Source organism: Falco punctatus, assembly GCF_963210335.1.
Source record: "Falco punctatus genome assembly, chromosome: 3".
Lineage (NCBI taxonomy): Eukaryota > Metazoa > Chordata > Aves > Falconiformes > Falconidae > Falco > Falco punctatus.
Window position 1 is genome coordinate 70,170,576 of NC_137582.1, and position 123,424 is coordinate 70,293,999.

The 123,424-nt window shown below is 44.6% G+C and overlaps 2 protein-coding genes across 11 annotated transcripts; one reads left to right on the forward strand and one right to left on the reverse strand.

Moving 5' to 3' along the window:
• Positions 1–6,475: 6,475 nt before the first annotated feature.
• On the forward strand, positions 6,476–13,924 carry GMNN (geminin DNA replication inhibitor; the record flags this gene model as incomplete). Of its 5 annotated transcripts, none has more annotated exons than XM_080378554.1 (7): positions 6,476–6,496; positions 7,052–7,115; positions 8,858–8,956; positions 9,318–9,456; positions 9,924–10,006; positions 10,081–10,191; positions 11,736–13,924. In XM_080378554.1, 6 exons carry the CDS (start codon positions 7,059–7,061, stop codon positions 11,937–11,939), a joined length of 693 nt encoding a protein of 230 aa, XP_080234680.1. In that variant the 3' UTR covers positions 11,940–13,924. The 5 variants fall into 5 exon arrangements, with proteins under 5 accessions (XP_080234680.1, XP_080234677.1, XP_080234678.1 ...); XM_080378551.1 differs by lacking the exon at positions 6,476–6,496 and adding an exon at positions 6,607–6,830; XM_080378552.1 differs by lacking the exon at positions 6,476–6,496 and adding an exon at positions 6,607–6,788.
• Positions 13,925–18,114: 4,190 nt separating this feature from the next.
• Positions 18,115–88,404, reverse strand: RIPOR2 (RHO family interacting cell polarization regulator 2). 6 transcript variants are annotated; one of them, XM_080378541.1, is made up of 23 exons: positions 88,118–88,404; positions 71,182–71,313; positions 53,867–53,993; positions 52,462–52,617; positions 51,726–51,804; positions 51,481–51,504; positions 50,406–50,459; positions 47,400–47,549; positions 46,404–46,467; positions 42,284–42,327; positions 40,829–40,954; positions 38,697–38,845; positions 37,525–37,654; positions 34,786–35,475; positions 31,961–32,145; positions 29,930–30,098; positions 28,361–28,496; positions 27,281–27,442; positions 26,132–26,290; positions 24,887–25,089; positions 23,324–23,407; positions 21,182–21,272; positions 18,115–19,710 (listed from the first exon to the last, which is right to left on the reverse strand). In XM_080378541.1, the coding sequence occupies exons 1-23, from the start codon at positions 88,176–88,178 to the stop codon at positions 19,610–19,612; spliced, it is 3,276 nt and encodes a 1,091-aa protein (XP_080234667.1). In that variant the 5' UTR covers positions 88,179–88,404; the 3' UTR covers positions 18,115–19,609. The 6 variants fall into 6 exon arrangements, with proteins under 6 accessions (XP_080234667.1, XP_080234668.1, XP_080234669.1 ...); XM_080378542.1 differs by lacking the exon at positions 71,182–71,313 and having other exon boundaries at positions 88,118–88,403; XM_080378543.1 differs by lacking the exons at positions 18,115–19,710; positions 21,182–21,272; positions 23,324–23,407; ... (4 more) ...; positions 29,930–30,098; positions 31,961–32,145 and adding an exon at positions 30,105–31,600 and having other exon boundaries at positions 88,118–88,403.
• Between the last annotated feature and the right edge of the window lie 35,020 nt (positions 88,405–123,424).

Here is a 123,424-nt window from a genome sequence, read left to right on the forward strand (position 1 = left end):
AAGTCTGTTTTCAGAATTAAATGTTTACTCATAAGCATGTGGGCAAGATTGTGCTCTAAAGCCTCTGTTCCTAATTGCCAGCTTAAAAATTAGTTACTTAAGGCTTAATAATTTCTAGTTAATAATCAGTTTTTAACAGATTGTAGCAAATTGATATATGTGTTATAGACATAGTTAGGAAGAGATGAGGTGGATACTGTTATCTGTTTATACTTTCCATGCATTCTGTACTGGCTGTGTATGTTAGAAGTAGTATCACCCCTGAAGCTACTTGCTTCAAAACCAGAACTATGATTAATTTAGTGCCAAATGTTTATGCATCAGACAAAAATAAATTAGTATTCTTTCTAAATTCAAACACGACAAATTAGGTGGCAATTGAACTCTTTCATATACTTCAGAATATACTGTGATTTATTCTTTTCTGCCTTTAGAGAAAACATTCATTTCTAAGACATAACAGGAATGCTTTTGTGTTGAGAAATGGCAGTGTTTAATGCATAAAACATTCCTTACATCATGTTGTGGATGATGTAAGGAATGTTTTATGGTGTGGATATATCCACTGCACAGTTATTGCTACAATATTAAGCTTCATTCATCACTTCCCTATGTCCTGCCTTCTAGTCATATGGCTGTGGTCATAAAATGGGCTTTGCATTCTTGAGCACATAAGGTATTGATCCTAACCTTTGGATGAACCATACCTACTATCTTGCTGGGTTTGTTCTGCCTTAACAATTATACGTGTGTGTGTATATCTATCTATCTATCTATCTATCTATCTATCTATCCATATATATATACACACTTAAATACACTTGATTATGTGCAGTCTTATTTTCTGCTGTTGCTTTATGTGTATGAGTCTGATGGGTAGCCAAGGGGGGAAAAGCCCTCCCCTTGAGTCACGAGGTTAAGAAGGGACCCCCTTGCTGTCTAAACTTCTCAGGAGTCTAGGTGCAGTTACATCCAATCCTAGTCTCAGACTTGGTGAATGGTTTATGTCTTAAAAGACTGTATGTACAGCCACTTATCAGTCAGTCAACATTTGCCTGTCAGAACCCTCTCAAGGTCTTTCATTGCAACAGTTTCACAAAGTTGAAAAAATAGATGTTTTATTAAAGCAGCAGATATAACGAATTCGGAATTGCTGTTGATAAATGCACTTGCTGCAAAAATTGAGCTCAAGTTAAGACTTCAGCACTTTTGCTAGCAATACTTTCCCAGGTAACATCCGACATATTTGGAGATACAAGTCTTACCAAAGAGGCTTGGGGAGGAGAGAGGTCCAGGCCCATTGACCCATCTGGTTGTTGTCGTTCTTATCTTCAAAACAGAGGATTCTTAATGCCAGATTTCTACTCATGATGAGGTGGAACTAAATCAATTGCTGTGTGCCGATTGGCCCTTAGCAAGGATTGCCAGTTTTGGAAGGCCAGTGGGGCCCGGTGGTTCGTCATGGGGCTGGAGCTTCAGTACAGATGTACCTGGCTTTAATGAAGCATCACCAGGCTGTGAGGCACCCACCGCGAGTATCATTCAGTTGACTTGAGTGTTAGACTGCACCTGTCACATGTGTTTTATGAGATAAGCATGTTGCCAAAGTCAAACCCTGCTACTCCCTGCTGACTCATGGTAACTTCTGTAATCAGCACCAGCAGCTCTGGTGTCCCACATTGAGTGTGTGCAGTTATTATGTCAAAAGTTTCTCAATGCCTTTGCTGTGATGATATCTTCCCCAAGCACTGACACCCAATTAATTGCCTCTGAGTATTGGTAGTTATTTAACAGCTTAGCCATTTGTTTTGTATAACAAATGCACATCCTGTCTCTAAAACTTTGCATTTATTTTGGAAATGTCTGAAATGCATTAAAACCAATCCCTGCCTGAACTTTGCATGTAAACATGCCATTCAGATTCCACTGGACAAAGTGTTTTGATATCTGAAAGACTATTGACTCTTTGTCACTGTACTGTGTCATTTTTGTGTTCTCAGTGATGTGCAAATGCATTTGTCTTTGTTAGACTGGTTTGATCTATCAAAACCAAAGATAGTCATGTTCCAGTGTAGGTAGGTTTTGTGTTTGCTCAGCAGGTGCCTGCAAGAGTAAGAGTAAAATCGGAAACAAGTTTTTTTTTTATTTGTTCACTCTGTAAATAATATTCTAAATACTTGTAGTCAACAGAATTGAAAGTGGCTTTAGATTAATAATTCCTAGCCTTTATAGAGAATGTTTTATTTTTAAATCTAAAGCACTATATAAATATTGTGGATTTTTTTCCAAGGTAAATCCATAGCTGAGAAGGTTAGGACTTAACAGTGTTTTAAAGGATGTCATAGTGACTCACACAGTAACAGTACTTAACTAGAGGAAATTCAGAAGGCGAGATGTAGATTTTTCTTTCAACCTTTCACCACTGAAACACTAAGGATCACTGTTCACAGGACAATCTTCTATTTAATGTATGAAAATTGCAGACTCTCTGGAGAGATTTAATTAATAGCAGCCATCACTGAAAAATGGAAAAATCCATTATACCTGGACTGTGCTGTGTTTAAAATCCATTCTTTGGACAGAGCTTCATTAGCATGCAGCTTTCCGTGCTGATTGGCCTAGGGAAGAGAAGGCAAATCATGAGCTTCTTGTCGGTAACACACGGAACACCCTTCTATTCGACGTTAACGCCCCAGAAACAAGAGGCTGAGGGAGGGAAAGCGTTAGGCAACGTGATGCCGCGCTGCCACCTAGTGCCACCCGGCGGATTGCGGGGAGCCGTTTTATCCCTTACGTAAATGGCATTTTCATTGGACAGAGGGGCCAAAAGAACAGCAGCAAGGGACCCTGGGAGCCACAACTCCTGTTTCTTGATTCAGAGGTCCCAAACCCAGCCTCGGGGCTTCCTTCCCTGGGCCCTTTTGCAGGTCTTGCACCCAGAGCAGGGCTGAGGCAAGACATTCACGTGCTTCAGAGGCACAACACTGCACTGACTCCCTTGACCCTCTCCACAGTAGTTGTCTGCATCTAAAACAGTTAAAGCAGGTGCTTACATTAAATACTAATAAATAGGAAGGAGTTCATGATATATGTGTAATTTAATTTACAAAATACAAAATTACAATGTAATTTACCTGCACTTAATGTGGCAGGTAGAAATAAAGACTCTTAAGCACCCCAGAGCTAGGTAATTATCTGTGGATTACAGCACAGGCCTTGACAAAAAGCACAATGTGACTGTCAAATAGAAATACTGTTTTGCCAGTACTTGATTCAGATAGCCAAGTCCAAATGCTCTCTGTGTAATGCTTAGGAAGTTTCCACACACAGGCGTCTAAAGAAGTCTGGACTCCAGAGTTATTGGAGACCGGGTGGTGCGTTCCCACCTATTCCCATGTTCCCAGGCATGCAAAGTCCTCCAAAAAGCTTTTTTTCAGTTGTTATTTGCTATAAAAACTGATAACATTTATCAATAGCGATGGAGTATAAAAGCTATAAAAAGTACACATTCTCTACTGACATGAATAATCTAACAAATTGGCTGAGCTTTATGGGAAACCTTGGCATGTTTGCTTAGGCTTACTTGAAGTACAAATAGTCATAAGTATTCATGACAGAGAGTTCTATTTTTTATGAAACAAACAAGCTGAAATGCATTATATTGCAGTCAATCTGAAGAAATACATGTTCTGCTAGCATTGGCTTGACAGATTTTTGCATGTAAAAATGCCATAACCCCTATTTAAATTTAACCTTTGTCCACAAAAGTTTTTTATTATAGTATTACAGTTATTACAGTATTTTGTATTTTTACACTTACAAATAGGAATTATTACAATAAAGTAACCTGAAACATTTTGGTGAGATTTTTATATAATTACACTGGTTTCCCACAGTTAAAACTATGAATAAGCTTCTAATAATAAGCTCCAAGTACTCATTCTGACATGGTGAAGGGATTCTTTACAAGCCTTTCAAACTGAAGAAACCGAACTGAAGGAAAACTCTGAGACATGGTGGTTCATAATAGGACGTGTTCTTCAGCTGGCTAAACTGAAGGAGTGGCAGCTTTGTAATAAACCTCCAGATCACTGCCTCCAGCAAGGAACAAATTGAAAGGCAAAACAAACTGAACTGTGACAGAACCATATCCCATTACCTTGACCCCCCTCCAATTACCAACATTTTGAAAAGCAGTTATTCCACTTCTGAACTGTAAATGAACTAAAAATTTTTATGAACTAAAAGTGAATTTTGAAAAGGTAATCTTTGACAAAATTTCATTTGAAAACATTAGCGTTACAAAAATTGCATCACAGTCATAAAATACACACATTGCATTTTATGTATATAAATATATGCATGCATATAATTTAAGTATTTTGTATAATGTATTTGATGTTGCATATTTATATTGCTATATAGCAATACATAAAATATAAAAATAGGAATACTCTGATACTGTGTTTATGTGCACAGTACCTGTATCCAGATCTTTCTGAAAGAAGATTCAATGCTGCTAAGATTTATGTGTATATTTGACTGGAGTTTAGCATATCTGCTAGTATTATGGAATATGGAAATTTCAATTTTTCTGCTAGGTTCAACAAGAATTAAATTAACTTAAGAGTGTGGACTTTTTTTTTTTTAGTACTGTACCAGGACAACAGTAATTTGGATAACATTTCTGCATGTTATTTTCATTTTCTTGATAGAAGACAAAGCTTACTGAGGTAACAGCTTGCTGATGACACTATATTACTATTAAGTGAATAGGAATAGAGGTGACTGACAAACTGCAGAAGGGCATTATGGAATTGAGTAACTGGCAAATACAGCAGTCAATGAAATTCAATGTAGGTAAACATAAAAGGTCATACATAGGAAAAAAACCCCCTTAATTTCACATATCAAGTGAAAGACTTTGAAATGACCATTATTCAAGAATAAATTCTTAGTATTATGGCAGGTATTTCCCCAAGAATGTCTGCCTGATGTTCAGCAGTCATTAAAAAGCCAAATCAAACAGCACCCAGATCACAAAAGAACAGAAATACGGAACAGCTTTCATGTAAGGGATGGCTAAGTAAACCTGGGAGAGAAAACTGGAGGGGAATCTCTTTAACAGTGGCCTAGATGAGGACCAATTTTTTGTTGTCTCTTTCAGTACAAGGACTAGGGACATCAAACGAAGCTATAGGAATTGGGTTCAAATGAAAAAATAAAGGAGGGAGTCCTTCAGACAATGGATATTTGAGCTCTAGAAGTACTTGCCAAAGGATATTGTGGACAATGAGTTTAAATGGATCAATGGGAGGCCGAACAAGTTTATGCAAGAGAGATCAGCATTATTTCCTTATCCTTGTTTAAAGATTTCCCAATTCATCATTTTTTATGTTCTGCCTTTCTTTCATTGTTCCATGACATTCCCCTTAAGGCCATTTCCCCTTGTAATTGCCATACGGTTTATTTCCAAACAGGAGACTGACAGAATGGCATGTTAAATAAACATTTGTCTCTGTAATTATCCTAATGTCTAATACCTCCATCATATCGCCTGGAAAAAATGTTGATAGCTGCTCTAAGCTAGCTATGAGACCTGGATTGCAAGGAATATGTCCTTAACTACATTCACTCACAAGTCAGCAGAAAACACTATTAGCATAAATGAATGTGCAAATATTTGTGAGAACATATTTGTAAAGTGGCCTCTAACAAAGTTAACAGCATACCTTATGCATAATTAATGCAGAGCTGTAGTCTATGTCGTATGTAAAATTGTTGTTTATCAGTTGTTGTGGCTTAACCATGTTAATTTTCTTCCTTGGTTTTGCAGCCTGTACTGTATTTAGATAGGAGTGATAATGGTAAAAGTTGCTATGTGATTAAATTTGGCTTGGTACAATGTCTTTATAAAATACAACAAATAACAGAAGTGAGAAAGCAGTGAGGAAGCAGTTGGAGAGACTTAGTATCCAGTTTCAATGCACTGGAAGGTTTTGAGTAGGGAACCAGTAGACCTAAGCAGGCTTGCAACAGCCAGGTGAGCACCAGGCAAGGCTTGTGTGTTTCATTTCCTACAGCTTCAGTTCAGATGACTCCAGCCTAGGGGCAGGCGGCACCAGACAGGCCCCCCCGTCCCCGAGGCCCTGGAAGGGCCAGGACGTGCAGTTCATAGCTGAGGTGCCTCATAACCCAGTGCTGTACTCTACCTTCTCCTCACGACGCACAGCTCTCCCGCCCCACCTCCGGAGACACCGGCTCCGCCGAACCGCCCGCCGGCCTCGGCCCCCTCAGGCCCCCAGCCTCCCGCCACCGGCCCGCGGGGCGTGGCTCCGCCGGCGGCATGGGCGAACAAGGCCTATGATTGGCTCGGAAAGTGGCCGGCGGATCACGTGACGGTGACCCCGCCCCCCCGCACTCCTTATAGGCGCACGGCGGGCGGGTGCGGGTTGCTGGTTGTGTGTGCGGGCGCTGGCGGGGCTGCGCGGCAGCGGTGAGCGGGGCCGGGCATGGGCGCGGGTGGGCCGGCAGGCAGTTGGGGGAAGCGGACGGCTGGGCCTCGGGTTCCCTCTCGGTTGGGCGCACGGGAGACCGCAGGTTGTCATGGCCGCTTTCGGGTCTTGGCGGGCTCCCGCCTCTCTTCCCCATTGGCCGCGCCGGCGAGCGGGGAGGAACGTTTCGGGCACGGCTGGCGGGAGCGGGAGGGCGCCGTCCCCTTCACCTCCCCCCGCCATCTTGAGAGAGTGTGGGACACCGTTCCCGTGGAAGGGCCTAGGGGGGCTGTGGTCCGTAGTGGCGTCTGCGGTGGGCTGGTGTGGCGGCACGAGGTGTCCCCCTCAGGGCTTCGCGTGCCCAGCGAGCTCGCAGCTCGTGTCGGGGTGGGGGGGGGGCGTGAGGGGCGCCGGGGGAGCCTAACGACCACGCGATTCGTGGCAGGGGTCTTAATGCTGTCAGAGAAATGGTTAAACTGAAATAGTATCATTTTGTAACTAGTGTCCCTGAGCTTTAGTTGCGGGCGGGTGTTACTAATATTTTCCTTTTTTTTTAGTGATCCTATGAATTTCAAAATGACACAGAAAATGAATGCAGCAAAATCATCAGGATCTTTGCAGGTATGGGTTTTAAAGTCTTGAAGCTGGAATATGGGAGCAGATAAGGGATAAAAAATAGATGAAATTTACGAAGAATATCTGAAACGCTGTGATTGCTTTATTCAGAGGCTTGCACTCAGTTCTCTGGGAAACGTTCCATCTGTCTGTTTTATATCCACTGAGGGAATGCAAAGGGATCTGTTGCAGTGTGCTTCTACCAGGGTTCTGTCCTCCTGGCTTGAGTAACCTCTTGGCAGGCAATATGGCTTGGGAACACTGTCCTGCTTGGCCATATGTGCTTGTGACTACTTTTGGTTTTTTCTTGCTGCTCAGCAAGTCCTTTTTACTTTGACACTGAGCTTGCTATCTGTCCCATATGGTATTTTTTTTTAGGTGCTGGCTACCTACCTTGGTTAAGTCTGTTTTGACTTGAGCATGTTTTAACTGAAGTGTTTGTGCAGGCCGTTCTTTTTCTGAAGTCACCCTTATGAGCCATAATTGCCTTAGAATTGGTGGAAATGCTGAAAGGATTTAGGCTCTTAAGAGGTGACTGATAAGTTACTAAAGCTTATAACCTATTCCAGTCTTACTACAAGACACTTCTGTTGAACTTTTTAACATAGACTGTAATGTGAGTTGTACAAATACCATACAAAATAAGAGGTTAGTAGTCCTCTGTCATGACGGATAGAGTGATTGTAATGAAAATTTCTGATATTAATGAAAACTGCCAATTGATGTCTGACTGGTATACGTAGTAATCTTGTCCTATAGTGACTCTAGGGTATAAGTTCCTTAGTGTGTATTTCTGCACTTCTAAGGGGTTAACTCAGGTATTGGTCAATAATTTCTTGGCAGAGTATACTTAACTTTGACTTCCAATAGCAGCAAGCAGTGTCTGACACACGGTGTGATTCTTGTTCCCACAGCATTTAGTGTTTGTTTTGTAGTTCAACAGTAGTATAATTGGTGGCAGAAACTACCGTGGGAAAGGTGAATTGTCATGTGAAGTACAGTGTGAATCAGTAACTTTCTCACGCTGGTATGGCATTGTATTCTGGCTATTCTTGCTTGGTTGTCTGCCATTGTTTGCTGTCCCATGGTGGCAGCTTAACCAACCCAATCAGAACACTTTAATGCAGGAAATGGGTATTTATGCATGGCAGGAAAGGTGATAAACATACTGTTCATACAAAACAATAGCCTGTCTGCATCGACGCAAGGAAGCTTTAGACCCGCTTTAATGGATAATCGAAGCAATACATTAGTTCAGTGAACACCAGTTGAGGGTGTGTTCACAGGTAGCAAAAACTTCAGGTACTGCTTGAAGTGATGTGTGTGACTTCACCACATAAACTTGCAATTGCAGTCACTTTTGTCTCTTGTCCCTCAATGTCTAATTGAAGTTGTCAAATACAACTTTGAGAGCTTCGGCTGAAGTTCATGTGTCACAGCACTGTAAATGGTCTTGAAGTCTGGTCAGAATATTTCTGCTATTATAAGACCTGTTCAAATTCCTATTTGAAAGGTAAGGGTTTTCTGAGAGGTGGGGACTGAGCATAGCTTAATGTGATTAAGATCAGTCTTTGCTACAAGTAACTAGATGCACTTCTTTACATAAACCTTAACATAGGCTAAAGTACCATCTTTTTCCCTTGGAAGGATGAACCATGGGTTACCTTAATGGAAATGTAACTAATTCCTAAGATTCAGTTTATGTAGGGAAGAGTAGCAACTGTGTGAAGCCATATTTGTCTTTCTAGAAGTACCTCACAGACACAGCATGCAGTGCTGCCCCGAGACGGACTCTTAAAATGATTCAGCCTTCAGCAACAGGTTGCCTGGTGGGCAGATGTAATGAGGTATGAGTTCAAAGATAACCTATAGCTGTGTAGTTATTTCTACTCGTAGCAAAATGCTTTTGAGCTTTTAACTGAAAACTAATATACTTGAAAAAACATGCAAGCTGCTTATTAGTATGATACAAGCTTACTTTTTTAGTAATATTAAAAAATAGCAATTTCAGAGTACTTCAGGAAATGTTAAAATTTTCTTGTTAAACCTGTGGGTATCAAAGATGATGTCTAAATTGGAACTCTAAGGTGAAGAAAGTGGGGCTCGTAATGACTGACTTGCAGTCATGAGTAGGCACATTTACAAGTTTGTAGTTTTAAAAAAGCTGAAATGTTGCTCTGAAGTTAAACCTGCCTGTGTTTTATGCAGAAGAAATCTTCAGTCAAAAGGAAACTCTGGAATAACAAGTTTACCTCAAAGGCTTGTAAAGCTGAGGTGTCTGTGGACAAAGAGCAAGACAATGAGAATATGAATAATGGCATTCAAGCTGTAGATCTCATGATAAAAGGTATGTGGCGATTTCTGAAATATTTTCTTGCACTTAAAATGCTATGCTTCCATTGGAATATAACTTGAAACATGGTTTTGTCAGTTAGGTAAGGGCTTTCTTTTTTTTAGTGGCTAGCAGGAATTAATGATATGTAATTCTCTGTAGCATATAAGAATGAGTTCATGGTAACCAGTAGCTGAGGACCATTGTGTGTAACAGTGTTAAAAAGAAGTCTTGTTGCTTTGGCTTGGCTGCCAATGCTTGAACAGCTTCTTGAAGACTGCCTGTATAGCCATTAATACAGTGTAGGATCACTGTTTTCTGTAAGCTTATGTCTCTAGTTGTAAACTTATAACTGATCCCTGGGAAAACTATATGGAGAGTTTTTATCACAGTTCATAGAACACTTCTATAAAAGTTAGATAGCTTAAGGTGATCTCAAGAATTCAGTCTTGGCACAGACTTACTGTAGCTTCATACTTCAGGAAGTCCTTCATCTCAGTATTGGAAAGAAGTGGCTGAAGAAAGGAGGAAGGCTCTGTATGAAGTGCTTCAAGAAAATGAGAAGGTAGCTAGTGAAAGATAATTTCTTTATCACTGGCTATTGTCTTCCTGTTTTAACATTTTGTCATTTGAACTTAGCTGCACAAAGAAATCGAACAGAAAGATGGTGAAATTGCTCGCCTGAAAGAAGAAAATGAGGAGTTAATGTCCCTTGCTGAACATGTGCATTACATGACCAACATGATTGAGGTACTTAAAGGAATTTTGAGCTAATCTTGTAGAAGGAAAAAGGGAGAAATCAGCAAAGATATATTTAATGAATTCTGTTTTGTGTATGTACAACTCTTCATTTTAAAATTACTATCTTTACCTGTTTCCTGTGGAATTACCCTAATTTAGAGGCATAAAGCCCCTTCTAGGGGATGAGTTTTTCCTACCTTGGAGCCCACAGGAGTAATGAAAAGGTACTAAGAGCAATGTTTCCTGAAGAGGCGTTTGAACCTATTGTCTTAATAGGCTTTGCATGATAGGAATGGTGACAAGGGAAGGAAGGGTTCATTTTCACTTTCCTGAGAACTTAAAATCACATGCCTAATAGTCTGTGTGAGGCTGCTGGCTAAATGAAGTGTTTGTGTCCTTTATGTCCCTGTTTCAAGTTTAGGTCCTCAAAGTGGAGCAGTGAAAGGGAGGGGGGAGGCACCTGTGCTCTTTAAAGTCAGGGTTTCACTGAGGGACTGCCAATTTTGTGACCCAAAAATGGGTAATACATGGTCTGTAGGGTTCATAAACTTGTAAATTTCAAAACAGCTTCCTCTTAGAATTCCTTGGGGGCAGGTAGTTCTGCCACTGATTCCATGACTTCTCCACCAGGAGTAGATTGTAACAGCCTCTGAAGCTGTAATAAATACATAGCTGTAGAACCTTGATACTAAAACTATAAGTTGGTTTTGTAGGGTTGAGCTCTGGACTGGGATATGGAGCTGTGTGTCTGGCAAATGCTTTGATTCCCTGACTAGTCTGGGGAAGTGGAAACAAAATGGAAGATTACTGCAAGCAACTTGATGGAGTTAATTTTCAGTTAGTGCAATTATTTAGATCAATCTGGAAAGACTCCACTAATTTGCTACACTTGAAACATTTTGGTATTCAGGGAGTGCTGCTTTCGAGTGATAAAGCCACAGGCAGAAATTAAATGTCTTAAGAACTTAAAGAACTAGTGTAGTTGGAAACTTTTCCACAGTTCCTTGTTAAGTTCACTTATGTAAGCTGCTCACTTCTGAGGCTTTTAATGAGCCTTAAGTGATACATCAAACAACCAGAAGCCTCAAAAGCAGCCTCTGACAGTCCGGTTTTTCTTCCTTAGATCAGGTTAGGTTTATCAAGTGTTAGAAAATGGTGCATCTTCTTGTTCATCTAGATCTAATGTAGCTTCACTATCTCTGATTAAAAATAATGAACTTAATTGTTGTATAGTAATCTTTATAAAATTAAACCTATATAGTATTATAGTAATATTTAACTTGGGAAGCAGTTTCCCATATTTTAGGTTGCCTAAGACAAAACATGTCCTACTGAAGGACCCAAGGAAGACTGAACAGTCAACAAAGCAGATGTGCTCTGTGAGTTAGAGATAGCAATTTCAGTTGAACTTGTCTTAAGATTTTTTTGAGGAATGTTTTAATTATCTTCATTTGGCAACTGTTTATATAATTTTCTTATTTCAGTATGCGCTGTCTTATTTCACTGGTTAAGTAGAAAAAGTCTTAAGTTCACTGTCTCCTGTTTCGTTCTAGAGGCTAACTGGGCAAGCACCTGACAATTTTGAGATGATGCAGAGTCTGGCTATAGAGGAGTCCAAAAAAGAAAATGAAGAGCTTAACTGTGAACTTGATGCAGAGAGCAACTCTGAAGAAGGGCCATCACAAGTATCAGGTGGCTTAAGGGGGAGTATGTCAGTTATTGCTTCAAAGGAAGGAAATAATTTGCAGCTGGAATGACAAATAGGATTATGTGGTTTTTAATTGCAGGCTTCCTTTTGAAAGGATATACTGAAACTTCTCAGGCATAGAAACTTGTGGAAGCATTGCATTACAAGTGTTGGTTTTTAACTGGAGTTATGTAGCAGTGGGAGTATCTGGATACTGTGTAGAAAACTTACTACAGGCTGCACTTAGTTGCTTGTATAAATGCAAATACTGTGTATTTCAAACAGTTGTGTAAATATCTTATCAGTTGGTCTGATATGATACATGAAAATTGATAAATAAATCATTGCCATACCAAAACTGCCTCATAATGGTGTGGGGAATGGCTAGTTTTAGATTTAAGAAAATTTTGGCTACTGTAGATAGAAGCTTTCAGTGTTTTTAGGGAGTACCTGGGCAGATTTAACTCCTTAAATTTGCAGAATTTTTGAACAGTGTGGTTTTAGTGGATAGGGAAAGCAAAATAAAGCTTGTGTGCTCTTGGTGAGGCTTCAGAAAATCAAGAAAGGGTAATTAGTCAAGATCTTGTCAAAGTTTAGTTAGATCTATGCTTTTCAGGCTTGTTTAATTGCCTCTGTCTTTTAAAGGGAGCATTTTCAAGATGTACAGATGAGAGCTGAAGTAGAAAGTGTTAGACAGTATCTTTTAGAAATACATTTATTGGCTTATAAAGAAAAGGTGGGGTGTTCTTGCTCCAAATAACAGCAGCCTACACTTACTTTGGAGCTATTCAGAAAGGAAACTCTACATTTTCAAAGTACTGCACTGGTATACCAAGAAATGAGGCACCTTTTTAGCAAGGTAGTAATGTTCTGAAGGGTTTACAGGGATAAAAAGCATTCTTTAAAACTTTGAGCACCTGTTCTGACATATGGGGCAGGGCAGGAGGAGTGCTTGCAGTTGAAGGCACTGAGGTAGAAGGGGAAAGAAAGTTGAATACAGGATTTCCAGTCCTGAGTGAACTTTGCAATTGTTCTGCAAGTAACAGGGCCTTCCAAGGATAAGCTTTAAAAGATGGTGGCTGGCTGTTGCACTAGCTTGTGAAGAGCTTGAAGCTGAGTGGCTTTCAGGAGGCAGATACTGAGAGGGGTTTTGGTCTATGGATCTATTGGGCCCTGCCAAAACAGGCATTTCAGGGTATACATGAACATATCTGTGGAGCTATTGATTTGGCACCTTTTAAGATTCCTTCCATATCTTAACTCTCTTCCTGTGGGTCTGAGTAAGTTAATAGATGTTTCACAACTGGTTTCAGTTGTTGATACTTGGGGAATGTTAGAACCATTGCAGGAGGTAATATTCCTTCTGTCTTGTTATTTCACCTTGAATTTGTGAAGCATTATGCTTTCCTGGGGGCTTTGTAAACAAGGATTATAGCTTCCAGTTTGTGCTCTAGAGGGTGTTCAGATTCAATTCTTTCCATCACAGTGCAGAACTAGTGACAAAAGTGTGTCCTTTAATGTTGATATGTTAAAAAATAAACTGGGTAACTGCTTTGTAGAGTAACCTTGGCTTTCTGTTCAGAAGAAATAGATAATACTGTCAAGTGACTTAAAAGTGCACTGCATCAAGACTTATAAAAAGTTAAATTTTGTTTATTTACTACTATAGGAGAACTATGAGAAAATTGCTTAGAATCTGAGATAGAAGACATCATAGTTATTCATAGTTAAGTAATTTTTCAGAAGTGGCTTTGTTTTTTAAACATAAGGAATATTTTGCATTTGTAGAGGCTATAGAAGGGAAGAAAGCACTGCTGCATAATTAGGTGGCCAGGTAGGCTGATCCAACTGGGGCAGCAAGTGCAACTTCTCCATGGTTTTGCCTCCTGCTCTGAACTACTGTAACACAGGTGCTGCAGTTAGAATAAAACTGCCAGGAAGTAACAAATCCTGAATTTTTATGCATTACTTGCATCTGGCTTTTCCTTAATCTCACCAAGATGGTAAAGAATGCTTATAAGATTTAAATCTTGTGCTTTTTCTTGATATTTTTTTTTTGTTTAAATAAAGACAAGATGCTTCCTTGAGTAGCTGGATCCTGTATATGTATACAGAATAAATCATGAAGGTTCTTCATGGGGGCAGATTGGGTATATTGTAACAGAACAACTTTTTACATCAAGGCATATGCCACTTGAGTGCATGTATACATGCTACTGAACTGTTCAAACCAAGGCTACTATGGTTTTATTTCTTAGTTCATTAGCAGAGAGAATAGTTCATTATATAAATGCTTGAAAAAACATACTGCAGGAGAAGACCAGAAGTGAGAGTTGAATTGTGGCAGTGCATGTTGTGGGTTTTATTCCTGTATCTCCATCACATATGTATTGGTCCTTGATCAAACAATCTCCCTACACCTTCTTAGAAATATTAATGCATGAAAGTGTCAGAATTTTTATGATGTGGCATTAATTGTTATTTAAAAATATTCTAAAGAGTTCAAGTTTCAGTTGCTGTCCTGGAAATTCCTGAGTTCTTTTAAAAATGTGCATGTACTAGAACTATGTTACATAGTAAGTCTAGAAACTTTGTATGCATGTGTGAAAGGCCTGTCAAATGTGTAGAAATTGTACACATTTGTGTAATTAGTTCTTTTACAACCATCTGACCTTTTAATTTTGTTTAATAAGAGGAAACTCATTTACCACTGAACACAGCTATATAACAGCTGAAATTTAACATAGCTAAAGACAAAGGAATTTCATATCCAGCTAAATTACAGAGAACATTGTCTAGCAGAATAAAATTATCAGTTCTGGAACCTAACTGCAGAATATGATTCTTTCCAAGAAGTCATAAATGCTTTTGTGTACCAAGTTGACCAGCATGCTGACTCCCTTTTGTTGCAGAGGCTATGGCCACAGTGTCATCTTTCACTGAAGTATCCAAAGGCTTCTCAGAAGTGGGATGCATCTGTTGTGTCATAGCACTTCTCCCATAATTGTCCTGAGAGGACACATTTTACAGATATGTAAGACTGAGGTGTGGAGAGACAGGCCATTTGCAGGTGTCAGATGTTTCAAGGAGGAGCAGCTGTGCAGGGATGAGCAGAGGCAAGCAAACTGGGGTGTGTGTATGGTTTGTGGGAGGAAGAACTTTTAATCTGTTTAATAAAAATAGCAATTTAGTGTAAACACCTATTGTATTTAAGACAATGTGTGGAGAAGTAAATTAGGCCATAATAACTACTTGGCTGGGCGATGAAACTGGCTTGGTGTTTGGCATAGTGTTGCTTATATGGGGGACCTACAGTGTTGTCATGTGTTGCAGCCTGTGCATAAGTAATGAAGTTGGTCGTGGATTCTTGCAAGGAAGTTTGATGTGTGATCATTTACTTTTTTCCTTAAGGTCTATCTGAGGTTGCTTTTCAGAACTGGATTTGAGATTTTGAGCAGGAAGTTTGCAAATCTGCCAAGGCCATGTGTTTCCTGTGCTGTTTTTGAGACTGAATTGCATTATCAATGTTTTCTTCAGAAAATGTTCATTTCTCTTTCTATTCCTGTAATAACAGAGTAGTTAAGCAAATGATAATGGTATTCTGAGAAACTTTAATTTGCTGCTGCTTTGTTGATCTGCCAACAACTGCCTGTAATGAAATGTGATCGGCAGTGTTCAAGGTCAGACCCCTGGGTGTAAGGATACCTCTGTCACAGTCTTGGGGGCATGGCAGCTGTCTGAAGGCAGGTGCTGTGCATCCTTTAATCAGGATAATTTGATTGCAAATCAGCAAAGCAGGGGTTTGTACTTAGTACGACTGCCAGACTGTATATCTTGACTCTTAATTTTGAATGCTTAGTCAGCAATGATCTGTATATAACAGACTGCAGTATAGGGTAAAGCTACAGTATATACCTTTTCTGAAGGTGTGCTGGGTACAGGAGGAATCTTAACGATAGTGTGACACTCTGGGCAGCCTAACTTAAGCTGCTACTGTAGCTAGAGTAGTATAGAGGTGCTATGGGTTTCTATCAACGAGGCAGAATGCAGGGAGACAATAACAGCATGGTGAGGTTAGTGAAAACCACTATAGCTCATGAAAAGCACGAGGTAAAAGCCACCAACAAAACCAGCAGGCAAACCCCTTTCCCCAGCATGCTTTTCCTGGTGAGGTCCCAATCTCTTTCAGTCTGTACTTCTGAGTTATTTTGGTACAAGAACTTTTTCCTAATATGCTTTTCTGGGGTGACCCAGACATTTAAATTGGTTTTATTCAACCTACTACAGCTGTATGAAAAGTTTTGTAATAACTGCCTGCTGGTTTCTTTGCTAGTTGGTAAGTGTCCATCCTGTTACATTCACTTCTATGCATCTGGTTTTTCCTATTCCGCAAAGCAGAGCTCTTGCATTAATATGGTAGGAAAGAGAATAAAAACATGTAAGTTATGAGACAAATACATGGTTTGTTCCTTTTTATTTGCCTTCTGGTTTTGGAAGCTTTAAGGTTTGTAACTTTTTCAAGGGTTTGTTGCCCTGAGGGCATAAAGTTATGGAATTTTGTTTGGTTTTTTCTTAAAGTGATTTTTTAAATATATTGTCATGAATCATGTTAGAATTTGATTCTTTGTTTTATTTGTCTAAAACAGTTTTAATGCTCAAAGTGAAATTTAGCCTTTATACATCTACATCCCAGGTTCCAGCTTGTCTGTCTCAGATACCACAACAGGAACCAAATTTGGTCTAACCATTCCCACTAAAATTCCTGTGAATTTCCTCACTGACTTTACTGAGAGCCGGATTTGCTGCTTTCTGGTTTGTATGAGCTGTATACATGGTTTCTAATGGTTATAATGGTGTAACAGATCAGCTTTAGATTAATAGACTTCTCAAAGGGTGGATTTAAACTACAATGAGATGAAAGTAGGTATAAGCTCTGCTTGGCATGGCACCTGTATTAAGTGAGCAGCCCCTTTGCTGTGCTTGATAGGCAGTGCTGTGTTCCCCAGGTCTGCCCCATGAGCCTGAGTGTTTGTGAGAGAAGGAGTGTGTTCTGTTTGGGAAGAGTCTGTGTTCATAGAAGGGAAGAAGTAATCAGTGAATGTTTGGTAGCAGTCCCAGAGCCTCTTCAGCATATTTTCTGCTACTTCTTGTGGAGCCTTTTTTGACAAATTTCTTGAATGATGCACAAAGCTGGTTTGCTCTGAACTTAAACTAGGAGTGGCTAGAAACATAGGGTGCTAGTGCTTGCCTGAAAGTAAACTCATGTCACTTGTTCCTAAGTGACAGTTGAGAATGTAGCACCTACAACCCAATGACGACATAGCTTTTGCTTTAACAAAATCATGTTCAGTGCTGTGATACGTAAATTATAAGTGAGCTTTTGACAGATAGGTTCTACCTACAATACATACTGACAGATGTGGGAATACAAGAATATTCTCTTTTCAAAAATATGCCTCTTGCTGATGCTCAGGGATGGAAGCAAGTGCCTGCACACATGCATTGAAGCAACCAGAGAAGGAACACAGAGCACAGTCCTCCCCTTGCTTCCAAAGCAGCATTGTAGTTTAAAGCTGGCTTTTTTAAAATGTGCTTTGGTTCACCTCACAGATGTACAACGAAGAACAGTTGTTTTCACTATAGCTTCATCCTTTCTCTACTTTTTGTATTTTTGTGGTTTGTGTTTAGGTTGCTAGAATGTTTTGCTGCTTACTACCACCACCACCCCACCCTTAGCCAGCAGAAAGATGAAAATGCATAAGTTGTGCCTTTTGAAACACAAACTAATATTGCACAATTTCTCCCCCTGCACAAGAAGTGGCAGGTTTCTGTCTGCCTTCAGGCAGCAGTCCTTGCTACATGTATTGTTCACTTGCTCTAATTTAGATATTTTTGGAATATATTAAAGTAATGTTCTTCTAGATCTTAACAAAGTTGATCTGGTATGAAACACAAATTATTTCTATGCTGTAAGAAATCTAGCAGATGATTTCATATAATTTAGCTAAACTGTTTGAGATTGTCCTATAGTCTTGTCCAGGTGACCAGGCTTGAAAAGGCAAATATTTCCTAAAGCTTTTCTCCTTAATATGTTTAAACAACTGTTACAGTTTGCCCGAAATCCAGCTGCAAGTAGTGGATGTAAGAGCCACCTATGATACTGGGAGCTGATTGCATGTGAAGGTTGTATGAGCCTCACAGTGGAGAGGCTGCTGGTAAAAAGTGACTATACATATGGACTGATGTGCTTGGTAATTAAAAAATAATCTTTATTATAACTTAAATATGATAGGAAATATGGTGAGTACAAATGCCACAAAACTAAAAGCAAAAAAAAAAGCAGAAGTCAGTACAAAAGGGACACCTTGGAAGAGTTCAGCTGATGGGATAGGTGTGGTATAAAATGTGGTTTCACCTTCTGCAAAAAGTGTCTATATCCCTTAGTAAACAAGTAAGCATTTTGAACTGTACAAAATGTACTTTAATTAAAGGAAGAATATATATATTTATAAATATACAGATATGTACATTGTTGTAACATTCACAGTAAAAAAACCCAAAACAACGTCCCCTGCCTGCCAGTGTGTCTGGCACACAAGGCTTCCTTTTGATGTGAATTGTTTGCAATCTTTTCTATGTAGTCTATGCAAATTTGGGTACTTGAGTTGACATCTAAATAGCATTTCATGCATAATGAACACAGCACAGGAACACTCTTCTGTTAAACTATTCACCTCCACTGTTAACTTAAGGCTCATAATCAACAGTTTGAAGCACTGGCTGTCTTTCATCCCTGCAGTGAGCTGGGGGGGGGGGCAATGCATTCACTTCACCCTCTGTTTATTACTGCCTCTGAGGTCCACTTTAGTTTTAGTTCTTTATATTGAAAACATCTATAGAAGCTATGATCCACTAATTAGAGTCTATGAAATTCAATCCTGCCTACAACATATAGGACCACATGGCTTTGGGGGCTCATGCAATTAGTTGTATTCACTTCTGGGAATAAATAAATGCACTTTACCTTTTCATTTAGTTTTCAGAAACCTATGTGATTGTTTGATCCCACTCACAAATCTCTAAATTAATGATGGCTCATTGCTGGAGGGCAAGAGAAAGGAAATAAAAGACCAGTGGAGGCATTTGGTATGACTCACCAAAGTGACACCTCCTAGGGTTTACATCATGCTGTTTCTGGAGGCAAAACTTGAAGAAACTTGCTCTATATTTCATTACTTAGACAAAGCTGAGAAAGCTGAGTGGTGTTCCCTGCTGTTGGACTGTTGCTGGGGTCATGGCATGGCAGCAGATGCTTAGCAAAAGCTTCTTTGCAGTCCTGTTCAGGTGACCTCCTACTTGTCCTTGTTAGATATATCACGTGTCTCAAGCTTTCATGACAACATCAAGGAAGTAAATGTAATAGTAAAATATATGAAGATGCCAAATCCTAAAAACTCGCAGAAGTTTGTTGAGGCTGAATAACTGCAATTATGTTATTTGTTATGAATCAGGAAAGTTTTGCTCCTTAGCATCCAACTGTTCCATCATGAGCTGCAAAGAGGAGCCAATAGGAACCCTTAAGCTGGATTTTAGATTTTGCTTTTCTTTAAGAAGTCTGTAAATTGCTACATTTTGGGACATTCTCATAGAATTCTTCAAAGTCTTTCTTCTGCTTTCCACAGTGAAGTGCAGCTCCATCCTACCTTAATGCCTGTTAAATGTAGGCAGGTTTTTTTCCACCTAAAAAGCTGTGGCAGTTTCAGTTCCACGGCGGTTTCCAACTTTAGCAAACTCCCGGGGAAATTTGTCCAGCTGTTCATATGCCAGCCTCCCATCTTCACCTGAATGCAAAATGTTAAGCGTGATACCATGTTTTATCATTGCCCTACAACATTTAAACTACTGGATTTGCTGCTGTTAGAAAGTACTGATCTGCCAGTAACTTCTTCCCCTTCTTAAAATTCATCTTGTTGAAGGCAACTTCAGAAATCACTTGTAAAATTTAAGCATGCTTTGAATGTTCAAATTCTTATTTTTTTTTAAATTTTCTCATGTAATTTGCTGGTTTTATCTAGAGCAAGAGAGAAGCAGACACGGCTTGTATGATTAGATGCCAGTATCTGTACACTTGTCTTACTAAATGGCGTATGGGGCTTGCCCAGGTCTGAGCTGCAGCTGTGATATACTGGAGGCAGATGACATTTATCCACTGCTACTTTGGACAATATGAAGTTTTCCCACATCTCGCATCCTGGCATTTTAAAGTGAGTCTGCCTACATCTTTGCTTATATATCTCTGGAAAAGAGGAAGCAGTATATTTGCTAAATTTAACTATTTGTGGTTTAAACCATTTTGTCTTAGGCGCACTGTCATCTATATGCCCCTGAAGATGGCATTGAGCTTAGTGTGTTGAATTGGCCATTAGGAACCAAAATGGTCTCTGTATGTCATCTAGAAGAATGGTAGTACAATCTCCCAGAGTTTTCAAAAGTGCCTCTGGGCCAGTTGTTTTATAAGCTGAGTAATATAGCACATCCAGCAGCAGAGTGAATTCCTGCCCAGCTGGTGAATGAAAGCATGTTTGACAAGTTTGCATAACTAAAGTCACAGATTGACACACACCCATGGAGTAAAAATTCATGCTTAGTCTAAAGGCCAGAAAAACAAAATTTTTCTGTGCTACTGAAGCACTGGTGCCCTGAAACTGTGCAGCTGGACTTGCAGTCACACGCTGCTATGCAGCTAGATTACAGGTTAGTGAACAGGGTATCTGTCGTCTCGAGGACAAATGAGGGTCAATGCAAGGTGCCCTGAGGTACTCTGCAAAGGAGGACTTGCAGGCTAGCGTTTATCCAAATAAGCATATAAAGATAATTTAGGTTAAATGAACACTTGGCAGTGCTAATGGCACTTAAGTGTGACTTACGGGATTACAGGGGTAATAGGAGGGGACCATCAAGAGGATGATAGATGAGATACAACAGGCAGTGTGCCAGCCCTGCCTCATCAAGGCTGCTTGGTTCTCAAATTCATTACAAGTTATTTCTGTTTGTCAACTTCTTCTTTGCTATTTTTCCTTTTCTACTTCCCCCTCCAGACTCATACAATTAGATTTCTCTCTTTTTGGCTCATTTTCATGATCTTCAAATGGAAAGATTTTTAAGAATATATATTTTCTTACTTGTTCGAGTTTCTAGTTAAAATTTTGTTTCAGTTTAGGGTCACATGTTTGTATAACTCGGGTGTCTTAACACGCTGCTCTGTTAAAGAAGAAAATAAAATACTAAAATGCTCTAAACCAGGTAACTCACCAAGGGAGAGCAGGGTTTCGGATGCCACTTTTCTGATCTCTTCGTTGTCGGATTGGCAGAGTGTGACCAGCATTTTAATACTCTCAGTAGCCTGGGAAGTGCACAAAGAACCACATTAGCACTGCACAGGACGCTGTGGTTTTATTTCACAACCTTGCATAGAAACCATCCTCTGCGCTGCCCTTCCTACTCCAAGGGAAGGGCCTTGCTGGAGACACAAGGAATGGGGTTCCCCTGAGGGGGAGCATCTTGGAGGATGTGTATTTTCTGTTGTCAGTGTGGATCCTTTCTAAATTTCCTACCCTATGTGCTACGTGCATAGATCTGTCTGACCTTCTGGTCAGACCGCTGCTTCTGACTGTAGGCTGGGTGACTGATGAGCCACGGAACAAGGCCATAGGAGTGCCAGGGTCGGTACGGCGGGGAGATGAACAAGAGACAGGCTTCAAGAGAATGGATTTCATACTGAGTGTGTCAAAGCTGGTAGGTCTGAGGAAGCTGTTCCCACCCATAGCTGTGCCTGCCAGGGGCACGTTTCCTGGCCAGCCCTGTTATTTTGCTGCAGGCTCCTCACTGACACCTGCACTCCCCAGCATTTCCACATTTTTGCCTTGCTTCTGCTATTTTGGGAAGAAAGCAGGGAAGAATCCTGATCTCTGCTACAAAAATGTCAGGCCTTTGGGGAATGCAGGTGTCATAGTGTCTCTGGCAGGCTATTTAACATGACAAGAAGAGAGATGAGTGAAAGGAAGGGCAGGCATTGCCCTGGCATGACACCTGGGAGAGGTACCGAGCAACAGTCAGTATTTGGATGAGCCCTGTCAGTGCGGGGGGCACAGGTCTGGTCTGCGATGCTCTGAATGAGGGCTTAGCTGCCAGAGCCATTACACCTCACCGTCTGGTCTTCAGTGTGGTTGCTCGTGCGTGACTCAGGGCAAGTCTGCATCGGGTGCATGCTGATGACTACAGCTCAAATGCTTGTGAGTGACGGGACCACAGCAACAGAGCTTTGTTGCGATCTGCAAAACCCCTCAGAGATGTACAGTAGGACCTTGTGCAGCTGACATGATGTGGGTAAGACTGCCATTGGGTTAGCTCATCCACAGTCACCTATCCATTGTAGCATTCTCATCTCTCAAATAGTATCTTCCAGAAAGGCTTCAGCTTTTATGTGAAGATCCCAAATGATGATATGTCCCCTCAGTAGTTTTTTTCCCCAGCAATCTCCATTGTCACTATTCAAGATGTGTTGGAGCCACAATGCTCAAGTTGAATGTCTCTGGCTCCAGTTCCCACAGCTGGTTCCCAGTTGGCCTTCTCCTGAGAGATCAAAAACCCCACTGTGCCCCACATGCAGCAGAGCTGTAATGCCCCTCAGTGTTTCCTCTCAGGGATGCCTGCTAGCATCTCATTTAAGGGAAAAGTTTTTTCATATTTAAACAATATTGAATTTTGTATTATAATTATCAGGCTGGAACGAAGTCACATATTAGAGCTGTCTTCTCTAGGGGACAATTTTGAGGGACAAACAGTCCATCTGCGGTGGGTCTGTCTCACAGAACACATTTTTTGCCCCAAGTGTCCCATATCAGTCAGGCTGGGGTGGCTGCTGTTTCCCATGGCTTTACACAGCCAAAACAAAAGTGCATTTTTCCTTCCTGTCATGGAATGGAATGCAGCAACAGTACGAGATGCTAGCTGAAGCTGTAGTGCCCAGATGCAACAGCTATTTATCACAAAACGAGCTGTGACCTGCCTTCCTCTTTCTCTTCTACTTCTGCAGGCCACATGCATTACAGCTAATTTTATCTGGGGAAAGGATTTTTTTTCCCCCTCTCAGTCAGTACTCTATGGATGAACATTTTTTTTTCTGAGATGTGGAAGGAAGTCTCCTAAAGTCAGTATGAGAGGGAGGAAAAGGTGATATGCAAAAGATAAACTTTGTCGTCATTGCAGAGCTCACTTGTTTTTGCAATGAAGCTTCTAAACTGTTCCCAGACAACATGGTATCTCTAAAAGGATGCAGTGCAGTGATGCAAAACAAAAACACTACTGATGCTGCTATTGCGATTTCTATTTTCTTGTTTGTACCTATCAGATGTCCTTTCTTTAAAGCAAAGTGCAACAGTGAATTCCTCTTACCTTGAGGTATCGTAAAGCCAAGCAAGCTGCTTTCTGCAGCTGGAGGTTGGGCTGGGTTAGTGCTTCACAGTAATAAATCAAGGCCTGAAAACAGATAGAATAATGGTGAAAATGTCTGTGCCTGTGTGGAGCAGAAGGGTGGAGCGTGGAAGCACTGCTACCCTACTAAAGGGAGAGGGATTGCAGCCCACCTCCCTGACAGTGAGCGTGTGGAGTGGAGAGGCAGAGCCCTGCTGCAGGTAACACGGTGGGATAATTCCCGGCAGCAGATCCAGACCTGGCTACTCAGTATATCTTAGTAGTCTTGGGCCAGCTCGTGGTGAGGTGCAATCTGGCACCCTTGAGGGCCTTTCCGCATAAATCGCCAAAGAGCTATAAATGGGCCTTGGAGTCTGAATAGCTGCAGAGCTGACCCTTGAGGTGGTCTCTCTAATGTAGTAGCTACATTAGGGAGTAACGGATAGTAATGAGCAGGCTGGGGTGGACCCCAGGGGGACTGCAGGTAACTATTACAACGTTAGCGTGAGGTGCTAGACCAGTATACTGCTTGGCCCTAGAAATTAGTAGCTGCTGTTGAGCAAACAAAACCAGTGCAAGTGGCAAATCTCAGAGGCACTTGGCTGTGCAATGAACTCGTCTGCAGCACACGGCTGCGTAACGCCCTCGTACACGGCACCCCCTGGCCCTTCCTGCAGGCAGCGAGCCAGGTGTCAGCTACCCACGCCTCTTCCAGGAGGTTATATTTTCCCTGAGATGCTGCCTCCATGAAGCTGGGGATGGAGAAGGATGGTATGAGATACCAAGAGGCTGCAAGCATGGAAGATGAGGTAGAAGAGCAAACAAAGAGGAGACTGGTTTGACAGGGAAGAGCAGCAAAGAGTGAGCTCCTTTTTCTCCTCCCTCTGCCTTCCTTCCGCTTCTCTTGCTCTTCCAACTGCCTTTTCTTTTGCTCTCTCCCGAGAGGGATAGTAGGGAAAAGTCTGCCATGAAAGGGTAGGAGCCCACCCCTAATTTCTTCTTATTCCTCCTCTCCCTTCTCTTTCATTTCTGTTTTTAAGCTGGCTCTGCTCGTTGCCTTTGGTATCTGTGACAGACTAAAATCTTAGATCTCACAGTTGAGCTGTGTTTGCCCAAGGCAGTCCATCCCCTCCAGAAGTGGTGGGAGGTCCCCTAGATCCCAGCCTCCTTTGGGAAAATTAAGATCTCAGAGGTACGTCTGTGCCTGTCAGTGATGCTGGGACTGCTGCCTTGAAGCCTTGGACTGAAGCCAAGTCTGAGACAGGCCAGCAGAAATGCCGAAGTGTGGAAGATAGCTGGAGAGCACAGCACTCAGGGAGTATTTGCAGAGTTTTGGTTAGTACCTCTTTAGTGTAATGACAGGGAGAAGCAGACGGGCAAAATGACAGAAACAGACCTGTACATTTGCAGAAAAATTAGACAGGGAGTCCCTCTGGATCAGTTTCAATCAAGCTTGGAGTATACATGTAGACCTTCGAGACACAGGCAGAAAAAAGTCATGACAATACAGGTCTCTTAAGCGATGGGTGATTTTCTGCCGCTTACCTTCTCCCTGAAGTGCCTGTTCTCTGTGGTAGCTGTCAGAAGTGATGCCACAGTCTCGCTGACTTCGTTTTTATTTTCATTGAGAAGCAAAGCCAAAGCTCTCAAAACTTCTTGCTGCGGCGGAAGGTTATTGGAGTTTATTTTGGCCACGTTTTGCTGCAGTTTTCCATCTTTCACTGACTGCAGCACCTGAACTACAGAGGCTAGAAGTGTGAGAGAAAGGTCCTGGTTACTTCGTTTATCCACTCAATATTTCAAATTGCTCCCTTCCCCACTAGCAATCCTCGATTTATACTATACGCACAAAGGGCATAAAAAAGTCCCCATCTCAGCAATTGCAACATTGCAGTGTGTCTGCACAGGGAATTCTCTGGGCTTTAAGCTGGGCCAATTTCTCAGATGTTCTTCCAAAGGAGGAGATGAGTAGATGGGCTAGGTGGACACTGCAACACTTACGCCTACCCAGAGCTAAGGGCCTGCTTGTCAAATCTTCGCTTTCTGCTGGAAGATGTAAATCCTCCCCATAACAAGTGAAACCCAATATCCTTGTCAGTGTATTGACTTCCAGAGCATCTTTGTGAGAATGTTTCCCTGTCCGACAAGTGTCTGCCACCAAGAGCTGGGGCTCATATGTTTCAGAGGTGGTCTGAAAAGCCTTTTTCTTTCCAGGTTTCAGAGCAAAAGCTCCACAGTATGCCCAAATAAAAATGAAAACTAGGCAAGGTTCTTCAGACTGAGTGTCAAATAGAGATGAAAACTTGGCTTGCCAGGGATTGCAGTCTAGCATGTTCTGCGGAGCATTTGCTTCTCTCTTTAGTTCTCGGTGGCAGAGCCTGCCAGACACTGAGGTGCTGTGATCCCTTGGCTACTGAGACTTGCTCAGCACTTCAGAAGGTCTCTCCATACAGGATGGTGAAAGACCGGAACGTCATCCAAGCTACCACACAGAAAACTTCCCAGACCTTGGGCCCAGCCGACCACCATCAGCCATCTCCTAAGAAGTAACTCTTTCAACAGAGATTTTTCCCATTTGAACATGGAAATAGAAATGACTGAGGGTTTATCTGCATCAGCTCTTTTCCCTTGATATGTTCAGGCGCATTCAGACTTAGTATCCAAGGTACTTCTTTGTCTCCTTCACCACCTTCTTTTGTAAAATCAGCCTCAGGGCTGGACTGTTTTGTGCTGAGCTCAGAAGGACACTGATGTACTCCCCTGTTAGCCATCAGAATTAATATACCCTACCTTCTTTCGCGAGCTGCAGCAAATAGCTTCCAAGGTCATTAACACTGTGGCTGGCAAAATAGTTGTAATACTGAAAGACGGTAATGATCTCGGAGGACATGCTGGAGTAGAGGACAGGCTCCGTCCTGTCCAAGATCTGAGACACCAGGATCCTGAAGACTGCAGGCAGCCACAGACAAAGGGATGCATTAGTGAGAGCAAAAGCTGCTGGCAAAATACCACAGCGCACTTCAAAGCCAGATACTTCCCAAAGGTTCTAACCTCACCTGCGGTTAGGTTAGAAGCTCGACAGACTTTCTCCCTGTCTAGCTTTCATCACCAGAAGATATCTTTGTAAGGATGAACCTCTGCCAGTTTACGGACGGCTAGTGCAGCTTCCTATCTGATCAATACAGCACCCTTTCTACCCAAATGATATCCCGAATCACTAAACGCGTATCCACATGCACTGCCAGTTACATCTCTGTGATGCCACTGAAGCAGGGAAGATGCGCACAGAGACAGGATTTCGCTGTGCTTGGTCTTATGTTCCTGCGTGAGCGTGTGGCACTGGAAGGCTGGTCTGAGGCACGGTCTGTGAGAGCTGAGGCAGGGAGCAGGACGGAGGACACTGCCTTGGGTAGGCATCTGCAGTGCAGGTGCCCACGCCTGACCGAGTCACCCTGCGTCCCTGTTCTATCCCAGGGAGAGCTAGTCTGTATACCTGGAGTTTGAAGTGTGGTACATCCCACTCCAAACGGGAACCTATGTTCACATAGACTCACTCGAATGTATATGAATTTCATCCCCATGCACTGTCCTGGGGCATGGACAGTATACAGACGCATAAAATTAAGTGTGAGGATTCCTACTTCACTGAATCACTTAGAAACCTGTATTTGGGAATAGACTTACTTTCCAGTTAGCTCATAAACCTTAAAACAGTATTTTCTTTTCTTCTCACCTCACCTTTTTCTCCTATTCTAATGTGATTATTGGGCCAAATCTGTTTCAAGAGTTGTAGCACTAGTTTTCAAATGAGATCCTGGAGCTGTGGCCAAACAGACCTCCAAGGGGTTGGAAAACAAAGCAATGAAGACTGAGTAAAGCCCAGTACACAACCTTTCTCCATTTTGATGACTGACACAATTTTTTAGCAGCAGTTGGTACCTGTTTCTGCAAGCCCTGGACACTCCTCATTCACAGTGGTGGCAAAATTGATATCCAACTGCTTCATCATCTTGTCTGCAGACGTGTGATACACTCCTGAAGGGCCAGTACACTTCATCCAGAAAGCCAGCAGCGACAGCTTTTTGTGGAACTCTGGAATTGCTGGAGAAGACAGAAGGAACGATGAAACAAAACCGTGCTGGAAGCATCAACTTCCAGAAGAGAAAAGATGGTAAATGGAGGAAATCTCAGTCCAGCCCACTGATGGACATTAGCTGTTTGGTGGGTCGCCCTGTGCCATTACCTTCACAGAGCATGATCATGTGCTTACCCCAAGTTTGTAACATGTTTTTTCTGTTTCCTGTGGTAGGATGTGAGAAAATTTGCTCCTGATCCAGTTCTGGGCACTGATGCCTCATCCTTTTAAATATCATAAAATAATATGAGAATACTGCAAATGATCTGCATAAGACTGGTCCTTGTTCTAGCACTGCTGTGTGGCCTTGGGTGAGTCACTCAATTTTGCCTCAGTTTTCTGATAAACAAAGTAAATACACCATGTTGTATTTACCTGTCCTGCCAGAGTGCTCACGAGGGTGAGCACCTACATGTTTGTCAAACTCTTCCAAGGTATTAAAATAGATGAAACAACTAGAAAAATAACTAAATAATTCTCTATAGAGATGGCTAAAAATAAAACAGATAAAAGTGTTCGAGGAGTTGTATTATGCCTCTGATAGTATAAGGCAGATCCTGCCTTTCCTCAGGAAGGAGAGGCGGAGGAAGAATTTGGCTCTTCAGAGGTGGCAGCATCCCCACCTCAACACAGCAATGACCTCTGTCCACCTTCTACACATCAAGCGGGATAAGAAGTCCTTTCTCTTCTCACCTGCTTGTTTCTGGATACCAGCACTGAAGACAGAGTGAGCCCCCTGAGCTGCTGTGGTGGCTGCTACACCTGCCCGTAACAGAGTCGCACCTCCTGCAGCGGTGGTGAGCTCTGCACAGTGATTATCTCTGCAGGCACGCATGCCCAAACAAACCCTTTGCAGAAGAAAACCCCCCTAACTTGTCTCTTACCATCAGTAAGGGAGGTGATGTTTCCCAAGTTCTCAGTGCTGATCTCCACAATGTTCTCCATCACGAGGATCTGCCTGGACAGCTTATCCAGGAGGTCTCTTGTCACGAATGGTGTTTTACTGGAGAATACAATTTGCTGGTGAAGACAAATGGGAAGAGAGTCATTGAACAAAAAAAGCCCTCAGAAGTAAACAAAAAGCTCCAAAGCACCTGGTACCTGAAGTGCTATGGCAAATTCATTGCCTAATACCATGGGATCTCCTTAACTTCAAAAGTTTCTTGTCTCTGAGATATGTTATGGTCCTGGTTGATATGCATCGTTGCTAAATCTTTAACATCTACATCCAGATCCAGACACTTGAGTATCCAACTGGCTATTTGCATAAATAATTTCTGATTTACACACTCTGCAAAGCTAAAGGAATCCATCATCATAAGCCTTAAAGCCAGAAAAGAATATTAGTCACATAACATGGGCTGTGGACTTTAAGGATATACCTGCCTGGAGGCAGACCACAGGTCTCTCCTTCTCCACTCCATTTCAGCTCTGATCAGCTGCTTGGGTGCCTTTATTAATTTGGTGCTTTTGCTAATATTCCCTAATATTTGCTAATACTCCCAGCTGCTGACATCTGTATTTTTTTCAGCAGTCCATGTAATATTGTTCATAGAAAATCTACTCCGTGTGTGGACATAGTGTGAGCTCGCATCCTCCAACTGCATATTTACCGTGTGCTCTTGTATTTAAACCAAAACCCTCCCCTTTTCTCATACTTGTGAGTCAGCAGGGTGTCCAGCTTAGTGCTAAGTGTGCTGGAATCAGGATTACTCTGTATTGCTTCAGTGGGCCTCTGGGAAAATAAAGCTAATTATATCTAAGATGGAAGAGTCAAGTAATTGTAAAGAGTAAGCTGCGGTATATTTTGATTCGCCAGGAAAACCCTCATGCCCTTGCTTGTTGGAGCAGCTTGCTGGAGGTTTAAAATCACATTTGCTGTGCTTGGGCTCTGAAAAAAAACCCTCTAAAAGGTTTTACTAGTTAGTTGTGAGCAGGAACAGACAACTTTGATGTCCCGGGGGGCTGCCATGTGCTGCCTTTGCTGTGTCTGTTGCAGACGATCTCTCCACCTCATGTGCAGAAATTCATTTCTGGTCTTGAGCATCACAGCGTTGTCTGGGGCTTGGTGAAACAGTGAGGCCACGGGCTTCTGTTTTAGCTCTGAAGACATGGGCTGCCTTAACCAGCGACCTCCCGGCAAAGCCAGTGGACATGTGTAACGCAGAGCAGGGGCTGCCCCTGTCACTGCCGTGCTGCTCGTTGGTCCTGCTGGGCAGCACCTGCCAAGTGCCCCATAGTTTCCATGTCAGGTCTGCTCTGAGATGGGCCAAGACAAATGATGGAAGCTTTTCTGGTTGAGGGTGAAAGAGGTCACCTTCCTACCCCAGCATAGTGGCAGTCCCAGGAGTAGTGCTGACCTTACCAGCCCACTTGTACCCCACAGTGCAGGTACACTAGTGCTTGCAGGAAAAATGTTAAAATACATGCCCCAAATGAGCTGGCCCTAGTACCTGAATGAGCTGTGTGCAATACTGCAAGTGCTTAACTATGGTTATATCGAGGCTGTCATTCCCTGTGGTCAGGGGCAGAGGGCTGCCGGCCACGCTGGTGCCCACGCCTGTGTCCTCAGTGAGAGCTTCGCTCAGGTGGCCTCTGGCTTCTGGGTGCTCCGTCCTGTAGCTGGGGAGGAGGGATGAGGGAGGTCAGTGCAGGGCTGGCAGCTGCCACAGCAGACACACAACACACTCTCACTCAGGGCGACGAGCAACGAGCATGGCAGAAGAGCTGAAAGCAGCCAGAAACCTCGCAATGAACACATCATATCGCAACGGAGCAGCGCTGCCCTGGCTGGGCACGGGAAGGCTGTGCCCACCGAGGGGGCAGCTCTCTGTCCCCTGGCTGGTTTGCCTTGAGCCATGCAATGTTCTCAACAGCAAGCTTTTTTAACCTGGAGTTACTGTCACTCGGTGGTGACAGTTTTCTCCCGTCTTGGTGACTCATCTCCCCAGTCGCTCCGGATTAAGCACCATTACAATTTGTGCCACCCCAAGCACCGAGCTGCTAAGAACAGCTCTGTGCTTTCCACATCCTCCTGCTGCCAAGTTTAATCCTCATTGCAGAAGGAAAGGAAAACCACTGCTGGAGTAAGAGACATGATGTTTTCATATGCTGTTTTAGGCACGATGTGTACAGCTTGCTTTGCCAATTGTTTCTGTAAAAGCATAAAGCTATTCTTGCTGTGTTTTAAACCATTATTTCCAATGTTGTCTTGTACAAATGGTTCTCCTTGTGTTTAAATGCAAAGCCCGAGGTCAGTCCCCAGAAAACAAGCACATTTGGCTGCAAGTTCGGAAGTTTCAACACTTGCAATCTTTACACTGAGTCACACACACATCTAAAAATGGAAGCAGGAATCAACACCGTCTAGGGATAAGCCAGAGGGCAAAAATACAAGTATTAACTTCTACTTTAACTTAAAAGATTTTAGTTGCTTTGTAAGTTAGCTTATAACTAACTTAAATTTTTGCTGCTTAACTCAAATTTATGCTAAAGTGCCTGGTTAAAGCCAGATCCTTAAAATAACACAGACTGAACCGAGCTCAGAGTGCCAGTTTAGCAAGCAACACAATTTTTCAAGTTTTTCTTCCCACCAAGTGTTATTCTGGGAAGAAGATATGCAGTGAGATGATGGGAAGGGCATGGTGGTTACTTGTTTGCACTCAAAATTATCTTACACAGGCCATGATAAGCTGCAAGAAGTATAGCTGCCTGGCTGTAAAGCGTGGGCTGCAAGGCAACCATGTTCTGTTCTTTTTTGCCAGCTCTAGTGCTGCTTAGGTTCCTGCTGGGCATCGTGTCAGCTCCAAGTACCCAAAGGTGCTTTTAGGATCTAATGATTGAAACACAGCATCTTAAAGTCACACAACAAGGGCAGACCACAGCACAAACACCACAGCTTTTTTTTTTTTTTCTCTTTTTTTTTTTTTTTCTTTCTCTTTTTTTTTTTTTTTTTTTCTCAGAAAGAGCAGAAGTGATGAAAGAAGGGCAGGTAACACGCAGGGCCATGAACAGAATACCAGTCATCACTCTTACATTCCAAAGGAAACCTACACCATGCTGCTTAAATCTGGCCCTGTGTTATTGTTACTGACAAGCTTAATCCACTGCAAAGACTCATTCGGCTAGAGAGAAAAGACAAAGGGAGGGGGGAAAAACCACAGAGGAATTAGTAATTACATCCAAGGAAAGCCAGGTCCAAACCTATGTCAAGGAAGAGGCTCTGCCAGTATTGATGTCAGCTCAATTTAATTTACCCTTCTCCTTTGGAGGACAGATTGCATATATTTGATCAGGGAAAAAAATGATCCTGGAAGTTAAAAGATTTTGTATGCAGCAGCCACAGGGAACTCTCTGACCCTATAAACTCATCAAGGATTAGTCAGTCTTCCTTGAATAATGTGTGCACCGGGATCCCCTGTTAGCGACAAAGAGCTGGGGTATCAGTTTGGCATAAGCACAGCTGGCAGTTGCTACAAACTTACCTATTCTTCTCGATCTCAGTATCTGAAAATACTGAGTCTGCAACTCCTCCACCATTACAAACCTCCACACAACCACCATCCTCATCATCAAAGTCAGAGGTGTTCAGGAAATCAAAGCTTTCTAAAGCACTTTCAACTGTTAGACTTAAACTGGAGGACCTGCTTCGGCTTACTGCTGGCTTGCACTGCAAAGGCAGAACGAACCAATGAAAACCCCAGAAATTAGCTACTACTGAAAGAAAAGAAAAAAAAAGGATAAAGCTTCAAGTGTTCAAATTCTTCATTTTATTTTTAAAACAACATTTTATTGGGTGTTTCATTTCAAACCTTCATATTCACAGCATATACAATCAAAGCCTGAGAACGGGAAAATCCCTTCCACTCCTCCTCCCCTTCCCATCCTATCCCCCTCTCTTCCCCAAAGAAAAACCCTCACTGGCCAAATTTGATGTGTTTTATAGACATGAGAAGTACATCTTGAATCCAAGTGACGCAGCTTTTGGCATCCTCCAAAAGGAAAGACAGCAGTTAAGGCTCTGGAAGTTGAAAGGCGAAGGCACGTTCCATAATTGCTGTTCTAGCTACAGAAGCCAATTTATACATATCCAATGGCACTATTGGATTTATTCCAGGTGTAACTTGAATGGACCTTAGCCAGGAATTAATTTGATCCCATATTTTCAGATGTATTCATGTGATGAGAGGACTTTTGTGGCCTTTGAAGCCACATGGCTTACCAAGGAAAAGCCAATCAGGCATCAGATTCCTAGGTGACAGAGAAAAGCAGTATTGTAATTCAGAAATTAACAGTGCTAGAGAGGGGGGAAGCCATCCCATCTCACTACTGGGAGGAAATGTGATGGAAACCTTGCTGTTGCTGTAGGAAGTATCAAAGGCCCTGATCCCACGTGGTGATTCATCCAGACATGCCCACAGAGCTTCCTCCAGGGTCACCTTGCAGGATCAGATGTAACTTGATGGATCACCTCCCTTGGTTTGTGCCATGACTTCAGCACCTTAAACGCTACATGATTATTTGATCAGAAAGAGCGAGGAGGAGCCACTGGTGCTGCACAAGCCACATCTTCCAGTCCCAGGCAGGAGCCAGGACTTTATCTCAGCTTGTAGAAAGAAATGCATTGGCCTCCGAGTTCAGATTCAGCACCATCTCGAGAGCTGAGGGGGCTTGGAGTTCTGTTTCCAATTCTTTTGCACACGATTTTAATGCTATAATGCTCATATGTTAGCACTCACGATGCTTGACTCCTTAAACTGACCGTAGAGTCACTAGCTGATCAAACACACTTCCCAACATCTCCGTGACACAGGTGGGTGCTGTATCCCACATCCTCTGTAGTGGGATGGGTAAACGATGGGTTTTGCTACCATTTCCTTCAGGGCTGGTAGTGCTGTCTCTTCAGGCAAAAGCAAACAGCAACTCATGGGCTTCTCCTTCTCTCTGGTGGCCAAGAGAGATTTCTTCAGCCACAGATGGATTCCAGCTAGTCCTTTTTGCACGGGGAGCCCAGCACGGCTGCTGGTGATGCTAAGTGTCAGTCTGCAAGCTGATCGACAGGCGACACACAGACATAAGCAGATCTGGAAGAGGCGTCCATCTCAAGCATGCAGAAATCCTGTCTGCCTCTGTCTGTCTGTCCTCCCCCACATCCCATGTCTGTCCCATTGTAACTTCTGATAAAAAGAGTATAAATAAACAGTCTCCATTGTCGCTCTGCTGTTTGGATAGCTGACCACTTTGTACAAGCTGCAGAGCAGCCACGAAGTCAAAAAATAATAGTAATAGTAGCTTTGCCTGCTTGAACCTCCTTGGGAAATCATGCAAGAAACAGGGGCTGCAGGCTGCCAAAAAGGTGCTTAACTTGGGAAAGTACCATGCAGCTGCAAACGCCAATGGAAACAAGGATGTTAACAAAGTTTCTTCATAAAAAGATAATGCTGAAGGATAAATGCTTCCCTCCTTCCTCCTTAGCCATGTTTTTGAATGATGAGGCTTAAATGACTAGCAGACCAACTTGCATATGAATATGAAGCATTTGAAATGATTATTTCAAGTATATACTCAAGTAAGAGTATACAATACTCTGCACAGTAATGCATCATGACTTATTATTCATGGGGGTGATATGAGTCACAGTGATCAGCAGTAAACATACTAACAACACACATGCAAAACCCCTTTCTTCTTTCTAATTGTCAGTATTTTCTGTCTATCCTCGTGTGATGGCAGAATGTCTCTCATTTTAAAACTGCACGGGGGAAAAAGGAAAGGGCTTGGAAGAAGCCTAGGCGATGAGGGGATGGCAACTTTCAGTGAGCCTTGTGCTTTGGCAACTTAGAAAATTCAGCTTCTATGGCTACAAGGCCTGATCCTCAGCTGCTGTAGTTTTGCACAGCTCCACAGCTTAGCTGCTGAAGCACACCCACTGAGGATGTGACCCATAGATTTCAAAGGCAGAAAGCTGGCTATGATCTGATCTCCAGTATGGCACAAGCAACAGGTTCACAAGTGGTTTCTTTAGAGAAGGGTATAATTGAATTGTGGCTCTGCCATTGCACCTTTTTCTCTTTCCCCCAGGTGTTGAGCAGATTAAAAGACCCATTGTTTGAGGACACAAGGCTATGGTAAGCTTTGTAAGCTTAAAAATGCAACACTGTGAAAGGATGCTCCAAACAGGAGCAGATCTACTGCTACTGAGGAATTTTACTTGTCTCCAAAAACCCTACATTGGTGTTTGTGAGGCAGGGGAGGAGATTCTGCCTGCCTAGATTTCCTTTAGGGTAGTATTTTCTGAAAACATACTCACTTTTAGGACGTCATCTAGATGCATCACTTCTTGGTCCAGGTCCTGAAACTCTTTATACTGCTCTTTATGTGGCTCAAGAGCTAAGAGAAGCCCTTGCAAGGCTTCTTCAATACTTCCATCGAGGTAAGATTTATATCCTTCTGATTCCCCACTAATTGATCCCTCACATGGCAGCCTCTCTGGGGTCATGGGTGCCTCTGCTGATGTAAGCCTTTTTACCAGCTGCTTCGTGATGTTGCCCTCATAGGTATCCAGCTCCACAGGCTTGAGCTCTGAACCTTCATCCGTGTCCTGCAGGAGAGACACCGGGACACTTGTTTCTATAAAGACATGATCACTCCCAGCATCAGAGGATTTTTGGCAAACTTCAGGAGCTGCCCTTGGGGTGGTCTTGTTCTCAACCGCTGTTCCCTCTCCCTGGGATGGCAGGTCCTTTGGCTCGGTGACAGAGTCTTTGCGGGAGTCGCTGCTGCTACAGTCCAGGCTTGAGCTCTTGGAGGACTTGAGGGCTCGGTGCTGGGTGGGGGTGGCAGTGATGTCAGGGCTGGAGCTGACGTGAGCAGAAGACGACTCTGCTGAGTTGGCAGGGGGCACACGGTCTTCGTAAGGCAGGTCGCCAAAGGTAAAAGAAAGAGGCCGTTTCTCAGTGATCACTGTTCCATTTTCAAAGACTTCATCTGGCAAATTCGACTGAAAAAATTACAGAGAAAGAGAGAAAATGTTTTTCATGCAGCAGTGGAAAGAGGAAAGAAATACAGTATGTGCCCGGGAAAGAAAGATGCAAGGAAAAAGATTAAAGAAGCATTCAAGACTTGAGAGATGGGAAAAATATTTCAAATCCAACTCCTGCTTTCATCTGGCACAGCTCCTGATTTCAGCAGGAAAACCGCTGGAAAACTTGGGCTCGGCATGTCTCTGGTAAGCAGAGAGCTCTAGGAAGTGAGTCCCAGAACAGAGACCTGAATTCTGCTCATCCTACCCGATTCCCTCAGACAGCATTCCCAGTGCACCGCTCTAGTTCCTGTGGCATGTCTCTTTTTAATGGTGTTGTACTTAAGCCACCTTGTCTGCATTTTCCTACCCGTTATAGATTTCTGTTGTATTTATTGTCTGACTTCTAAAGTAGCAGTCCCTAAAATTTAATACAGTCTGCTCCACAAGTTTCTCTAGTGTCATGGCACTTTAACGGTGATATTACTATGCTATTTCTTTTCTGTCGAAAGTGTGTGCTGCACGTGGCAGGGATATCCCGTTGAACATGAGTTACATAGAAGTCCTGTTCAACATGAGTTTCTGCCAAAATGAACCAGAAGAATTGTGTGGTGGTGCATTGACCAGGATGTTGATCGTTTAGGGAGCAAAAATAGTGTACACAGACCCAAAAAAAAGTCATAGCATATACATATGTTCATCTCTTTGACTGACCTATGGGAAAGATCACTATAGGACTCACAACCTGCCTATCTGACCTACAAATCTTGCTTTTTTATGTGTCCAGTTCATGGAAATGCATGGCACAGATGAAAGGCAGCTACCATTTTGCTGACGATTTGCTGGAAAGAACTCTAGGTGTTCACGTGTTAGTAAGGTGCATAAGGTTAAAGTGTCCAAACTTGCATCTTTTTTTCCCCAGCACTATCAGCAACTTGTTTCCCTAAACATAATTATACTCAAAAGTTTCATTTCTTCTTTCCCTCAACATGGGTGTGCTTTTAGCATCTAGAGTCACGTCACTCGGCAAATGTAAAACATCAATCAGTGCAGCAGGCAATTTTTAAGAATACCGTTGGCTTGTATTCCTGCCCTGCTCTCTGCCCACAGATAGTTGGCTTCTGGTCATTATCCCTGTAGAAACCAAGAGGAATTTTGATTTAATATGAGCAGCATGGGCTCACAGTCATGTTCTTCCCTCTAATCAGTCAGCAAAATGAGTGAGTTGTAACGGAGAGCAACACATTAAGCATGCGTGGGAATGGAGGTGCCACATGGGGACTGAAAAAATCCTTCACCAAACGAAAACCAGGACTCACATATAGCTCTAGCCCTGCTTTTGGGCTTAGCCTGAGCGATGGCAGGTCACTAAAAGAGCGACTGCGACGAAGCTTGTCAAAGAAAGTGTCTTGCAGAGCATCTAAGATTGTCAACTTTGGCCTGTCTTGCAGGGGATGCAGCCATTTCTTCAACAGTTAAAGCAAAAAGGGTATGAGGAAGGGCAAGTTAAATGAATGCTTTGTACCAGAGTACTAAATTACAGGCATGGGGTGCAGCACTCGTAAAATTCATATCTGTGCAGGTGGCCTACTCAGTTTGTATATACACAGTCCTGATTAAGCATTCAGAATTTGATTCATGCAAAATGTAGGAGCACCCTGTGAATATCTTCAGTACAGGGGCAAATTTTGTCATGGGATACGTTAAAAATACTAGTGCTATAATGGTTGTTTAACTACTTTTACAAAATGAAGGCACATTTGATAAAGATTATTCAAGTGTCATAGCATTCAGGCAAGGAGAATAGGTATGCAATAATTGGCCACATAGTTTCAAAGATGCCAGGATCATGGTCACCGTCTTTTAGGATTAGCAGATAGAAAGGCACTTGCTTTATAAGTATGTGTAAGGGTAACCTGCAGGAACCAGGGGAAAAAAGCTTAGACATGTAAAGCAATGAAGTGTTTGCAGTGTTTGAACTGCTCTAGGGCTTCTCATTGCATAAACATGAAGCTGAACAGAACTTACAAAGAATGAGTGGTCCTTGAAGGTTGGTGTTTCGGGAGTGCCTTGGCTGTACATGGACATTCTCCTCTGGAGAGCAGATGCCTTGCTCACATTTCCTGTGGATGGGGTCAAGTCTTCAACATCAAAGGGACTACGGACACACAAGCAGAGTGGAAAAAAAAAGTTGTTAGGCTGAGCAAGAAGGAATTTCAGGTCCATGGAAAGGATTTTTGAAAAGGTGGTTTATTAGCACATCAAAACCTAGAGGTAGCAAGTTTTTCAACAGAAGTGTTTAAAAGAAAATGTAGTTAATTAGACAGCAGGCTCATAAGTGTGGCTTTCGGTTCTGATAAAAGTGTTCCACTCTCAGAAATCATTTACGTAGCCTAGTCTGATGTTATTCTTCTCACATGAAAGGTATTCTCGGATTTGAGTTGCCAAGTGTCACACATACTAATGAGAAAGGTGCTCTGCTATTAATAGAGCTATTGCATTATAAAGGAAACCAGTAGCTGTTACTGCTGGCTTCATGTTTATTGCATTACAAGAAAAAGCACACATGACTGTAAAAGTTAAATGCATCAATGCTTATTCAGAAATGACGTTTACCTATTGCATTAAAATGCAGTGAGAATTGGGTTTGAATCCTAACCCCATCAGCTTACGTAGGCTGAGCAATGCAGATGGACAAGCTTGGAGATTTCCCACCACCCTCATGGTATAGGAAGCCCTCTTTAGGGGCCAGCTTTTAAAGATGGGCCAACTTCTGCACTTGGCTATGCTAACCTAAATCCAGGGCAACGCCACTGAACTTTAATATTAAAAACATTTAATGAATATATGAGCACTCAGTTATGTCCCTTTTTTTGAGCCTGGGGAAGAAGCATATACTTTAGACAATTCTATGATCACTCATCACTATCTGCTTCATGTGTCTCCTAACGCCAGTACTTACCAAACCCGATTTAATAGCTGAAACTAGGCACAACCCCATTTGCCAGAGGGAACACAGGGAACCTATGGCTGACCATGAACTACTTCTCATCTCCCAAACTTGGGCCACAATTCCTTCCCGTCTGCCTCAGCAGAGAGCGAAATAGAGAGAACAGACCACGTGGAGAGACCTTTTCTCTTTGGTTGAATTTTTACAGCTGCTTGACCCAGTGATCAACAAATCAACCACCTCTACTTACTACCAGGTAATTTCAAGATTCAGCTTTATTGTGCCGAGGTCGTTAATGTCTACTGCAACCACCTGAGGCCGAGCTGCAAACAAGTCTTTTGTCTCACAGGTAACACTTCCCACAAGGATGTGAGTAGCAAGTCCTTTGACTTCTGTGACCTGTAAGAGACAAGAACAGGATATCCAGGACCACAAAAGGCATTGTAATCCTTCATTACAAGGCAAGGGGTTTGATTTTCTTACCTTTCTTACCCTTGCTGAAAGGCTTCTAGAACGTGACTAGGTTTGTTGCGTTACTTAGGGGAAAAATCGGGGGGTTGGTTTTGGTTGTGGTTTGTTTTTTTTAAAAAAAAATAAATGCATAGTTGCATATGATTATGGTTGTATGTTTTCTTTATGTTTTTGTGGGTGTCAGAAGAGAACAACCACACTGGCTCAGACTGAGGGGCTATCCAGTCTTGTATTTGGTCTTTTGCAGTGACCATAAGCAGAGCCCAAGGGAAAAGTGAGAACAAGAAGAGCATATTGAATGTTCTTCCATCTCATACTCTGTCACCAATTGCCAATTTTCACGACAGGGAATCTTCTGATGAAGCTTGCCTATTCAGTAATTCCCAAGGGAGCTCTCTTCTATGTATTCATCTCCTGTAACTCTGAAGCCATGTAATTATTTGCATCTATGACGGCCTTTGATGAGGACTTCCACAGATCTACTGGTGAGGAACTGCCTCCATCTGTGTTTTTATAGTAAGAGTAGAGCACTATTCATACTTACAGATATACCTGCCTGAAAATTCAGGGGGACCGTTACATATGCAGCTCCTGTACAAACAAACCTTCAGCTATTTGCTTGAAAGTTAGTTCTTGAACCTTTTATGTGAAAGTCTTTGGAAAGAGGCCAAAAAGGGTGAAAATATACACATTAACCTTAATAGTACTGGGACTCTTGCTTGTAGCTCTCATGTACTATGAGAAAGGGTTCTCTCCTAACCTTCCACCTTAAACCTGTGTTGTTAGACTGGGGAGAGTGTCTCACCTTGTGTCACAGCTTGACTTTCTATGAAAGCTTACCGTCTCACACATTTGGGATTATTTTGTTGGTGGCTTTGTAATCACCTGCTTTTTTTTTTTTTTTCCCCCATAAAGTTTTTGCAGTGTCTAACTGGGACATTTCCTGTGAGACTTTCAAGACACTCCTCTGTTTAAGCCGCCCAACCAGGGGCACCTGGAATAATTATGAGCAGCAATTTCCAGACAGGGGTCAGGGAATGGGTATCTCTAGGTTGGAGGTTTTTTGGAAGGAAAGCACATGGACTTTCAGCCAGGAGAGAAAGTTTGTGGGGAGGCCTGGAGCAATGAGGGGATGAAGCAGTTGTGGAAAGACTCTGGTTTGGGAGGAAAAGTCGCTGCTGACTGCTAGGAGTTGCAAGGGTTGTTCTTTCCCGGGTGATGTGGCACAGAGCCAGAGGGCAACAGAGGCTGCAGGCATTAAGAAATTTTGGGAACTGCTGTGCTGTAGGGAGCTGCCAAAAGTGTTTTTTCTACAGGTCCCCACCTCACTGTGAGCAGAAATCTTACAGCCCTGCTACCTCACACTGTAGTGCTGCTCTTTTGCACAGGGTGGTGGGACCGGACCTCAGGACTGTTCCAGCTTATGCCCAGCTGGCCCTGTGTGTGTTCAGTGGCAGACTTATATATTTCTCTGGATTAACAGATGCTGCTCTCTTTTCTGAGCAGTATTAACAAACTCATTGGTAGTGGGATATTTTGGTTTGGGGTTTTTCATTGTTGTTGGTTTCCTGAATGCTGTTAGCAAACAGGTTTTCAGTGTTCCCTTGTTTTGCTGCAAGTAATCTGAGTGGCCGGAGAGTGACGGGAGGCAAGAGCCCTGTTAGCGTGGCTATGACACCCCCCCGGGAGTTAGGACAACCTCTCCCACAGGACTCCCAAACTGTTTTGTCTTGTAGCATCTAGATTGGACAACGCTATAGCACTTCACTCTAGCAGGTGTGTTGGAAATACTAATGATGGCTCGTTTTCAAAGAGTTTAATGATCTGCTTCTGTGTTTTTGCTGCTGGTGCATGAGGAGGCAGCCTCTTGACTTCTGCCTTGCTTGCAGGCAAAGGAGTTATCTTGTGTACCTTAATGGAGATCAGTCCAACAATGAGAGGGAGGAAAACCATTTCTTCTCCATCCCAGCTCTGCTTGCCATTCACTTCTATTTTGCCTTTCAGTTTCCATCGCTGGCGACCGTAACGCATGAAAATCTGAAAAAGAAAAAATCCTCTTATTTTCTTGAGAAATCTGCTCTCATGATGCACAAGCATCAGAAACAGAATTGGGGAAAGGGTCTGAAAAAAGTTGGAAGAGTTTGTGGTGTAAGTGCTGCCCTTCTGCTTCCCATCGAGCCAGAAGGAAAAGGTCTGTCCTGCAGGAGTTCTGCCTCTCAGCTCTGCTAATCACTCCTTTTGGCAATGTATCCCTCATCCCAGCTTTGACTTTCACGTAACTAGATGACTCTTAACAAAGAAGCTGCAGGAGTGTTAACTATCTGCAGGGAAAGCAGCAGGGGGTGTGCGTGTAGATTTAGGTGGGCAGGATGAAAGCCACCATGGCCTTTCCTAACATCTACAGCTTGCTGCATCCACTGCCTTTCCAGGCTGGGGAGAGGGTAGGTGAGCTTTGGGCCATCCCCCCCCATCAGAGGCCTCTCCAGCTGCAAGGCTTTGGCTGGCGGATGATGGAAATGAATGAGACCCACAGTGTGGTGACACAAGTTGACACGTTAAGAGCAGCAAAGCCCCTTTTGGGCTGTGGGGCTGGCTGGGACAGACCTGCACCAGCTAACCGGCCCCACTGAGGAAGCACACGCCATTTGCAGGCACGAGTGGCCCGAGAGATTTGTCACAGGGAACAAGAGTGGGAACAAATGAATCTATGATGAAGACAACTGGAGAGTACAGGTTGGGGGGGATCCATTATTGAGCTGCTGCAAATTTCTTGCAGGGTTAGCTCTGTTCTGGATAGAGTTGGAGGCTTTTATTTTAATCCATCCCTAATTAACCTGCTCTTGATGTTCTCCACTGGAACACCGCAGTGACTGGAGATCCTGACATAGCCTCACAGAGGGTAACATCTGGGTCTCAAGAAATGATTGTTTTGTGTCTTTCTGTTACTCTGCTTTATGATGAAATAAAGCCTAAGCATCCAGTCGAGGATGCTCGCAAGGATGCGTTCCGTTTGCTCTGTGTGCATGGGATGGGGCGTATGCTTTTTTCTTGGGGAATCAGAAATGTTTGTCACAAACAAGATTTTTATAAGTTAAAAAACCCAAACTAACAACAACTTGTAGTTCTTCAAATAGCCATCATTCAATGCTCTGAATATAATTTTCCGATCTTCTGACAGATGCCCTACAAAGGCAGACATAAAGAGAACTACAGAGTTTTTCAGGTCATATACAGGAAGAATAATAGCTGTTTCTTGGGGTGCCGACGTGAAAAGGTTTTATTCGTCGCGATGTAAAAAGCAGAAGAAACTTGCCTTTCTTTTGATTCTTTTGCTGTTAAACAAACCATAAACCAATGCAGACGTACCTCATATTGATCTCCTGGGCAGAGCCGAGCGAAGCCAGCCAGACCTGAGAAGGAAAGACACAGAGGGGCTGTGGGGAGGGTCTGGGTGCCCGGGGTGCAGTGGGGTGCCACGGGGCCACCGCTGCCATGCCTGCACAGGGGAGGGTGGCAGCCCCCCACCCCAGCAGCCCACCCCACTGGGGTGTGTTTTTAAACCCCCCTTACTGCCACCTCTGCGCTCTCCAAACCAAGACTGTCTCCCCACCTCCGCAGTCTTACTTTCCTTTTGTATAAAATTCATTAGTTCGTGGTTTCTTGCATATGAAAGAATTGCACTTTCCAGCTTTTTTGCCTGCAAGAGCTGAAAGTTTCCTTTTCTATAATAATTATAGAAAAAGAAGAAACAGTTTTCTGATATCACCTGGCTTTGGAAGCTCAGTTTAACACCCTTACTAACCCGAGGTGTCGGCAAGCTGCTGATTACCATGTAGTGCTGGCTGCTTATACACTAATCAGACCGAGCTATACGTTTTAGCAAAGATTCCTTTTTAGTACGTCTTAATAGAGACACAGCAAGTGAGAGGGGCTCCTTCTGCTTGGTGTTTCCATAACATTACCATTCCCATACCAGCTGAGTATCTTCCAATAGTCAAACCATTTTTTGACATCTGTAATACGAGATTTATCCCACCTTTCCCCAGACGAGGGAGCAGTGCCGCAAAGCACCTGTATATGTGTGCTTGATGATTTTATTTTTTTTTTAAATGTAGGACACGAGGATGGTATTTCTATATCGGCACTGTGAATATGAAATTAAATTTCCCTAAGGGACCATGCTGAAATCTCGGGGAAGTCACCATCCCTCACCTGGCCCTGTGACCTGCCCTTCTACAGGATTCCACGGGCTGTTTTTCCCACAGAGGGAACCTCTCCTCTCTCACGGAGCTGCTCAGTAGGTCACTTGCTTTGGTATAGACTGGTACCCAGCTTTGCCTGGGTAAGCCTAAAACCCCCAGTGCAGCCAAGCCCAAAGCGACCATCCTGAAGACACATACAAAGCCTGTGGCAAAGAAAGGAATGAAAATGAACTTGCAGGGGCCTTTTATCCTAAAATTTTATCCTAAAATACCATGACTGGACATATATAGGCGTGTTAAAATCAAGGCAAGTATGATGAACCCCAGTGCTGGCTTTGTTTACCAGGCTGAATCAGTCCTGTTAGCTGGCCTGTAGGAGCAGCTAGATCCTTGCACACAGTCATGGCCCACCCCTGTGATCTGCTGATCCTCCTCTACCACTTCTAAAAGAGTTTTCTTCACTCATCTTACCGTTTTACAGAACAGAGAGACCCCTGCACAGAGCTCATATTACCAATTCCTTTCTAATTTATTTACTGTTTATAAATAATTTAAGCTTACTAGCACTCCACTGCTGCTTCTCTCTCCCCAGGCTTTTATAAGTGAATTTGATCTCTGCTGGGACACATCATTGAGAGTATCAGAGGGAATTAAAAGGCCCTTTCTTTGCTCAGTGGATGGGGTGGGAGCATGGGGGAAACACAGCTTAAAATGCCACATGGATGTTGCCTGATGTCGAGGTCTGTGAGCCCTGACTGGCCCAGCCATGCTGGTCAAGTCTTTCCAGCCTGATGAAGAGGAGACTGAGCACTGACTTGATTACAGGGGATAAGTACTGCCATAGGAAACAACTTTTTGGTACCTGAATGGCTTTTGGGGGCTAAAGGCATGGCAGAAGCCAACGGCTCTCTTGTACCATTTCAAATGTCACACCCTTGTAAAAGCACTGGGCTTGTAATGCAGATGGGACAGAAGATTGCTCCTGGGGTGGCAGTGTAAGTAGAGGAAAGGGTCATTACATGGCTGTGGTAAAGTGACAGTGCCACCTAAAGTGCGTGCAGCATGTACAGCTCCGCTTGTGTGCAGGATGCTGGGCACTTGGACTGTGGCTGCTGGTGCTGGGCTCCATGTTGCAGAGCCCCTCGTGCCTGAGACCATCGCGCCGCTCTCCCCCTGTGAAATGGCTGGGCACTTCATCTCCTGCCATCCTGGCGTTTCCAACAGGTATGGGGGTGCTTCTCTATACATCATAACAGGACATGCAGATTCCATGCAGGAACTTCTAAATTTCCACTCTGGCTTTTCCTGTTTAATTCCAACAGCCGATTAATCCTGAGCACTAATCCAAGCCTGCTGGCAAGTTTATTATCTTTATTTTGGAAAATGGTTAGCTGCTTTTTTTTTTTTTTTTTTTTTTTTTTTTTCAAATATCAGTCATAAAAACACAGTGTGGGCCCACTGCTTCCTGACAGCGCTGTGTAGGTTGGCTTGCTTTCAGTGTAAATGACAGAGGGCACAAAATAAAAATAACTTTCACTGGAATGGCTAGGAACAGATAAGCTTTATGGGGAGGAATGCTTTGATTTTAAAGCAGATCCTAAAGTTAGCTGAATATGCTGCAGCATAACTTGGGGGAGCTTGCTGCATGATCTGCAGGCTTTTGTGCTGGAGCTGTTGCAGGCTGCAGCAACAGCAATGGCTGGGTTGTCCTATTGGCTTCCTATTCCTAGGGAAAACTGTATAGATAGAAATCTTAGAAGACATAAATAGAGAATACTTAATCATATGGCATTTCTCTTTGCTCTATTCTAATTTGGGCTTCATTATGTTATGAGAACTACGTTCAGAAGTAGCAGTTTGTGGTTTCTGCTCCACTCCTGTGCGTGAGCACAGCACCTGCCTTCTCGAGAACCCTTGAGCTTTGTTAGAGGATTTGGGCATATAAGAGAGAGGGGGGCAGACCTTTTCAGCCCAGCCATTTGTGATGCCACGACACCTTCTGCAACATGTCCTGCTGTCAGGAACTGTGCATTGCACTGCATTTACATTAAGGAAACGCTCTGAGGGACCTAGCCTGATGCAATTCCCTTTCCATACCGTGTGACCTCGGGTTTCCTTCAGCACATCCACGCTGCGGTTCTGCTGTGGGTTTTTTTGTGTAGAAATACCTGGCTCAGTCTCCATGTGTCCATCTTGTAACTTTACATCTATGCATCTTTGATTGCCTTTCTAGTACTGAAGAGTGCAGGCTTTAAAACCTGAGGTTTGGTGCTGTGGGATGGAGCTAGGAGAACTCTAACAGCTGCTGCGCTTGTTTTCTCTAATATGGGAGCATGGAGTAGCTATTTTAACTTAATCTAAGCTAGATCATGACTTATGCAGTGCAACCACAGGACACAATTAACTCACAACTGTGACAAGGCAGGCAGGATCAAAACCTTGTATGATATTTATGAGCTCTAAAAACTCTACAAGCAATACTGTGGATTTTTTGAATAGCAAGATTTCAAGTGAATAATTGAGAGTGCATGAATATTTAGATGCTGATTTTGTTTTATAGAACTATTGTCATGCCAGTGATTGAAGATCCAAAAAAGATATGCCCCCACAATCTCTTCTTTAAGACATTGAGTCTTAAAGGGATAACAGCATTAGCAATACCTGGTGATTCACTGAGGTTTCAGGTAAAACTGACTCCATTGTATTCAAACCCATAAAATCCCCTGTCCTAAAGACAAGGAATACAATGTAAAGATGAATGCCATCACTGAGCTATCTAGGTGTTTAAATGGTAAACTACCCCCAGCTCTTTGCTTTTTTACATTTCTTCAAAAATAGTAGTCAGAATCAGTAAAAGTAAAGGACTTAGAAAAAGCTGATGTCAAATTAGGAAAGTGTTTTGAACTTCAGCTCCATGGGCATTCACATAATTTCCCAGTCATCTTCTTAAAGAATTATGGAAATAGAGGCAAAAGGTACAGCAGCCTTCAAAACTGAATTGCTCTGGCTGTTGGGAGGAGTGTTTGAGAGAGGTAATTAGCCTTGAAAACAAGAAGCATCATCTCAGACAGTCTCTCAGTAAGCTTTGATGTTCCTGATTCTGTGATCCTTTCCAGTGGGCAGGAATGTAAGTTGGGGGTTTGAAGGCTCAGCAATGCGTGTGGTGGGGGAAAGCTACACCTACCATAAATGCATGTCACCCCAGCATGTCTTGATGCCCTTGCTAACATGCACAGTGACTGCTGCTGTTGGGAGAAAGGAGGGAAAGGTGAAAAGGCAATTACCTTTCATCTTGATGGAAAACTCCCCCAATAGGTTTTCTAGCTCTGCTTCTATGGTACACATGTTCTGTGGTGGAAAAGAGAACAGTGAGGTCAAACCCTTTTTCTGCCTTTTTTTCTTTTTTTAAGGTGTGTTTGGAAGGGAAGATTCTGTTATGCAAATGAAAGATATTTTGCAATAAAAATCAATCTGCCAGAGCCATTCGTGCTGCTTAGCTGGGTCTTGCCCTAAAAATGGCAGCTGAGCTATGCCTGCTTGCACCAAAGCTGAATGTAACCCCATGCTCTTCTTCTGTTGCGCTCTAATCCTCCCGTTGGCAGAGGGTAGTTGTGGCCCTTGAAACGTAACCTGGTCACTGTCCCAGTCCTTTCCAGCTAGGACATGTGCCAGCAGCAGCTCCGTGCCAAAGTGGCTCCCAGCAGGATTTAATCTTTCACGAAACGTGGACTACATTAACAAAAAAGACTGTGGGAGATGGGTACTGGACCCTGTCCAGTTCTTCCTTTGGATTTAGGAAGACTGTCGCAGCTTGTGTGCTGGGATGTTTGTAACACTAGTAGACCCTTGTTCATCTACTGCCCGTTTAACAAAATGTTGATCACAGCAAGTAAAACAAGATGGGATGCAACAGATGTCTTTATACACAAGGGTTCCAGCCAACCTGCCAACCCAAAATCTGTGGGTAGGAAGGAGGTAGTTGAGTATAAGTAGGTTTGGGACAGATGTACACTTTTTTCTTGTGCAGCAGTTGTCATGTTTAACCCTGCTCTCATAGAGCATAAACCTTATTTCAAGGAACTCTTTGGGCCCAGGTAACCTGTCCTTGTAAGTCATCAGGTATCTACCTGAAGTCAAAAAAATAAATAATAATTCTTCTTTGCTGAGTTTGCTTTTAAATCTTTTATCTGGATGAAATTTTCCCTACAATCACTGGCAAAGTTCCCACGGCCTTCAAATGGTGTGAGAGTGAAAAGGTGTTTAAACTGATGAGGATGTACCTCTGTGTACTCCTTGTAACTCCTGTTGATCTCCGTTAAACTCTCTCGAGCTGCTTTGCTGGCAGGAGACATTGCAAAGGCTTGCTTCATTTTGCTGGCACCATCACAGAGACGTCTTTGGATGCAATAGGCTTCATAAAGCTCATCCACCTAGTGGGAACAAGGAAGGTGTATTGAAAAAAAACCAGAAAACCAGAAAAGTCATTGGCATTACAAGGAAGCTCAGCCAAGCTGTTAGATCCAATGGATGGGCTGAGCAAATGAAGCCGTGATACTGTTACAGTCTATGAAAAAGAAGCACAAGATAAAAATAACTTCCACTGTGAAAGTCTCTTTACAGCAACACTAGATGCTGCCAGCAATTCACCTGCTTGCCCTGCACGCCTTTAACCATTGCTACTCCCCTTCCCCTCCCTTGCCTGGGCTATGTATAATCGTAGCAGTAGGGCAAGCATGCAGCAACCTTCTCAAATATATCACTGTGGAAGAGCTCTTTTAAAGGCAGCTGCAACATCCACGCTGCCAAATGGGACTGGACACATTAAATGGCACATTTAACAGGGCCAGGAATGCTTTCTGTATTGCTAACATCAGCCGTGGATTGAAGCTGTTGCAATATTTGACTAATAGGTAGTACTGGAAGCAGGGAGTGATTTTTTTTTAATTATCACTGCCCATCCTCCAGAAACTGGGAGTCATAGCCAGTATCAGCACAAGTAAAGGGCTTAGAATCAGCTAATGTCAAATTAAGAAAATATTTTGAACTTCAGCCTCCCAGGCACTCACATAATTCCTAGCTATCTTAAACTCCTTTGGCATGACTTAGGTGCCCAACATTTCATAAGCACTCTGGAAGTTCTACAAAACCTAGTCACATACTGGTTAAAGTCTCACCTTCAGTGTGCAATAGGTTTACAGGCATCTTGTGTTTTGGTTTCCCTTTCCCTCTAATCCCTGCACTGAATGTATATATTTACTCTGAGATGTTCAGTAGGAGTCTACAGTGGTATAGCTGGTGTATATATATACACACTAGCTATATATAGTGATATATATTTATATAAACTTAATCTTCCAGATACAGGAGATTTAAGTTTTCTAACTTGACTTTATCAGAATGGGGAGAAGGAAAGGAATAGAAGAAGCTGTCTCTTCCCTCTGCTTCTAATATCCCTGCTAAGATAGGATGATGTTTGCTTTTTACCTTGTTATCTCTGACATCAAACAATTGCCCTGTGCCCCATCATGCTTGTTGCTCAGTACTGGATTTTCACAGCAGAATTTCTCTCTATGAAAGCATCCAGTGCCTTGGCTTCCTTAGTCTACAATTTTGTGTTGCTGCATTAGAAATGAGCCTGACGTGACAATCCAGGCGTATTCCAAATCCCATTTTCCAAGCCTACTTAACCTCTAACAGAAAGTGCTGTTGCTTATTTGTTTGGAATGGGAACGGTCTTCCTGGTGGCTTCAAAGCCTTAGGTTGACTTTTACAAGGCTAGCTTGGATATCCAGTAGCCAAAGCCTCTGACTTAGATCCTTAAAGAAGATAGGGACTGCTTTGCAAAGTGAAAGAGTTCAGCAAAGGCTAATAGAGACACAGGTAGCATTTTGCCATTTCAAAGGTACAAAAAAAGCTTCTTAGGCTTTTTTATAGGAAGTCATATCCACTCCTATTTCTCTTGCAAGTCAGCAAGCTAAAGACAGCTACTATATAAATAGCTGTCAGTCGGTATTTACTTCTGCCACCAGGGTGGTGCATTAGCGCGGGGCTGATGTCCTGCCCCTGCCTGTGTGAGAATGGCCAGGGCACACGCATCTGCCCCCCTAAAAACATGGGGTCTGCTGCTGCACATCCCATTTTGCTCACTTTGCTTCCTCTGCAGAGCAGCGGCAGGCAGAGGGCAGAAGGCATCGCTGTGGCCCTGATTCGGTACTGCTGAAAAAGACCTTCTTTATTATTAGAAACAAAGATCCCTCTTTACCTGCCCAAGCCCGTAAGCTTTACCGCAGCACAACTCGGTTCCTTTTGTCTCTGTTGCTGTGGGTTACGGAAAGTGAACTCATGTACTCAGCAAGCTGGAGCAATACCGACCAACAACACCTCTTGCATTTCGTGTTTTTCAATCCTATTATAAGCCCAGAAACCATTAGCTCTGAGAAGGCTGGAGTGGGAAGTACTTGAATGGAAATGTTCTTTAAGCACTAATTTTGCCATTCATGTTGCCAGCAAGAGGGAAGGTGTTTTGGGGAATGAAATTTCAGTCTATCACCTTATGATTTCTTTTATTTTTTTGGCTCCAAGAGCAAGAGAAGACTGAAATTAAAAGGTTTGGATGGGTTGTCATAATTGGAGCACTTCAAGCTGCGTGAATGTTTTTCAAATGACTCTCAAAAGACATTTAATCCATCAAAAATAATTCATCCGTTTGTCAGGCTCAGAAAAGCAACTAATTGCTAGCAGATATGTTTATAAGTAAGAGAATACATGCCATGGATTTTGTCCAGCTCTAAAATGTATCAGTATAAATCACAAGTACCTCTACTGAATATTCTCACCGATGTAATCAAGTGGATGTGGGCCTCAAACCACGCAGCAGAAGCGTTAGCAGTGAAATCCAGGAATAAATCCAATCTAGCTGCTGCGTACAGTAGAGACAACTGCTGAATTAAATTACTTTCAGATGTAACACTCTTTCTACCTACAGTTTAAAAATAAGCATGCAGTGAGCGAGATTTTTCCCAGCAAGTGTCTGACCCTATGTTCTCTCTGTACCTAAAAGCGGGCAGGAGTGTCTTGGGGCACGGCTGGACCTTGGGGGCTACAAACCCTGTGGAAACCCTTTCTTTGGCTCTGACCACCAGCCCATTGCAGTAAAAATACCGAATCTGGGAGAGGCTTCATCAAGGCAGCCTCCCCAGAGTGGAGGAGTAGCAGGAGGCCAAGGGTTTGTTTTCCTAATAACACAGGAGCAGATGCAGAAGAAAGATGATAGGAGTGCTCATTACCTTGCTAATGTGGAACTCCAGCCTTCTCATGTATCTTTCGACTGCTTTGATTTGCTGCAGGAAAGGAAGAGGCAGAGGGTGAGGCACATTTAAATAAATCAGTAAGACACTGCCACACTAGCTCTGCGAGTCCCCATGAATCTGGGAAACTCCTCCTTAAAACACACAGAGGTTTGTTGCCCATGGATTTGGAATCAGCTCTCCCGCCTTACTACCATTAACTACCATTAACCTGCTGCTGACAATGGAGTCCACTGACTTCTGTACCTAATATATTTTTAAACAAAAAAGAGTTTTCCTTTCATGGTTTTTTTGAATTCTTCAAAAAGTGGGGGGTGGGTGGGGGTGAAGATCAGAGCTTTTTTAGCCCAAAATATAGTATTTTCAGTGCTTTGAAAACCTGTATTAAAATGTATTTGGCTTAGCATTTCAAAATCCATTCTCTTCCTTAGAAAATTGTTTTTGACAGCAAAACCAAGCTTGGCATTTTGACTGAAAAAAAAGCTAGACTTGCTCTGGAAAAGTTTTGGAAAACTTTCCTTTTGTTTCACTCAAGATTTTCTGCAGGGAAAAATAGTTCCATTTTTTTGTTCCCCAGAACTGGCAGGAGGAGGGATGAGCCAGGGTTTGACCTGGCTCCCACAGACCCCCCTGGCATGCCCCTGCCAGCCCCTCACCGCCTGGAGCTGGCAGGGTGATGTTGCACAAGGCGATGGATGTAACGGCTGGCAGCTGAAGGGTATAGGAGGTCTCACCCCTCCGCCTCTCTCCTCCCCGGCAGGGGTCTGTCTCCTCCCCTGTGCCTCCACAGGCCGGGGAAAGGGCTGATGGGGTAAATGTGATGCTGTTAGTAAGCACAGCTGGCTGGCGGGGGTGCTGGGCAATACCACAGCCCCCGGGAAGAAGAGGGGAGTGGGAATTCTTCCTTTGCAAGGGCAAATGGTCAGTAGCCTCTCCCTCAACAGTGTTGGCCTGGCTAGTAGATCTGGCTGAGAGTGGTTTCCCATGCCAGCTACGTACACCATATGGATACTAATGCTCCCTAGCAAAAGCAGTGTCAAAGGGAGTAACGTACCTTATCTAAATCGTACAGGACTCCCTGCAAGAGAAAACAAGAAACTGTGATTAATTTTGCAACATAACAGCACGAAGAGAAAATAATGTTTGTCAATCAATAGAAATCACCAACAAGAAATCACCAACCAGGGCTGGAAGGGAAGAAGAGCACCAGCACAAACGCCCTGTATCCCTCTCCCACCCTGCAGCTGCTCCAGTACCTCAAAAAGGTTACTGTGCACGATGAAAAAGCGTGACACGTACCAGGCGTGAGTTTCTTTTCATGTCTTTTAACTGAGTAGTCAACTTGTCCAGCTCTGTCTGGTGAACTTCCAGATACTCACTGTAAACACAAACCAGAGAAGGGATGCCTGAGCTCTGCAGCACATACTGAGCTGGCTGCTGACCATCCTAAAAGAAAATCTGCCCAACAAACGGCTTTCCTCACTGGATGCGTTCTCGGGCAAAAACTCGTTTATGTCGATCTGCCCTAAAAGCAGCTCCCTGCTGCCTTTGTGGGAATAAAAAGGAGCCACTTATTTAGCTGTGTATAGGAGCTCCAGGTTCTCCTTACACTGGACAACCAGTGTCAAGTAAGCTAATCTGCTGCTTAGTTTATGGGCTGGTGCCTTCCAGTCGCTGCCAGATGCTGCCCTTGTATCTGGCCCGTAACAGCCCTCTTATCATCTGGGATGTTATCTTAAAGGTGATACAACCCTCTGAGAGGACTCTAGGAAATTCAGAGGGAAAAAAAAATAAAATCTAATGTTGAAATCTAAGCCTTTGGGAGGTTTCCTAGCAATTTGAGTGGAAATGAGATTCTGTTCCCTGTATTCCTGTTTCCCGTACAAATATTTCAGATCTTAAATGTTACAATGCAGGCTCCAAGAGGCATATGTTCCTCTCATACAATTAAGGATCCCCATTCCTGTGATATGTTTCTCTAGGCTCTAAAATGTCACAGAAAGTTTCAATCAACAAACAGGATAAAGGCTCTTACTCCAAGCCGTTCTTCAGGGCTCGATAGACCTCCTCCATCCTTTTCGGCTGGGGCTCTTTGGGCGTGGTGCTGTTCTTATGGCCCAGGTTATGCATTTTCTTCACCTTTGCTTGGGGCTTCTTGAGTGCAGAGGAATTTTCAATAAAGGAGTTACACCTGCAAAATCAACATCAAAGAGGAGGAAATCTCTATAAATCATGATGATCTCAAAGGAGCGTAGCTTGAAGAAATCTTCTGATGTTATCTCTGCTAGCAGAAACGAATCTGCTTCTGTGTCTCCCAGTTAAAGGACTGCATTTGTTTACAGGTTAAGAGGTCTGAGCAGCCTGGGACATGTGCTGTCAGCTTTTGATGTGCCAGTTGCCTTGCCGAGATACAAATGCTGGTTGGAAACACCAGGCTGAGTCTGAGGGTCCTCAGATGTTTCTCTGCCTTACACCATCCCTTCCCTTGCCTCACATTGTGTAGCCACAGCTGTAAAAGGGCTGAGGTATATCCAGGTGCTAAAAGCAAAGGGAAGCCCAGATAATCTTAGAAGTAAAACCTGAGGGCTCCTAAGCAAGATTGGGGCTTGGTTAGGAGAGTGTCTGGAGGACAGCATCATGCTGCTGGTCTTGAGCATGGCCCGTAGGCAGCTTTGTATAGCAAAGGGAGGATAGTTGTGCTGCATATAGATGCCTCTTCGGTGGCTCTCCTGGGGGTAGGTCAGCATCTAACAACCACCGCTGGCTTGCGCTGGCAATGGGAGGCAACCTTTCCTTTGCCTGTCATTCCTCCTCAATTTCTAACCGGTGGTCTGGCACCTGGAGACTTTGAACAAGTTACAATTAATTGTAAAGTAGCCTCTGGGGGCATCAGGGAGTGGATGACTTGCTCAACACAAAGCCCTAAGTCCTGTCTAGCGAACAGGCGGTGCCAGGAAAGGCTCTGCAGCCAAGTTCTGCCCTGTTTCATGGACATGAAGGCTGCCCTGCAAGGGAAACGGGGTTGTTTTGAATTCACAGCAGCAAGGCAAAGAGAAAACTGTCTTTTAGGTAGCAATGGTCTTAAACTGGGGGCGGTGTGAAGTGTATCATTTTCCTGCGCATTTCACATGTTGAAAAGATCACTGCACAAGTTAGTAAATTAAAATGATTCTCTGAAATTCTCTCACAGCTCTGAGGCATGTGAGGAAGCCCTGCATTAATGGGGGAGAAGTAAACAGGCACTTGGTACCTAAGGCAGAGGGTACCAGCTTAGTTATAGAAATGATATATGGAGATATTTTAGCCTAGAAGGCTTTCTTCGGCAAGTCAGAGAGAAGGCAGTAAGTACTCTCTCGCTTCTTCTCCACCTTCACCCCTTAAACCCCAGGGTTCCCTTAGGGCCTGATTTGGAATTTCCCCTTACAGAGCATGGCACTTGCCTGGAGCGTCTCTCCTGAAGCCCGCTGAAGCCAGCGAAGGACTGGCTTCTGATAATCCCATTAGGACCTCCTGGAGAGAATGAGTGTGATCCTATTGACATGATTTCAGGAAGCCTGGAAGATATTCCTGAAAAACAACAGGAAAGCAGGTCAGTGACGATGGAGCGTGAGAAGCAGGCAGTGAGGCTGGGGCTGCCTGGTGTCTATCAGTCATGGAAAAGGGTAACTGAACCCCATGAGGGGGCACGAACCCGTTTGTGTTGCCAAATCATCACACTTCTGAGATACAATGGTCCTATCTTAACTTCAAACTTATGGCCCGGGGTCTACTGAAAATGTGCCAGAGACACAGAGAGGGTTTGGATGTGGGACTAGAAACCAGAAGCTTCAGCATGAAGCTGCCATGCCTGGCATGTTTCTCCCCCAGCCCTGGTGTCCCCATCTGCTATATCAGGGTGTCCCAGAGATTATTTTGGGATTGTGCAGAGCTCTTAGAGGCTAGCGGAGTGTTGTTGTGTACGTATCATAAAATAAAGAGTATTCATTCAGCATGGATCAAGTCCTGCAGCTCCCTTTTGATCCTTGCCCATTTCCCCCATGGCTGTTCCCGCCTGGCTGCTGAGAAGGAAGACACAGTGGGTGTACGCACAGCTACGGCATGCCGAGATGGGAGAGGGATGCTCTCCACCATGACAAGAGATGAGTAAACAAGCTTCAGGCACCATATGCTCTGCATTTCATGTGTCTGGGGGGGGGGGGGGGGGGGGGGGGGGCGCTTATCACACTGGCAGGAAACCCCTTGCTTTGTATGTGCGCTCATTTCCAATGCCCAGCTCAGCATCTGCACCAAACTAAGCTGATTGCAACCTACCCACAAAGAAATAGCAAACAAATGTCACAGCTGACAGCAACTCCATCAGCTTGCTGCTGCCATGGGGGCAAAGGGGGATGCCTTCCTCTTCCCCTCCTCCTTGATGTACTGTTTTCCTCATCTCCACCCCAACGCTTGCCCTCATCAGACAATGGAGCAGGCTTTTCTGTTCAAATTTTCAGATTTGTGCTGGTCTGGTGAGATGAATGGCCTCACTGAGCTGTCTGAGGAATGCCACAGCCAGCTGAGGCCAGGCAGCAGGGCAGGGAGTGGGAGGAGAAGGGGGATGCTAAGGAAGAGGGCACTGGTCAGTGGGTGCTGCCAGGGACCAGCTCCTCCATCCCGCAGCATCCATCCTTTCACCACCTCCTTCCTTCCTGGGGTGTTAGCATGGCTGCTAACACTGTTGTGCTGTGAAATGGATTGAGAAACTAGGCCAGCTAAAAAATAATGTGACAAGAAGTGAAAAAGAGATTTTTTTGGTAGTATTTTCCCCCATTTATTTTAAAAGCTGGACCCAGCATGCCCCATGCCCCATACCCCCATGTCATTTCACTCCAACAGCTGGGCTGAGAGGTGAGTTGGGTGCCAAGGCGGGATGGCGTGGCAGGGGCTGGAGCTGCCTGCAGGTGATGGAGCTCATGCTCTGTCAAACTGCGACCTATGGGGCCGAGGGGGTGACAGCCAGCGTAAACCACCCTCTCATCCCCATAGACAGGGAATGATCACAAGTGTCCAAAAAAGGAGCCACTTGTGAAGGCCACAAATTTGCAATGTAAACCTTCACAATAAAATATATTTATTAAAGATAAGCACCAGAGCTAGGTGGTGCCTGCATGGCAAACACTCACTGGAGAAAACAAATATGTGGGGAAACATTGTGTGCCGTCCAGTTGTATTTAATTTGTAGTGCTAAGCTGGGCAAATACTCTTTGAGGTGGTGGTATGTGCCATGGCGAGCTACTGATTCTCCATGGAGAGGACTGCATTGCCCGAGGAGCTGCTTTGTCAGGAATATTTCTGCAGGAGCTCTTCCAGAAATACTTCTTCCAGTCCCAGCATTGCCAGCACTACTGGCAATGTGAAGTTTTCTCTATTGCACAACCAAACCAGCACAGATCTCTCTGTTTCAGAAGTGAGAGCTGTCCCTTGAGACAGGACAGCCCTCAGAGATACCACCCGGGATGCAGTTAAGGCCAGTTTTCTCCTCTGCTGTGGGCAACAGGTAAGGTGCTCCACTGTACGTGTCCCTGCCGAGCCCAGGTGCATCGTGTCCAGCTCAGGGCTGAGCCCGTTTAACCAAGCAAGGATAAACCCCTGGGACAGAGATGCTGATCTTGGGCTGGTCAGGGCCATAAGCACCTGTGCTGGGCAGAAACCCATGGCCAGGAGAGACAGGGAAAGGGAGAGGGTGGGAGCAGGGGGATCGGGATCAGCTGCTCCTTGCAGGGTCAGGAGAAACTGCAGTGAGGATGATCTTTGGCTAACTTATACAGGGATAAACGGGCTCCAGGCACAGCTGGAGATAGTTGAGTCTTTGGTCAATGAAAGTCCCAATTTGGCACTATACTCGCACCTAGCTCCTTAAGGCTCTCATCACACCTCTGCAGGGCTGAGCGCTGCTCAGGTTTGCTGGTACCCAGCACTTGGTAGAAGCCACTTTGCAGCTGCCAGGGTCAAACCTCAAATCTCTGTAGATGCTACAGCATCCACCCACGCCAGCTGATATCTGATGGTTCAAACCTCACTAAGAACCAGCTCCTGAGAGACAAAGCACAAACCACCCAACTGCTATCAGGGGTCTGCATGGTTAAGTTCCCTTTGGTTTTGCAAATAACCTTAAGACAGGCTGCATGCTGTATGCTCCCATTTGCATGAGATTTGCATTAAAAGTTGGGTCCAGAGTGCCAAGGAGCAGAAGATCCCTTGCAAGTGTTCACCACTTGCATCATTTGACAGGATGATTAACACACCCCCTGACAGCATCTGGAGACCTAGGAGGGTAGAAGACAAACAACGCTGACAGTCAGAGGAGACTAACTGCGTAAACATCAGCCATTCCTCAAAAAATGAGAGGAATAAAACCAAACTTGAAGTTGAGTGCTAATCATGACCACATTGGCTATAAAAATGTGATCACTTTAGATTCAAAACTCTTGTCAAAATGCTAGCATCTTTCACACAGTGAGTATTTTCTGCATTAATGTGAATGAAGGATGAATGGGTTTCTCTGTGAACAAAATCTTCGTGTCCCCGTGTGACAGTGTGCAGACACACTGGAAGTATTTCTGTTTTCTTCTCCTTTGGGGAAATTAAAAAAATTAAGATATTTGGAAAAGGAATTTACTGATTTATTTTCTTTATTTTGCTCAAGCTCTCAGATAGCTTTGCAATGCTTTAGTAGCTCACACTTTCCTCAAGATACCAGAAGGAAATGTGGACGAAGTGCAGTTGAAATGCAAATTGAAGACCTGCTTTGAGCTACTTTTGCTTTACTTTTGCATAAAATGGTCAAAACTCAGAGCCCAGATAGGCTTGTGCTCTCTATCTATATTATAATCTTGATGATTAATGTATGCTTAATTTCTGTACAGAAGAAAACTGTGATAAAAGGAGGTAACGGAGTCAGAACTGATGAAATCTCCCAGTACTGTTCAGTTACTTTTCAATTTTTCAGATTAGAGGTTGACTCTACTGTACAAACACAATCTGTTCCTAAGATTTAAACTTGTGTTGCTGACATCTCAGATACTTCCAACTGACCTCACAAAATCACACCGACTCTGCCTAGCAGCAGCAGCAGCCCCTTAGCCCAGATTCACATCAACAGTGGCTGCATACAGGCACATCAATGGATTATTTAAGATACCTACATCTAGCAACTATACTTTGAGTGATGAGTATTTGCTACATTGTTGTAATATACTTTGTAGAGGGGGATTTGTTTTCCCCCATCTTAAACCATTCACAGGCCTCTGCTATCAACTAAATAAACCTACTGCTGAATTTCATAATACAGTTGTGTTCTGATTATACATACAGATGTAGTCACTAGTATAATTTCACTAAGGCTCAGCCCACAAGGACTTACCCAGATCTCTTGCTGACCTGACTGACATCCCTACGGATGAACACCACTAAGGGGATTTTGGTGCTATTCCAATGTAGCAATCAAGTTTCTAAGTCTGCGTTTAGTAGTTATGTGGTATAATGCTACTGTCTTCTAGATACAGTATAAATTTTGCTCTCAATATAAAGCATATTGCACATCTAAAATGGTATTAAATGTGTTTGAGATTGGAGTGATCCACCTCAGCAGTGGATGCAATGAGCATGCTTACTTTTTTTAATCTACATAGCTAATGAACCACTGATGTTTCATTTTCAAAAGTCACCAGTCTGCTTACTGCTAATATAAGCATGTGCTGTGTAGAAGCATAATTGATATAATTAGTACTGCCTGTGCTAAGTGCATGGCAGTTGAATGATGAGCCCATCAGTGAGTGAGGGATAAAGTGAAATCCTATCAGTACTCTTTCCCTGCCCTATTCACTGACAGCTTGTAGCAGGGAATGGCAGATAACTGATGATGTCTCTGTCCCTGGGGAAATAAAAGCCCCCTCTCTCAGCTCTTCTTTCAGTCTGGAAACGGGAAAACAGCTGAGCCTGAGCTAATGAGAGGGGAAGGGACCATTGAGCCCATCACGCTCACAGGGCTGGCCTCTCTTCATCACCCTCAGCATGGACTTCCACCTCCCATAATGTCAAAATATTTGATAAACAGCATGGACTTCAGTCCAAGTTAAGAGGGGTGAAATTCAGTCAGAATCACGTTTGCTAAACCTAGACTGACTTTTGCACAGTCCTTTTCTGTTTGCTTTTTCCCCATGACCAATCTGGAGATGATATTTTTTGTTCACCGCATGACAAGGGGAAGCTGGTTTTGCTACATGCGCTAGCAACCATGTAAAGCTGCAATAAATATAACAGTAGTGATGGTGGCCTTGATTCCTCCTGTTCTCTCCTTGTAGTAGCTACGGTTATGGCTCTGGGTCTAGGCTTTGCTGTAGGGTGTTAGGGAGCTGTCTGCAGCGGGGGGTTCATGGAGTAGAGGCTTTGAGGACACTTGGGATTATGGATAATGCTTGATTAAATGGGAATGTGGAGCAGGACTCAATGACTGAAAGAAATCTTGATAATCCTTTGTTCCTGTATTACATTTTCGTGCGACACACATTTCAAGGTCCATTCTGGATCTAAGGAGCTGCGGTCCCTACAGTGAGATGGTTTGTATGTTGTTCCTTCTGCTGATCTGTGGTCTGTAGGCTGTCCATTAAAAATTGATGATAATTATTTAGGTTAAGGTAAGCTGAGGGAGTCCACTAAACTGATGCAAGTGCCTGGCTACTGAAGTCAAGTGATCCTGGTTTGCACGCTAGGAACACTTCTTACTTGTAAACCTGGGGTGTGTCTAACAAATGAACCAGTATCTTCTTGAACAATGAAAGAAAAGAATACATTCCTCTCTCATCTATGTCAAGGTCTATGTTCTGCTTATCAGACTAGCTGACCAGCTTACAAAGGTAAAAGCTTGTAATTGCAGTAAGATCACATTTAGGAGTGTGCATCTACAAAAAAATAAATCCAGCAAGGGAAGAAACTGATTGTGCCCTAGAAGTCATGTCCTTCTCCCAGCCAGCCAATTCTTTCTGCTTTTTACTTACTCATAAATCCAAAGAGCACAACTCAATCCTAGACCTATACAGGCTCAGTTCAATGCTAAGCTCATTCAGTACACCTTCAGCTGGTGTCGCTTGCTTTTGTAGCCTTAAGTCTAGTCATTTCCAATACTTATTTTCCAACTGCTTTCTTCTGACTTAATTGAATCACCCTGGCAATATGAAGCCAGCATGGCCAGTAGCCCAAATAACCACCTGGAATTTATGGTTCCCATGTTCCCTAGACTCCTAGAAGGCACAGAGGTATGCATCTTGGATGAAAATGCGGACATTCTTGTGGATGGTTTTCTAATATAAAAATTTGACAATAATATATGGGTAGGAGTGCTCAGGAGCATTAGAAAAACTTTCACAAGAGATGTAATTATTGCACAAGGTTTTTACACTTTCAGGACAAAAGCTCTTAGGCATTAGTGCACAGGCTTATAATTCCTGGATGTGTCAGGAGTATTTCTGTGGGATGGGATCTCCTGGAAGCACCCATAAAAGACTATCTTCCATTGGCCATTGGATTACGTGAATTATGACTTTCATGGCACGTTTTATGCTCCCAGTGATTGGGCTGGTCCTTCCTCATGCAGGGTAGCACTTGCCAGAGTTGTACAGACATGTGAGCTCCATCTGAAGAACTATTCTTGGTTGCCAGAACATAATCATGTGCATTTGTTCCATCAAAGTCCAAGGCTATGAGATATTCCTAAATAGCAGCATATGGCTATACTGACAAGCACACTTCCCAAGCCTTCATCAGCCAGTGAAAGGCCAACAGATCTGTGAGCTTCAAACGTTAATTTTAGCGTACAGAAAGAGAGCGACGTGGGCTTACCAGCATGGCTACCGAGAGTAGTAACGCACAGAGAAGGAGCTGCAGCAGAGATGGCTCCCTATCCTTCAAATGGGAGATTTGGGAGCACCCAGGTCCCATTGGTAGCCATGTATTCCTGCCCCAGCACAGGGAGGCAAACTTCTGCCCTATCTCTTCCAGCAGCAAGAATCCCATTTTAACCCACTGCAGCTCACTGGCAGGCTGGGATGGGTCTCTTCCCCAGCCATGGACATCCAAGCCTCACCACCAACTATCCAGCAGGATCTCTCTGAAGGTTTGTGCTCCCTTTTTGCTGGTGGATTTATCTGCATCAGTAACACCTGCAGTGATTCTTTCTTTTATTTTTCCAATACCTTCAGTTTGGGTGGATTCAGTTTTTACAACGCACAAAGAAGTATTTATGCAACTCATGCATCTTTTATCACTCTACTTAAGCCCATAGCTGGGAGCTTTACTTTGTCATGCAGAAATCCCTGTGAGTGAGCACAAGGCACAGTTACCTGTTTCTAATAAACAAAAATGTTAGCTTTGGGTATTTTGGTACCAAATTTTAGCTTTTGTTTCAAATAATATTATTCCCAAGACTTGATACTAATAGCAAGACTTGTACTTTATGGCCTCATTTCCGTAAAAACATATTTTATGTTGTATGTAAGGACATTTTCAACTTAAATGCTACAGTATTTGCTAGCTCATCACTAGACACCCTGAGCAGAAACACAAATTGTCTGCCATCTGGAATAGCTCATGCTGTTTGTTCTGTTCCTCCTACCCAAACTGGATGAAGTACATAAAGCAAAAAGCAATAGTAACAGTAAGAAAAAAGCTAAAAATCCAGGTCAATAGCAAAAAAAAAAAAAAAAAAAAAAAAAAAAAAAAAAAAAGGTAAAGAATATGTAGCTGTAAATGTATAGGGCCTGATGCCTGATACTCCCACTGCAATATAGCTCCATAAATTCAGTAAGCATCGGTTGCCTTTCACACCAGCCTAGGTGCCAAAGTCAGCGTGGGGACTTTTAACTTCATATTTTATTTTTACTGTAAGCCATGCCTTTGGCTAACTCTTGTCACCCCACTAGCACAGAAATAATGACTGGCGGTGGCTAAGGTAAAAGCAGCACCCCAGAAGTCTTGCCCCACAGTTAGCTTTCTTGCTGCCTCTTTTGTAGCTACCCTTTCACCAGAGCTCTGGGTACATGCTCCGTTTCCTCTGCCGGTGAGCCACGAACGGCCCTTCCAGCTGCTTAACCTCCCCTCAGAGAAGCCCCTACAGCATCACTCTGTACCCTCAGTATAGCACATGCCAAAAAAATAAGGAGAAGGAAACGCGAGTGATTTCACTGTCATAAACTTGAGGAAAATACATTTGATCCTAAATGGCTCCTGCACGTGACAGATGGGTTCGTGGTAGCTGACCTCCTTTTTTTCCAGTTCCAACATTTGTTTTGCGCTGGCAGCTGGAAAGAGCGTGCGCACGAGCCCGTGCAGTGCCCTCCCCAACGCCATTCCCTTACCACGCTAGAAACACAGAGCAATCATATTCAGCTGGCATCAGTGTAGATAAGGAAGATTTGGTCTGTTACAGTATGTATTAGTGTGGCTGAGGGATCAGAATCTGGCTGTCTAATTAGATTTGACGTTCATTCATTTCAAACCCACCCTGGTATGCAGAATTATCTTTGATTAGAAGTCAACTCCAATTCTACTCATCACTGATTATTCTTTATGTAAATTAAAGATTTAATTAAAAACAAAGCCCCCCTGCCATTCAAGTGCCAGCAAATAATCTACAGAAAGATAATTTCTGCAAAACAACTGAGAACGATCTTCCCGTGCTTTAAACCCGCTTCCACCAAATCCGTAAACAGTGGTTCAGTGCAAGTGACCTGCACGCGTAGTGGATTGCACTGTCATTTTGGCAGTGCTATGTAGTAGTAAAGGTGGAGAGCTTGGTGCTACTCTGTTATGTATCCCTATATTAGGAGATCAACTACAAGGAGCGATCTTGTGAGAAGTAGTAAGACTAACAGGATGCAAAACAGGCTGTGGGAATTAGTCTGTCTAGCAGCAGCCAGCCTGACTACTTCTCTGCCTCTTTTGGCATATGCTGCTGAACACTGCCCGGCTGACCACATGCCATGGAAGGAATTGCAATTTCTCAGCTCAGATCATACAAAGCAATCAACCCACTCTGCACTTTTGCAAGCATTAGCAGCAGGGGAGGCCTAGGAAACCATGGGTGGTGCTGGTGGTTTCCCTTGTCCCTTACTGACCAACAGGGACATTTGGACGAGCCCATGAGTAAGACCTGAGAACAGGTCGGGTAAATCCTCCCTGATGTCAATAGATGCAACTCTAGTCAGAGTATTTTGGCAAAATCCATGATGACTCTGAGCAGTGACCTAAATTTGTATGTCAAGTGTAAGCAGCAGAGTGGCTTTGTTTTCTCAGACTGTAAGTGATGAACATAAAAACCTTCTCACTGGCAGGAGAGAAAAGCAGCGATCCAGCAGTGTTTAATATAAAATCATCCTTAAGAGTGCTCTTTCTTTTATTACTTTGCACCAATATTTCTGCTGTTTACAACCGTCATTTAAGGCAGATGGCAGCAGCATAGGCAAGGACAGCAAGCTTAGGATACTACCTCTTTGCAACTGCTGGAAAGTAAACGCATCAAGTAAACTTGTGTAGGTTGGTTTAGATAACCAGCGGGCTGCTCCAGAGGTTATTTGTTTCTCTTCAGCCAAGAGAGACAAACTTTAGCTGTACTTGGTATCCACTCCAGGTATGCTCTAATATAAGCATGAGTGAGCTAAATTAAACAAATAAAACAGGCTTTTCATCCCTGAAAGGAAAGTAAAACATCATTGTTGTCAAACCCTTTCAGTCTCTAATGAGATACAAATGCTTTGCTGCTCCTCTTTAAATACTTGGGATTAGGGTGACTTAAAACGCCTTGGATATTTATATGATCTTTCTATTTTGAGGGGTGTATTAATGGCACATAGCTCACTAAAATCTAGTTGAAGATACATCACTACATGTTTTAGGACAGAAGATCTTTAAAGCTGGATGTTCTTGTCCATATACGAGCATTGTAGCAATGGATTTATTTAATCTTTTTGACACCTCACAAGTGTGGCCATTTCAAGAGCATTGCCATAAAAGTCCTGTGTTACTTCACTTATATTTGGCTATAGCATGTGTCTGAAGCTCTTTTCTAGTACATCACTGTACAACACTGTTCATGCTCAATCAAGAGAGGCTGTGCGCTCTGATATAACTCTTGTCTCTTGGCTTCGGTTCATTTAAATTCAAACCTTGAAACTTGTGCTAGAGAAGATCTTACATACATGAGTTTTACAACTTTTATTTAAAGCTGTGGCAGAGGTTATTCTTCTTCTAGCTAAAGTATTTTAATCTTTAAAAACTCTTAAAGGTATAGGAGACAGCAGTGCATATCTAACACCACCAAACAGCCTAAACTTCCCCTGAACCACCACCATCTTCTCTAGCCAGGATCATTAAAGGACCCTGACATTCAAGATCAGGTGGACGAGGCTCTGAGCAACCTGATCTAGTTGAAGACGTCCCTGCTCATTGCAGGGGGGTTGGACTGGATGATCTTTAAAGGTCCCTTCCAACACAAACCATTCTATGATTCTGTGATTCTCAGTATAGAAAAGCTGTTCCCTCTGGAATCTGCAAGGGCTTTCTGCTCCTTGGGGCAAAGGGGGTTACACTGAGCAACTGCTGGCACAGATCTGGCTTCGTCCAGTTAGCGCTCTCCCACACAGCTACTGGGCATGGTTTGGGAAGCAGCATGGGCCAAGGACTATTCCCAAAGCAGTCTTCACATTCTTCATTCTTTTGGAGGACAAGGGGGTTTAATGCACAGATACAAGCTGGTCTGTGCCTGCTGTCATTAATGCCTGAGAACAATCCCAAATTCCCATCATTTACTGCCACAGACACAGCCAATGCAACCTGAAGAAACCCTTAAATGTATGGGAAGTAGATTTAGCCAGGTTAAATTGGTAAATTTAATCTGTAGTGGGCATTAAAAAAAGAAATCTTGAGTTTAAAACGTCATATGCTCCAGCCATGCTACAGGATTAGTTACCACTTGAGTCTTTTAGACACAGAGACACTATGGATAAACCCACTGTGGACTGAACAGATCTGACAGCGTGTGTTGTCACTGAACTACAAGGTAATTATCTTGCATAACCTTCCATTGCACAAATTAAGGCAGCACGCATCTCAGCACAGCCCTGCTTTTCCACAGTCTGCCATTTAAAGGAAAACCCCATCAGGGCCATCACAGGTTAATGACAAGCTTATAGGAATGACCCTGTAGCTTGTCCTCTGCTGCCCTCCCACTCTTTTCTCCTTTCCTTCTCTGTTGAGATTTCTGCATTTTCCAATTCACATCATAGTAATGGACCATCATTCTGGGTATAGGAAAAGGAGGATATAATGATTTTATGTGATGGAAAACTATTTTGTACTTCTGCCAATGGAAACAATTGTCTTCCTCACCTGGTCGCAGCACAACATGCCCGTGAGAAATACAGTGGCTGGAGAAATCATGCATACAGCATTCAGTGTATGCCTACATAGGAGCTGTTACACTGGATCTACCAGTGCTGCCTTCTCTACCAGGAAGAAGGAGGATTATTTTCTTTTTAAGGGTAGAGCCAGGAAAGAATGGGAAAAAAGCAACTCCTTGCTGGATAAGTGCAGATGAAAAGCCACCTAACCTTCAAGGAGCTGCTGCTTTCAGCGTAGGGCAGGGAAGTCAAATATATTGCCAGCGTTTCCAGTGAAGCACCTGCGTGCATGGAAACAAGGCTCTGTGGTCCAGCTGCCATCTAGGGAGCTGATGGCAACATCTCCCTCTGATTTCAAAGAAAGCAAAACCATAGAATATGCAGGCAGAATTTTAAGCTGATTATTCTCCAGCCTCAGCTAAAGTCTTAGCATTTTTAATATGGCTTCAGTTTGGTTTTGTGTAGCACAGACATCTTAGCATTTCAGCTCTTGGCTCTATTAATGTGAACATATAATAAACTAAAGGTTTACCTCTGTTTACTTCAGCAGCCGTCTGTTCTTATTCGTTAGATTTTGTGTAGGTCTAAATAGATGTGGCCTGAGCGTGTTACACGGAATTCAGGAAAAAGCCTTGTGGTTCAAAAAGCACATCATAGCCAATTGCTTCCTACCCCACAATCATCTCTGTGTGAAAACCCAGAACTAACAAAATGGTGTTTTGCGGATGTACTGAACAAGACAAGGAAAGGGCAGTCAGTCATGCAGGACTTGATACATTATACACTTAATTGAGCAGTGGCATTTTTTCAACAGCATCACCACCCACAGACATGCTTGTATGGTTGGGAAAGTGCAGAGGGATAGCTGTTGCTACCACAATCCAGGGATACTTGCAGGGAGGAGTGGAGAAAAAGGTGTCTCTGTACCCAGGGAAGTCTCCAGCCAAAGACTATTTGTGGGGATGTTACTGCACAAAGCTGTAGCATACTTCTCTACTTCTGTACCACAATTAAGGTTTTAAAAGCAAACATTTTTAAATTAAACATCAACAGAGGATGTCAAGCTGTTTAATTGCGGAAAAGGCCCTTTCCCTCATGCTATATGGTTAGAAAACACATCAGACTTCGAATACAGAGCTACATCAACCACCCTGCCTGCCTGAGGCAGTACCACAGACCCATGCCACCATCTCTGTCCCAAGCACAAGCCCCACTCCCCAAAGTTTCTGAGGCATCTTCAAGGGGTACATTCACTACAGACCATGTTTTTGGCCTCTGTTTTGCCTCAGTCTTGCAGCAAGTACAAGATAAATTCGACAAAGAAGAAAGACACCTCACTGAGGGACAAATCAAGCTGGTTTGGCTGCTCTGACAGTGAGATGATAATTTGGGGAAGGAGAAAGGAAGTTGTGGTGTTCAACCTTGCCCCCTCTGCTGAAACACGGACCTCCTGCAGCTCTTTGCAGGTGCTTATTTGCCTGTCTGACAGATTTCACTGTAAATGGGTTCCTTCCTTTGGTCAGCTCCAATAGACAGGTTTAAATAGTAATGGTAGGGTCGGTCTAGCCTGGTCTTTTGTAGAGGTGAAGGCACCTGCTAAAACCAGAAACTCAGTGATGACTAGATAGATTTTCTCTCCTGCAAAGCTTTTTTGATGGCTTAAAGTTTCCCCGATGGTGATGTTTTCAGGACGAAGTCAAGTCTGACAAATCCCTGGGTGTTGCAGCTAAATTCGTTTTTTGAATTAAAAAAAAAAAAAAAATGGTTCCTTGCGGAAGGGATTATTTGAAGCAGATCTGGTGTCACTGAATGATTACCAGCAGGCTGCCTGACCTGGGAAGCTCTAGCTGCTGCAGCTAATCGGGCAGTTTGAGGGCTGGGAGAGAGGGCAGGGTGTGAGCACTGGGACAGCAGTAATGAGGTGGCTGGCTCTGCCAGCCAAGGTCAGCTTACTGGAGGCATCAGAGACTGGAGAGCTTCTGATGCTTTAAAAGGGCTGGAAGATAAAATGTATTATTGTGACCACTTCATGTGTTGCGCTGGTTCCAGGGAACTGTCAGCTTCAATTTGTTCCTTCCATTGAGAAGAAGAAAGATGCTCACATACTTCTGTGCTAATACATCATTTCTTTTGTGTGGTTGGGGAGTAAAAATTACAGGATACCCTTGTAACATAAAAACACAGCAGAAAAAGAGAACTCTAGGGAAAAAAAATCAGTTAGTTCTTGCGTCATGCTTAGAGGACTTGCTTCTTATTGAGGCCACTGGGTGCAGAGCCTGGATACAAAGACCAAGGCATGGCCTGTGCTTGTGGCTGCCAGAAAACAATTCACAAACACCCAAGGGACCTGGTCTTCTCTGCACCTCCCAGTTGAGTACTGGGACCTGTTTTTTGATCAGGGCTGGGATACAGCCAGTTCCTGGAGCCTTGCTCAAGGTTCCCACTCCCTAATTAACCTGGATGTGGCCAGGAAGGGGGGGGGATCCTCTTTCTTCCCAACAGCACCAGACCCAGCAGCAAAGATATTTCAAAGCTAGAGTCGGAGAGCCAAAACTCAGGGGACTGAATCTAAATCTGTACCTGTAGTGATAGGAGGAATAATTGTTTTTAACTAAAACAGGACAGATTCAGACTAGATATAACAAAGACATTTTTTATGATAAGGGTGGTGAAACACTGGAACAGGTGGCCCAGAGAGGTGGTCGATGCCCCATCCCTGAAACAGTCAAGGTCAACTTCAACAGGACACTGAGCAACCTGATCTCGTTGGAGATGTCCCTGCTCATGCAGGAGGGCTGGACTAGATGACCTTTAAAGGTCCCTCCCAACCCAACCCATTCTATGATTCTATGAAAGCTGAGATGAAACTACTGCCCGCTTGCAGTAAAACAAGAGCTCAAGGTGCTTTGGGAAGCAAACAAGCAGTGCTCGCCTGCTGGAGGAGGCTCGACCAGGTTTTAGCATGGCAGCTGTCTCTAGGTTGCCAAGTGGGGGTAAAACCAACTCCCAGAAAGGATTACGTAGTACCTGCTGCTTTCTTTCCCCTTGAAATGCCTGCCTGGAGAGGGGTCAGAGCACCAGCTTTGGAAGATGGGACAGGGCAGGAATAAGCCTGTCCTAGCCCAGCCACACAACCCACCCGGCTGCAGGTAAGCGAGGGCATGAGCAACATTTGCACCCAGGAGCAGACACAAAGCTGCTCAGCAGCTGTGGCCAGGAAAAGACACAATTTCTGCTTTGATATGGGGTATGCAGGGAAGGACAGTCGTGGCTTCCCAGCCTCAGCTAAACCATTCCTGACGTTAGCCAGAGAGATATAATATGTTCCAGTTTATTGCATCTAGGGTTGGCTCCCACTGCTACTCTTCTTCCAGCCCTCTCACAGGGAGTTGGCAAAGCCCATCCTGCCATTCCTCCTCCAGCTGCCCAGCTCCTTTGCACACAGACTGCCCTCCTGTCTTGCTCCGGTAAAATTTAATTGTCTGCAGGACAGCGAGGGAAACAAAGATGCTGGCAACTTTGCTACAGGGAGGAAATTAAATTCTCATTTACACTGTCGCACATCCGAAGTAGAGCCACCACAGTTTGTGAAGTTCCCCAGAGCAAAACTGCTTCTGCTGTCAAAAGACTTTAAATTTTATTTTAAATTCACGGTGGGCCCAATTCTTTCTCTCTGCATTCTAAAAGGGCAAGCACATCTCGGAGTCAGTGAGACAATCTGTGCAAAACTGGTGAGGAAAAAAATAGTCAGTGCATGCTCCTGCTGATTAATTTTGAAAATGTCTGCTGAGAAACTTCTTTAACAGCCTCCCTGGCAGAAGAGCAGCAAGCACTGGAAGCTGAGTGAACAAAACAGTAACCTCCGAGCTCCTGCAAAGCAGGAAAATAACGAGTTTTCTTCCCATTGTGTTATCCAAGAGTCATTCAGGAACCACATAGCTTGGAAGCAATGCAACAAGCCCCTATCCAATACTAATTCATGTCCCAGCCCTCTCTAACAAGCCAGTACCAGAAGCATGCGTTCAGGCATCGCTCTCCTCACTTCCCTCCCTCCCTGCTTTCAGCTGATGCTCTGCGCTGGCTGAACGGCCACAGGCACAAGCTCCCTATCTCCCCACTGCTTGCAGCTTAGCTCGACTCATGAAAACTACCCCAGTAAGTGGGTTGTCCGTGAGCAGCTTGTCAGTGCCACATGTATAGCATTGAGGGGGTAAAAAAAAAAAAAAAAAAAAAAAAAAGCCAGACCAGCCATCCCTTTTTTGGGAAAAGCCAATGCTGCCTTTAGTTTTCATTCCCATTTCTTCCCAGCGGGGAAGCAAGGCAGCTTTCCTCAGAACCGGACCTTTTGCAACAGCATGCTTTGTCTGGAATTACCTTTCTGCTTGCTCAGGTTTAAAAATATCAAAGAGCAAAAGGTAACCCTGCATGGTGTGTGAACGTGCTGCTGTGAGTTTTGAGGCTGTGCCTTGTACCCTCTTACTCTGAATGTCTGTTTGTGATACAGGTGAATGAAATGGTCATGTGCCTTGAGACCACAAGGAGGTAAAGCAGCCTTCTCACTTAGGGATGCTCCTTCACAAACCACAGTTCTCTCCTTGTGCATTCCCAAGTGTTTAAGAAATATTAATTCTGCTACAGAAAAACCTCTAAGATATAACGGTACTGTCATTCCAGAGAGGAGCAGAGACACAGAAAAGCTAATTGTTCTGTTCCTTAGACAGGATCCTGGAAAGGAATTCAACCTGTTGCTTCTTGAAAAGAAAAACAAAAATCCAAACCCCCCAAAGCCCACACCTTATCAAGAAAGTGCTGCTTGGACATCAAAAGTTAAACCAGCATGGGGTTGTGGATGTTGGGATTTTACAAGTCCACATTGCACAAGTGTTTATCTGTGCTTGCAAGCAGCAGACATCTTAAGTGACTGTCCTAGTGATTTAGTTACTGGCTGAGAAAATGCTGAATTTATGGAAGAAAAAATAGATTTTGCTGCCTTTAGACTCCCACTGTGTAATATATACCCACCCACACTTAGTTAAGTGTGGAACAATCTGTCATGTTTGCCCATTATGGTTATAAAGCAGAGCTTCTAACCCATCCCAGTGAATACCTTCCTCGAGTCTGGCCACAATCACAGAATCATAAAATCATTTAGGTTGGAAAAGACCTTTCAGATGATCAAGTCCAACTGCTAACCCAGGACTGCCAAGCCCGCCACTAACCCGTGCCTCTAAGCACCACATCTACGTGTGTTTTGAACGATAAACTGGACCACACTGTATCTCTTCTTGGTGCGTGAAGATCTCAGAGATGGCTGGGCAGGGAACACAGAAATCTTCCAGGAAAGACACCTTCCTCCAGCCTTGTTCCTCAAGCCTCCTGTTTGGGTATGCTCCCACTCGTGTTTACTCAGGAGAGGGATGTTTGTGAAACCTAATTAGCCACTGGAGAAGACGAAGATAATGTTTCTGTTTGGGAGTATGTCCCCTGCCCTGGGCTCCAGCTGTGTGACAGCAGCTCAAACACGGTAATTAAGATGAGTGTGACTGAATGGATGGCCAGGTTAATGAACACAGAAATTACACTGAAAATACATTCAGCTCTTTCCAGGGAGATGTTTGAAAGGGTGCAAAGGCAGAATGGCCACACGCATGCAAACGCACACACACAGTTTCCAGAAAGCTTTTTGAAACTTTGAATGAGAGGCAGCAGAATGCTCAGTTACCGCAGCAATGGAAAGGTCAGTCACAGGATTAGGATGACCTTTTGTAACCAGGCCAGTCAAAGGTAAACCGAAGTGCAATGCCAGTGCGTAATATGTTTGCATCAGTTCTTGGGAATGAGCCAGAGGCTGAAAAGAAAACTTAAGAGGGTCTAAGCTTTCCTCCAACCAGTAATACCATAAAAGCTCACTGGAAATTGAAAAAGACCTGAGGAAACGCTGAGGCTTTTTTTTTTTGATGGAAACCAGGCTGAGCACTTCCCCGCGCTATGGGAAAACATTAACCCAGTTCCCCCGCGCAGCTTTTCACATCCCTCAGCGCACACCCACGGCCCAGGCTTCCTCCGCATTCCCAGCCCCACAGCCTCACACAAGAAGCCCGGCAGCAGCCCCTGTCCCCTCCTCAAAGACCTGTCACCGCACAGCCCCCGCGGCCGGCGGCAGCGGCGAGGGGACGGGAGCCGCTGCCCTGCAGCCCCCGGGCTCCGCTCGGCCGCGACCAGCCTCGGGAGCGGGGACGCCCCCCCCGCTCACGTCCAGCCTCGGGAGCGGGGACACCCCCCACCCCCGTTTGTGCCCCCTCCCCACCCCGAGCCCGGCCCGGTACCTGCTGCTGCCGGCGGGGCCGCCCGCGCCCTCCGCGGCTCACAGCGCGCCCCGGGACGCCGCTCGCCCGCCGCCCAGAGCTCCTCGGGCACCGCGGCGCCCCATCCCCGGGGCAGCGCCCGCCGCCAGAAAACTGGTAACAATAACAGTAATTACAAATAAAAATTAAAAAATTTAAAATAAAAAAAAAAGAAGGAGGAGGCGCTGGGGCAGCCCGTCTCCGATCGCAGCGCACCGCCGCTCTAGCAGCGAGCGCCGCCGCTGCCGGCTTTTCCTTGCGGAGCTGCGGGAGGGAGGAGAAGGAGGTGGGGGGAGGAGGAGGAGGAGGAGGAGGAGGAGGAGGCGCTGCTGCGCGGCGCTGCGCGGCCGCGGCCCGCCCCCGCGGGCGCTGCGGGGCGGCGCGGTGCCGTGCGGTGCGGGGCGGAGGGGGGCGGCCCCCCGAGCGCGGTGCGGAGCGGTGCGGTGCACCCCGCGGGCGGGGTGGAGAGGTGCGGAGGGGTGCGGAGCTCCCCGCGGGCGGTGCGGTGCGGGACCCCCACGGGCTCCCCCCTGCTCGCCCCGGCGGGATGCAGCGGAGCCGGTGGCCCTGCACCTTTTCGGGGAGCGGCGGTGGCGGCTGGGCTCTTGCACTTTTTCATTCAGCACTTGTTGCCTCTGGGACGATTTGGCCAACAGATGAGGCAGCCGCAAAACGGCTCCGCTCATTCCCGCGGGGAACAGTGCGGGGAACAGACCGCCCTTCCCCGCGGCCGGTGGGCTACTTGCTGCAGCCCCCGACGCCTTCAGCAGTGTGCGCAAAAACAGGCTCTAAATTTGGGCATTGGGAGACCTGAAGGCGGCAGTTAAAGGTGGAGCGTGTAAATGAAAGATCATGGCAAAGAATGGACCTTACATTTCTTTCTTTGAGCATCTTTCCTCTATTAGCCCACGAAAAAAGAAAAAGGCAGGATTGCTGTGTTTTCCCAGAGACTGTGGGGTATTTTCCTCAAATTCAGTCTTCCTTTCAAAATGTATAGTCGTATTTACTACAGATACATCTCTTTATAGAAATGAGAATTCTGCATATATTTATTGCTGCCCTTAGGACTTCTCCATTTCTCTTCTGCAGCTTTTTTTCATACTGGACTTATCATCAGGCATCACTCAACAGAAGTACCGAACACCCATGTCATATTTTCTATATGATTTGCTGCTCCTTTTCCAACATTTAAAGCTGTTACAGAGTCCTTCAACAAGCTCCCCCTTGTGCTGCTGGGTTTTTTTTTGTTTGTTTTGTTGGGGTTTTTTTTTTTTTGGGGGGGCGGGGGGAGAGGGAATTCCTGGCAGGTCTGGGAGGTTGGTAAATAGACACAATTTGGAAGGTGGCTTGAGGAGGCAATACTGATACCCTTCCCTGCATATCTGTGTCTTTCTGTTTGGGTCAGAATAGGTGGACTCACCCCTTCAAATGCAAAGGTTTTTCATAGAGCGCACAGACTGGTCACGCAGGGGATGAGACTGGGTGGAGAAGTTTAGGAAATGACAACAAAGAAAAAGAGCTGGGGTTTCACAGAGCATTGCGTATGGAAAGAAAACCCTCACTGAATAAAAAACCCAACCTGTCAATTCCAGCTGACCTATCACCTTAAGTAATTTTCAGCAGTAATCATGAACATGTGTTATTTATGTTGTATGCTGAAAATAAACAGCACCCTGTAGCCTTTGGAAATGGAAACAAGAGAAAATGACTCCAAATTTAGTAAAAGCAGAAAAGGATGCTCTTCACTGTGGCATGCAGACCTCTGGGGCCTATGGGCGTTTCTGATTCAGGTAGGCTCTACAAGCACTCAAGGCGGCGGTGTTTCCAGAGGCACCCTCTTCTCCGCTGGAAAAAGTGTAGGGGCTGCTGCCAACGCAGTGCTACTGCTGTAGCTCCAAGGTGAAATTTTTAGGGTGACCTTTCTCTATGTCTGACTGAATTGACTACACCCCTGTTTCATGTGTTTCCATAGGACGTGAACTCTGAGGCCAAGGCGGAGAAGTTGCTTTCTGGAAAAAACAGCTGTGCGCTTCGGGCTGTGGAATGCCAGGGGAAGAGGAGAGGAAATATTTGTGGCAATGCTGAAAGCTATAAATGTCTCATCATGCATACTTAATACGCTTTTGAGTCTGTTTCAGCCTTTTAGGGGGCGGCAGCTCTCACTGTGGAAGCCTGGTTAATTTATTAAAGGTTTTTCAGTGCCATATACTAATTGCAGCATCTTACTCCAACCTTGAGCCTCCAACAGTAGCTCTTGGTAATTACTCTATGTGTAACCCATGTACACAAATTCCCTCTGGCCCTTTTGATCTTATCTCGCAGAAGATTTTTTAAACTTAAGGTTGCAGATGCAAAAACCTCATTCATTTGCAGCCTCCTCTTTCAAGGAAATATTCTGTATCCTATATATTTGCATGTGCTAGGTATGTATGAGCCGTTTCTCGTGGTTTCTCAATATAGTTTTGCATAGCAAATGCAGAGAGCTGATTTCCTCCTCTCTGTCACTCCAACCTCACACACATTCCCACTTCCCTGCTCCCAGTGCTTGCCGAAACTGCTGGGAGACTGAGTAGGTTTACAGATGCTCTAGATAAAATCTTTGCCCCACTTAGTCCTTCCGGACATGTATTCATCCTGACATGCATGCTTTTGAAAGGCTCGGGTAGGTCATTCCACGTGTGTCTTGTTTTGCTAATTCAGTGGAAAATGCCAGAGAGCTCTGCCTCCCTCCATAATTAGGCAGGAACCGAAGCTGCCATTGTATTGTGGCTGTGATCATGCTACTACTCCTATAAATTATTCACTGTATTGCAGTGTAATCTGCTGTTATGTTAAAAATAGGTCAGCATGAATGTCCCCAGTGAAATTTCTCAGTGACAACAGCTGATTCCAGCTTTGTCTCCAGAAAACGGTGACCTTTCCAAACCAGTAATTGCCAATTATGCTGTACTTCCATCTCCCTGCCAGCTCCGGTGCACCTTCACAAACACATTCCCAGCAACGGTAACCCCACATTATACTTGAGACAACTAAGCCAGAGTTCCTAAATTACCTGCTGGACTTGGCCAGAGCACTTTCCTTTTATTAGCCTTTGCTCCCAGGCCAAAGAGTAAATCAGGATTATCACAGAAGAGATTATAGGCTGAGAATGCCTAAATGCTCTACTCCTCCCAGGAACCTGGAAGGCTTCTTGCAAGGGCTGAGCAGGATTTTCTGGCTGATATGCATCACTTACACATCACGCTGGGGGGTGGATATAAGGAGAAGTATTTCACTTTTCCCATCGCCCCACAGGCTCCAGTCCACTGAATCCCCCAAATCAGCAGAACAGGAGAAGCCCCTGGCTTTCAGGTCCATTGCAGACCAGACGTGCCTAGAGAAACCTGGAAAGGGGGAGCAGGACCCGGTAGTCTGACCAGAAGTCTGGGGGAAACCTTTCCCCCATAAGATACTCTGCAGGAGGACTCTGTGAGGACGCCCATAAAAATGTGGGCAATTGCTGCAGTTTCCCTGCTTACTGTGGGCATGGATGCCTGGCTCTTACACAGATACAAAGACTTAGCCCGGTCCTGGGTTACTTCCCTCACCTGAAGACGAGGGCTGGGGGTGGGTGGCAATGCTCAGCAGACCATGCAGACAGCAATTCACATGGAGGTCTCTTGTTAGCATGGTCTGATCAGCAAGACACCAGAGCTTTGGATGTCTGAGCTAGATCTGGTCTGCCCCAGGCTTTAAGGAAGACAATTTATATATGGGCTTTTTCTGTTGTAACTCCTCTTTGCTGTGTTTCTGTGTAACTCCCTTGCTCAGAAGGGAGTACTTGGAAGCACGAGGCATTTTCATATTGCTAACAGACGCCTCACAGGACACCTCCAGCAGGTATCGCATCCAGGCAAGTCTTCTGTGGGAACACAGGTAGCAAACCTAAGTCCTCTTACCTGGGAACCTTGGTCCGAAAAAAGAGGTGAATTAACATATCTGAGAATGGGGAACACAGCAGGTGCCAAAACCATCACTTGGAAAGGCTTTTTAGGAGAGAGGTAAAAGACAAGAGCTTGACCCCATCCACGAGGAATGTGGGCAAGACGCAAGCTTTAACTTGCTGGCCATACCCAGTTTCACTATTACTCTTTTCAGCTAAAGATATTGAAGTGTTGCCACAACACTCCTGCTGCACCCATCCCATGTTCTTTGGGTTGACTCCTTTCCCGTACCTATACCTTCTCTGTCAGCTGAGCCTGCCCAGTACATCCGGCTTGCACTCACCGTCACCCTGTAGCACTTCCTGCTCTCCTTCTAGAAGAGTGTGACCCTCACTTGTTTTTCACTGCTGACATCCTCTCACCACTGTGCAACCATTTCCCCCCTTTTACTTCCCATCACTGTCTTGCTGCTCCACCCTCAAGTTCCCCATTTCTCTTGAGGTTGCTTTTACAAAGCTTTCCACCTGCAGCTCTCTGGACACTTTGTGGGAAAAAAGTTACTTGAGCTGATCTTCTGCAGTGATTCAGGAGCAAATTCAGGCTTCTGGGACTTCTGGCCAGATGCTCAGCACAGCTTTTTTTGGGGAATGACCGAACTATAGCTCAGTGGCTGTGCCTTGTGGCATGGTGGTCAGAACGCACCTGGCATACACCAAGGAACAGCTATGGGTGCAGAGGGGGACGGGGACGGCTAAGGGACAGAAAGGGGAGTTGCCTTCAGCTTTTAATGTACCACAAGAGATAAGGTTTTCCATAGGTAATTCTTCTTTTATCTCTTCTTTGTCCCACCTTGCTGCATTTGTCTAGTCTGAGATAGCTGCCTTGGGGGCAAGAACACTTCCCACCGATGGCCTGTGCCTCTGGCAGCATTTCAAGATAGCAACTTCACTTTGAGAGGATTATGCACAAGTACCCTACCTGCCCTCACATATGTGACTTCAGGGAGTACAACAAAGGAGCCACTGACTGCATTTTTTCCCCCCAGAACTGTCCCCGTTTCAAAATTAGTCCCAATGCCTCTTCTGGGCAGGTTTTGGGTGGCAATGTTCATGGAGAGTTGGAGGGAGCAGCACATTCCAGTTTCTCAGAGAGCTTAGCAACCAGGGCCAGCTGAGCTGTTCTCAAGTGCATGCCAAGTGTGTGGATGGCATGTCCAGTACTGCAGCTCTAACCTTATTTTTTTCCTCTCTCCTGTTTTTGAAAAAGCATCCCTTGTTTTCTAATTAAGGCGCACAAAAAACTGCTGGAAACTTATTTTTGCTTTCCTGGACAGATGGAAGTCAGCTACGCAATGCGATGATCAAAGCTCTGGAAGTGATCAGAGACCTGGAGTGACAGGTATGGTGCTGTCGCCCCGCTTTTTGGGAGCATGGCTGCCAGACAGCCTCTCCCGTGCTGTTGGCGATGGGCTGGCTTAATGGCCGGCTGCTGGACAGCCTCAAAACCATCTCTCCCACCTTGTCCAGAGGAGTGCGGAGAGTGGGGTGCAGTGCTTCCCACGGGTCTGCAGCATGCGAAATACCGGCTCAGGGCTGCCCTTTCTGCTACAACCAACATGTATAATCATGATCAAGGAGGCCCTGTTAGACCATCCCCAGGAAAGGACTTGGCTTTGTAGAGAGAAAGTCTATCTGATCCCAGCTTCCTTGTTGGGATTCTCTTGAATATTTGAGTAATCTCCTGGTTCTTCCCTGTTTCTTGGCTCTCAAATGCCCAGACCTGGCTCCCTGCCACAAGCTTCACCTTCCATCAAGGCAGCAGGCTGAGATCCCCACTGCGTTTGAGTGTCTCTTAGGGATTGATGTCACCTCTACCCACATTACCAGGCAGTAATACCTGCTGCTGAAACCTGCTGGCTACACCAGGACTGCAGTTAAAATGTGGGTTCAGTCCATGTTTACCTGCAGACTCCCCTTGCAGCCTCACCTGCGCTTAAGAGGCAAATTTCAGGCAAGCACTGAAGCACAGAGGAGAAAACCTTTCTTTGTACATGTCCAAGCACACTCTGGTTAACAGCACCAGGCATGGCTGGGCCAACCCCATCCTCATCCACCCCATGCTATGAAGCAGGCAATTGGGCTGGAAGGACTGAGGGTCACGAAGGATGGTTGTTATATGGGGCAAGACACTGTGGGATGTGTTAGCAACCACCAAAGGTATCCTAGGTCCACGACTGAAAGAGCAGGCTGGGAGGACCCAGGGCGCTGGCTTGCCTTGCTGTGCCCTACAGCAGCAGCATAGAGGTGGTCTCCGTCTTCCTCCTGCTCAGAGTGTCCCACAGGTCACAGCAAGAAGGGGAGGAGCTGCAGGGATGAAAATCATGGTCTGGGGAAAATGATGGTCAGGTAGGAGAAGGGTGCAAAGGCTGGGGTGGAGGGAGAGGAGCAAATAATGCCAGAAAAAATTCAAAATCAAGTGCCATGTATGAACCCTGCAGTGCTGCACACCTGTATTCCTGCATGTTCCTAACATGGCAGTTTCATAACAGAAATCCAGGGCAAGCCCTCTGGGGCAAAGGCTCCAAGCAATTTCCATCCTCAGTTGCACTAGTATAAAACCAGATCTGCCCTGAAATCATTTCAGAGGGACAGCAGCACGGATGACCCAGCTGGGTCCTCAGTGCAGCCAGCGCCCCGAGCTGACCACACTCCTCATTCCTTCTCCTGGGCCACAGTTCTGTACAGAGGATTGTAGCTTTGAGAAATTGCTTTCGTTCCCTTCCTGCCTCCAAGACACCACCGTGGCCCTCTTTTCCTCATCAGTGCCTATTTCTGTGGCTTAAATATAGCAAATATAAAACAAGTGCAGCGCACATGAAATGCCATTCGGGGGAGTGCAATGAACACGCTGCCTCTGTAACATAATGAGCCCCAAGTGCATCTGCCAAACATTTGGACTGAGATTCCAAAGGGGGGGAGCATCCACAGCACTGAGAAGATTGTGACCAAACCCTCAGGCCAGTACCCCTAAGCATCTTTTTCATCTTTTGAGGGGATACAGCTTGCTTGTTGGTCCAGCCTGCCTTCACCTGGAGGTGTTTAACCACTCACCGAAGTAGTTTCCTCTGGTGAAGGTGTAGAGCAGCTTTTCAGGCCACATCACTGGGGGCTCTGGAGCGGATTCGAATTAAAAAATCACAAGTAATATGTAACTTGAGGCAAACAAATAGCGTTTCTTTAGGGGCATGGTCTGGCTTTGTGGCTGAGGTTAAATAACACCAGTTAAACCACGCCAGTTTTTGAACATCTGACCCTGGGTACTATTTTCAGAGCAGTGATTTTTGAAGTGATTAATGACAACAGCTTGGCACTAATCTGTGGCTGGTGTTGCTGATTAAGCTAACTCTTACTTGGCTCACAACAGGCATCAGGAATAGAATAGGCAGGAAGCTCCCCAGAGCGACAGAAGAGGCAAAGCAGATCAGGACCTCCCGAGCTGCCTGCTTTTCCACGGAAAATTTTAAAAAAGCTATAGCCATCCAACTCCAGAGCTGAGCTCAGCAGTGCTGGAGGGCTTTACTCCTCCTGTGGCTCCGTTTTGCTTTGAGAATATTTCTATATGGACCCTTTTCGACATTCCCACCCTGCTCAATAAAAAGAGTGCCTTGCTTGTTCAATGCATGCTAGCATGGCTAGTGTGGCACTGTGTGAATGTGTTTGTAGGAGGACCTCAGAGATAGTATCTAGCTTCAAATCTATCCACATTTGTAAAACCTCTCCTTTCTCCAAGGTGCTCAAGAGAAGGAAATCTGTTAGTTCAGTGTAAAGTTGTAACCCAATCCTTCAGTCCTGATGTAACCCAGCCTCCCCAAATAATTCAATCTATAAATTATCCAGATTATCCAGATGCCACCCCAGAACACAGGGGTTCCCTAGAGGAAGCGGGCTGCGCTCGCTCTGCTCTTTCCATCACCACCACTAAGAAACCGCAGTGACCTCTGGTCTGCTGGTGGTGTTTGAGACAGAAAAAGATCTCATTTGCTTGGCGCTACCTCTGTTAGCTCCATGACACTACCTGCGCTCTGCCCTATCTTTTTCTCTTTCCTTCTCAAGTGAGAGAAAGCAGTGAGCAGGACTCCAAAACTTACAAGGAGTTCTTGGTTGGCAAACTGCGCTTCTACACAGTCACAACCATCCTGCTAAAATGAACATGGTGCCTTGTAGGTCGCATCCATGCTCACAGCAGAGCTCTTCCACTGCCCTGAGCTACCACGAAGTAAGAAGGATGCAAGTGAAGCTCCATTTATGCCATGGAGCCTGAATGTTGGCCAGCCTTGTTACCCACTGGCACCTTAATCACAAACTTCAGAGAGCTGTAAGGCAAAGATGTAAGATTTTATAAGCTCATCTCCAAGAGGGTTCTGCAGGAGTCCTTGAAAGCTTAGTGTCTATGGTAGTGGCGATATATTCACAGGGCCTTTAGCCATCCCGTCGAGCCCCTCAGAGAGGCTGGCCCTCCCTTTTCTGCCACAGGTGGCTCTGACACCCCTCCAGGGAAGCTCTCAGATTGTTGCTTGCTCGGCCACTGCCATTCCCGAACCAAACCGTAGATTCACACCTCAGGCAGCCCAGGGGGCTTTCCACTCCAGTATTGCATGGCTTGGAGGGAGGATCAGTTGCACAAAAGCTCCTCCCTGCAGGTGACTTTCCTTGGGCCAGGCACGGGACTGGCAGGAAGGCAGGGCTGGCCCCAGGAGCAGCCTGGCATGATGAAAGGGGAGGCCCTACAAGCCCTTGTGTGTGTCGCTACGCACACCTCAGATGGCTCTGTCTGAGTTTTTGGGCAAGTTTTGGGTTTTGCTTCCCAGGAAAGTCATTTTACCTGGGGTTATAGGCTTGACTATTTGTGGGGCCGGGATGTTTGTAGCATCTTTTCTTCTCTGTGGGATGGGTCATTATTAATTTCAGGCAGGCTCACACAATGCCATGACATAGGCAGTAAAGACCAGGTGGTGTCCTGGCATGGGTCTGCTGAGTGGTGTTGCAGGAGCAACCTGGGCACTGAGCTCCCCCACTGTGATGTATCAGGGCAGTACCAAGTGTAGGCAGTTTTCCCAGTGGGGCACAGCTAAAAGCACCGCTGTGCATGTGGGAACCTAACTCAGGCCTGTGTGGGCAGTACCTTGGCTACCGAGCCCTGTCCAGAGGCAAAGTGCAAGCAGAGTATCGCTTTAATGGTACGTGGTTGCTGCAGGGCTTCCTAGCTGGGACCTGCAATCACAAAGATGAGGCTACCTGGCTCCTGCAGTGAGTCTGCCTCCTGTCACCCTGCCTGGGGACCGGCCACCCCTATGGACTTGCATCCTGAGCATGGGCAGCAGCCACGCTTTGTGCCCGCTGCTGCCAGCCTAGCAGCAGGGGCCTGCCACGGGCAGGGAAACAGCCAGGGTCTTCCAGCAGTGATGGATCCCCATTTCCATCCTCTGAATTGGCACCAGGAGGGACACCCTCTCTCTCTCTCTCTCTCTCTTTCTCTCCTGTGAGGCGAACTTAAGGTAACCAGCTTTAGAACTTAGGACCCAAAATGTCTGAGAATGTTGGTAAAGAGGTGCTTCAAACTGCCCCAGTTTTAATGCGGATGGATTTATCCCTGCCATTTGTTCAGGCGGGGGCTGGGTCACAGTAGGATTTTCCCTAAAATCCCATTTTATTTTCTCACTCTCTGTGTCTTCCTTTATTTCCACCTCACTTCTTGTTTTTCCATCTTTTTACCAACTATTTGAACTCTAGGCATCATTTCCAAGCTCCAGGTCTCTGAACTTTCCAGTTCCCAGACTGCCTACAATTAAACCAGAGTAAGTCAATGCCAGCCTCTGTAAGTTATGCAGCGTTAAGCCTACTGTGCTCAGGATTTCCATAGCGGTTTTGCTTCACCTGTTTTCCAGTTGCCAAAGACACAGGAATATCAGTGGCTCTTCACAGCGTGAATATTTCCCTGCACACTCCCCACCCGATCTTTTTTGGGGTGTGCAAATGCACACACATGCACACACACACACACACACCCCCCCTTGGCAGAAGGTCTGTAGGTTGAGCTGTGAATTTCAGCAGTGGGGAAGGATTTCTTAGGTGGCAGCCACATCAGGACCCCTCTTCAAAACATTTCCCTGCTTTTAGATGCCAGATCAAGACAACATTGTTTAAAATTCTCTGGGGCCTAAGAGCATCCGTCACCCCCCAAGCAATGCTGCGTTATAGAGAAATCCTACCGTTGGGAAGTCACCCCACCATCAACGTTTTAGTGCCTCTGTGACATTGTCCAGTGCTTGACTACTCTCCCCTCTCTAATTCATGTTCTCAGACTGTTTTCACTCCTTGCCTTTTAACTCTGAACTTCCTGACCTGGTTGTTTTGTCACTGTCACACCCTAGGGACGCCAACCACAGGGCTTTGGTTTTAGCATCCAGGCAGGCGGAAGCTCATTTCAGAGGCGGCTGAGCTGTGCCTCGAATTGTTAAAGGGGTGAAGTTGTTTATGCCACCAGCTCATGCTAGCCAAGCCACATTTATTTTGTGACTTTAGTGATGGGACTGGGTAACAAGAAGTTTGTGTTTCACGGAGCTTTGAAAAGTGATATCTAAAAACAGGAGGGGGGAAATGGGTGAAAAGGAAACAATTTTGCTTCACCCTTTGGTGCGACACTTGTTTTGCAAGCTTAGAACGTGGCCCAAGCACACCTAATCAGTGGTTTCTGTCTGGCTTGTACATACCTTCCTCTTTTCTCTGAGGGCTGGTTAAATGCCACTTGTTTATTTGACCTGTTTTTTCCCTTCACTGTTGTTATTATTAGTGATCTAGAAATACTGTCAACAAACACGAACCAAACATGTTGCCTTCAAGACATGGGGAAGGAAACAGCAAAAAGATCAAAGATCTTTAATTAAAAAACAGGGAGACAACAAAGCAGAAAGTTTCTATCATTTCAATCTTTTTTAATTTGGGGCTTCATTCTGCTTCAGCTACGGAGTGTGATGCCCGTTAAAAATAGCCCTCCAGCTGCCCAGGACAGCTGGACGCACTAGAGGTGGAGCATTGCTGGTGGGTCGGTGTGGGGGTGCCCGGGGTGGGGATGGATTGCTCACACAGACTCGTCTGACCACAAAAAGCTCTCTCACCCATCTGCATAGCTCTGCATCTGTCCATGGACAACAACCAAAGAGGCGCAGCTGCAAGCAGCAGGTGAGCGAAAGATTTAGCATAAACAGGAATAAGCAAAAATGCTCCATGAGAGAGCACCCTCTTTTCCACACCATCCTTGTCCTGCATGTTAAGTAGGCCTGCCCATGCTCTTGGAGAAAGGTGCTGCACTTAGTTTATAGGCCAAACATTTCTTACTACGATCTATCTGGTTGAAGCAGCCACTGTTGCCTTGGTGATGAAGTGATGGGACTTCTCTTCCTCTGGCTGCAGTGGGTATGGCATACGTGTTCACTGTCTCTAGGAACACGAGAAAAGCCAAAAGGACAGGTAGGGCTGGTGGCACCTGTAAATGTTTCCAGGACAATGCTCCATAGTCTCCCATGTCCTATCTCAGCCTTCTTAGTTATTAGGCACTCATATGCTGGAAAAAGTAGACATGTCGAACTCTGTTTGGGGTGAAAACACAGGAAAAATGGTATCTCTAGATGTCTGAGATAGACATCCATTGGAATGCCGTACTGACATGTACACATAAATATCTTTAGAAGACATAAATTGCTTAAACTTGCACTAGTTTGATGCGATCGGTGGGGCAGGGATATACCTGAGCTGGCTCTCCCCAGAGAGGGGCTGGCAGTGGTGGGTGAGTGGCTGGCCAGCTGCAGCATGGAAAGCAGCCTGGTCCAGTGGGTCACAGGTAAGCTGTGATACTGGTCACCCCGCGTGACTTTTAGACAAGTCAGTGCAGCTGTGTGTCTGCGGAAAGCATAGTGTCTTGTATTGCTTTAGGGGAAGAGAAAAGTTGCTTAACCCAAATTGTTGCTGAATAAAGAGCATGTCTCAACTTTAAGCTAACATCCAAACCTGTATCCTCATTTTTTTCTAACATCAGAAGCAATGTTACAATACACCAGGTGGAGCACATAACCATGAACAGCAGCTACCTTTCATTGCAGCTAAGCCTCAAATCTGATCCTAAACCCCAGAGCGAAAACTCTTTTCTCCCTTAAAAAGGGCAGGCAGGCTTTACAAGGATGTAAAGGCATCTGGTACGTTTTTGAAGCATACCTTAAAACTTTGATGCAGTTACTGTTCTGCTGGGAGCCTTGGTGGGTGGCAGTGCTGGAGTGTGTCTGTGTGCCGTAGCAGCGCGGCAGTTCTGTGCAAGGAGAGGGCCCTGGGACTCTGACACTGTGCAGTGCGCTGCCTGAAGCGGGGCTCTGGTCTACTGAACCAGAGGATGCACTCACTTACTGAACAGCATGAAAAAAGACATCTTTGCTTTTTTTTCCCCATACTTTGGGAACACGGATGGGATTTTGTGTTGGTTCTGGCCTGAGAGGCAGGTCATGCTTACGGCAGGTACAACCAGAGGGCACATACAGGGGCTGGGAAGTGGAGATGCGAGGACAGGTTGGTGTGGAGCAGCTGTGTGAAAAGATCTGCAATAAATCACAGCCTAATTTCTATTTCTCCTGTGCATTCTCGGTTTGGATATGTTGATCACTACTAACAAAATGCCTGGACTCATATGCTTGACATGTTTACTGAGTGCTTGCAAACTCTGTGCATGGATGTATCTGTATTCATCTAGGAGCTCCTGCTGTGCCAAGCCCCCAGCTCCAGTCAGAGGCTGTGCTGGAGTGGTGGCACCGTGCCTCTGTGTGAGCACTCAGCTCTCCTCCCAGGGGAAACCAGGATCTGCCAAGAGAGCTGACTTGTGTCCAAATTTCCCTGCCTCCCTGTGGCTGGGAGCCACAGGAGCCCTCCTGGCTCCTCAGCTTAGACAGACCCAAGGAAAACCCACACCTGTTTGGCTGCAGTGATGAGGGGAAGCCTTGCACTAGTGGAAGCGATTTCTTTTTAATGAAATATAACTTCAGAATCTCAGGCACTTAGAGTCACTAAAAATGAAAAAGCGTTTTCCCCAAAGTAGGTGTTTTCACCTAACAAAGGTGTAAAACTAACTGAAGTCACTTGCCTTGAATTAGCATAATGAGTAAGGCTTTAAAAGAAATGAAACCTACCACTGCCTGTACTTTCAAGAGGGTAAGGCAGTTCCTTCTCAAAACTTTTGCATACTGCACCTGTGTCCTGTTAAACAAAGGCCACGTTGCAGAGGACAGGGAGTTGCACCTCACTGAATCTACGCAAAGTCATTGGCAAAGTCTCTTCAGTCTTTGAGGGAGATAGCACAATGTAAGTGCAAGGTTATTATTAGAAAAGAAGAAAATTATCTAACAGATATTCTTTCAGGATGAACATATTTCAAATTCTCGAATACCTATTGCCAGAGTCAGCCTAATCTTTTGTGAAGATATATATAGTATACTGTGTCACACCCAGCTCTGTGACTTGGGATTTCAATATACAATAAGGAAAACCAATGCTATTGGAGCATAAGGGGATGAAAATGGTGAAGTTATCAATGATGCTGCAGAAAATACAGAAGTTTTGGACAAATGTTTTTGTTTGCATGTGGGAAAATATCAGTGCCAGCTTACTGTCTATATAAATGAGAAAGTATTTCCCCCTTTGTTAAAATATTCCCCTCTTTTCCCAAAGAAGAATTTTAAAATACAGCTTTGGAAAGAGTTATCCCAGGGACTCTTTGCTGATTTTTCGAGAAACATGAAACACCAGAGGATTTCCAGAGAGTGATGAGTTCATGTTGTGTCACTAGCAATGTGATAGCCTGGCAGTGGTCCTGGCCTCATTATGGAATAGCTGGTGTAGGAGTCATACAAGCAAAATTAAAGATGGAGTACAATCAGTGGCACTTGTTAGGGTTTTAGAGAAAATAGTTGTATTGATAGTGTACTTGGACTTTTGTAAGAAATATTACTTGGTACTACATGAGATCTTGACCAAGAACCTTGAACTGGAGTAGATCAATATGAGATGTGCTGAATGCATCCAAAAGAAAGACAGATGTAACCCAGCTGAGGAATCATCAGGGATGCCAGTTTCTAGTGAGGACCTGCACAGGCTGGTCTTCTCTCTATGGGGGACTTTATGTCCCCACGGGACTCTACGTCAGTGACTTGCAAGGGAACTTTAAACAGTGACTGACCAAATATGCAGATGGCACAATGTCTGGGGAAGTGGTAAATTGCTCCAAGAACAGGCTACTTGAAAAAGTAAGCTGATTCATCTGGGTTTAGAATGGGCATAGCTGGGAGCAAAAGATATAAGCCATAATTATGCAATAGTATTGACTCTGTCCTGAGAAATTTTGATGCTGAGAGACTTGAAGATTATAGAGGAAAATCTGATGAAGAGGAGACTCTCATGTGATGCTGGGACCCAAAAAGGACTCAGGCGGTCCTTATATATACTAACCGATCCTTGAACTGATCCTGATATGTATATATTTTTACATATATATGCATATATTTATAAAGTATGAGTAAACAGGTCGTGTAACTTCTGGACTTCTCCCTGATGTAACCCTTTTGGAGTGGTGGGCTCTATGTTTGTGTCCATGACTCCAGAGGACTGGTCCCAAGAATCATGAAAATGCTTAAAAGATTAAAATTCACACTTTATAAAGAAACAGTCGTTGATAACAGTCAGCTTGGCGAAGAGTAAGAGCTACAGTCTGCAGATAGCTCTATGAGACATTTATACATACAAGCACCAGTGAGTTCTTTGTTCACCTGGACAAGAGGGCAACAAACTCCAAAACCCCAGACAAATCAACACTAGAAGAAATAAGATGTAGCTACCTTTAACTGTGACAGTAGTTAAGCATTGGGACAAATTGAAAAGGTGGGTGGGAGATTTGCTTTCCAAATCAAGCTGGATGTGGAAAATAAAAAAAAAAAAAAATCAGCCCATGCCCTAAGAGCTGTGGTCTGTGCTGACCTGGGAGTTCAGCACCGGACAAACGCCTCCATCTGGCCTGAAAATCTGCAGCTGAGTTTTGGCTGGCACTGAGGTCTGTGCAGCTTGAGGGGGGCCGGGGGTGCCCTGTGACTGGCACCGCTCCCCTTGCTCGCACCCACCCCACCCGAGCAGCGCGGCGGCTCCTCCAGGGTCAGTGGTGCTCCAGGAATAGCAGCCAAAAAGTTAATGTTTCCCTGCTAACTCGTTCAAGAGAGAGGAGAGGGGGCTGAAGGGGAAGGCTAGCACTGTGTCGGTGCTGTTTGGGCTTTCCAGCTGGCAGGTCTGGGAGCCAACAGACCCTCTGGTCGAGGGAGCAGCTGGGGTAGGTTTGTTCCCAGTTACACACAGTTGACTTGAAGATGTTGTCACCACCTCACAGGCTCATAGGATAACTCAGGTGGGAAGGGACCTCAGGAGGTCATCTAGTCCAACCTCCTGCTCCAAGCAGGGTCATGGAGAAATTTCTAAAATGTTCCTGCCTTTGAAAAGCCAGCTTCTTCTAGCTGTTGCTGGATCAGCCCTGCCAGAAACAACTTAGCTGAGAGGCTGGAAAGGATTGCTTAAGCACTGTATCTTTCCCTTCATATAACACAATATAAATGTCGAATAACCTGCACGCATTCCTCTCCTTCCCACCTACGTTTCTGATTAAGAACATAGGCTAGAGGTTTCAGAAACAGCAGTGAAGCCTAAATCCCACTGGTTATTCAGAGTACTTGGAAATGTCCATATCAAGTTGAAGCACCTGCTGGTTATCCTGGGAAGCATCATCCACCTGTGTGAGGGCAGGATGCAGGGAGCACAACAGGGTACTTTCAATGCCAGTTAATTTGCCCAGTGGCATCAGGTCTTCCCTGGACTACCAGGATTTTTTCCTGAATGCAAATGCTCTGACCTCTCTTTTCTGCAAATCCATTGCCATGTGAGCCTAAACTGGCACACAGGGCGAGGAGTGGGGGCACTTATACGTGAGAAATGTATTTGAGCACAGACAGTACATCACTGAAACTGCTTTCTTTTTTATGTTGATGCCTTTCAGTGGGGCTCAGATAACTTGATTTGGCACTATTCACTGCTAAGTTTTCCATACCAACCGCAGCTGAGCTTTGTTTAAATGAGGTTTGCTGAAGCTGTGCTGAAAGTGAGTTTAAAGGTTCACAGTCTTTGGAGCAGATCCAGGCAGCTCTTTGTGCCTTCAACTCCCTTGGAAACTGTGGAGGGCTGGGGGCCGGGAGAAGATTTGCATGAGCAAGTTCTCCCCCTGGCCCCTGCTTGAGTGCAAGGGGGAGCAGCAAGCAGTGGCAGAAATTAGACACCATGAGACAGATTATTGCTTCTCCTCTGGGTCCTCTTACCTGCATCTCTGCTATTTTGACCTGGTAGCACTTGGTATACATGTAAACGGTGGCACAGGATGCAAGCAGCAAGGAATCAAGCTCTGGCAGAAGCATTTTTAGGGATAAGAAACTATGGCACCAGCTTTGTGCCCTGGATTGTGGCAGTTGGAGAGGAGAAGGCTAATTTTTTTCAGCTAATTTAATTGCCTTTAGCCTCTGTAAAGAGCCCCGACTACTGTAACAGCAGCTGCACCTGCAGTGTTGAATGCCCAGCACACTACTTTCTTTAGCGCGGCCACTGTAGAAAGCACACTTGGTGTCCCCGCAGCTTTCTTCTTCTGCAGTAACCTCCTTGCTGAGGAAGCAAGCTGCTGAACCAGTGTGAAAGTTATTTTCATTGTATGTGGGTGCTTTTGTTCTCTATTCTCTTAGGAGAAAAAGAAAGTCTAGTAACCCTGTGACCTTGGAGCCCATAGGCATCTTCAGATTTACCCAGGAAATACCACCCAAGCTAGAAACGGGTCTCTAGTCAGAGTGGGAGAGGGATTAGTTTAATAAAAGATGACTTTACCTTCCCCAAAGGCATCATCTTCTTCTCCAGGCGCAGTCATTTCTTCTTGGGCGTGCTGCATTGTGGCGAGGATGCAGCTTGGGGAGCAGCCAGAGCCGAGTGCTTGAACTGGTTCCTACGCTACAGCTTGACTATTGCCTTGCACCGGTTTCCTAAACATTTTGGTGGCAACAGCTTCCGCATCTGCACTTACGAAAATAGTCTCATTCATACGAATAACGCTTCTTGTTTTTACAGGCAGCCTTTGAGATGGGTTTTGTGGTGGGGCGTCCTTACTGCTGAGAGAGAAGTAGATTTTGAGAGCAGAGGCAGGCAGGACGGGCTCAAAACCAGGCTGCCCTGTGCTGGGAATGCCACAGTGGAGCACAGCCCTGCCAGCCCGGGGTGTAGGGGCTTTGCATATGAATGTGAATCCTTTCTGGTGGCAGAGGTAGAGCTGGGGACCAACTCGCCCTGCTCAGTCTGCAGAGCAGCTTGCTTTCACCCCAGGGAGAGTTTGACCAGAGTAGCCCCCCCAGGCTCTCTCAGTGCCACATATTCACAGGATTTAATTTTTTATTTAGCATGGCAGTGGCGACAGTGCATTCTTACCCACTCTGGAGTGACCCACAGCAGTGGACACGTGGACAAGCTGGAAAGCGACAGGTGACCGTATAGACAGATGCACTAGCAGGGACAAAATTCTTGCTGTTAGACTTTCCCAAATCACTGTCTTCAGTGTATTATCACACCTAAGGACCTTCCTGATGGTAAGGTGAACAACAGAAGAACATCAAAGTAAAACTTGCTGTTATTTGAGCATCTCTGTCACTACTAATTCTGCTTCACAGTGGCCCATTCAGTTGCTGTGTTTCCTGGATTTTATAAAGCAAGTTGACTCCTTCCTGCCAGGTCTCTCAATTTATAAGAAGACCTTGCCTACAAATTAACTTACTCTAAACTTGCACAAAAATACGTTTGGGCTTCAGGTGGTATCTGAGCCTTGCATAGCCCTGCTGACTTCATCAGACCACTCAGGGATATTCGTGTGCACGTGTGTGCACATCCAGCTGTGGGACCTAACACCGGTAGTCCCTCAGAACTCTGCTAGCAGAACTTAGTGTGTAATGGCAGTAAACCTGTACTGGGTTTTGATTACTCAGTCTAGTAATTGCATGTGTCACCACACCCTAGAAAGCAAGACTCCCAGCACAGCAGTGGCGTTTGATAGAGCTTCTGGTAGATGAGTCACAACTAGATAAAATGAGCTCATATCTAATTATTATGTGTTTTTTTAAAAAAAAAGATCTAGCAGTGGGTTTCTGCAGGGCTGAAAATGGAGACAGCTGCCCCCCTAGGCAGTGAACTAGTCTAGATGGAGAAGATGGGCAGGATCATTTGGAGTGCCTGACCTAATCCCATCCCAGGCATGTTCATTAGCTCCTGTAGCAAATCCTGTGGCAGCATCTTGGTCATCATAGGAAGGTGAAAATCCCCTTCCCAGCTCAAGCACCGCCTTCCCCTGGATTCAGGGTAAGGTGCCTCCCGGTCCCTGGAAAGCGGCACTGCGTCCTGCAGAGCTCGTTCCTCTCCCTTGCTGTCACATTGAGCATCTCAGCTACACAACCTGGGGGCTGCTGCCTTGCCAGGGCTGGGAAGCTGTGTTTTCCTAGGTGGACGTGGCTGAAATCAAGAGCCTCTTAGGACTGCTTTTTGATGGGACAGTATGACTTGGCTGCCTGGTTGTTTCTCTGCCACAGCAGCAAGACTCCTGGAGGAGCTCCGTTCCCAGGAGGCTCTCTCGTGCTTTGCTTTAAAGTTACAATTGTTTAAATCCCTGTGGAGTAAATACTACACTTTGGCTCAATGGGTAAGAAAGCAGACCTGTTTCTGGCCCCACTGGACAGGTTTGCAGACGTCCCTTCATCTTTCTAGACTTCCCCCCCTCACACTTTTTCCTGCCTTGCTTATTTGAAGTGATTTCTTCAGGCAAGAACCGTCTCTGATTAGGTGGTAGCTACACCCTATTGTGTTCAATGGGAGCATCCCTCTTCCTCTGTAAGACCCTCTTGCCACGGTGATGAGTAGATGAAGACAGTGATAAAAAGAGAAAAATCCTATTATGGTGTGATGAGGGGAAACAGGGCAGAAGAGAGGATCGGTGAGAAAAAGGAGAGAGGTGTGAGAAGAGGAATAACAAGGTGGAGACATGAAAGCTGCAGAGGAAAAGCATCGATCTGGAAGGAGGGGGTGCTGATGCAGGGAGGACTGCAGCTCTGCAGGCGCTGCCACCCAGGGTCAGAGCTGGAAACCACTAAGCTTGCAGAGCCTGGTGGAGCCAGCGTGTGAGAAGATTGCCAGGGTGAGGGAAAGGAGAAGTGCTGAAGGAAGGGCAGTCACAGGGTGTACCTTGCCTTAAAACTTCCCAGCAAGAGCTGCTCCTGGCAGTGGGCAGCTGCTGCCGTATCCGTTTCCCTGAAGCAGCAGGTGGTGGATGGGAGAAATCTTGAGCCCCTGTAAAGACAATGGCTAAACTGCCCCAGCATGCTGTGGAGCACGTCAGTCTCTGAGGACCAGTGTGGACCAGAAGAGGCTTTGCTGTTCCTGCTGAGGAGGAATTTTGGGCTTGATTCAAATAGGTTGCAAGATGATCAGTACTACACATACAGAATGACTCAAAACAGACAGACAGCCTAGCAGGGAGAAACCTGGAGAAAATACCCTGCAACAGCAATGCTCTCTTTCCTGAGTTGTCCTACAGTTGGAACTCATTTGTAAATCGGGCATGGGAAGTTTTAGCCATTTACCGCTTCCTTCAGAAACACGAAGGAGCAAGCCATGCTGTCCTGGTTATTGTGGCAGCTCCCTTTTGTACTGCATTTCCCTGGGACTTAAAGTTATTTCCTTACCCACTGTTTTCAGTCAGCCTCTCCGGATGCCTGTTACCTTGACAGCCCTTTTTTCTTTTATTTTGGGGAATTAAAAGGCATCAAAAGCTGTCCTCTCTCCCGAAAACAACTGTCACCAGAATGAACACACCAGTCGGTCTGGTGATGAATGGTAATGACTCAGCCTCCATTGCAGACACACAAAGAGGAGTCGCTTTGATTCGTTCCTGTTTGCCACATCGTCCCTTGATGGCAGCCTCACCTACATTGCTTGCAGCATGCACGTTCCTCCAGAAACCTGTCCCCCAGGGGCGGGTGGGGCTCTTTCCCTCCAGGCAGGACAAGTTAACAGACCAAAGCAGCCCACTTCCCACGGATTCCCAGGCCCCCCTTCCCCCTGCTCCATCTTTGCATTTGGAGCAGCATAATTTTGCCCTGCCAGTTTGCATGCCCGTGTCTTTGCTGTTTACTGATCTCAACCATCCAGCCTAACAAAGTGGCTTCCTCTCTGCTCTATTTTATAGCATCTCAGCTTTTTTTTTTTTTTTTTCCCCTCTGTACCTACTTTTATCTCATTCTTGTTGAGCTGTTCCAAAACACAGTAACTTTTCTTTCCACCTGTTGGCTAATGAAGCCCCACTCCACACCAAAAAAACCCACACCCAAATCAATTTTACAGTCACTGTGAAAAAGACGCGTGTGTTTTTCATGTAACCATATCTGATGCTGCTCTCAGAAAAAGCCACCACCCATCCTTTAAGAACATGTCAACAAAAGTGGGGGAGACTAGGGAAATGTCAAAAACAAGGGTAGATCAAGCAAAATGAGGCAGCTTTTATAACAACTTTAAATCACCCCAACCTTACTCTTCTTCCACTGCAACTTACTTTATTAGAATTTCTGACCCAGGGGAAAAATCAAGTGTTCTGATGCTTTATCTTCATATACAGGACTAAAAGCCAAGACATAATGAAAAAATGTAAAAAATTGTGCTATTTAGCAGTGTTGGATGGGGTTGTTTTAATTCATCCCTACCTTAAGTTACCAACACCTCCACAAGCAGCAGGGGAGGCGAGCTGGCCATTTTCTGCCCTGCTATGCAGATGCAGAAGGGAGGGGTCTTAAACAGCTTCTGCCCTATTCATTTCTCCTCTGGCTCCAGCACAAGGAGGATTTCCAAGATACAGAAAGTTGTGTGTCAGAGGGTTAGTTAGTGCCCTGCTTTTTTCTGAGCCTATTTTGGGGCTGAAGACTGAATTTGGAGGGATAACCCCCATGGAAAACAAGGAGGAAAAAAAAGAGATAAAGGAAGGGCAGATGACTGAGGTGGAGACAGTATGAAGAAGGAAGTAGGAAAACGTGATTGACACCTTTATTTGTTACTGGTCAGTTTGGGAAAGGAGTATTCACATGGATTTAGAGTACTTGTAAAAGTTTTGCTCTGGATATTGCTGCAGTTTCAGTTCTCTTGGTAATCATCCTCCTCAGAAACCTGAGTTCCAATAACTTGTCTAGTTGTTAACTCATTTGCAAGTTACAGGGACTCCAGGGACTTAGATAGTTTAGGCAGCCTGTGTCAGTGACTGATTGAGCTTAGTATAATTTTTCTCTTTTTTTCTTCTTCTTCTTCTTTTTTTTTTTTTTTTTAATAGGGATTCTAAATTCCAGAGAAATCTTGGGAGGAATTCTCCTTCTTTACTGTCCAAGAGGAGAGCAAGCAGGCCAGGATGGTAGTAGACATGACTCACTCCACACAGCTTCACAGATCTTAGAAGCCCTGTGCCCAAATCTTTGTGAGGCTATAAAATACACGCTGTGTATTTCAGAGAGCTGAAAAAAGGGCATGCTCCAGGAACCGTTCCCCCAGCAGAGAGGACAGTGGCTCCCAAGGACCCCCGTACACTGCGTTAGCCGGTGGAGATGAGCTGTGTCTGAGCTGGCCTCTGGGCAAGCTGCACTCTTGTGCCAGGGAAGTCATAGTGCCAGTCTAGGACGTAGCTCAACACACTTGAGCTATGCAAAAGCTGTGGTGACTGAAGAGCATCTGGCTGGGTCCCCTAGCCCAGCTGGTGTCCATGTCCATCTTGGACACCTTGGTTTGGGGGCTGGGGGGGAGCTCTGCGCACAGCCTTGTACTCAATGCCCCAGCAGACACGCACATTGCAGTGAGCAGGAACCGTGACACACGTGTTATTGCTGCCCTGCTGTCTCCCTTCGTGTTCCCTGCCGTGTCGTGAGCTGTGACTCCATCACGTAGACGAGTTGCATGTGTGTCCATTCAGGCATGTTACTGCAATCCACAACTCCTAGATCATCCCACCAGGCCCATCAAAAGTGATTTTGGCTTTCTTCTTTCTCTAAGAGAGACATTATTCATTCCAGTATCACTTGGCCTATGAAAGTAAATCATTAACTTCTTATAGAAAAATAACTATTTCATTTTGAAGGGAGGAAGGAAACCATCCTAGATGAAACCCCACAGAATGAATATAATCTTGAAAATTCCACTTAGTAAGTAGCTCCTAGTGGTTCGTTATCAAAGGAGGACAAAAAGGTCAAGTGTAATTTCACAGAGCTCAGCCTTGGATCTGGTATTATTCAATATATCCCTTAATTTCCTAGATGACGGAATGGATATGATCACACTCATTACAACTGCAGATGCCAGTTTGCCCAGAATTATATGTTCACTGGAGGACAGAATCAAAATTCAAGCTAATGTTGACAAATTGGAGAAGTGGTCTGGAAAAAATTAAATGCAAGAGAGCAAGCTGTGAAGTAATATGCTCAAGAAAAAATAATCAACCTCATAAATGCAGGGTGAGGAATGGCTGCTAAAGTACCATGTTTTCAGAAAGGGGGCTGGAGGCAACTAAATGGGGTTCAGCAATAACAGCTGAAAACAGCAAACAGCTTGCCATCAGGTGTGATCAAAAGCAGAGACACCACGTAATTTAGTCACTGTGGTTGGAGTTAGAAACGTCTCAGCCAAGGCAGGACACAGCTTTCGGGGATCAGTTCAAGGAGGACAGAGACTGGTGACAGCCCGGAGGGGAGCGACCAGACTGCTCAGAGGGCTAGAAAACAGGAATTTAAAGAAAAGATAGGAGAAGCTGGAACCACTTCATTTGAGGGAGAGAAGATGAATAGAGGAGATAAGAGCAGTCCTCAAACCCTCTTTTCCACCTTCGTGGTGCACAAGGAGTCATCAATTTAGACTGCAGAATGGAGGAAGCAAATTAGGTAGCAAACTAGTAGAAGCTAGGAAGAAACAAGTTAGGAAAAAACCCACCTTTCCAGCAGTCAAGACAGGAAGCAGCAAAAACAAGTGCTTGGGTGAGTCAGTGTTGAGTGAATCAGAGTGCTGCTTTAGCTTTCAAAGCATCTGTAAAGCTTTTGAAGAACAGAGTAGACAAGTAGCTATTGGGAATAATAAAAGAATAGTTGATTCTGCCTTAGGGAAGGGCAGTGGGAGTAGGGGATCTCTTGAGGACAGGCTCAATGCCATTTTGCTAGAGCAGCTATTGAGTAATGCTGGATTTCTACTTGTTAGATTTATTTCCTGGTGACACTTATCTGAGTGTTAAGTTGTCCCACTGCTTGAGGGGTCCAGCACATTCCAGTGGCTCTTGGCTGGGATGGGAATATCTTTGCTGTTTCAACTAATTTAAGAATCCCTACTGTCTTTCTCCTTCTGTAACAGATTTCCATGTTTGGTTGCTTTTGCCTTCATTCTTTCTTCCTAGTTATTTTCACACCTATTCCTCTGTGATCCAGTGAGGTCATTGTCATCAGCAAAGAATAGATGATAGATTTTTCATCCTTTGATGATTAAATGCCATGGGTTTCTCTCAGAAGTATTTCAGATTGTTTCCATAAATTGTTAAAGCAAAGCAGTCTGCGTACCATAATAACATGCAAACTAGCTGGTGTTATGCCCTGCATAACCGACAAATATGCTCAGTCCTGCTAAGCATTATGTCTAAAACCTTATGTCTTACTGAAGCTTACATAGCAATTATATACTGTTTTTACTGACTTGAACAAACTCTGAGATTGATCAAAGAGGTCTACGTGATATGCTAATGCCTATGCCAAAGCCACAAGACTTTCCCAATTTTCTCTACCATAGCATTTGTTAATCAAACATTTTTTCCCAAAAAGGAATTTTATTGGGTGTTGGAGGAAATAAAGGGAAGAAATTCATGTCATTGTCCAGGAAAGTATATTGCGTGTTGATTCACAGCAATATTTCAGTAATATTTCCATAAAGATACATGTTTCCTTTCTTTTCCTTTAGGTAGAGTATTAGAAATGGAATGAAAGCCCTGGGTCATTTATTTTAGACCCCCAGGTCATGCTGTCAAACAAACGGTTCCTGTAGATGAATGTCTCGCCTTCACATTAAATTAATTCTGCTTGTAGACTATTCAGGTTTGGAGCCTTTACCGCTCTTCATTGTGTACAATGTGTTTCCAGTTTCTCCAGCTGCTGGAAGGAGTTCATGAGTTGGCCTTTTCCCCTAGTCTTCTCTGCTTCTTCTAGTTCCAACCAGCACAGTGTTCGATCTGCTGCTGTGAGATGGTTCTTGACAGTACCGACCCCAGGCATTTCGCAAGACAACGTGGGGGGTTTTCTCTGCCAAAGGAATTTTGGAAGACACTCTCCCATATTCCCGCAAACTGTGGGTAAGACGGACAGCTTCAGTTGTGAGATGGCTCAGACCCTGCCTCAGGCAGCTGGAAAAGAAGCATGTGTGCATTTCTCTCAGGCAGTCTGACTTAGCCGCTTCCATCACCAGGACACGGCCAAGTCTCAGAATTTCCCCCTTGCCCACAACGCATTCTTTTCATCAGCCCCTAAAATGCTAAAAGTTACTGTTTAACATTAATCTGTGGCTCTCTTGCAGAGCACCGCTTAGCAGGGGCTGGTGGATATAAGGAATTGCTGCTGCAAATAATGTTCCAGGCAGAAGTATGAAATTCAGGCCATGCCTTTGTTTCCAAACTGTGTTACAGAGAAGGTTCAAACACCACAGGTCCTCACTGGCAGGGTTTTCTCTGCCAGACTGTATTTGCAAGAGCTGGAACAACCCTAAATCTTGAACCTCCTGTGTTTTGTAGGAAGGCATCACATCAGTCCAGCTCACACAGGTAACTGCACAGCTGGTGTGCCACCAGCTTCACCACAGGCTGGAGACACTAGTGAGGTGGTTTGGTTTCTAGCCCAGTCTGCTTTCTGTGAAACCTTTGCTGATACTGGTCCTGACTGAGGTGCTCTCTCTCTCCCCCAGGCCATGTGTCACTCACACGTGTTGCCAAGGTCCCAGGGAATCCGAACATTTAAACCCAAATTTAGGGGCAATGCCAACACTCAAGCTTTTGATCCTTCCCCAGTTGCTTATTACAACCCATGCACTACAGGTGACCATGGCACAGTTAGAGTGGGGTTGTATTAAAACCAGAGCATCTTGGGTTTAGAAAAACAAAGAGTTGGCTCCAAAGGCTGGAAAAGCTCTTTTATATAGCCTATTTTGCATGTGACAGCAGAGGAGAACCTTTTTGTTAAGGACAAAACGGATGTTGAGATGTGTCTATTCTGTTCTGGCTTTCAGGCAGCTTGTTGAGAACTTTTTCTGAAAAAAATCTCCCCGCTTTCTACTTGCAACCTCCTGGTACATCAGTGCCACTCTGGGATCGAGTTCTCCGAATAATTGCAACAGCAGGATTTACTTCTCCTTTTTCTGAAGCCCTAGAATAAAAGCATAGCTGAGAACGGAACTTGTGGTAAAGGAAATCTCACCGCAAGGGATCCCCACCCTGCTTGCCTTCCTCCTTGAGCAAGAGGTACAGGGCATGCGCAGGGGCTGGATGTGCACGGGGCTGGTAATAGCTCTCCTAGAGGTATTGCTTCATATTTACTCCTACAAAGTAGGGCAGAAAAGAGGGGGTTTTAATTATTTTGGGGTTTTAGCACAGTGTCTCACTTTTTGTTGAAAGTATTAGCATCTCAGAAACAGTGTAATGACCACAGCAGACCTATTTGGCGTTTGTGGGTTTGGTTGCTTTTAACTGAAGAACAACACTTCTCTCTCCCCTGCAAAGTAAAGAGTCAAAAGAAGGGATGTGGATTTGGGGCTCATCAAGACAAAGAAGTGAAAGCCACATCCATATCTTCCAAGAAGAAATTCTGGCAGCTGGGTGGGCAAACTGTGATATTTGTACAGTCTCTTAGAATGAGGAAATCTCTGCAAACATTTACATGCACCTGCAATTCCCTACCCCACAAAGGTAGTTCAAGGTGGGAAGTAAAGACTGGGGGTTCCACCTTCAAATGATGGATGTATGTAAACTGGCTGCTGTTGACCGTTGTATCCTGAAAAAATTTCACTCATAAAATGTACCTAAAGCCTTCCACTGACTGTACATGGTGAGGATTTTGGTTCCCTCCTGCTCCATTGCTGCATTAATACTTAGCTGGCTCACGGAAAGATCACCACCCACTGCATCCAGTGTTTCTTCAGCAGCCTTGATTTTGTTAATCAGCCCTCCTTTCATCCTGGCCTTTTTTTTTTGCTGAGAGTGCTACTTCAGAGAGGGCTGTACAACACAGAAAAGTAAAAATAGCAACAAGAATTTCAGCAAAATGTGGCACTCTATGCAATTACTTTTTTTCCTGTTTGCATCTCCTGAATTTTCTTTTCTAGCAAATTTAACTCTTGTGTAGAGACCACACACACCCCATATTGAGGCTAGTGAGAGGCTTTCCTGAACAGTGATAGATCATGGATTTAGCTTCTCAAAGTAAACAAAAAATGCTTCAGTCTGAAGTATGAGTGTTAATGAGTTTTAGTATTTTACACAACAGGCAATTCAGAAATAATATTAATGGCTGATAGAAAAAAAACATAAGCTGGCCAAAGGAAAACCAGAAACAAACTAGTGTATCCCCATGGGCAGATTCTTTGTTCTAGTACAGAATGGTGCTGTAGTTGATCTAACAGCCTCAGTACAAGCTTCGTTATTGCAGAAGAGACAAGAAACTGGTGACAGCAAAGCAGTCACCTACAGTGAGCAACAAAGCAGCTATTGTGGAAGACAGACCGGCGTGCCCTACTTCATGCTCTCTGCATGGAGAGTGTTACAGCCTGTGAAAAATCTTTAAGGCTGGGCTGGGGGAAGAGTATATTTTATCTCAGTTTGGCTTCATGCCAGTATCACCCGGTTCTGGAGACAGGCAGATGCTGCCGCTTGGGGAGAGGGGCACGGAGGGAAGAGCCCATGCGAGGGCTGGCTTCGTGGGCAGCAGTGGACACTGCCTAGCATGCAGCAGCTCACCTTTGCTGACACTGCAGTGCAAGGCAGAGCTCCGAGGAGAGCCTCTCCCCACCTTTTGCTGGGTCACTGCCCCCTGCCACAGCACCCTGCCCTCCCACCAGACTGCGGCTGGTGAGGAACAGGGATGGTACCCCTCCTCCCTGCTCCTCTGCAGAGGCTGGCCAGGTTGGGATAAAATATCAAAGTGAAAAGAAAAAACATTAAGGTTTTTTTTTTTTTCATCATGCATCTTAGCAACAGCACCTACACAAAAATCTAAGTATAAGATCTTTTACCCCCCACCTTTCCAAGCAATTAGCATGCTGAAATAGAGGCAAGAAACAGGATGGCGATGTCAAAACTGACATGTAGGAAGGCTGTTTCCTTTTTGCAAGGGCTTCACCGTGTGGACCAAGCTCGCTGAGAACAGTTTCTGAACCTTTCTCCTCCCCATGGAGAACTGCCTCCACAGCAGCTTTGGTACCTCTCCAAAACTGCCTGCTTTTGGTGACTGGCGCTCTCCTGGTAGTTGACGCCCAGAAGGTCTCACATTTTCAAAGCAAGAAAACCCCAGCCCCCATGGACTGATCTCCAGTGAAACTAGGTTGCTCAAAAACATTGGAGAGAGGTGGAGATGTAAGGCTGCCTGTTTAAGGTAGATAGACTGTCTCTTGGAGCAGAGCAGAGCAGAAAGGCAGCTGGTGACATATTCAGTGCAGAGCTGGCTCTGTCTGAGCCTTCTTCCGTCAGCCAGGTTTTAAATTAATCTCAATCTGGTCTCTGAATGTTGCTGGCAAGTTTTCTGATAAATTTAAGACTCAGAAGAAGCTAAAGAAAGATATTAGGCAGACAAATTTATGTTAGGGTTTCCAGGTGTGGCCAGTGGGGTGCCCGGTAAGCTGTGAAACTGGAGGCTGCTGTGGGAAGCATGGGGTGACCTCCTCATGCGCCACACGCCTCCTGTGTGCAGGGTCAGCAGGCAAAGGCCCCCAGCTGAAACACAGCCAGGCATGTCTAGCTGGCCATGAACCAAACCTGGTTACGCTTGTGAGCTGATATTCAGGTCTTGCATCTTGAATAAAGAATTCAGTAGTTCCAAGCTCTTCGCTTTTATTGTGTTTTCCTTCCTAAGAGCAAATTATATATTTTTTTCCTCTTAGAATCCAAGCAATGTGATTTCCATCAAAAAAGTTTGCTGTTCCAGCTGATGGATGGAGCAGACAAGGTGAGGCATCACCATGTGGGGAGGATGCCATTGGGGGCAGCAGGGAAGCTGGAGGTGGGAAGGAAACACTTGTGAGCCTCCTCATGCTGGGGCATAGGAAACTGAAATCTTCATAGAGTTTTCCTCTTCATCTTTTCATGCTTATTGAGATTTTCCCTCTGAGTGCCTTGTCTGACTAACAGTCTAACTCCTTTTCTCTCCTTGCTCCACCCATCCAAACGTCTCTTCCCAGAGTGCCCACTTGTCCCTGCGCTGACTCTGGGGACTGGTGATCAGTTAAAGCAGGGCAAACGGTCTTGTCTTGAAGGTTTTAATGAAATGCCCTCTAGTCCCCACTTACTTCAGCAGTTAGGTCAGCAATCCATCACTGCTGTGCTTGCAGACCTAGCTCTGTAAGTGTGCCTGAATAAGGTTGTTTGCGTTTTCAAGGCCAAAACTAAACTTTTGAGGCAGGCAATAAGCCTGCAATTAAGCCTTTAGAGTAGATTGCATTCTGGAAGATGCAATAACCTGTGAAATGAATCACCAAATTTGAAGTTGCTAGACTTCTTTTTTTCCATAGTGGTCAAGGTTAAGTATAAGAAGAAAGTAACTCAGTGTAGGAGAATCATAAAACATGTTAATGGTGTAACAGCTACAGAAGGACTGAACCAGCTCTGTGAGTTTGTGGGTTTTACTTTCTTAATCGCTTTTCTCTCTCTTAGGAGCTACCAGAACAGCAATACATTGAACTTTTAGCCCATGCTTTCCTGTTCCTTCACCTCAATCTCACCCTCAACCACAACCAAGTGACTCCACCTGGCCCAAGTGGGCTTGAGCAACCCTTGCTTGCTCAAGCCCTCTTTCCTGAGAACAGGGAAGGCAGGGCAAAGCTGTGCTGCGCAGGACAGCCACCAGCTTTCAGACTTGACTGCAGATTAGCTCTCACCCCTCCATTGCTTGCTCCACAGCCCAATGAGTGGAGCAAAACTATCTGAGACAGAGATGCGTGTTCCTCAGTAGCTGGCCCGTGGTGGTGGAGAGGACTACTACAAGACCTGCTGAGCTTCCTTGACCCAGTTGCCAGCCCAAAGTGCCCTTCATCAGCTGACCTTTCCTAACACATGCACAGCAATATAAGAACATTCATTAAGAAGCCCCTTACAAGCCAGAAGTAAACACATCACCAAAACACTCCACTGCACATGCTTGTCCCTTTGAGGACAGGAAAGGAGAGTTACAAGCTATGGCAGGTGCCAGTCACACTGCCTGCCATGCCCCTGGAAGGCTACACTTCTTGTGGGCATGAGCCCAGCTGTGAACCTCAGCAGAAAATGGAATACCACTCCTTGCAGGCTTTCACAGTGCTCACTTAACCTGGATTTGAGGAAAGTCCTTTGAGCAAAGTGCTTTGTGTAAGAGTAGCAGCCGATCCTGAACATCAGGGTTATCTCCTGTTTCATAGCCAATGCTCAGAAGGTCTGGTAACGGGCATATTAGCACTGTGGATATCATTACGTCCTAAACTACTTGCAGGAAAGGCATCACAAAGCAGAGCTGGGCACTTCTCTTGCCTGAGCTGTGTTTAAGATGATGCCTTCTGTGCTCCAAAACAGAGAGGTTCCCAAGAGCCCGTAAATATATTATAAAGCAGAAGAATGCTCAATAATTAATTTTCAGCAAGAAGAAGATTTTATTTCAACCAGAATGACATAAAAAGCCTTTTGACTTCTTCACAGTCTGTAAGTGAAAAGCTGAGATGATTTGATCCAAAGGCTGTTGTGAAGGAGGCTCCAGCCAATAGGATGTGATCCCCATGCAGTGACATCCTGACTAAATTTGGGAGCAAATGCAATTTTCTGTGCTATTTCTCAGTAATAGAAGTACAGACTCCACCAAGCAGCAGATCCCTTTTCAGTCCTCTCCTCTTGTTTTGCGATTAGAAATGGTCTTCCGAAGTGGCAGAATTACAGCAGCCCAGAGCATGATCCCACTTATTTCTACCAGCCGTGAACTCTTTACTCATTTTTGGTGTCACTCCCAACCCACATACAGCCAAATGGTAATTGGGAAATTGAGTATTTAAAGTGTATTAAAGCAGATGGGTTGATATATTATAATGTTGCTACTTTACATGTGTTGTGAACAGCTAAACAATTCCTTTGATGAATTACCAAAATACAAGTAGAAGCTCATAAAGGACTCAGTCTTGGGACAAATAACTCAACTAACTCCAGCTGGGGAAAAATAATTCTTTTCACGAGTACTTTGGGTGGCAGACGGCAGTGAGGCAGCTATGCTTGTGTTAGGAGGATGCCTATATGGCACAGCTGGTTTAAGAGAAGAACCAGCAAAAGAGGAGAGATTTGCTGAAGACACCAAAACCTTCATGAATAAGGAACGTGCTACAGAGTGAGTTACTGTGAGTACTTTTATGCATACAAAGGATTCTGACTGAATGACTTACAAACCATCCGTACTAAATTTTACTCTTCATTTATTGCCTTTATCAATTTCACTGCTCAAACCCCAGCAGCAGGTAGATGACTAACCTGTAGTGGTTTTCTTTGGCAGCTTGGTTTTATAATACTTCCACTCTGTTACTTGTTTGTCATCCCTGGCAAACCCCACTGAGGCAGTAGCTCAGCGGCAGGCTGACAGGGACATCCCACAGGACATCCCTTCCTGGCACAGGTGGTACTTCCCTGCACCACACTGCTTCAGCTCTGCCCCACCGGGCCCCGTCAGCAGGGTGTTCAAGGGGCAGAGCCACTTGTCACCTAAGGGGCCGAGGAGAGGCAAAAGAAAGCTGCAATGGCTGTGTAGCCCCCAGGCCACAGCCTAAAAATACCAATAAAAGCCAGGAGCACTGGCTACCAGTGCCACTGTCGTGCTTAAAGCCAGGAAGACTTCATGTGGGGCTGGTATCCCCTCACCAGTTTATCCAGAGGGTGTGGAAATGAGAGACGTGGAGGTTCTCCTTTGCTGAGAAAGCTGTAATCAAAATGTAGTAACAAAGGCCTAACTACCACGCGACTGATGGCCAGCAGCTGCCTCGCAGCAAGGGCTGAAGTGGCTGAGGGAACAGGGTGAACTCGTACCCAGCACCCAGCGAATCCACCGGCAGCGCCCGGAGCCAAGCAGCAGCCAAGATGCTCCTGCAGTACTGGCTGGGTCTCACTCCTGCTGTTTCTGTGACAGTTCTAATAGCTTTTTTCCATGTTGCTAATAGCCTGGTGATGGTTCTGGTGGGAAAAAGCCATCTCTATTTCATACCAGCCTTCTGTGAATTTTTATGGCAGCTGTTTTAGAACTCATATCAGTGAGTTTCCTCAGATTTCCCCAGTCTGAAATGCTATGCGTTCCTGTAATAAGGATGCCACTCATAGCTAGGAGGCATTTTTCATACATTATTTATTCATTATGCTATGTGATGAATGTGGGAGGTGTTATGAATCCATGGTAAGAGATCTGGAGGTAGACTCATTTGCTTCTAGTACTATGTTATTAAAAAGAAACCCTCTGCTTACGTAGGCAATGAAGGTATTGAATTTCTCTTATCACCAAGATGGTGAAAAACTAGATTTCTTTCATTTCCTTCATCAAGGAAGCAATGACTGCCAGCACAAGCATACAGTGTGATCTGTTCAGAAGATACACAGTTGCTAGACTAGATCTGTTCTCATCACTTGCAAAATGAAGAGCCAGGAAGTAGGCATTTAAGGGGTAACTTCAAATATTTAGGAGATAAAATCTGCACAGAATATAAAATGAAAGATTTAATCTGAGTCTTACCTTAAAGACCTGTGTTTGTTTTCCTGTCTACTATCTACTGCCCAAATCCAATTGAAATGTTAGAAGACATTATATTTGCATACAGGCAATGTAGAGTTAAAAATCACCTGGTTTGGGAATGTTGTCACTCAGGGTTTTGTTTCTGTGACAGATGTACAGACCTTAATGGCCAGGTGAGATGTTTCATGCAGGTTTAAAAAGGGTTAAATGAAGACACATCTTTTTGGTTTCTTTATAGTCCTACAGTTTCACCTTTTTCTTAGTACAAAAGACCCCAAACCAAAACTCCACAAACCCCATTCACTTGAAAAAACAGCCAGCCCTTACTGAAGGCGAGCATGTGGGTGGCCTTCAGGAACTGCAGGGGGACAGAGACATACTAATAGAACTGGTATTCCTCAGCAAGCAGGATGTAGGTACATGCAGCCAGTACTGAGAGTTTTGTCTGGACACAGGATAGAGAATGAAAGAGATGGTGATGCTCAGAGCACCACCTAGACCCACACAGTAGCTCAAAGACACAGAGATAGGAGGAATAGTCAGATGGGCATGACCCAAAGAGCCAAGAGATGATGATGCTCTTGGGCAGAAGGCAATCCTTCTCCAGATGGCTGATGCATTCATGGTGATTCAGTAGTCAGTCGCCGTGGCCCTCAGAGATGCTGGAGGTGTTACACAGCAGCATTCCAGGGTATAAGACTGTGTGGGTGTACTACTGGAATTACTAGAAAATGCCCAGAGTGCCTCTACCACTTGCTTATCCTTGCTGTGCTCAGCCCTGGGCTCTCCCTTTGCTCTGCACGCCTCTGCTGAGATCCCACAGCCCTGTTGTCACCCACCCTGGGCAGAAACACACTCCCAGGGCCAAGGACTCAGTGGTACCTGTTATTGCCTAGAGCTTTCCTCTGCTTTGCTTGCACGGTTTTACTTCTGATCCTGTTCATAATGTTCCCTTTAACGCATTGTTGCACTTTGTTTCTTAAAATATTACTTGCACAGCTATTTTGCTGAGTATCTTATTGCTGAGGAAAGGGCTGGTAGGGGAAGAACCAGGAGTATAACGTGTCCTTCATTCAGTTGTCCCCTGGAGGCTAGAGAGCCTCCAAGCTGCACAGAAAGACCTGCTTTTAATGGCCTGATGCACCAAAAATCCATGCTGGCTGCTGGAGTTAGGGGCTCTTCTCTGCTCCCAAGCTGTGGATAGGTCAAGGAACCATCAGAAACAAAGTACTGCAGACCAAAAGTGAGGCTTGAGAAAGCGCTAGTCCCACCAACAGTAACGCACCATGCACACAGTTGTCGGCATTTTGGTTTTGGGTTAGCCTCCTGGGTCCTTCCGAGGGTGAGGAAGCGGTCCTGGTCTCCCACCCTCAGCTTTTGCTCTGAGCCTATTCTGGCACTCACCAGCACTGTGCAGAATGCAGCCAGCAAACAAATCCCTTGGCTGGAGGCTTCCAGTGAGGTCCCAGTGGCATTCCTCAGGACAGCCAGCAGTGGTGACAGCTGAGACAGCCACCACATGAAGCCTCACAACCCATGGCAGTGAGGAATAGGCAAGGCTGCCGAGGGTCGGGCAAGGATGATGGCATCCATCTCAGCTACTTCCAGCGTGGAAAGCCACAGCATCACACCCTTGACTGCAGCACCCACAACCACTGGGTATGAAATAGCCTCATTGTTGGCAACAGACTGCAGCTGGGTGGAGAAACTGCTTTTCCCATTATTTTTTTCGATATGGTGGGAAGGGAGGAGGGAGGGCATAAACAGTTGGGATATGTGTATCTTTAATTACCCCAGAGTAATTGGGAAAGGAAGCCTGGGGATCAGTCCTATTAAAAGGAGTAAAATTTCAAACTATGAGAGAAATAAAAATATATTGCTATAGCTTTCTGAGCACATCGTTACTGGTACAAATTCCCTCCACTGCTATGAGATAGTGAGAGTTGCTTTTTTATTTCAGTGGCAGGAATTGAACTCCAAAGACAAATTTTCTGTTGCTATGCTTTAAAAAGATGCCAGAAAAAAAGCCCAACAAACAACAATTAAAAAAGGACCCCCAAAATGCCCGTGGTGAGAATACAGAGCTGTACATCTTTTTGGTATACAGGTAATATTCTTACCTAGGCATAGAAGACATAATTCTTCTTTAAAATAGGTAACTAATACAAATCCACTATGCTTGAAAGCAAATGCAAATCCCATGAGATCACTGTGCGCTGTTCTCGTGGTTGGGAGTTTGGCAGAGCTGTGCTAATGCCCTGGCTATGATGACCTATGAGCGACAGCACCTCAGAAGGGGGCTATGAGCACTGCTGACATCTCTGGCAGGCTCATGGGCAAGGGGAGCATCCCAGCAGAGGAAAACTGTGAGCGCATCTTCTTATGCTAGTGTACGCTCCTTAGCCAAACACCAGCTGGTACTGGCTATGCAATCACTTAATATGATTATGGGCCAGAAACATGGCTGTCAAGAAGACAATTTATAATTTGTAGATAAGTGATGGGGTTACAGAACTACAGAAGCAGAGTAGGAAAGACCCATGCCTACCCCAGCTAAACCATGGGTACCCCAGCTAAACTGTGGGTACATCTGTGCCAGATTTTTCCCCTGAAGGAAAGGAGGAAGAGAAAAGGGGCAAGGAAGGAAGGAACTGGAGAACTAGTCATGTAGCGTAAGCTAAATATAAAGCCACGGGCCCAGCTGAGACTCAGCAGCTGGGTAGGAGATCTCAGAGGACCACTTCCCGACAGAAAGAGATGCTGAAACCCTAAATCAACGTTAAAGTTAGCCTGAATTTGAAAATCACTTTCTTAGAGAGGATCCCTAGTAACTTTCTGATGGGACATTTTTATATCTTGCAAAACGATCTCAGTGAAGTTAAGCAACTTCTGGCAGAGGCAGAATGACCACCAGTTATAACTTCCACTTCATCTGAAAATTGTGGTCATGTGTGGAGTGGGTAAGGCCCATTTCACCAGCAAACACTTAGCCACGTAACTCTCATGAACATTTGAGAAAACTCAGACATAGACCAGGAAATTGTTTACACACTGTTATCAGACAAATCCATGGCAGCAAATGGAAGAGAATGATTTCTTGCTGAAGCTACTTGGCAAAATGTTCTTTCTGGGCAGAACCTGACCATGGTAGCACAGGTAGCCAGGAGGTCATTGCCTGACAAGTCCGCTGCCTCATGGAGAGCACTTTACTCCTCCTCACAGTAAGTCAGTCTTTAAAGAGTAGGAAAAATGTTGAAAGATGACACAATAAAATAATCACAAATTATTGCAGCATGTGCTCAGTCACCTTATGCAAACCTCAGGGTGTGTTCTGCATCGTGTGCCCCCTCGTCACAAAATATACCCTCAGCTCTTTTCATTGACAGCGGATTTTTTGGCAGCCAAGAGAAATAAAGTGCCACTAAAAGCTGACCGTCGTATTCATGGAATAACTTAAAAAGAGAACAGTTTGGGGTTTGTGTATATTTTTTAGCACAAGAAACGCTCCATTATAAAAGCAGTTTCGCCAGGCAGTAAAGACATTGCTCATTGCTGGCTGGGATGGGGTCCCAGCCTGCGAGGTGTGGCATGGATCAGCCACATCTTCCCAGCAGGAGATGGCGTTTCTGGCCCCATTGCCATCCCTGTGGCTCAGGGAGGAGGTGAGCACGTGGGAGCTCCCCCTCAGCTACCCGCATCCCCCGCAGGGCACCCACCTCCTGCCTCGGCACCTGGCGGGGAGCCACTGGTGGCTGCCACCCAGTGCTGACCAGGGACATCTGTTAAGGACAGAGGTACAGAGGAAAAATCTAGAAGTGTAGAAAATGAAAATAGGGCTGGAAGAGACCTGCAGAAATTAGTTCTCCTGCCCCAAAGCAAGGCCACTCTAGACAGACAGTGGGTAAATTGTTCCCTATGACCTCAGGTGATGGGGATCTGATCCTTTCCCAACAGCCTGTCCCACTGCTCTGTGGTCTCCACCCTTAAAAATGTTGCTTTAAGTCTAACCGAGCTCTGTTCTTCTGCAGCTTGAGACCAAACATCAGTGCAATGTTCACCTTTTAGCAAATATGTTGAATTTATGTACATTTTAAAGGAAATATATTGATCAGGGATTTTTTTCCTTACTTTTCTTGAGCATAATATTTAGGAAACCTTTATTTGCAATAATCTTAAACCTTTCCCCTGAATTTCTTGTTGACAGTCACTTATGAAAGGAGTGACACAAAAGCCAAGATTGATTCAGAAAACAAAAATATTCACGTGTCAGAAAGAGTTATGGTTTTGAGTCTAACATCCCCTTTCTGAAGTGATATGAATGCTGCGGTTTCATATCATATCCTCAACCTTACAACAGTGATGGGCTGCAGAGCAGGAACAGCTGGGCTTGTGCCAAGGGACAGATGTGATGGGTTGGCCGGCCAGGCTCGCTGTGGAGAGGCTGCCTCTGAGATCCCACCCAGGTGGGCAGCAGGATGACTGCCGTGTGTGAGTGGACCCCTTGCTGAAACCAAGGCACAGCTGCTCACAGTCCCCCAGACACGTGCTGCCTGGCACCGCGCAAGCACCTCTCCCTGTCCCCAGTGCCTCTCTGTGCCCTGCCAGGGGCTTCTCCTGTGCTGTCCTGCCCTGACCTCACAGCTGGGTTTGCACGAGAAAACCAAACCACACCTGATACTTGTTGCCACCAGGAGGGGAGGTTTCGGGTGCTTCAGTGTTGCCACAGCCCTCATACTTGGCACCGGTTCAGCTCCCCTTGTTGCTGGCCGCTCGTGCTAGCGAGCATCTGATATTGCACCGCCCATGAGGTGTGACAGGGATACAGGCTGCTGGGAGGTACAGGGCGAGGCGGAGAGCAGCTGTGTCTGGCTAAAAGCAGTTTTGAGTTGGTCTTGGTGGGAAAATTCTTCTTGTACATGACAAAGAGGGGCAAAATGTATTACGTGTGGTGGGGAATGAATGGGTTGATTCAGCTGAACGGCATTGCACATCATCTGTTGCTGGCAGTTTTCTAAGTAACATCACATGTCGTCTGTCACTGGTAGTTTTCATAAGCAAAGAAAATACTTTACGTAAGTAAAGGCTTATTAAAACCAGCAATAAAGAAAACGGAAGGCAGAAGGTCTTCTAAGTAAGGCCACATTCAGTAATGTGCGGTGCTAGTGCGAGTGTTAGAGCACTCCAACTAGCAGTGCAAAGAAATGATGCTATGTGGTATTGCTTTCATTAATTGCTGCTTAGAAATATCTCACTGAGAAAATCAAAGGAAGTCATAAAATAGCAGTGAGTTGTTTATTTGCATGACTGTCCCAGCAGGAGAATGCTGTTTTGCATGAAGTTTGAAATCCCAGGGAGGACAGAGTGTAAACAAGGGAACATTCACCCAAGATTGCAAAGTATGGCCCAGCAATCCCAGTAGCCCCCAGGGGAAAAAAACTCCCCTAAACGAATGTTTTGCTTGCCTCCTCAGTATCACAGGGAGGTTTTGACACAAACAGAATCCTCCTGTGCATCACCAAGATTGTGGCTGATGTAAAACATTTGTGATAACTTTTTAAAAACCATTCCTGGACAGCAATAAAAGGCAGGACTCAGAATGACTGTGTAGACCTTGCTTCACGAGGGTGTGATGCCCAGTTTTTGAGGGAGATGTGTAGTTATTCCTCACTAGCGTGTGGTATGGGGGAGCTATGGATGTCCTCCTGTGTATGAGTATTTTCTTTGGCCTCCAGTTCAGTGACCAGCTGAGCATGCAGTGCTCACCTTGCCATGGCCAAGCAAGCCATGCCAGAGCAGCAAGCTCAAATGCTTCCAAGGTAGATAAGCTAAGCCCTCTGCTTTTACTGTGTGCTTTTGTCTGAGACCTTAGAACTTCACATTCCTGCCTGCTCCATGGGATGGCCAAAGATGCCAAAGCTGTTCTCCTAAAGCCAGTTTTCTATAGCTTTCTTGGTTGTAGTGTCTGCCTCCATCTACCTCAACATGTCTATGCAAGGGCATTTTGTACATCATACATCAATTTGCCATGTAAAGTGTTTCATTTACCCAAAATATGCTATGGATGTTTCTAAACAGTCATACTAGAAGGTATACTTCCTATAAAGTATGCTAATCCCTGAATTTAACACAGGCTGTGAAAATAAATCTCTGAGTGTGTGGGTGCAAATGAATCCCTGGGTTACACCACCTGAGTCTCACCCAGACAAATGTGCCTCCCAGTGCCATGCAATGCTCCATGCTGCTGCGGGAGCACCGGGCTGCGACAGCCTGGATGTCCAAGAAAGAGGTAAGAACAGTAGGTGGTTCAGGAAAGCTGTTAAAAAAAAATAATCATCAAATATGAAATCATCAGAAAGTACATAAAGTTCTTCCCCATTAATGAAGAACAGCCCCAGGATCAGCATAAAGATTTGGGGTGTTACATGTGGTTCTCTGCTCTGAATGAATCTGTGTGCGAGGAGCAAAGGCAGCGCAGCTGTGCCAGGGCTGCTGCTGGTGTTCCTAAGCCGTGCAGCTGGGAGGCACCCCGGGCAGCCGGCTTTAGCAGCGCAGCTGATGACTGATGGCCAAGTTTGTGTGAAGGGAGCTCAAACCATCCATGCCCTTGCTGCACACGGCAGGCGTTTCAGCAAATGCCAAGAAGCAGCTGCCGGGGAAATTCCCTCTGGACACTCCGCCTCTACAGAAAGCCTTTAGGAATCAGGAAGGAACATTTATTACCTATTTGTGTTATTGTATCATTCAAGGACAGTAGTCAAAACTCAAAAACTTCTTCATTTTTGTACCTGCATCAGTGTGGCTCTATTGGCAGAACTTTGCAGCTTTTAGACTAGAAAATTCTAGCAATCTTTAGGAAGATTTATACTCCAAACTAGCTGAAGTCAGAGGGATCACCTAGACATGTAACACATGTCTGTTAAAGTTAGGTGAGCCAAATTCCAGCAGTTCAAGCTGAAGCTATAAAGTCTGTGCCTCTCCTCAAACTGAATTACTAGAGCAGCCCAGGTAACTTTTTGCTCCGTCTTCGTTAAATGTGTGAGCTCTGGACTGCATGGCCTGTGTTTGCAGAGCCTCAGTGCAATTGTGTTTCATTTTTGACTGTGATAAAGAAACTTTAAAGATAAAATACACTAAGGAAACACAACACAGATAAGATCAAAATTACTTGAAATTGGAACACTTGAAAACTTGGCAGAGAATTTGCTTAGGAAGTTTACATGGCAGGGAGGATTGTGATCCCCCAAATGCTGGGGATTACGTTTCCAAAATTACAGCAGGGATATGCAATAACAACTACATAATATTTTGATTAGGAAGGAAGCAAATAACATACTGCAGGATGCTGCTGCCATAGCACACCCCTTGGCAACACCTTCTTTAAAGAAAAAAAAAAAAGAAAAAATAAGGAGGACAAAAAGGAAATCTTCCCATTGCTTACAGATACATAGGGGTAGAAGTCAATGCTCAGAGAAAGCATTTGCAAGCACTCCTTCCCTTACTGCCGTTTTCCTCCTCGAACCCATCAAACAACAATCTGTTTTTACAAAACCCCAGCTGTAGCCAAGTAGAAAAACTTCTCTTCCAGACTGTCACAGAAGTGACAGTTTCTTTGGGTTCTAACTAGTCTAACAGGATTTTCTCCCTTGCTTTTACATAAATTCTCAATATTTTTTGTTCCTGGTCAATCCCATTAACTTAGCACACACATTACACAGGCTCTAAGCTCTCGGATGGTGACATGCAGTGGCCTTTTCAAGTTTGGAGAGGACAAATGGGTTTTAATCATAATGATCCACTTCTGACAGTTTTGGGATTGAGGACATTTGAGGCTGAGGTTTAAGATGCAGCCATAGCAGGAACTGTTCTCACTTTGTGGGCTGGCTTGTGCTTGAAACCAGGTTGCTGGGTGCTAAGTAGCACTATCAGTTCCTCTCTTGTGCGTACCCACCACATCACCTAAAATAGAGAAGTGTCCCAAAGGCCATGTAATTGCCCAGGGCACAGAAGGAAGGTGGTATGTTATTTTTTTCCAATACTGCAATATCAGCACTCTCCACATCTGAGTTCTGCTTTCATCCTGCAGAGACTTTCTGGCTACATATTGTGACATACCCTAAACCTAAAAAACTAAGCTAGGCCCAAAAAATATTTCTAAAGGCCAGACTGGGAAGTGAAATTCATCCATCTACTAATATTAATAAATGCAACAGAGAAATTGATTTCATAGCACACAATAATTGTCTTGTCCTAGCTAATGCCCTAATGCGATAGCTACCTCTCTGTTGTTGTCCGTATGATGGGGGCTAATGACTCCATCACCCTTCTGTCTAACATTCCCTATTACTCCAGTTACAAGCCAGCTCTTCTCTTGAGATATCTAAATGACTAGCATTGTTAGGATAAACTCTGCAGTTTTCTGAAGCTATTACTTAACTCCCGGTACACGTGACTTGGTATTAAAGTCTGCTGCTTCCAGACTCAAGGTGAGCCTTTGTGCCCAAAAGTATGCCTTTGCATTTTTGTTATATCTGCAGTTTGAACAAGGGAAGGTCCCCTTTGGTCTTGTCTCAGTGCAACTATTAATTTGTTACTTTCTGCCATTGACATCAGAGGTTTTTGTACTTGTTGACCAGCATCATTGCTAGCTCCGAACAGTTTTAACATGGAAACCAGCAAGTAAGCGTGTGTCCCTATTTTCTCTGAGGAGTCTTACCTCAGACAGAGACACTACCTTGTGGTGAGAAAACAGACTTAGAAGATGCTGAAATTCAGAAGAACTGGGTTATGTTCCTGACCCCTCCATCATACAGTTTATATAATTAGATATAATGACAAAGTTAGTACTTTGTATCTGGCATCCGGTCCTCCCACAGACTCCAGTAATGTACTACAGCTTCCTAGCTTTCCCAGGTTCTCCTCCCTAAGTATTCCTATTGCTAAATATTAAATGTCAACAGTTAAAACCACTCACATATAAATGATATTCCATCAGGATGGCTTCCAATCCAAAACAAAACTTTGGTCTTATTCTTGACACCTTGAAATTGTCTTTAAGCAATAACTAAATCTACTTGTAGTAGGTCACTGGAAAACACACAGGTTACCACTTATACTATCTTTATATCATCCTCCACAGAGAAAGAGGCTCCAAAGTTAATTTTACCAGTCCTGAATCCCTCATGACTATTGCTGCAATGCTGACGAAGTTGCAGAGGGAATGAAAAGGATGATATTTTCCAGAATTACAAGGGTTGTTACAAGTACAAGTTTGGACACATATAAAGGCAGTGAGTGAAACGCAGTGGAAACCTATCACAAAGATCTCAGAAAGCTTTCTTCTGTGGCCCTGTGCGCTTGTGCATAATGGACAAGCTAAAAAAAAAAAAAAACAAACACAGAAAAACCAACCCCAAACCCAAACAAAAAAGGACAAAGCATGTTCGCACCCACGGTGCAACTCTGGTGGAACCTGACCTCCTCAGTCTGCTGGTGACATTGTGACTCAGAGTAGCCAAAGCTCCTCAAAGGTCATAGGCATCAAAATTTTCACCAGTAAGCACAAAGCCCCAGAGTTTCACTAGTGACTCCCAGATAGGCTACCAAATATCTCAGACCCGAGACCATTTTCAGTGCAGCAGCCTGGTGTTCCCAGGCAGCCGGAGGAGGCTCCTTCACCGGATAAAGCCACTTATGCACACACCTTGTCGTGGTACCATCCACCCTGCTGTTGACACCAGCACTCATCCACCCCCACCATGAGCCCCTTACTGGAGCTCAGTCAGGAAAACCTAACCTACAAAAAAATTGCCCAGAGCAGCTGGGTCTCCTGGGTGGGCTCATGGTACTCCTAACATAGGCACCAGCATGTGGTTGGCACAGCACAAAGCAGCTGTGTCACTTTGTTATTCAACATCTACAATTGTCAGGGATGCTGGCTACACCTAAATCCTCTTGTAGCTCTGGGCTTTAATTAGCAACATGTTCAAAATACTTTCAGTGCCTCTAGATGATAGCTAGAGGTGCCTGCAGACAGTGCTGGCTGGTGCCAGCAGCACCATCTGTAAAGGGAAATGCAGCTGGGTGTTAATGAGTTGTCACCAGTACTCAAACAAGCTAAAGAATTAATTTCTATCAACATCTCTATTTATAGCATCTCTGGATAATTAACAAAGGAACAACAGTGGTAAGTTAATAACAAAAAAATAGAGGAAAAGGAGGTGTTTAGGCCATTTAAAGCTTACGTGAAATTATTGCGGCTAATCAGCATGAAATCAGGAACTGAAGGTAGTGAGACCAAAGTCAGTTTCCTCCAGATCATGCCAAAGCTTGACCACAGTAGTAAGGAGGCACAAACCAAAAAAAAGTGGAGGAGCACTAGGGTGAGTAACCCTCCAGCTGCATACCTCGGTGCACGCACTTTCCACCTTTGCAGAAAGCTCTTCCCTGTGCAGGAACAGGCCAATGCTAACAGAACAGTGAGCCTTCCCTGGTACCCCATGCTGTTCACGGCTCCAAGCAATCTGCTTTGCTTCCCTTGTGATTTCAGAAGGCTTTTCTGCCTTCTGAAAATGGGTGTTGCTGGGACGTGAGCAGTCCCTGGGCAGTGGGTGACTGCCTGCACAGGTACAGAGCATCTGTGCTGCAGCTACCAGCAGTAGCTGTGCTTCTGCTCCAGCTGGGAGCTGTTATCTTATAAAAATCACAACACTCAGAAGAACATCTCACATGAGATGAGAAATGACTTCCTTACAGGCTGCCACATTATCTGAATAAAAATGTATTCATTTATCTTATCTTGCGTTTTAATTTTATGAGCTGCAGCATCCCAGCACAGCTTTTTCGGCTTCAGTTGATAATTGTGCTGATTTTCCCATCTAAATTAAGCCACATAATGCTTAGGAACAAAAAGCAGTTACATTATGATGTCTATTACAGAAATATATACAGAAATAAATACTATGAGGAAACCCTTTTGTGATGATGGTCAGCTGCCTTTCTTGAAGCAAGCGACTATGAAGGCATTGGGAATATGGCAGGACTTTTTTTCTCTGTAGAATCAGGAAAATTGGGTGGAGGGAGCAGGAGTCTGTCTGCCCAGAGAGAGCAGCTGGAGGACTCATTTTCTGTAAGGCTGCTGATGGCTTGTCCTCTTGTTTTCCCCAAAACCATTTCTCTAGACCTGACTTAATGGCTTGGGAAGAGCATCACAAAGATAAACTTGTCCCTTTGAATTATCAGGCAGAAGGACACACCATCTCTGAGGAGGTGGGCATGAGTTTTGAGCCCAGTGGCAGGTGACCTTGTAATGAAAGTGCTCTTTGTAGGAGCCAGACTTTGATGATCTTTCTTAGAGACCTACAGCTGAAAGAAGAGTCTATGTAAGTTTTGAGAAGGGCTATTTCCTTTTAGTTTCTGATTTCTTGCAGCTGCACAAGAACCCAACGGAGTGCAGAGATGTTGGCAATAACAGACTGCAGACAGGACCTGACTTCATCTGAAAGAAGATCTGGTTCTCCTGTCGGTGGGCTTGATGCACAGGTTCCCTCAAAGGGGACAACTGTGATCATTACTAAGGAGGTCACAACAAGCTTAATCTTCAGCAGGCGGAGCAGGTTGTTTCAGTCCTTAGTCCTTTCATGGTCTCATCTAAACCGAGGATGGGAGAATCTTCCTCAGCTTTACAGGGTGGTTTGTTTGTTTGGGGTTGTTTCACCTTCAAGAATATAAATGCCTGACAAATTTACTTAATTCTGCATAATTTGGAGGTAGCTGACCATCAGATGTATCACACTGAAAGCTCCAGCTTCCCAAGTACCTTCTTGTTCTCAGGAAATCTAGAAGGAAATATTCCCCTGGGAGACTTTAGGACCTTGTATTTCATCTTTGATGAAATGATTGCAAGCCCATTGGTGATCTTCACTCCCAGTGCCTGGGAGAGGACACTTGGGCTCTGTGTAGGGGGTTCAATGGCTGCAGGGTGGGCAGGACAGGCTGCAGGCATTTGCTCTGCACCTGTTCCTCGGGAAAACAAGTGGTCACAGTCTCTGGTGGGACCCACAGAGTCTGGAAGGAAAAGGAGGCAGGTTTATCTCACGGGGCAGAGGGCATGGACCACTCAATACCCTGATTAAGTGTTTGCTGTACCAAAAAAGGGCCACCAAAGAGCTGTGACCACTGGACTTCCCCTGTATTTTGTTAGTAATGCAAGTGGATTTAGCAGCACACACAGATTTATCAGGCACACAATTTATTTGCATTATCCTGCCTCCAATTGGATATTTGCAATACCAACCTGAATGTATCTGTGTATATATATATTTGTTTCTATGTGACCGAACAGTGCTCTTGAAGTAACTGAGACAAAAAAATGGGTTTTATTTTTGACACTTTCTATGGAGAGCTTGATTAGAGAGGTCTGGCATGAACAACCCAGCATCTCTGCCCCAGCCACATTGTAAGGTTACCACACAAATGAAATCATAAGTTGGGCACACATTTTTGCCTTCAGGGAATAAATGCCTCCTAAATCCCATCTGCCACCACAGCAAGAGGGTTTTAAGCTTCTGCTTTTCAACAACAGCTAGAGCAAAACCTGCAAAAGAATGAAGAATCAGGGAGAAAGCCTTCCAGGGGCGCGTATGCTGCAGGATGGGCTATTTCACAGAGTAGAGAGCAATTTCAGGTGAGGGGGGCTCTTTGGGGCTGCGCAGAAGGGCAGCTCTCCTGTTTCACTCCTGTGGGGGGTACGGCACCCTCCCAGAGCACCCCCTCAAACAGGTGCACCCTCCAGAGCCCCCTGCCAGCCCCCCAGCATCCATCTCACCCACATTACCATCATAAATACACACTGAGCCCATGCTGGCAGAAGGCTTAAGCTTAGAAGATCCATGAAATCTGTTGTTGCTACTGTTTGGGTTTTTTTAAAGAAGTAAATTACATTTAATGAAAATACCTGACATATCTGTTCATTCTTCATAATTGTATGTCTTCAGTGTTTTCATTTTAATTAGCAACTATGGTTGCTAATTAAAGCAATACCAAAATAATTGTGTCATAATACAAAAGTAATGCACACATTTCTCTGTGCCAGAAAAATAAGATTATGACCTCCAGCCATAGTTCCAGAAGAGATAATGCTTTACTAATACTTTTACAGGGCTTAATTCAACATGCATATGAAAGAGAAGAGACTGTGTAGCTTTTGATGTATCGAGGAGGACACCATGTCACATAAAGACGCGGACAGAGATCACAACAGTCCCTTTTCTTAGATTTGTACACAATTAGCTAAAGAATCAGCTTCAAGTGATCTCACATTCCTCACTTTCTTTAGTTTCTCAAATCTTCTTTGTATGTTAAAATATAATCTGTAATTCTGTTTGTATGGATTATCTTTGTCTAGTGCCTTCGTATAGACATATCTTTGACCGCTTACTCAGGGAAACACTCATCAGACGAGACTGATTTCCTGCAACCAGCTAAATAGTCTTTTTTAAGAATAACAGAAAGGCATGTCCTCCACAAAAGCTAATTCATGCAGCATGACTCTTTGAATATATAGTCTAGCAATACACAAGTCCTGGAAGTGGCACAAAAGATCCCTGAAAACACTTCTAATTGATTAATTGAGCAGGGTAGCACCGTGGAAATGATTGATTTTAGTCTACCAGACCTCCCTGTGACCTTTTCAGGGACTCTGTTGATCAGTACTTGAATGGATGAATTTGAATACAAATGGCAATATGACAATAGCACCCAAATCCTTTAAAGCGAAGTTTTCCCATCATTTTCATGTATCAAATTGACTGCAACAAGCTAAAGAAGCCACAAAGACCAAAACATTTAAAAAAAATATGTATATTTCAAATAGTAACAAATTAGTGTCAGTGAATAATGTCAAATGACTGGTCTGATTGACAAATCATAGGTGACTGTTCTTCTTAGACAATGATGAGGCTCAACAAATATGGTGACAAATATTATTAGAAAGGGTAAATAAACCCACAATAGCACATTTTTTGAGGTCATCAAGTTAATTTCTTGTTTTATCTGGATTTGATACAGCCCCAGCAAACCAAAACAAGGGCATGTATATGACCAATGCCTGCTTAAACTTAAGCTGCCCTTACTTTGCCAATCAACATAAAAAATTTTAGTGACATAAGCCAACATTTCTGCTACTCAGCTGGAGTTTGGGGCCAGGTGACAGCTGCACTGAAGACATACAATTATGAAATAACAAAATGAGAAATTAAAAGGACTATTTGTACGTGTTTGATCCTCCAGGCTTGGCTTGGGTTACCTCCTGCTGCAGCTCCAATGAGCTTCGGAAGCCTTGCAGACCTGCTGCAGAGAGTGGCTTTACTGCTCTTCCTTTGGCAGGATAAGGCTTGAACATGGCTCATGATTTTAGAAATAATCATTTCATTGTGCTTCCAGAGTATTAATGTGAAATATTGATGAGCTGATGGCAGAGGAGGCAGGCAGTTGCTGTGAAGGAGCCCCTTGCTCCAAGGGAAGAAGATCACTACTGTCTCCTGCCCTGAAGGAAACCTCTTCTTGATGAACTTATGGATTTTTGGAAGATCCTTGGCTTCGCTGGGCCCCTGTCCTGAGCCAGAGCTGTGGGGGTGACATGGATTTCACACATGGACATCTGCAGGGGCAGCTGAGCAGTTGAGGGCTCAGCAGAGTAAGCAGGACACAACCTGGCTCCCAGTTTGAGGAAAGGCAGCCCTTCTCCTTCACAGTATCCCTGACAGGTCGTTACATGCATGTTTTACTTGTGCTTGGTGGGACTTGCCTAGATTAGCGAGTGCTGCAAGAAGGGGAAGCATGCAAACTGCTGCTCATCAAAGGTATTTAGGTACCTTCTGCTGGTATTTGCAAAGGGACTTTGGTACTTTGACATCTTTTGAGGATCTAAACCTGCTAACGTGGTTCTTCTTCACAGCTTCCAGCGGTGGCTAGCTTTGATCAACTCAGCTGTGTTGTCAGACGCAACATGTGCCACCAGGCCCTGCAACTGTGGAAAATTTCACCAAACAAGTTACAAGTGTTTCTTCAGATATCGCAGTTGGGACTGATTCAGGCTGGCTGGCACTCAGTTTTATATGCATTTGCTTCAAAATTTACCAACTTGTTCTCTGCAATCTCAGCTCTTATTTATATATGCATTCAAAATATCTTACCCTTGTGACTGTAACGTAAACTGTGACAATTATTCACTGAGTGTAACCAAGCAACATCTGCCCAAGCTATGAGCTGCTTGAGGAGGTGTCAGTACAGATGTTCTCGGTGAGCACCAAGAGATCCTCTCTCCCCTGCCCCACAGCGTTCAGAAGTGCATAACAAAGAAGAGGAGAGGATCACCTCATATGCACCTACAAAAATTTCCTAGCAAATAACCTAAGCAGAAGGCATTTCTTTGCAGTGAGGAGTGGCACCTTCTTGGAGAAGTCCCTTCTTCACGTCCACCAGCCTGGCCCATCAGCTACGGGGGAAGGGCAGCATGGCAGGCTGGCACAGGACTGCTTTGGACTGGGAACCAAGCATCTCCATGGGGACGCCTCCCTGCACATCTGATGCCTTTCCCTGTGGCTGTTGGTCACTGTGCAGGGGGGTCCATGTAGGTGGCAAAACACCATAATGCTTTTTCCTTATCCTCTACCTGCTGACGGCTTAGAGCTTTTCGTCTGTGTGTCAGAGGGAGCCCAGGCTTGCTGGGCTGGAATGATTAGCTCTGCATCCCACCTGTATATTGCATAGAAATGGCATTTTTGTGCAAACCTCTTTAGGTCCCTTCTGCTAGGGCCATGGCAGCACACCTCTTGTTCAGCCTCTCTGTCTTCTTGGGGTTGGAATAATATTTTTTTTTCTTCCCATAACAGGTACATAGGAAACACCATGAAAGTATGTGCCTGAGTCAGCTCCCAGGTTAGTCCCTGTTAGCAGTCAGACATGTTCATGAAATTGTACACAGGGCAATCGGAAATGGCTTACCTATTACCACAAGCAGAGCGTTAATGAGCAATAATTAGTTCACTCAAGAGCCATGGGTTTACCTCATGTGCTTAAAAAGGAGTGGGTTTCTAACATAATGCCAGTTTTCATTACAGAGATATCATCAGATGAAACTCATCTCAGCATCAAGAAGATATTGCAGTTTCTCAATTCCTGCTGAAAAACTTCATGAAACACTTCATTGTTTCTAAAGAGCATCTGGGCGTTATAAAAAGACCCTATATTCATGTGTAGGTAAAATATTAATTACTTAAGTTTTAAACCATACTGGATTTATCCAGAGCTCTTGCACTAAGAAAGCAAAGGAAATACAAGCAATGACAGGCAAACTGAATTGCTCTGTCTATGTTCTTAGAAGTTTTTTCTTTCTGCTTCAAGGTGATTTGACATTTTTGGGTTAGAATTTAGGAATTCAGTGCGGGAGCCTGGCTTTGTACTGCCGCTCCAAGCAAGAAACGATTCAGTTGTGCATCAGCCCACCCCTTCCCCAAAACTAAACCCTCTCAGATCCTGAACTCCTTTCAGCACAGGTTTTAAATAGAAAGGATAAGTAGGGTAAAGCTTGTTGTGGGAGCTACTTTGTCTTTCATATTTTCCATCAGACAATTCCTCCTGTCTGGCCAGACTTTCAGGTCCCTGGCTGTGTTTTCTTCTGCTGGGAGATGCCAGTCTCCTCGTGGTCTGTGGATGGTCAGAAGTGGGAAACAGAGACACTCTCTCCTCCATAACTGTGGGTCTATCTGCTACCGTGCCAAGATCTGGTGAATGCAACAGATGTTGTTTTAATATAAGGGTTCAAGTTTTAGCTCAGATTTTATATTAAATAAAAGGGCCTAGTTTCACTGAAGCATGGTTGTGTGAAAGCATTATAAGGCTGTTCATCTTATGTAAAAGCATATATCAGATACTCCCACTAAGCAGTTTCAGAAACTTGGTGACACACTTATTCTTTTAATGCACACCGTTTCCTTAATACTTAGAATATGTTCATCCTTTTTCAGTTTTGTCTTAGTGGGCTAAAATTTGAATGTTAAAAACAAAATTGGAAATTGAAGTTTAGTTTCTTTGTTGTTTTTGAATATGCTAGTTTGTATGCAGAGAATTTTCCCTGGTATTTGACTTGTGCATCACAACAAATGGTGTAACATTTTTGAAACTGAAGAGTTTTGCTTGTCACAAACATGAAAGCACCTTTTGGTGGGTATGTTGGAGAATAATAGATATGAAAATTAGAGCTCACTTCAAAATATTTGGCAACTTAAGGAAAATGAAAAGTATTTCTCAATTTTGATAATGCAATGCTAATATTTCACTGGAGGTCTGTATTCCTCCAAGAATTTGTGTGATGCATACTGATATTCCCTATAGCTGTCCATCACTTAGAAAGCAGCTGCTTTCCATTATTTAATACAGATGCTTTACAAATACTTCTGTAACTGGGTTTCTCCTCAAGAGAAACACCCAGCTCTTGCAGAGCCACTAGAGCTCAGCCGTGGGCGACTTACATCCCACGCTGGCTTTTGAAGGTGACTTGTAAAGAGGACTTCAGGATCCAGTGGCTTTGATGGAAAGCTGCCACCAGCACTCAGATGTGTTGACAAATGCAACTGCTGCCTATGGGCAGCAGTTTTAATCCACAGGGGATTAAAAACCATTTCATCATAAACACCATGCCATAGCATCTAACCTGACATATTTATCCTGCTTGTGTTTAAGTCTTCATCTGACAAGGCCTAAGTTTTGTTCTTTCTTATCTTTTCAAATACAAGTTACATGTTTTTATTTGTACTTCTCAAATCAGAGATTCAGGGTAGCTACCACTCCGTGCCTGGTGACTGTACTGCTGCTTTTGAGGATTTTGTGTGTCTTTTGCACTTCTTTAGCCATGGTGTCCTCCACTCCACCCAGGGTTAATCTGTTGTTCCTTTTCATCAGTTTCTTTTTGGTTTCCAGCTTAGTTTTCCAACATGTCACTCCTTACTCAGATTGAGAGTATTAACAGAGCTAAAAAGATTAAGTAAAGCAGTCATTATATTTGGCATAAGTTTACTAGTGCCTATGCTGTGGACACTGTAACCACTCTGTTTAAATTATCAGCTTTGGACCAGCTCATTATTTTTTTCAGCTGACTGTTAAATCCTTACCTATTTTGAAAAAAAGTTAGGGATAAAACCCTCTTTAGAAGATCACTACGGGTGAGATTTATCTTGACTAATTTATCAATCTAGAAGTTTTGGGACTAGCTTAAGCCCGTACTGTTCTCAGGGAGGAGAGGGGAGGAACTGAGGATCGTCTGTGGTGTAATTCAGCAGGAGGCAGTGATATAGCAATACAAAATGTCTAGATTGCTCTGTTCCCTCTGTTTTCAGAGCAGGACCTGAGGGATCCAACCACTGAGACCCAGAGACTATGCCGTGCCCTCTACTTGGGAGAAGATGCTGTGGAGCGGTTCCCATCTTCCCCGTGTAGTGCAAGCCTCACACACCTCCTCAAAATCTGGTCTACATGGGATTTAAGTGAGATTGGCTCTAGGTCCACTTGGGGATTTAATTCCTTTGGATTTTATATAAACAGTAACCAAAGCTATTTAGAACAAGGCATTAAATTTAGCCTGCTCTGAAGATGTAGGGAGTGTGGCTTGTCCACATGTTCAGCAGAACAGTGAAGTCCTTGCCTTACGAATGTAACATTTTTAATGCAAAAAAAAAAAAAAAAAAAAAAAAAGTGAAACATCTGGCTGTTGACAGAGTTATTTCCTTGCACTGCTCCTAGTGTTTGGCAATTATTGTTTTATGCCCAGGTGAAAGTCATCATAAGTCCCACATATGCTGGGTGAAGTTTAGTGGCTGAACATCTCCCTTTCATTCAGCAGTTGTCTCCAAAGGTCCAGGCATTTTTTACAAGAACATCTGTAAACTCGTGTCATATGACAGTCAGGAGCAGTAGCGCAGTCCCAACAAGAGCTATTGCATCAGCACGATACTTCTTAAATGATGTTGCACATGAGACTTCTATCGCTCTACATGAGAGTTACAGATTTGCTAATAATTCGGCTGAGAAATGCTAAAATTTTGTTGTATCCAAAAGGATGAAATGGAGGAGAGTTTATATGCTAAGTTTATAATTATAAAGCAGAGTATAGCCCTCCAAAGGAGGGAGAAAGGCACAACAGACAAAATAAATATTGCTACTGGTTTAAGTTACAAAAGTTTTTGTCTGTCTTGCTCAGGCAATTGCAATTATCATGCATTTCCTAGGAATCCTTAATATTGGCACCCACGAAATATTGCATGTTTTATGTATCTAGTACATTTTCATCACCAGCTGTCCCGCCAGGGTCTGCTGCAGCCTCACCATTAAGCTGTCAGGTTCCCTGGTTGTAATGAGTAATGACAAAGCAGTTGTAGCTTCTCTGAAATGCAATTAAAAATGAATGGTTGGGGGAGGTGATATTAAGAAAAACAGAAAACCCCACGCAAACATTCTTGAGGTTGTTTTCAAAGACTTATTGATGTGAAATTCTCAGTATTTGAATTGGTATTCAAAACATACCTAGAAACCCATTATGCTTTTCCAGTCACTGAAGGATTGAGTCTAAGCATTGCATGGGTACAGCACTAACAAAGGCTCTGTGGGAAGAGGTTTTGCACAGCAACGGGTGAACATCAGTCATACTTGCATATTCTTCTTTCCACACGTCAAAGGTCTGAGAAGACAAAGAGCCGTGCCTTGGACGGTTTTGAAATCCATCAATCTCCATCAGTCCTGAATGGACCACTCCAAGTGGAAAGGCTTTTTGCCCATGCAAGTATCACAGCACTGTGTCATGCCTCCAGGTATGATACAGTATGTTTTCAAAGAACATTTCCCTGAGGTAAGAGGTAAAATATAGCTCTTGTATCCAATATTGCATAAAGTCTAGTCCTCTGCAGGAAAGCATTCTTGTTCTCCCTTCCCAAAACAAACCCACTATTTATAATTACATTATTACCAAGAAGGAGTAGGGCAAACAGTGCACTCTTTTTTTAATTGTCATTTAAGGGTAGTTTAAAGACAGGCTCACCTATCAGCTTATAGAAAATTATTTCCATTTATGTATATG

Bases quoted from the DNA above. Each gene is read 5' to 3' on its own strand.
- RIPOR2 (XM_080378541.1), bottom strand. From the start codon at position 88,178: ATGCAGCACGCCCAAGAAGAAATGACTGCGCCTGGAGAAGAAGATGAT. The intron at 37,655-38,696 runs GTAAGTAGAGGT...GTGTGTCCGTAG, and splicing joins AATCTTGAAATTACCTGGTA to TCCCTTTGATGTTGAAGACT. The intron at 27,443-28,360 runs GTAAGAGACAAG...TGTCTTCTCCAG, and splicing joins CATCACCTCCCTTACTGATG to CAATTCCAGAGTTCCACAAA.